The sequence below is a fragment of the Ambystoma mexicanum genome, chromosome 12, assembly GCF_040938575.1.
Source record: "Ambystoma mexicanum isolate Mex_15411 chromosome 12, UKY_AmexF1_1, whole genome shotgun sequence".
Classification (NCBI taxonomy): domain Eukaryota; kingdom Metazoa; phylum Chordata; class Amphibia; order Caudata; family Ambystomatidae; genus Ambystoma; species Ambystoma mexicanum.
Genome location: NC_090936.1, coordinates 829175369 through 829319547, shown reverse-complemented (window position 1 = coordinate 829319547; position 144179 = coordinate 829175369). Strand labels below are relative to the sequence as shown.

The following is a 144179-nucleotide window of genomic DNA, read 5'->3' as shown; positions in this document are numbered from 1 at the left end:
ATGTGCTCAATCAAAGGTCTCTGCACAGTATCTTGAAAAAAGGAAACAAAAGCAAAAAATTGATGTGAAGTGTAAATTGTGTGAAGTGAATCAAAGTGGTACTGCAATGGTTTAAGCAAAACCCACCACACATTCGAAAGTCTTAGATTCTGGTATGAAAAGGGGATCTGAGATCGTATGAGGGGGATCCATGGTCTGAGCCCGAACGAAGGAGACCAAGTTGTGAATCTTGTGAAAAAAAGGATCTGAGATCATATGAGGGGGAATCATGGTGCCAGTCCGAATTAGGGAGACCAAATTGTGAACATAGTAGAAAAGGGGTCTGAGCCTGGATGAGGGAGACCCATGGTCCGAGCCTGAAGGAGGGAGACCAATCTTGAACTTGTGAAAGTGAAACCTTGACAAAGGAAATAAACTTTTGTGTTTTGTTTGCTGTATCAGGCCTCTAAATTAAGAGACTCTCATTGCAAGAGAGACTTTGGTGGAAGGCCCTGATGCCTAAGTGTTGAACTGTTACCTTGTGGCCAAGAAGCTAGAGAGTATGCGAAGCCCGCATTTGCCGCCTTGCCCAGTGCTGAAAACATGGGGAAGTGGAGTTAACTGTTCACTTATCCTGGTATGTTATTTCTTGAACACTTTTCCTTTGTCTACATTGTTATCCCACAGAATTTTTTATTTAAAAGTAAGGATTGACAATAGGTTTATTAGTATAGACCCTTTTATTTTGACAGACTCCCCTAGGATTATGTTATTATTATTTGATGGTCGTAGCTTGCTCCCATCCTTAGGTTTCGGTTTAGATAGGCATTTGAGCAGCCCATTGAAGTTCAATAAACATCCTTGAACTGTGATCACTTGTGCCTGTCTTCACTGTTTGATACCATGCTTTCCTTACACCTTGTATGCTCTATGCCGATGACCTAGTGATGGTCAACCACACTTTTAGCAGAGCAAAGGGTACGTTTGCCATACTGGTTACGTTTGCTGCTGAAAATGACCTAACCATTAATATGGAGAAAACAAAGGTTATGTTTGTAGCAGCCAAGAGGGTCAAGCGTCCTAGTTTTATGACCAGTCTGGGGATTTTAGACTATGTCATGAAATACAAAATACCCCTATTTGGATCTAGAAATGAGTGCTAGCCATAATTAATGTTATATAAAAGAGACTAAGACGGTTAACGCATGACACTCGACTCACCTGATCATAGTATTTGCAAAGCAAATGGCAGGTTCCTCTATTGAGGGGATAATAACCCTCTATATACAGAGTTTTTTCCCATGGTATTCTACGGATTGGAGGCCTTGGCCATGTGTGACTTAGGTTAGTTGTATAAACTTGAGGGCTATTTTTGGAAAAGGATATTGAAACTCTCCCCCTCAATCCTGTCGAATATCTGAGGATTGAGTTGGGTTTAGTCTCCCTTAGGGGGCTAATGTTAGTACGGTAGGGAGTACTACACCTAAAAGCCAGTTCACATCCCAAATGCCAAATGTTTACACGAGTGGGAAGGGCTAGAGTGTTAAAACAAGAACATTGTGGAACTGAATTTAATCAGTTGAATGACAAGTTGTAAATTGGCATCCTGATTTTGCACGAGGTACTAGGTGTGTTATCTTGATACATATATTTAAGACAAAATTGGTGCAATGGGATTGGACAAACAACTATGTGCACCTTTTGACTTTAAGTACCTACAAATATGTTTGAATTGTCACCCATAGATTTTTGCAAACCCAAGGGTACCTACGACAGTGCCTTAGCCCGCCAGTGCAGAACCTAATACTCAGACTACGCACAAATCAGTTCCCACTTCTTGTATTTAAGGGTGCACATACTAAGATTCCTTTTTCCCACAGGGTTTGTCGTATTTGCAAAGTCCCAGGGAAAATTGAAAATGCAAAGCATTTATTTACTGAATGTAAACAACTGGGTCCAGCTTGTACGATTACCCTTGGTAAGTATGTGCATAACCTTGATGCAATAAAACATGAGGCCTTTTGGAACTATTGCATTAACATGGAAACTGAAAGTGTACACATTGCCCTGTACTGGCTATGGCGTACCAATGTAAAACTTTTAACAGCATACAGTAATGATTTGTTTTGAATTACTTTCTTTTATCTTTATTTTTCCCAAATACTGATTTCTTTATTTTTAAATACTGAATCTTTTAACATTGAATGAATTAATTAATATTGATTTCTTTATTTTTACATTGTGATAAGCTCAATTTATTGGTGTTTTGATTTAGAACCGAGACGTATGGAACCTAATTGTATATGGTAACTGAGAAAAGTTGTACTAACATCCTTTTCTATCAGACAAAAGGTTCTAGTTCTCCAACCTTCATCTGAAAACAAAATGCTTTCTAGGTGCATGGTCCCTATGAAATAATAGAGCTGATACCGCCTTATGAATTCTGGGTCTCGCTACCAGACAGAAAGATCAAGACTTACATCTATTACATGAATCTTCTTAAGGATTGGAGAGAGGATCCCACTGAAGATCCTACACTGGTACTAACCAGCTTGTTCTCTCATGAAACCAATACGAATACCTGCTGATTTACTTCAAACTCAAACAGGTGATAGAATGGACTTCCTAGAAGAGCCCTGATGTTTATAAAGCGGAACCTGTTCAGGTAAAAGCAATGTACCATAATATCTGTCCACCCCCAGGGAAGGTAGTCCATTTAAAACCGTATTGGATACCTGAAGCCAGAAAAGATATCATTGCAGTGGAAATAAAACATATGTTAGGGACTGATATTATTGAGCTCTCTCAGAGTCCCTGGTCTTCCCCATTCATGTTAGTCACTAGGCCAGATCAATTGTGGAGGTTCTGCATTGACTTCAAGAAGATAAACGCGGTCTCCCAATTTGACAGCTACCCCATGCTCAGAATTAATGATCTTATTGATCGATTGGTGTCCACAGTTTTCCTCTCCACGATTGATCTGACAAAAAGATACTGGCAAGCCCCTGTTAATCCAGCAGATCGGGACAACACAGAATTCTATACTCCCATTGGATTTTTGCAGTTTAAAGTGCTACCTTTTGGTTTGCATGGGGCACCAGCTACCTTTCAAAGGTTAATGGACCAAATTCTTCGACCCTATGCCTCTTTCTAGGGAGCGTACATTGATGATATCATCATTCACAGCCAATTCTGGAGAGGCATTGTTTATCACCTATATTTGGTTACCAGGCCAGTATGAAAATCTGGGCTCATAGCAAATCCAATGAAATTACACTTGGCTAGATCAATCAGCAGTCCAGTATCTTGGATTTTTCTGCTGGGAAAAGACTGGTCCAGCCCCAAACTGAAAAGGTCAAGGCAGTTAAAGAAACCCCAAGTCCCAAGACGGTGAAAGATCTGAGAGCCTTTTCAGGCTGAGTAGGATATTACAGATGTTTTATCCCAAGTTTCTAATCCTTCATGTCCTGTCTTACTGATAAACAAAAAAATGCTGAATCCCAGAAAATGTGATGGTGAGAGGAAGATCAAGTGTGTTTTGACAAACTGAAGCGCATTTTGTGTAGTGAGCCTTTGTTGAAAGAGGCAGGTTTCAATCGGGAATTCATCCCATAAAGAGATGCTTTGCATATTGGCCTGGGGGCAATTCTTTCACAAGGTCATGTTGGCATTGAGCATCCCATCCTCTTTATTAGTAGAACATTTTTCCCAAGAGAGAAACATTACGCGACCCTTGTCGATAAAGTGGGCTATAACCTATCTCAGATACTATGGGCCTCATTACAAGGTTGCTGGTCCGGTAACAACGGCACTGGTAAACTTGCCGGTACTGTTGTTACCGGACCGGCAAACTACGAGGTCTGCTAGCGGGTGCCTGTCAGCCCGGCAGTTCCGACCTACCAGGTGAAACGGCATCCGCAAGCAGACCTATACGGTAGCGCTGGCACCATTATTAACGGTGCCGGCGCTAATGGCCTTCCCATTCCCATTGAGTCCTATGGGACTCAAATAGGATTGGGGAGTCATTTTTACCAGCACCGGCAAAGGGGAATTACCGGGTCTGGCGGGGCCGAAATGCCCCGGTACATCCCCATTGCCGGGTGCCAGAAAAAAACTGACTCCGGCGGCAGCTGTGCTGGTATTTACCGGCATGGCTACCACCACACTTGTAATGAGGCCCTATCTGACAGGTAGAAAATGCAGGCTAGTCACTAACCATATCCCATTAACATGGATGAGCCTCTGTAAAGACACTAATGCAAGAGTCATGCGCTGGTTTTTAGATTTACAGCCCTATGCTTTACAGTGGAACACAGGAAAGGAATAGAAAAGGAGAACGTGGACTTCCTTTCCCGTTTTCCAATAGGTGCTGTAAGAACCAATGACATTAGGGTTAGGGTATGTGATGAATCCAATGGAGTCATCACAGATTCCCCGGTGGTGACCTCCTCCAATGTGGCCAGGGTACGCAGCCGCTACCTGATCTTAAACCTGGGTGCGGCTATATGAGGGAGGATCACGTGGGAGGAGACAACTACTGGGGAATTGTCATGACTTCATTGGACAAGGAGCGGTATCCCCCCTTTCCCATGATGACCCTCTAATACACAATACCTTAATGGCCTATTGTCAGCTGGTTGTTCCCCTTGTATAGGAAGTAAAGTAAAGGAACCTCTACCCAATATGCTTTAGGTCGAAAACCCATGTGCGGGGTCAGAAATGAGAGACAGACACAAAGTTTCATTTTTCTCAATGTTGCCATATTCATTAAAATTAAATGGGGTGAGATAAACACCTGTCTGACCCTATCCTAATGAGAATGTTTCTACCTAACAACTAAAACTAAAGAATGATGACTGTGTGTCCAAATGTATCTGACCCTCATACTAACATATACAACCCAAGTGCATGAGGTTAATGTATTTACTTTCATTTCCACAACAAAGTGCAAAAGTTCAAACGTACAATTCCCACAAAGCAATCTTTGCATTCAGGGTTTAACTCCCTTCCCCTTAATCAGTTAGGAAGACTTTTGAAAGAGTTTTGTTTCAAAAGTTTTCTGTTCAGTTCAAAGGAAAATGTCTTTTCATTCAACACGTCTTTCAAATGGATATAGTAAATGTCTCTTTCACAAAACACTTGTTCAAAAGCCAAAGCAACTGTTTCTTCCACAAAGTATTCTTCCCACGATGTAAAGTGATTCTTTAGAAGGATATAACAACCATTCTTTCCATAGAATACTTTTGTCAGGACAGCACAGCAAATGTATTTTGTTGTGCAAACGTTGGTCAGGATGATGATAAAGTCAATAGTTTCTTTCCATAACACATTTATTTTTACCACAACCACGTTTTTCAAAGCAACTATTCCTTTCCTGGTTTATTCTTCTGCCAGGATTAACTTCTACTTCACACAACATGTTCCTTTCCTGGTTTACTTGCCTGTCAAGAATAACTTCTACTTTCATGCAACTGAAAATTGTTTTTCTGCTGTTGGCAATGTTTTTTCCATGTTTCTCCACACCAATATCTCATATGAGGAGATTTGTACAATGCTTGTCTGGTTTAATAGTCTCTTGGCTGATGGCAATGTGGGTTATAGGTTTCCCCCAAATTGATATCCCATGTAAGGAGAAATTACGACCTCTTTGCCCCTTTATCTCTTCCCCATAGTTTCTCAACTGATGGCAATGCGGGTTACAGACTACCCCAAACTGATATCCATTGAAAGGAGAATTGTACACACTTTGACCCTCTTTTCTACTTTGTCGGTGTTCAGAATGTTTTTTGACTTCAACTGTTCATTTCGTAGCACCCTTGGGTTACTTTTTTCATTAGACCAACTCAATGGCTCCTTTCGGTGTCTCCATATCCCTTCTTGGTGTTGTGGTGCTGAATCAATGTGCGCAGGACTTTGGTACACTGTAAGACCCTCCTGTGTCTGACAACCCATTTGACAGCTCTACCGTGACTGTTGTTGCTTGCACAAAACTTCCTGGGAGCTCACCAGGCTCCATCGGGTCTCCAGGTACTCTGGCACACTGGAGCGAATCTCTGCAGCTCGCGAGCACCTCTCCCTTCTAGCTAGGTTTATCTCCCACCTGTCTTTCTTCAGGACTTTACTTCCTGCTTTGCGTACTCTGAAACACTGTTAGACTTCTCGTTCAGCCTCGGCTTCGACTGTCGCTTCCACTTCTGCTTCTGCTTCATCTGCTGCTCCAACTTCTGTGGTGTTTCCGACTTCTTTGATTTCTCTGATTTCTTGCTCTTATTTTTCCTGCAGATGATCACCAAGTTTAAATGTTCCCTGTGCTGGCTTCGAATTGCACCAACTAGACTGTGCGGTCTCTTTGGTAGTCCTATTAATCATCATTAGCTCTTTGCTCCTCTTCCTCGTCCCAGTACCATAAGCATTATGGGTTTTGAAGTCCACAATGGTTTTAGAGTTTCCAAGGCTATTTTGTTTGAACTGTTTGTTGAACTGCAGATTATTAGGAACAGTAGATGTACTGTGAATAGCAGTTACATTACTTGGCTCCACTTTACAATATGCCATCAAGGTTACAGGGGGAACAGAAGAATCATGAGTTAGTGTAATTACCAATTTCTCCTGATATCAGTCTCCTCCCATTGGATCCTCCTTCAGAATACCGCCCACAGCGTCAGGATCAGGTAACCACTGCCTTCCCTAGGTCACATGAGAGGATGCCAATACTGGGGTTTTAGTGGTGATTTCATCACACCCATCTATGACCTTGACACACAAATCTCTAACAAAACCCTGTTTGCTTCTGATATACCTTTATTTGAAAATGTTCTCTCATGTAAAACCACTGAGAAAAATTATCTAAACACTATATGTCCGATGGCATCCATGGACTCTCCCTTAATCACTGAAGTACTGAGATGAGGAGGATGAAGGAGTTGGAACAACTTAACAGGAGCTCGAAGTTCAAAGTGCAGACTTGTTGTTCTACAAAATGACCTGTGCATGGGACATTTAAAGATGGCAACCGCACTACTGTATAGCAGTGCAGAAGAAGACGTCAGTTGCTATGCTGGTTCCTTCAAGTGCCAGAGACATGTACCGGTGTGGCAGAGCAGAGGAGTACCCTGATGCAGAAGGAGAAATGCAGTGCACAAGCAGGATATGCTGGGTGCCGCAAGAGAGTTCCTGGGCACTCGGCAGCTCGAAGAGGCAGCATTCTCCATACAGGGACCTTAAGGGAAGCAGGCGTGCAACTGTGGAGGCACGAAGGAAGCCCGAAGGACCTCTGCACAATCCAGAGTGGAAAGCGAGTAGCAGAGCTACGCCGCAGAGGCATGAACAGGACCGGTGATGCTGGAGAGAAACGGTGAGTCAACCCAAAAAAAGTGGGGACCCCGGGGCGTTCCAGCAACCACGCCAAAGACAATTTGAATGTTATGAGATTGCTAATACAGAAACTACAAGAAGCTTGTTTTAATGCAGAAAAGGGAAAGTAAAGATTCAAGCCCCAATAAGAAATGGATGCATGAGATGCAAGTGTGGGGCAACGTTTGAATGAACATTTCCGCAGACAGATATACTTAGCCAAGAATGGTATATGTAGTTTTGGTGATACAGAGGAAATTTGAAACACATAAGAAGTCCTGATAAGGGAAGAATACCAGTCAATTGAAACACATAAAATGTCATGGCAAGAGAAGAATACCATGCAAGTGAAACACAAGAGAAGTTCTGGCAGGGGAGTATACCAGGCGAGTTGCAGAGCTGCAATAAATACTAAAGAACGACAGTGTTTGTGAGACCAAAGAGACACTTGTGTTAAAGACAGACTGTTACAGAACGTGTTGCCTGTCAATACAAAGCTCCTCTCAGAGGTAGGGATCTATGATTCCTTATATCGCTCACACTCATAACAGTTCCAAATGCAATCCACAGCATACACATGCATCACAGTCTTATATACTAAATGTTTAATAGATTTATGTTCTCATTCATTTCAAGAGTCAATAACCACAATGATACTCAATGTTTAAAACTATTTTTTGACCATGATGCAGGAGCAGAAAACATTATTTTAACCTAACAGTGATTAAAAGGTGACAACGTGAAGTTAGTGAAAGGTGCTTCAATACGTGGAATTTCATTCGACAAACATTCTTGTTAAAAACAAATTCTGTTGTACTTGTCTAGACGGTGGTGACAGGATATCTGGAGATAAATGTCTCTTTGTGAATTTCTCACATTGCCAGATATCTGTCTTTCATTAGTTGTGTAAACTCAAAATGAACATGCTTGTCTTTTGAACAGAGTGTGGCAACAATCTTAGACCATCAGAGTACGTTTGTATAATTCTTATAAAACCAAACAAAAGGATCTGTGATTATGCCCTGCTAGTGAGACCCTTGCAAGAAGCAGAACTGACTGGAAAACTAGATATCGTTGCCTGGACCTCCGATCAGAAGTTATCTTTTGAGAATGTAAAGGCAGCACTCTGTAGAACACCTGCATTAGGTCTCCCAGACTATGATAAAGACTGTGGCCCCCATTATGGGTTGGGCGTTGTGAAATTAACAATCTGATATTACTGTATACCAACACGTTTCGCACTGGCAAACTACGAGTTTCCAAGTAGTCATTACTGGCAGGCACTAGGGATGCTAAATTAAAGTCAGGGGCTCTTTCAACTCTAATGTTATCATTGTTAAACAGAACTTTCTCATACCTCAACTTTTGCGCAGCAAACAGTTGCTGGGTTCTGCTGTGGGTCAGAAGGGTGTGGACAGAATGGGGCACTTTCACAATCAGCTTACTGTGAAGCACAATATTGCGGCTTTTCTGGACTAACAACACATAACTGGCAATCACACTCAGACAGCAGGGCAGGGCTGAAGCAATGGAGTCCAACAGGGAATTGAAGTATGCAAGGGGAGTCAAAGCTCCTCTGTGATGCTGCAACAGAACACCAGAAGCAACTCCTTTCCTTTCATGGCAGTACAGGACCAAGGCCTGGTTTTGGGTGTGAGTTTAGACCAGATAAGGTTTAGGTACTATCGTCAGCTTACTGGGTTGAGGTTTAAAGGGGATGTGCCTCAGAATCGTGTCCTTATCCCCAGCAGAGGAGTATTTCTCCATGAGATCCTTCCGCATGTTACCACCCATAGGGGACTATTGGTTAGCGGCCTCACGTCTCTTGCCTCATAGAAAGGGGTTCTCCCCTGGGGAGAAGTGACATCATCTGAAGGATCATCACACTTCTCTGTAGTTGAAGCATCCCCCATTGTACCCCTGTGTTCTGCTCAGGTAGGCGAACTGCTTGTCCTGACCCATGCCAGTGTGGAATATTTTTATCCACACCACTGCGCCATACTGCACCCCTTTGCCAATGGGGAAAGAAAACTGTCAAAAATTGAGGAAATACCCCTGTGCGCGCCAAATATGAAATATTGCGCATGGTGCATAAACCACCAGAAGAGCTGCATACCCTGCCACGCACACACACACAGGCAAAGTTGGTGTAAAAACAGAAATCACTGCTGTCATCTGTCATCAGTCACTGTGACTTGAAACAAGGCCACAGAAGGGCTGAAATCTGAAAATGCTATTAAATACAGTTTCCTAATCAATGGAAATCTTCAAAGTGCAGTTTTGGCGCTAAATTCAGTCATTTCCCCCAGTGAATTATTGAAAGGAGAGCGTTCTGAAATCATGGATTCTCCAGGCAGTCTGAGGAATTCAGGCCTCACGGACTGACAGCTACATCAGAAAATTAGCTGTCAAACCCAGTTTAAAGTATTTTCTTTGTCCTGAAAAATTGCAAAATCCACTATTTTAAGTATGTTGGTAAAGGGCTAATTCTTTTAAAATGTTTAAATCCTTTATAAACTGTGCTTATATTTTATATGGGAAATGAAAAAACTTCAATGCCAAAGGGCCCCGTCTGGGACCAATCCACAATGTAATTCTGATCTGATAGCCTGGCCTGGGAAAACTGACATCTCTGCTTGATACTTCCTTGAGAACAGGAAGGCTATTGGCTGCTAATGGTTACTGCATAATGAAAACATAGAAAGACTCAGATATTTGTCTCCTAGCTGACCCAAGGACAAAGAGAGGCTTGGACACCCATCTTCCTAAAGGAGGGGCCGGAGGTGGAGGAGGTTTCTCAGTGAACGTCAAAGGACTGGCCATTTGCTCACTTGGAAGTAAGAAAAAAACCACCTGGACTGGATTTTGAATGGAAATTACTTGTTTTTGCCTCAGAACTGTATGACATTTAACATGACAGCCAAAATAAGTGGACAAATGAAAAATACAAACTTATAAATCTGAACTCATGCTAGACAGTTGAAGATGTGGTAGGAGTTCGTACTACATAAGGAACCAAAGATACATGAAAGCATTGATTATGGCAAAACTATTAATGTTGCAAGCTTAGAATTGTATGTACATGATCCCCTGATAGGCGCCCAGAGATGTATCAAATTAGAAATGATTCATCCAAAGTTTTATAGTTAAAATTGATAAAAATCCATAGAATGACCAATACAGCTCTGACAACGATGGGAAATGAATGTAAATGTAGATAATCAAGCATAAAGTATATGTGTACAATTTTATGAGGGTACATAATAGTGTATATGTACATGTGTGCAAAAGTATGTTTTGGGTAAAAATCCAGGTGGGAGTTCCTAAATCCTGTCATAAGATGACAGCTCTGTTTAGACTGCCAACCAGGACAAAGCACATGCCAGTAGCCACTCACAGACATGGGGTGTGTTTTGAAGTTTTGCCCACACCATAAACTGGGGGTTGGCATGTGTAATGTATAAATATAGAGGTTTCACTACACAAAAGACACTCTGCTTCCAGAACAGACTGCTTCCAGAACACCCTGCTTCAAGAACCAATCCAGATGCCCGTGCAGCACCTTATTCCAGACCTTTTCAACTTGCAGCTGACTCCAGAATCCTTGAAAGATCCAGATTTCTTTGCAGAATCCAGACTCTAGCATTGCAAATTTATTGCTAGCCTGACCCAATTGCAAACATCCCAAACTTGAAGGGATTTAATTCTGATTCAGCTTAGCTTGCTACCACTAAGGCTGGCCCGCTGGAAACTTGCATCCTGCTATCTACCGTGTCCAGTAACCTGAAGGGGCCCTTCCAAATCCAGGCTGAGGTGCAGTCCAAATTGGCCAGAACCGCCTTGCTGATCCAATCACGCTAGAGTTGCCTTGCTGCTGGTAGACCAGATCATATTCATTGAGCAGAGCTGACGGTACAATTTAATAAATTCTTCTGTAAGTATTAACAGGAAGAACAGTGACCCATAGTATATCTACAATGTTTTATCCCTATCTCAACCCATCCCATCTTTAATTTAGAACTCCAGTATTGTTAGAATCTTTCTTGCGCTGATTGTCTCACCTGTGTTCCAAAACCATAACTCCCTAGTGATTTTGAATAACTAAAGTAAGTTCCAGGAAGAAGTAGAGTATCCACAACAGTACGGGTTACGCTGATCACGTGACTGTAAGACCCATCTGTGGCATTCTCTTTTTCATAGTCATAATATAGTGTGATCAAACCCATCTGTCATTTTCAAAGGCGGATTTCTGTTTTCATTTTTGCGCCTATTTTGCAAAACAGCCTCTCACTAAAACCTCTGTAACTCCCTCGGTTGTAAAGATAGAAATGACATTTCAACTCTCACTGATACCTAACATCCTTAGCTATCTCCACAACTTCCACCCGTTCTTCTTCAATATCGCATAGTAAACGTTTGCCGCGAATTTGCAAAATTCCCAAGTTTACACGTGTCAATTGCCCATTTCAAAGTGTTTTTTCCATCCCATCCTAATCTCAAGTGTGTATTATTGTTTATATTATGGCTCATGTACGTTAGGACCTGATTACTGTTGCTTTTCTTAGACTTTCTATCCATTTAAGCATTTTTGCACCCTTTTGCAGTATTTCACAAAGCCATTTTCACCTGTACTTTTCAAAGTGTCATTTGCCAAAATAAGGTTTTCTCTCTTGTTTGGGAGGGAGGATTGCCTATAACTCTAGACATTGTTTTTCATTCCTGAAAACCTGCTGATTACTCAAATTGGTGTAGGATTGCTCCTTTGTATTTAAACAAACCTTTGCAGTGGGGAACATTAACTTAAACACTATCTGTGTGTAAAACAAACTGTTCTTTTTCCCTGTGTTTTCTATTTTGCCTCCTTATAAGTGAATTCAATTGCTTTGCTTATCTTTCTGAATTGTATTGACACCATTTGGGTGATTGCTGCCCCATATATATCTATATTAAACCTATGTGTGTTTAAATATTAAATAAATGAAAAAATATTTACCTTTACAAACTAGTCTGATTCCTGGTTCAGTGTGACCTGTTTTTTTTAGAAGGGTGTGATATGAGTGGTATATCATTCAGAAGATTGACCTTATAGTCAAAAGTAAAAGAAGGGTTTAATTTGCACACTACATGCTAGGCGAGACTTGGGTGTGTGCCTGATTGAAATCCCTTACAGTTTAGGGGCTCGTGCCGCGATTCTGAATTGAAATACCACCCGTGACAGTCTAACACAGCATACTAGCCTGCAGGGTACAGACACCTTGCTGGGTTGGCATACTGTGCTGCAATATACAAGCAACCCCTCAAAGGAAATACTCAAAAGAACCAGGCCTGTTTGCAAAGGTAAATTAACCCTAAAATAAGTCAGAAGGAAATTGATATTTCTGAGATGGCGACCGCAGTGGAAATTAATATTGCTAGGGAACACTTCCTGCACAAACTGTTTGTGAGGGGTGAGTGGCCAGAACAGGATGAACAGGTATGGCTGCAGGAAATAAAAGAACAAGTCATGGCAATAGACCTGAATACATGCCAGGATAAGGGTCCATTACATAAAGTGCTTAGCAAACTGTACATGGCCCCAAAAATAAAAGAGGAGCAGTGTAAAATTGTCAAAATAGCGGCCTACCTGTACCTCCACATAGGAGTACTACAGGAAAAGCATGCAGACAACATAGATCTGGCATAAAGGCAAGGGGAAACACTGCAGAAAATCCAGACTAATCTGGACTCTGCAGAGCAAAAGCTCCAGAAGAGCCAAGAATCAGAAACAGATGCTAGGCAGTATATCACCAAATTAAAGGAAGATCTGGCTCTCTTACAGCAAGAGAATGCAGAACAAAATACTCAAGTACAGACACTGAAAAAAGAATGTCAGGAAAGGCTTGACTCTTTACAACACAGTCAACAAAAGCTGGCGCAACAATTAACTTTTAACAGAGTTTGCGCATAACAGGTGGTCATTATACAGGACCAGATAGACAAATTAAAAGAGGAAAACAATAAATGAATTATTAAAGACATCCATTCTCAAGAGGAATTTGACGAGGAGCGCCAGAAATCTAGTGCATTTAAAAAACAGAGGGATGACCTGGCTGCACAGAGGGGCACTCTAACTCAGGTGAGGGACGCCTTAGGCCAGGAAGTCAGCGAATTAAAAACTAAGTTAGAGGAAAGAAAGCTGGCTCTTCAGGAGTTTAGTGTAGTTAAAACTGAATATGAAAAGCTACTAGAGCACACCAGGCGGTTGGAGGATGCTCTGGCAAAGAACACTCAGACCAATAAGGACCAAACTCAGGAGGTGAATCTTCTGCAGCAAAAATTGGCCCAGTATTCCCAGTCCAGGCAGGAAGCACAGAGGGACAATGAGGCTCTCTGTGAACAAAAATGACAGGCTCCACAAACAGATAGCTATGGAGGAGCAAATCATTGAGACCAGTAAGTCCTTAATAGAGGAGCAAAAGAGTCAGATTTTGGCATGTCACCAGGGAATAGGGGCTGAAAGAGATGAGGTAAGAAGGGACGGAGAAACCCCTAAGCATCACCTCAAGACCCCTGTCATCAGGGACTTTAATCCCTTCACTTCCATGGACTCTGACACCCTCATGTCCACTGGCTCATATGAACCAAGGGCCATGGGGATGGTAGACTTCAGTAGAATGGGAAACATGGGACTGACAGATCAACACCTCCCAGAAATGGATGGGCGGGCATCTCTGTACAGATTCTCAAATGTTAAGGCTAGCCTCTCTGATCAGGAAGACTCCAGTGAGGGGAGAATCAGAGAATTGGATCCTCAAAAATACCGCTTACCAAGGGATCAGTCTGTCAAATTTGGTGGGGAATTCCATGAAACTAGGCCCACAAAGAGTATATTAAAGACCTCTTCCAAGCTAGGGCAGTAGGGGGTTACTCGGCAAAATCCTGGGAGCAAGGGAGAGTCAGAAGACTCTTCTGAGCACCACAGGTCTCAAGAAACTAGTTCCCCACATTCTGCAAGCCATTCCCAAGCTCGGAGAATTAGGGAGAGCCTAGAGGATCAGATAGCCACCTCCTGTAGCAGTGCCTCTGAGTCAGAGGATTAGTGGACAAGGGTGACTAAGATGAAAAAGGCCAACAAAATTAAGAGGGCCCTACTGAAAGATCCCCTGAAACAAATCAAAGCCATTAGGAACGTCATAACTCCCTATCATAAAAATGTCAAATATTCTGTTTGGGAGCACCTCGAGTTACATGAGCAAATGATGGATACTTTCCACCTGAAAGATGGCCAGAGTTGCATGCAATATGCCAAGTGGACATTTTCCCCTGAATACTCCAGCTTCTTTGCGGGGCTGGAGGATCAGAACCACTCAAGATGGTCCACCTATAGGGCGGCAATCTTAAAGCATTTCTCCATACATAGGAACGCTCAAGAGGCCCGCAAGGTGGCCTACAATCTGTAATGTGGGGAAGACCAGGCCCCACAAGAATTTGTACAAGAGTTAAAACATGCCTTTGCGCAGACCACCAGGAGGGTGCGCACAGACAGTAGGGAGTTCATTAATACCTTCTTTCATGCACTCCCTAAATACATCATGACCCAGCTGGTGAGGGACTTTCATGAGAAGCGATCACTAGACTGGGTCATTCAACAGGCAACTCGCATTTATGAAGTGCAGAAACCGATAGAGAATAAAAGTACTAATAAAACCCCCAAACTAGCCAACACCCATGCTGCTGCTAAGGTGGCAGTGGTGAATGTTGCCCCCATTTTAGATCAGGAGATGGGGGGGCCTAAAAATATTCATGTGCAAAATCCTTCCAACCCAAGACCCAGAAGGTCCTGGGGCCAATCCCAAACAGGTAGTCAGGGAGTTAATCCCACAAATGGGACCCCTAACTCCCCTGACTATATCAGCCCCCGTTACAAGGGTAACAGACCCATCCTGGGCTATGTGTGGACTCCCCCAGCCCAAGGGGGGGATCCAACCAGGTACTTGAAAACCCAGGAAACTTCCCTCCTAACTTTCCCCAGGAGGGCAGTAATCCCCCAAATGCCAAGTTGAGTTTCTTTCCACAGTACCCCACAAACATCAACCCCCAAAACAGCCCTTCTTTTTTCCCCCACTTTCCTGAGCCCAAACAGTCCAATCCAAGAGACGGGAGGCCAAGGGAGGAGGGGTACCCGAACTATCCCAACCAAGGGTATTATGGGAGAAGGGACAATTACCCTTCCCGTGATCAACCTAGGATGGACCAGAGACCCCCGTACCAGCCAGAGCGGGTGTCCCAACTGGAGCACCAGTTCCAGAACTTGTCACAGGATCTGGGTCGCATGTTAAGGGCGCAGCAGAACTCTCAGATGAACATGGTGGCCCAGAACCCCTCAAATCAAGGGTCTGGTAATCCAGAGCAATTACGGGGAGAGAACCCTGACAATCCACCGGTTCCGAAGGGGGAGGAAGCTTCCTTCCCCACTTGTGAAAAGCCCCTGGAAACCCAGGAACCGGAACCAAAATCTCCTGCCCCCGAAGGTCTGCAACCTAAGGAACAGAGGGTGGGTAGGAGAAATAAAGGGCCTAAAAGACCCTTTTTGTGGAGGAAGTTAGAGTCTTCCAACTTGAAGGAGAGGGGTCCTCAGAGGATTCTGGGAAAAGGATCTTCTCCTTCAGGGATGGGGGAACTCCTCCCAAAGAAAAGTGGGTCCCAAGAGATCCTAATCCAGACTGGGTAAATATGGGGACTGAATTACAACCGCCCATCATTGAGCCCTAGAATGACCAGCCAGAACATCACCTTGCCCAAACCAATTCTGGTGATTGCCTCCAAAAAGGGGTGGGGGGGCAGCCCAGAATCAGAACCAGGGGAGCTCAAACCTTTGCCAATATCTAACTGTCACCTTTTTCTTAGAGGTTCCCAAGCTCCCAAACAGAATCCTGCCCAAATTACTTCTCCTTCAGAATTGAGAGTAAAGAAATTAACCCACCAATTGGCCCAAAATGCGCATTATCTTTTCCCCCTGAGGAAAAGGAGGGAAGATTTTATGCCCCGGTCCAAATACAAGGGCAGTGTACATTTTTGGCACTAGTGGACTCTGGATCCCAAGCCACCCTTCTGTCAAAAAGGGCCTTTGATCAGCTGAATTCATGAAGGGGGGGATACCAAATCCCTCTCACTCCTCTCCCTGGACAACTTCAGAACTTCGATGGGAATGAAATTCCTGTTGAGGGGACTGCGGATTTAGACATTAAAATTGGGAGACCTAAGGTGAAACACACGGTCATAGTTATGACTCCAGAGGGCACACCATGTTTACTAGGGAATGACATCCTGCGTAGACTGTCTCCCCTCATAGATTGTGTATACGAGGTCCTCTGGACCCAGACTAACCAACCAATAAAATTAAAACATAGTATCAACCATGTTTAAATGGCATTTGCCACGTGGTTGAACAAAAACCTGACCAAATTGAATTCCATTTTCAAAACAACCAAATCTGTAACGCTCACCTGGTTCCCTCGGAGGCGCTGGTCTTGACTGGGCGGTGAAAACGTCTTCAACGTTAGGCGTAGGATTCGTTTGGCTCCCGGATTTGACCCCTTCCTCACCGAAAGCTTGACCTGCAGTGTGAGGTGTCTGCAAGTGGAAAATCAAGGTATTAGTGGCTGGAAGGTTGGGAGAGGTTCTTAGCCCCTCTCTCCCTCTCTTCCCGTGGTACTCGGGTGATTGTTGTGCTCACCTTAAGTAAGTGAATGCTGAGCTCTCCATCCTGCGTCTTGTGCAGGGGCGCTGGATCCAGTTACTTCACTGGATGTGAGTTCCGCCTCTTGATTGCAGAGGGTAGTTGAGAGCGAAGCCGCCGTTTGCTGCACGAGCGTGACTTGTAAGTATTAAAGTTCTCTTTAGATTGCTCTCTTCAAATGTCTTTTCCCCTAATGTCTATGTCTTTTACTTTTCAGATGCTGTCGATGCCAAAGAAGATGCTCTCCCCGATTCGTGGCAGAGAGCGTAACAAGAAGATGATGAATTCGAAGGCACGTAAGTAGGAAGGCTGTTTTGGGGCCGTAGAATGCACCTTAATGTCCCCTTTTGTCTCTACAGGTGCCGGAATGCAGTGCGAGCAAGGTTGGAGCAAGCGCAACACAGGTAAGCAGTTTTGTAACCAAGCGTTACTAACCAATGTTCTTTGTCTTTGCAGGCCCGATGCCGGACGAGAAATGCAGAAAAAACGTCTTGGATGCTGCCGATGGATCGGGTGAGTCGAAGCGCTAACTTTGCCTTTGTCTAACCTGTGCCTTTTGTTTTGCAGGAGCCGCTGAAGATTGAAGATTGGTTCCCAGCAGGTAATTTTCGTAATTACAGGGTCCGGAGCTGAAGATTCGCTGGAGCTGACACGGTGAGCGTCCTGCTGCAGATGCAGAATAACGCGAAGCATGTGGTACCAATCGGGTGTGGTTTAAATAGCCCATAGGAGTGCTTAGGTGTCTTCTTCCACAGCAGCCTCGCCCAGGTAAAAGAGTTCCTGCTTCCAGAAGGGTTCCAGCAGCAATGATCCAGGGAGTGGTGCCTGCCCCACCCAGAAGGAAAAGTAGTCCCTGCCAGAAGAGAGTAAAGCCTCATCTTGCTGGTAAGTAAGCAGCATGGTCTGCTCCAGGTAGGTTCACCCAAGCACCTTTACACTTGATATGAGCCCGGCGCTTCCTGTGCCGGGACGGATCCTTACTATGAGCCTGGCACCACCGGTGCCAGGACAAGGTCCAAAAGGTCCCTATTGGGACTTGCTGGTGCCGATAAGACATGTTATGAGCCTGCTCCCAAGGATGTTGGGTAGGTCCTGACTCCTTGAAAGCAGTGGTCATGACAGCACCCCCCCTCAAGGCCCCTCCCAAATTCGTCTTCTCCGGGGGTTTTGGTTTATCAGGAAAAGTTCGATGAAACTTCTTAACCAGACGGGGTGCATGAACATGTTCCGACGGTTCCCAAGATCGTTCCTGGGGGCCATAACCTTTCCAGTCAATCAGATAGTATAATTTAGATTTGGAAATCTTGGAGTCTAATATGTCTTGTATTTCGAATTCTAGTTCTCCGTCCACAAGAATAGGGTCTGGAGATTTTGTCAAACGGGTTCCAGGTTGCATGGGTTTCAGTAGTGAGACGTAGAAAACTGGATGTATCTTCATATGGGCAGGTAGGCCCAATTTAACCGCCACTGGATTGATTATGGCAGTGATTGGGTAAGGCCCCAGGTATCGTGGATTGAAAGTACGCGGTCCTTTTAGGGGTAAATGTTTGGTGGATAGCCAGACCTGATCTCCCACAAGATATTGAGGAGCTTCCTTTCGATGTAGATCCGCACACTTCTTGTATTGCTCCTTGGCCTGCTTGAGGTGAGATGTGGCCTCTTTAAAGGCTTGAGTGATTGTCGAATGCAGATGATCTACAGCGGGTGTTCCAAGAGTCTGAGGTGGGTCAAGATTTGAGGTGCGAGGGTGGATTCCATATGAAAGAAAAAACTGAGTTTTTCCAGTTCCGGCGTGGACTGAATTATTATAAGCGTACTCCGCAATCCAGAGAATGTCTTTCCAAGTGCCCTCTGATTGTTGTAACATGCAGCGTAGATACTGTTCCAAGGTTTGGTTGGTCCTCTCGGTCTGCCCGTCGGTCTGGGGATGGTGGCTGGTCGAAAGCCTTATGTCAATTTGGGCTAGGCGACAACAACTCCGCCAGAAGTGGGAAATAAATTGACTCCCTCTATCTGAGATTAAAACTGAAGGAAAGCCGTGCAACCGAACGATGTTTTCGAGGAATTCTCGGGCCAAAATTGGAGCTGTAGGTAACCCTTTCAATGGGATGAAATGAGCCATTTTCGAGAATAGGTCCACAATCACTAAGATTGTATTAAATCCGGAGCATGGTGGTAAATCCGTGATGAAGTCCATGGAGAGAGTATGCCATGGGTGTGGAGGAATGTCTATTGGACGTAGGAGGCCTGCTGGTTTCTCCTTCTGGCTTTTGCTTTGAGCGCACACACCACAGGAATTAATGAAATCCTTAATGTCCTTTCTCCAAGACGGCCACCAAAAATGTCTTTTTATCTTTTCCAACGTTTTGGTAATGCCGGGATGTCCTTCCATTAAGGAGTCATGGTAACAAGAGATCACCTGTCTTTGTAAATCGGTACATGGTAGATATAATCTTCCTCGAAAATATAGTAGGTTCTTATCCATTGTGAAATCATTTCCCTTGCGCTGCCAGTCTTGCACTTCTGCTGGAGTCAGAAGATCTTTAACTTTAGCTTCAATGTCTTTAATGGATTGTGCATCTATCAAACCCAGGATTCTCTGTTCCGGAATTATGGGTACGGGTTCAGGATTGGTCGTGAGTTCATCTACTCCAATTCGGGAGAGAGCATCTGCTTTTCCATTCTTGTTGCCTGGTCGGTAAGTTATCACAAAGTCGAATTCGGCGAAAAACAATGCCCAGCGAAGCTGTCTAGAGGATTGAGCTTTGGCTGATTTAAGGTACTGTAAATTACGATGATCCGTGATGACGGTGACTGTGTGTCGGGCTCCCAAGAGATAATGCCGCCAAGCTTTAAAGGCGGACTTGATAGCCAAAAGTTCCTTATCTGTAATGGTATAGTTGATTTCAGGAGCTGAAAATTTGCGGGACCAAAATGCCACTGGGTGTAACTGATTTGTTTCCGGGTCTCTTTGCGAAAGTACTGCTCCCATTGCGAGACTGGAAGCATCAGTCTCTACTATATAGGAAAGTTCCGGGCGAGGATGTTTTAGAACTGGAGCCGAGGTGAATTTTGTTTTTAGTTCCTGAAAAGCTTGTTCAGCCTCTGTAGACCATTCGAAACGTTTATTCTTTCTGAGGAGGGCTGTAATGGGTTGGACTACTCGAGAAAACTCTGGGATAAATCTTCGATAAAAGTTGGCGAAGCCCAACATGCTTTGAACTCCTTTCACTGATGTTGGTGAGGGCCACTTAACGATAGCGTCCACTTTTCTTGAGTCCATGTGGACTCCATTAGGTGACAAAATAAATCCCAAAAATTCGACCTCCGTGACGTGAAAAACGCATTTTTCCAATTTTGCAAAGAGCCTGTGTTTTCGTGGCCGCTCCAATACTGCGGTGACATGTTTTCGATGTTCCGCCTCAGAGGACGAGTATACCAGAATGTCATCAATATAGACAACTACACATACGTCAATGAGCTCTCTGAGGACGTCATTCATAAAATACTGAAAGGCTGCCGGAGCGTTGCAAAGCCCAAAGGGCATTACTTGATACTCGAACAGTCCATATTTAGTACGAAAGGCCGTCTTCCATTCATCGCCCTCTTTTATTCGCACTAAATGGTAGGCTCCTCTGAGGTCCAGCTTTGTGTAGATACAGGCACTTTTAACCTGGTCAAGAAGTTCAGGGATCAATGGTAATGGATATCTGTTCTTAATCGTAATCTGGTTCAGGGCACGGTAATCTATGCATGTTCTTAGGTCTCCCTCTTTTTTTGGCACGAAGAACAAAGCTGAAGAGGCTGGGGACTTCGAGGGACGGATAAATCCATTAGTCAAGTACTGGTCCAAATACTGCCTTAGGTGAAGATTTTCAGGTTCTGTGAGGGCATAAATTCGACTGCATGGAGGAGTGGATCCTGGAACCAAGTCTATTTGGCAGTCGTATGATCTGTGAGGAGGCAGCGAATTAGCTTGATCTTTCCGAAAGACATCCTGAAATTCCCGGTATTCAGGAGGCAGGTGAGGACTCTCAGAAGTAGTTGCAGCTAGCTTCGTGCGGGGCTGCGGATAACAGGTAGGTGCGCATTCTGGAAACCGGATTGTCTTTGCTCGCCAATCAATTTGAGGATTGTGTTTCTCCAGCCAAGGGATTCCCAGGATAACTTGAAACTGTGGAGCCTTGATCACGTCAAACACGATCTTCTCTTGATGTCCATCTTGGCTTACCAACGTCACTTCCATGGTGGTGTGAGTAACTGGTCCAGAAGCTATTTCCGTACCATCCACGGTGGTGATAATGTCTTTCACCGACTTAGGACAAAGAGATAGATTCATCCTGGCGGCCAATTCACAGTCCACGTAATTGCCGATTGCGCCACTATCTATGTATGCTTTAATGGCATGCATACGATTGGGTTGTTCCGGACTCACGAGGACCATGGGCATGGTAAAATGCGAGGTCAAAGAACTGGTTTTAACGCTCGGCAAGCGGACCTCTACACTTGTCGGGCGAGGTCGTTTTCCGACTCTGAACTTTTGGCACCCTTCTCGGAAGCTCCTACTGTCTTCTTCTTTGGTTTCACTGGGCAATCTTGGAGGAAGTGCCCTGAGTTCCCGCAATAGAGGCACAATTGCAGTTGTCTTCTCCTTTCTCTTTCCTTTTGGGTTAGAGGTCCTTTCACCACCCCAATCTGCATGGGTTCCACAGTATCATTTCCTTTAACGGAGCTCTGTGGTCTTGAAAAAACTCGATTCTCAAACCTGGAACGATCGGCTTTTCGATTTTGTATTCTATGATCCAGTTGCACCACCAGATCAATGTATTCGGAACAGTCTTGTGGAGGATTCACCACCTGGGCCAGAACGTCTTTAAGTTCTCCACGAAGGCCTCTATAGAAAAGGGTGATTCTCTTATCCTCAGGCCACCCGGTTTCAACCACTAGTCTGTTGAATGATGCAATGTAGGCCAGAAGATCTTGATTGCCCTGTCGTAGTGAAAGAAGTTCATTGTCCAGGGCCTGTCCCTGAGAATGTCTTGCGAACAATCTTTCCATACTAGCTTGGAAGTCCTGGAAATTATACAGAATAGGGTTATCTTGAGTCACTAAAGGAATAGACCAATCTGCGGCACTGCCGCTAAGATATGAAAGCACGAAGGCCACCTTAGCCTGGTCCGTTGGAAAAGCGGCAGGTCTACACAGAAAGTGCAAACGACACTGATTGATGAAAACAGCAAATCTTTTCGTATCACCTGAAAAGCGTTCGGGCGGAGCCAAAGGTACATTTCCTGGTAGATTAATTTGCACCGGATTAGAGGAAGCTGTTGGGGCATGGCTACCACCAGGGGTAGGCAGAGGAGTCTGTCCCGCTTGGGCTTGTAACAATTGTCTAGCCAAGTCGTCTGTTCGCTCCTTAGAAACCACTAGCTCTCTCCTTAGGGCATTTGTTTCCTGGCGAGCTGCGTGTACTTCTGCTCTCAACTCCCCGAGCAACTGGGCCAATTGGTCTGTGTCCGAAGTCTCCATTGCGCCTGGGCGGGAAATGTATGGTGAGGCTTCGCGTTCTGTAACGCTCACCTGGTTCCCTCGGAGGCGCTGGTCTTGACTGGGCGGTGAAAACGTCTTCAACGTTAGGCGTAGGATTCGTTTGGCTCCCGGATTTGACCCCTTCCTCACCGAAAGCTTGACCTGCAGTGTGAGGTGTCTGCAAGTGGAAAATCAAGGTATTAGTGGCTGGAAGGTTGGGAGAGGTTCTTAGCCCCTCTCTCCCTCTCTTCCCGTGGTACTCGGGTGATTGTTGTGCTCACCTTAAGTAAGTGAATGCTGAGCTCTCCATCCTGCGTCTTGTGCAGGGGCGCTGGATCCAGTTACTTCACTGGATGTGAGTTCCGCCTCTTGATTGCAGAGGGTAGTTGAGAGCGAAGCCGCCGTTTGCTGCACGAGCGTGACTTGTAAGTATTAAAGTTCTCTTTAGATTGCTCTCTTCAAATGTCTTTTCCCCTAATGTCTATGTCTTTTACTTTTCAGATGCTGTCGATGCCAAAGAAGATGCTCTCCCCGATTCGTGGCAGAGAGCGTAACAAGAAGATGATGAATTCGAAGGCACGTAAGTAGGAAGGCTGTTTTGGGGCCGTAGAATGCACCTTAATGTCCCCTTTTGTCTCTACAGGTGCCGGAATGCAGTGCGAGCAAGGTTGGAGCAAGCGCAACACAGGTAAGCAGTTTTGTAACCAAGCGTTACTAACCAATGTTCTTTGTCTTTGCAGGCCCGATGCCGGACGAGAAATGCAGAAAAAACGTCTTGGATGCTGCCGATGGATCGGGTGAGTCGAAGCGCTAACTTTGCCTTTGTCTAACCTGTGCCTTTTGTTTTGCAGGAGCCGCTGAAGATTGAAGATTGGTTCCCAGCAGGTAATTTTCGTAATTACAGGGTCCGGAGCTGAAGATTCGCTGGAGCTGACACGGTGAGCGTCCTGCTGCAGATGCAGAATAACGCGAAGCATGTGGTACCAATCGGGTGTGGTTTAAATAGCCCATAGGAGTGCTTAGGTGTCTTCTTCCACAGCAGCCTCGCCCAGGTAAAAGAGTTCCTGCTTCCAGAAGGGTTCCAGCAGCAATGATCCAGGGAGTGGTGCCTGCCCCACCCAGAAGGAAAAGTAGTCCCTGCCAGAAGAGAGTAAAGCCTCATCTTGCTGGTAAGTAAGCAGCATGGTCTGCTCCAGGTAGGTTCACCCAAGCACCTTTACACTTGATATGAGCCCGGCGCTTCCTGTGCCGGGACGGATCCTTACTATGAGCCTGGCACCACCGGTGCCAGGACAAGGTCCAAAAGGTCCCTATTGGGACTTGCTGGTGCCGATAAGACATGTTATGAGCCTGCTCCCAAGGATGTTGGGTAGGTCCTGACTCCTTGAAAGCAGTGGTCATGACAAAATCCCTGACATGACAGTAATTGCAGTAGGACAACAAACTGGTGATGGGAAGTCCTATTTCTGAAAATCAACCTTCCTTCCAGTCTCAAATGACATTCCATACTGGAAGGAAATACTATGAAATTCTATACCAATCCACAATCAGAAAATGTACTTCTATAGTCCAAAATGATGTGAAATCAGCTCAAGGCCTGGCTGTCATTCAGAAAATTGGAGAACAGTTGTTAAATCGGGGGAAGGACTCTGTTCTCGCCAGAGTGTGCGTGAACAACGGTAAGAGCTTCATCCGCGAGGCCATGTTCCGAAAACTCCCAAAAGATCCAGCCATTCCCACATTTAAATTGATAGAGACATGGGAAATGGACCTGGAAACTCCCAATTCCAAACATCTCCTGCCTAGAAGGTGTATGCTCAAAATGTCCATAGGCAACAAGAGCATAGTCCATAATTGTTGGGTCGTGCAAGATGTCCCTGCTGCATTTTATTTAGGCAGTGACATTCTCAATTGCTTTTCCATTAGTTTGGACCTAATAAACTTCAAAGCCTTGTCCCGATTAGTGGGTAATCCCATGGACTTTGATGACCCAGAGAAAGCATTTCGGTCAGCTCAATTGCTGCCATTTGCAGTTGAAGTTCAGATTGGAGAGGAAGTCACCATCCCAGAATGGACCCGAAAATTCACACTTAAAGTAAAAATTAAAAGAAGACAGAAACTGTAAAATCCTGACGCATATGTTCACCTCAATGCCCATTTCCAACAGCAAGGGTTGGGGTTAAACCCAGCACCACTAGTCAATACAGAACACGACACCATTCCAATAGTGGTGTATAACAGCAACCTTAGGAGTATAACTCTGGGTGCAGGCACCATTATTGGAATGGCGGTTGATGACTGACATTTTTCCATAGATTTAGGTAATGAACTGGTAGGACTAATCCCCAATGACTGTTTTGACACTGATAGCGACAATGACACAACACCGGACAGGATCTTCACCCGGCATGGGGGGAATTTCCTGGTGTACTCTTTCTGCCCTTATGGTAAGGACGAGGTGACCTGTGACTTCAGGAGGGATGAGGTGATCTTTAAAGTCCACCAGGACTGCCTTCCCCACCTGAAGCCATCAGTCCAAGCCAGTACCTTAACCAAGGACTTCTCAACCCAGCTGGAGGAGGCCGCTGAGATAGCCAAAACCAGAAGTCTTTCCGGGCTTCAGGCAGATGGTTGAATAGAGAGTCAACCTAGCTGATGCATGTGAAACTCTGGAGCAGAAGCACAAATTGAAACAAGTTTTCTTAGATTTTCAAGATCTCTTTGCGGTGGACTCATATGACTGTGGTCGCACCGAAATCCACACAACAACAATTCCCACGGACCCTGGCATGACTCCAGTGTTTGTGAAGCAATATCGCTTGCCTCTCGCATCAATGGAGTCCCTTACAGGAATAATTAAGAACCTTGAGTCTCGTGGGATAATTCGTCCAGTCCACAGCACCTTCAATAATCTGGTGCTGGGGATTTTGAAACCAAACGGCCAGTGGAGACTCTGTGCTGACCTAAGGGAGCTGAACAAATGGGTCCACACTTCCTGATGGCCTCTTCCCTACATTGATCAAGGGCTGGCCCAGATCCAGGGGACAAATGTATACACTGCCATTGACCTGACCAATGGGTACTGGACTGTACCTGTCAGTTGGGAGGACCAATACAAGCTGGCCTTTACCTTCGGGGGGGCAGCAGTACACTTGGACCCAGACTCCCTTCGGATACATCAACTCCGTCAATGAATTTAATATCTTTTTGCATAAGGCCATGCCCAACTTGGGTGAAACGGGTAACCTGGCCTATGTAGATAATGTCCTAATCAAAAGCTCAACTGTGGAGGAACACAGCGGAGATCCGTTATGTTCTGACACAGTTGAGGGTTGCCTAAGAAAAACTCTTTCCAAAAGGCACAGTGGTGCAGGACCCGTGTCAACTTCTTGGGGCAAGACATAACTCCTGAGGGCCTCTGTCCCCAGGAAAAGAAAGTAGAAGCACTACAGAAACTAAAAGACCCCACAACTCTGCGGGAGCTAAGGAGCCTCCTTGGAATGACTAATTACAGTAGAAAAGTTCACTGAGGATTACGCAGAGATCACAAGACTCCTGGTCCATCTGTTGAAGGGGGGGTCAAGTAGGAGTGGGGTGCAGAACAAGCTGAGGCAGTAAGAGAACTCAAAAGATGCCTCTCACATGCGCCTTGCCTGGTTTACCCTGTCAAAATCAAGGAGTTCTTCTTGGAGACAGGGTTCTTAAATACATGCTTGACTGCAGTATTATACCAAAAGCATGACAAGGTCAATAAAGTTATCTCCTATGCGAGTAAGACTTTATCCTCTGTGGAGGAAAAATTCAATGATTGTGAGAAGGCACTCCTGTCAACGGTGTGGGCATTGAAGAATTACCGCCCGTTTATCGAAGGGGAACACATCATAGTGGAGACTTCACACCAGCCTCTGCAATATCTTCAAAGTGATATAATCCAGGCCGGAAATTTGAGTAATTTCCAAATTACTTCCTGGATTCGGTCAATGCAAGGCTTTCCTGTGGAGGTCAGATATGGGCAAAACAAGAAGAGTCCCCTTGCGCAAGGTCTTTCTGACTTGCATGATTGTCCCAGAGAAAACTGTCTCGAGGACGAAAGTCTTAAAATCAAGGACAACATGGAGGCATACTTTAATTCCCCACACAAGGTCTATGAAGAAGACAAGTGTGAGGGAATGCCCACTTTCTATGTGGATGGGTGGTCCTACCATGTTGACAACAACGGGGAAAAGAAACTTGTGGCCGGCGTGGGGAATGCATGGGTGAATGAGGCCCCAGAGCCCTCCGCTGGGTACAAAATCAGTCCCCATAGAAGTGAAGTGGCAGAGCTGGTGGCTGTGTACCAAGCCATCCTCACTGCTGTCCAATACCCACTCCACGAACTGGTCATAATCACTGATTCAGATTATGTACAGAACACGTTCGTGGAGCACCTGGTCAATTGGAAAACCACAGGTTTGTTGTTTATTGTTAGCTATGTGCTAACAATAAACCACTAAAACATGGAAAATGAATACAGAATATTGATGATCTGGTCACCTCGAATGGGATGAGCATCTATTGGAAAAAGATCAAGGGTCATTCTAAAGTGGAGGGGCCAGACAAAACTGGAAATTACTTAGCTGAACAGCTGGCCAAAACCGGAGCCATCCAAGGGGATCTACTTGAGATCGAGTCCCTGTTGGGGGAAATCCAGGCCACTGCTACCCCTAGGTCCGAGACAAATGCTCACAATGAATTCTCAACTGCCCAGTAGAGTAAGGAGACCCCAGATACTGATTTGATTACAGCTCAAAAAGGGGATCCAATAATTGGTAAGTTTTATCAACACATTGAGGAAAGAGGACCTCAGAGTGTTGATGAAATGTCCAAAAATGTTCCGAATCCAAGACGGTTTGTTGTTGAGGAGATTCATATCTGCCCATGACCAGTGGGTGGTCCCTACCTCATTCCGAAGCCTGATGCGAAGTCACACCCATGATGCGGCCACAGCCGGTCATCAGGGGTTTCATACGACATTAGAAATCTTACGAGAGGTTGCATACTGGCCACACATGGGGCAGGACCTCGACCAATACTTGAAGGGGTGTCTTGTGTGTGCACAATTTCAGCCAACATCACTCACACACCGTGTTCCCCTCCAAAAGAGCAGGATGACAGTGCCTTGGTCAGATTTGCAAGTTGATTTTATCGGGCTTGTGATTTGCTCCTCTAGGGGAAACAAGTACATGCTGACTGTAACCTGCTAGCTTACTAAATGGGTGGAATGTCTCCCAGCCCTAAATTGCAAGGCAGAAACAGAAGCTGCCCTGATGATCAATCACATCTTCTCGTGTTTTGGACTACCCCAAAGGATTGAGTCAGACTGAGGTAGTCACTTCACTAGTGAAGTGATGACAAAGATGTGAGAGATACTTGGGGTAAAAGGAAACTACACATTGCCAACCTCTAGTGGTGGAGATGAGAGGTACAATAAAACTATTGTGAGCATATTAAAAAAGTTTGTGGCAGATTCTGGGCCAAGTTGGGACATTTGATTACCCCTTGCCCTGATGGCCATGAGATCTACCCCTTCTTCTGCAACAAAAATGTCTCCATTTGAGCTAATGACTGGATGAAGGATGGTGTTACCCCAGCATCTGTTCTACAGAACTCAAGAGCAGACCTTGATGAATGCCTCCACAACTCATGAGTATATTGAGAATCTGGGAAAACACCTTCAGCATGCTTTTGCGTATGCTTAGCAGAATCTAGAAAGATCTGCAGACAGCATGAAGACCCACTATGACCTTACGACTAACTAAAAATGAATACCAAGTAGGAGACTGGGTCTACTTGTACAATTTCCAAAGGAATCAAGCAAAAGAACGCAAATTCCTCCCAAGTTGGTGGGGTCCTTTTGAAATTGTGGACAGAATCTCACCAGTCGCCTACAGAATCCGCATCACCAAGGGCAATTTGACAGAGGGGGAAGACAAGTGTGTTCACATAAACCAGCTAAAAAGTTGCCATCCCAGGCATACTTTGCGGCAAATAGAGGAGCCAACCGGAAACCCAGAAGCGCTAAATCCGGAGACATAAAAGAATTATTAAATGTTTATTGAGTACGTACTAGGAAAGAGTGTTAAGACCAGTATTAAACACAGGTGGGGAATATTGTAAATTCTATTCCATGCATGCATATGCCCCACTTAACCCCTCGCAGTAGTAGTGGGGAAATATCCATATCCATAACCATGCTGTGTTCTGTTTTCTAGCACTGGGACTAAAACTCAGCTAATCACCAAGGAGGACTCCTCGGGGACTGGAAAGGAAAAAGAACCAAAAGCCCAGAGTGTCGCTCCAAACTCCCAACCGGAACCAGCAAGAGGAGAGCGTGTCACATCTATCGCTGATGGGAGTAGCAACCGGATTTTTCACATGGACCGAAAGAAAAATAATCCCACTTGCCTATTTCCCCCACGACTGGCCATCATGCTGGAGTCGGTGGGGGATATATGTGGAATATTGTTATCCACACCACTGTGCCACACTGTACCCCTTTGCCAATTGGGAAAGAAAACTGTCAAAAATTAAGGAAATAACCCAGTGCGCGCCACATCTGAAAAATTGCGCATGGTGCATAAACCACCAAAAGAGCTGCACACTCTGCCACACACACACAGGCAAAGTTGGTGTAAAAACAGAAATCCCTGCTGTCATCTGTCACTGACACTTGAAACAAGGCCACAGAAGGGCTAAAATCTGAAAATGCTATTAAATACAGTTTCCTAATCAATGGAAATCATCAAAGTGCTGTTTTGGCGCTAAATTCAGTCATTTCCCTCAGTGAATTATTGAAAGGAGAGTGTGCTGAAATCATGGATTCTCCAGGCAGTCAGAGGAATCCAGGCCTCACTGACTGACAGCTAGATCAGAAAATTAGCTGTCCAACCCAGTTTAAAGTATTTTCTTAGTCCTGAAAAATTGCAAAATCCACCATTTAAGCATGTTAATGAAGAGCTAATTCTTTTGAAATGTTTTAATCCTTTATAAACTGTGCTTATATTTTATATGGGAAATGAAAAAAACTTCAATGTCAAAGGGCCCAGTCTGGGACCAATCCACTATGTAATTCTGATCTGATAGCCTGGCCTGGGAAAACTGACATCTCTGCTTGACACTTCCTTGAGAACAGGAAGGCTAATGGCTGCTAATGGTTCCCGCATAATGAGAACAAAGAAAGCCTCAGACATTTGTCTCCTAGCTGACTTAAGGACAAAGGAAGGCTTTGTTAGGCAGAAACCTGTGCAGTTACCTCTGGGACCCCTGCAAAAGATTTAGGACTACAGGTGTTTGGCAGTAAACCCACTTGGTAGCAGTCTGTACCACACAGATTCACTTGGTAGCTGTGGCTGAGCAGTCAGACTACCCTCAAGAAGAGTTAGGCAGTATACAGAGTATTCACAATAGGTCAAAAGAACACAGTAGAACAAGTAAACACTGACCAGAGCTTGGTGTAAAAGAGATATAATTATTTATTTAAAACCACATCTAGAAAAACACACAGGCACTAATAGTAAGCAATTCAAAAACACGGTCACTAAAAGATATACACTCCCTTAGAAGAATTTTAGACAAGTCTTAAGTAAAGCCCCACTTATTTTCAGACAGCGGTGAGCACTTAACGCAGATGGCACTCTAATAATTTGTTTTAACAGGGAGAGAAAAGCAGAGTATAATATGAAACAGGTCCCAACACTTTCATAAGAACAAAACAAGAGAGGAAGGCAAGTAAAACCGTGAAGTTAGAGTTCTGAAGGCCGGATACACTTTAAGAGGATCAGAACAAAATGTGTCCAAGGTCACACGGTTGAAGTGCACAAGAGTCTTGCAAAGGTTCAAAAAGAGTTGGCCCAAAAAGAAAGGGACCAGTTAGAAGGTCAAGGCGGCCAGCCCAGTCCAGAAGGTTAAGGGGTTATTATTACCTTGTAGCAATCTTTCGAAATGGAGGTCTGGCGGACACGGTACCTTAAAGTGGTGAGAATACTCCAGCGGGGGCAGTTGTTCCTGGCAGTGAATGCAAGTCGGTGCTTCGTCTGGGGGAAGAGAGGATCTCGTCGGGGAGGAAGACAGCAGTCCATTGCATTGCCAGGGAAGAAACCAGCCGCGGAGTTCTCAGGTAAACGGAGCGGTCCTTTTATTCGTGGTCCAGTGAAAAGTGGCTATCCAGTTGCCGGGGTGCTTGGCACAGGCAATTCGACCACAAGTTGGTCTGGGGTGCGAAGAGAAGAAGGTAAACTGGTTGTGCCCACCAGTCAGGGGAAGAAGCCTTTCCAGCCGGGAGATCTTCTCTGTCGTCGGGAAGTGGTGAGTCGGTTCCGCAGGGCTCCACCAGTGGTGTCGTCATGGTAGGTCGGCTCACTTCTCCCTCGTCAGATTCTCAGGTCCTGTGGCGACTTCTGAAGTTCCAGTCCCCAAAGCCCTGCTTTTATGCAGCACACCCCCATTCACTCAGCCTAGCTGTCAATCAAACATGCTAAGTGGTGAGCCGGCCGGCTCACCACTTGGGCCAATCACACAAGAGTGCGACTTGAGTTACCAAGGTAACTCAGTCCAGGGTGCCCAAACCCCCTCCCACGCCCCCTGTGGTACCCAGACAGAGTGGCACCACTTTTGGAGGCTTCTGTGGAGAAGCCCGCCAAAACGTGGAACAAAGGGCTCGACTTGGGTTGGAGTCACAAAAGAGAACACAAACTCCATTTTAGAATCGAGTCCTGGCAAAAAATACCAACCGGCGAATTAATATTAAATAAATAAACCGGCGGTATATTCGAGGCTATGAGAATTAAATAATTAAAGTTGGTAGCCTCGAACAATGGGAAAATCCCATAGGGATATATTTGCGGCCGAATATAAAAAGTAGTTTCCACTGCCACCAGCCAAAACTCGATCAGGGGGGACGGAGACGTGCCCCCTCGACTAACAGACCCCGGGGCAATCGAATTGCCCCGACCAGTATGTCCACAATATGATGGTTTGTACTGGTTTCTGTTCATAATTTGGGACTAGTAAAGCCAATGGTGACTTTACATGCCCTGGGAGACAGTAGTCAGTCCCAGGGTATGGAGTCTATGGTGGGGTGTCACTATGACACCCCTGTGTTACTGCACGGAGGGTGCTGTGTAACACACATAGTAAAAACACATGAGACCCTATGGAGTAAAGTACCCCATAGCCCATAAAATACATTAAAAGTCAAAGGAACACCACAAGTCATGTCCATGAGTGGGAGAAAAAGAGTCTCACTCTTGGCAGGAGAAAAAAACAAACTCCAGAAATCCAGCAAAGCTGCTGGGGGACTCACTAGGTTAGGAAATTCAGCCTAAAGAGAGAATTCTCCCTAACAGGCTTGTACACCCATCTTCCTAAAGGAGGGGCCGGATGTGGAGGAGGTTTCTCAGTGAACTTCAAAGGACTGGCCATTTGCTCACTTGGGAGTAAGAAAAAACAACCTGGACTGAATTTTGAAAGGAAATTACTTGTTTTTGCCTCAGAATTTTATGACATTTAACATGACAGCCAAAATAAGTGGACAAATGAAAAATACAAACTTGTAAATCTGAACTCATGCTAGACAGTTGAAGATGGGGTAGGGGTTCATACTACATAAGGAACCAAAGATAAACTAGAACACTGATTGTGGCAAAACTATTAATGTTTCAAGCTTAAAATTGTATGTACATGATCCCCTGATCAGCGCCCAGAGATGTATCAAATTAGAAATTATTCATGCAAAGTGTTATGGGTAAAACTGATAAAAATCCATAGAATGACCAATACAGCTCTCACAAAGATGGGAAGTGAATGTAAATGTAGATAATCGAGTATAAAGTATATGTGTACAATTTTATGAGGGTACATAATGGTAGAAGTTTACATTTGTGCAAAAGTATGTTTTGGGTAAAAATCCAGGTTGGAGTTCCTAAATCGTGTCATAAGATGACAGCTCTGTTTAGACTGCCAACCAGGGCAAAGCACACGCCAGTAGCCACTCACAGACAAGGGGGTGTGTTTTAAATTCTGCCCACATCATAAACTGAGGGTTGGCATTTGTAATGTATAAATGTAGAAGTTTCACTACACAAAAGACACTCTGCTTGCAGAACAGACTCCTTCCAGAACACCCTGCTTCCAGAACCCATCCAGATGTCCGGGCAGCACCTTATTCCAGAACTTTTCAACTTGTAGCTGACTCCAGAATCCTTGAAAGATCCAGATTTCTTTGCAGAATCCAGACTCTAGCATTGCAAAATTATTGCTAGCCTGACCCAATTGCAAACATCCCAAATTTGAAGGTATTTAATTCCGATTCAGCTTGGCTTGCTACCACTAAGGCTGCCCACTGAAAACTTGCATCCTGCTATCTACCGTGTCCAGTAACCTGAAGGGGCCCTTCCAAATCCAGGCTGAGGTGCAGTCCAAATTGACCAGAACCGCCTTGCTGATCCAATCACGCTAGAGGTGCCTTGCTGCCGGTAGACCAGATCCAATTCATTGAGCAGAGCTGACGGTCCAATTTAATAACTTATTCTGTAAGTATTAAGAGGAAGAACGGTGACCCTAAGTATATCTGCATTGTATTATCCCTATCTCAACCCATCCCATCTTTAATTTAGAACTCCAGTATTGTTAGAATATTTCTTGCGCTGATTGTCTCACCTGTGTTCCAAGACCATAACTCCCTAGTGATTTTGAATAACTAAAGTAAATTCCAGGAAGAAGTAGCGTATCCACAACAGGACAGGTTACGCTGATCACGTGACTGTAAGATCCATCTGTGGCATTCTCTTTTTCATAGTCATAATATAGTGTGATCAAACCCATCTGTTATTTTCAAAAGTGCATTTCTGTTTTCATTTTCAAAAGTGCATTTCTGTTTTCATTTTCGCACCTATTTTGCAAAACTGACTGCCTCCGTTTTAAAGATAGAAACGAGATTTCAACTCTCACTGGTATCTAACATCCTTAGCTATCTCCGCAACTAAAACTGCATCATGGAACATTGTATTTGACCCGTTTTTTCTTCAATATTGCATAGTAAAATTTTGCCGCAAAATTCCCAAGTTTACACGTGTCAATTCCACATTTCAAAGTGCTTTTTCCATCCCATCCTAATCTCAAGTGTGTATTATTGTTTATATTATGGCTCATGTACGTTAGGACCTGATTAGTGTTGCTTTTCTTAGACTTTCTATCCATTTAAGCATTTTTGCACCCTTTTGCATTATTTCACAAAGCCATTTTCACCGGTCATTTTCAAAGTGTCATTTGCCAAAATAAGGTTTTCTCTCTTGTTTGTGAGGGAGGATTGCCTATAACTCTAGACATTGTATTTCATTCCTGAAAATCTGCTGATTACTCACATTGGTGTAGGATTGTTCCTTTGTATTTAAACATAACTTTGCAGGGCGAACATTAACCTAAACGCTATCTCTGTGCAAAACAAACTGTTCTTTTTCCCTGTGTTTTCTATTTTGTCTCCTTATTTGCCTCCTTATAAGTGAATTCAATTGCTTTGCTTATCCTTCTGAATTGTATTGTCACCCTTTGGGTGATTGCTGCCCCATATATATCTATATTAAACCTATGTGTGTTTGAATATTAAATAAATAAATACATCTTTACCTTTGCAAACTGGCCTGATTCCTGGTTCAGTGTGACATGGGGGGTGTTTTGAGAAGGGTGTGATATGAGTGGTGTATCATTCAGAATATTGAACTTATAGACAAAAACTAAAATAAGGGTTTCATTTGTGCACTACATGCTAGGCGAGACTTGGGTGTGTGCCTGATTGAAATCCCTTACACCTGCACCCTCATGACTGGGAAAGAATTCTGACTGATAGCCGGTATGTCCTGGGCGTCTGTCCAGTTGTTGGCATGATCTGGAAGGAAATAGCATTCCTGAACTCAGCAGGGACCCCTACCTGTAATGCTGCGCATTTAGCTGCCCTCCTTGAGGCTATGTTGCTGCCCCTGAAAGTATCAGTCATGCACTGCAAGGTGCATCAGACTGGTATGTCCTTGCAGGTAAAAGGAAATTATATGGCAGACAAAGCAGCTGAACAGGCAGCTCAGACCATCCCTGGCATTCCTCAGAATACTTCCCTGGTGTTATCATCCCAACCCGTGCCAAACCCAAGAACAGATATTTCCCCACTGTTCCACACTCTGCAGGCCACACACAAACCTCTTGAACCCGAGAAATAGAAAGAGGAGGGTTTTACCAATAATTCATAAGAGATTTGTTATAGTGTAGATGGGAAACCAGTCGCCCCAGCATTTTCTCAGGAATACTTGATCCGGCTTGCACACAACGCTGCACACATAGCAGGGGATGCAATCACCAGTTATATCAATGGTACATGGTTTGCCCCTGGGTTGGGAGAAAAAGCAAAGATATTTGTTCAGCAGTGCCCAATTTGTCAGCTACCCAATGTAGGGAATGCGGTTAGCCCCAGGTTCTGCCCATGTTCCCCCACCAGCAGCATTTTTCAAAATTCACCTTGACTTTGTCCACATGCCAGCAGTGGCAAAGCATATGTACATCCTGGGGATTGTCAGCATGTACAGTGGGTACGTTAAAGCATTTCCCTGCATTCATGATGATGCTATCACTGTAGCAAGAATACTCCTAAAAGACATTTGTCCTATGTGGGGGGGATGGGGGGGCTTCTGTTATCTCTAGTGATAGAGGAGTACATTTTAACAACTAAGTTAAAACACTGACGTGTGAGGCTCTAGCATTGATCGGAAAATGCATGTTTCCTAATGGCCACAGATGTCTGGAAAAAATGGAAAGAAAGAATCGGGATCTGAAGGGAAAGCTAGCAAAGATTTGTGCTCAAACAGGTCTCAATTGGCCAGAGGTACTGCCTCTTGCCTTGATGTCCATGAGAGGAATGCCCAGTCGATTTGCAGGTCTCTCTCCCTTCAAATCATCATTGCCAAACCTATATGTCTCCCAGCTGCAGCACCGCCCACAGACAATAGGTTATTGCTGGCACTGGCTGATGAAATAATTCTTGCTTATTTTAAACACTTGAACTTGATCATGTAGAAGTTACTTTCACAGATTAGTTAAGCTTAGCCTGTACCAAGTCAGAAGAAATGCACGATGGCCAGGAAGAAGATCAGGTGTACTTGAAAGGCTGCAACCGTGACTACTGCCTAAATCCCAGCTGGAAAGGACCTTTCACTGTCTTGCTGACAACAGACACTGCTCTCAAAGTACTGGGCGGTAAGACTTGGGTACATGAATCACACGCTAAAAAGGTGAGGTCTGCCCCAGACCCTGAACTTGGCCGATCTCAACTGACTACTCAGCTGTTTGGCCCCTGTGCCTGCACCCAGCCCTAAAAGTTCATGGTCTGGATCACCACGAGCCCAGATACAACCTCTGGCCACAATATAGGTATTGTGCTGGAGACACTGGCCCTCCTATGAAGGGTTGAACTGTGCCTTTAACCTGGACCCTCCTGACACTGAAGCCGGCTCTGAAAATTGAACTGTGCTGTGACCCTGCACAGGTCCTGTCTCTGAAATCGACTTTGCCCCCATAGACCTGGCCTAGTCCATGGACATTGTGAACACTTACCTGACCTTGACCAATGGTGAGCTGTACAGTAGTGCTGTTGTGTTCCCCCAGGTGGGAGTTGTTCAAGCAGGCTGGGCCTTCTACCGACTGCAAGCTCTCATAGATCAAATGGATAATGTGACTGATGTCACCTTCAAATGCCTGGCCACAGAAGAACGTGAGCTAGGGAAGTTGATTTGTAGAACTGCCTTGCATTGGACATGCTGCTCGACTTACATGGAGGTGCGTGTGCCCTGATAGGAACCGAAAGCTGCACATTTGTACCAGACGTTTATGATTGCACATTTGATCATGCCTCTTTTATTGCATCCTTGGGATCTCTCCTTGCAGACAATTCCATGTCCTGGATCCAGAATATCAGAGACTTCCTGGGATCTGTGGTATGGAAAATAGTATCATATATATACTGTGTGGATGGTTAATTTTGGTTGTGGGTTTGGTAGCTTTCTGAATTGTCATGTGTATTATTATCAGATGCTGCTGGATCAAGAATACATCGTTGATGATGACCCACACCCGCCTAACAGCAGGAGCTGCACCTTTTCCACTGCCAGCCTGGACTTTGAATCTGAACTTGAGAGACTGAACAAGATTGAGCTGTAATATGGTTTCTCTTAGGACAAGAGGGGTGATTGTGGAAAGCCCTGTCTTACTGACAAATGGTGGACACTCTGTGTCAACATCTCGCTGATGATGCTGGCCATCTCTTTCTGGGTGTTGGTGGAATTGTTGATACGTTTGGTGTAGTATAGTTTTTTGCTTTGAGGATTTCGGCTTTGTATAGTCTTATCTGTTCTTGGTATGCAATTATTTCTTATGATTCTACCTTTTCCTTCATTCTTGTTCCAGTTTCCTGTTTGCTTTTTTCAATGCTCTGAGGTGAATTGTAAACCATCTTGCAGCTGTTTTCTTTAGTGATGGGGCGAATGGCTTTTCCGGTGCAATATCATCTAGTGTTTTAGTGATCCATTTTTGCATTTCCTCTTTTTTCTTTAATGTTGGATGAATCAAAGATGGTGATCGGTGCGTGGATTCCAGTGTGGTGTTTAGGTCCATGGGGTTTACGGATTTAGAGTTTCTCTTCTGAATTTGAGTTTTTTTTTGGGGGGGTGGTTAACATTGGTGGGTGAATTATGAAAGGTATTAAGAGGTGGTCGCTCCATAGCATCTGCACTGGAGGTGCAGTTATAACAATGGAACACAGGCATTGAGATTTTAGCACATGTGTCCGCATTTCAAAATTAACTCCCTTCAATGTCCAGTCATTTTAACCTCCCAGATTTGATCCTGATCATAAATTGGACCATGAGGGGATTAGGGTTGATTTACCTTTTCAGATTTTAATTTTCATTTTGTGAGCTACAGACTCAGTCATCCAGACATGATTCCATCAGCAAACTCTCAAATCAGATGGCCTGTGGGAAAGTCAATCACCAAGCACTAACAGGTCTTCCTTCTGTGGATTGACTCTCTAGGGGTAAGTCCTTTTGCTCCCCAATCCCCAGTTTGTTGCCTTTAACAATCTTTTTCACACAATATTTCACTTGGCTAGGCCTCTAACTCTGTCTTATGGGTATGCCATTATATTCTCCTTTGACCCCACACATGTTTTGTCAGAGGTCTGGTTTTCAACATCCTGACTAAAACATTGGGAGGGATGCTGTACTCTTTCTGAAGAAATACTCATTTCGTTTGTATACTCTTATTTCTGACTCATTGGTGCTACCTTGATAAAACATATATTTTGTGGTTCTCAGATTTGGAGCTAACATTTTAAGATGTTGGATGATTACATTCTGATATCTTTTGCTGATTTTACATGTTTTCACTATTTAAGGGCAATTTCAAACATGATGACATCTAATTATTTTTCAAGATTCTGATAGATTCTCATAAAGCTTACTCTTTTCTACAAAGTATCTGAATATGGTGTGAAACAGATTTTTATTGGCAAGGCACCACTTCATTTCATGTGTACACATTAAAAGTAGCTTGCTCTTCATTTTAAACACATTTATTTATTTGGTGTACAATTGCAGTAGTTCTCTACCAGAGTACAGACATGATACATCATCTAAATATTCCCTTTCCATGTCACCACTATCCAAAGCAGATGAATTCACTTGGTGTGCATATTCTAAATAACATTTCATCTTGTCTAATCCAAGGTAGATATCTGTTTGCATTGCATCTGAATGTCATTCTCCTCTTCTTTTGTAATGAACATGTTTAAGATAATTTACAATATACAAAGAAACACAGTCATTCACCTCTTCTGTTGCATTTTTTACATGGATGGATGATGAACTGGTTTACAATTCCTCTCTTGAAATTAAAGCCTTGTGTTCATTGGTGAGTGCTTGAAGCAAATGCATTGTGTTCATCTTGTTTAAAAATCTGCCTTTCATACAATGGGGGAGCATTTCAGTGTGCCTAACTACAAATGGCCTGACCATAACATGTCATTATTTTCTAACAGGTTCCAATCCAGATAGCGGATCTGGGTACTCTTCGTGTATCTGATCTTGAATTTCTGGTCCAAGCCATGCTTGTAAATGTAAAGACAAAAAATGCCTGATTTGTAGATTTTTTTGCACAGTGCAAAGTAACTTTTCACTGGTGCAAATTGACAATGCACTGCCAGCAAATACCCTGATTTGTGGAATAGTGCAAAGTGTATCTTTGCAGTGAATCAGGCCCACTGTGTTTTCAGTTCTTTTTCACAGCAATTTTGGAATACAAAGTTAATCGCCAGATTTAGGCGTGTCACTTTAAATCTCTAATGCAAACACTTCAAGTACGTGTGTATGTGAGAATGCATTGAAATCGAGTAGTCCTAGAAAATATGTGTCATTTTCTAAGTCACACAATTGTAATTTTCGATTTTCTGCACTGGATCTTTTAGGCTAAATGAAAATATGTATTGACATTCTGTCTAAACATGAAAGTGAGCAAAATTCACAAGTGTCCTTTTGATTTTGACAGCAAGCAAGAGGCAGAAATCTCCAAGAAGTGCCAAAGTCGATACTTGGCATTTTTCTATCTCATTTTATTTATTCTAAGCCTCCTATTTATTACCAAATCACTGACAAACTACAGTTGGAATAAACCTCAACATATTGAAAATGTGTCTGCACCTCACTCACCACTATGAAACAAATCATGTCCACCCTGGTGCTCTGCTACACTACTACTCAGACCTTCTCCTTGATCTTCCCCTTTGCTCTTTTGCTCCGCTGAGCAAAGTTCTGAATTTTACCTCATGCACCCTCTATATGCTACCCAGCTCTCTCCCGCTGCATTATACCAAGAGGATGCTGGATGGCTATACATTCAGAATCACTCCTTGTTTCATTCTATATTCCTTCAACTTCATTTCAAGTGAGCCAGTCTGGTAACAATGCCGAAAATAATTCTGATATAACCGGCTCCGGCATTGTTAGCGGACTGGCTGACTCCGAGTTTGCCGGTAGGGGCAGTGAAGCCCTACCAGCAGAAAATTCAACAACGGTGCTGTTGCTTCAGTGGTTCCCATCCCATGAAGTCCTTTGGGACTCTATGGGAATGATATGATATGATTTGTTAACGCGCTTAATACCCAGAGGTTTCTACGCGCGGACAAGGGGATCGAACCTGTGTTGCTCCGTGTAGTCTTGCTTCCAAGGTGAGCACGTTGCCGCTGAGCTATCCTCCCAAGGAATGGGAAATTACTGTTACTCCGATGCCCTTAATATCCCAGTAACACCGGGATGTCGAGTGGTGGAAACTGTAAGCCAAGATTGCTGGTAAGCCGCTGCTACCACGGGTGACGGCTTACCGGCAATCTCGTAATGACCCTGCTTGTCTTAAATCTATCCATGGTATTTCCTCCCCTTCTACATATTTCCTGGCTGTATTTGTTTCTACTCTCCTTGCACCCTACGTTCCTCTTCTCTCCACCACCTATCGTTACCCCTCCCGCCACCTGCTGCAGCTCTTAATTTGTACCGGCACCCCTCTTCCAATGGAATGCTCTGTCTCAGCCATCAAAGGCATTGCAAAACTGGACCTGTTTATTTCCCAACTTAAGTTCCATGAAATCGCTGGTGAGGGAGATTCTCTAACTCCCACACCTTTTCAACTTTCCACCAGCCTGTTTTTTTCACATATGAAATATTGTACCGATGCCTCTGTAATGTATCCTGTGTATATCCTTTCTGGATCAAATTACATTCATTCCAATAAATACATTAAAAATAGAATTCATTAGAAGGAAGAGCAGCCGAACATGAACAGTAAAATGGGGACTTATGTTCCGGAGAAGGGTGGAAGAGGTTTTCTGGCTCGGTTTTGTGAGTTTGTTTTTCTGGCAGAACAGCTTCTGTGGAGCTGCTGGATTGGGAGAGAGGTTTGGAATCTGGAAGGGCAGAACCAGACCCTCGACATCCACAGGCTGCCTCCTGGCGCTGCCTTGCAGGGCAGCTGTAGCTGCAGCATCGTCTCCATGTGGGTTTCATTTCATTCCACGGGGCGGCCAGGCGGCCAGGCTGCCAGGAGGAATGCCAGCCGCGGCCGTGCATGCTCTGCACACACGCAGCTGCGCAAGGCCCAGGCGCGGCTCTCTGCCTCCGCCCACTTACCCTAAACCACGTCGCACAAAAAAAACGAAAAGAAAGAAGAGAGTTTGACGTTGAGATGGCAACGGCAGCGACAGCAGCATGGTGGCAGGGATGCGAGCCTGGGCGAGAGTGAGGGAGGTGTGTACGGATCATGGCTTGGCTGGTTGAGTAGCAGATGTAGTCGTTTCACCCCATGGCTATATAAATAGGGAGATAGTCCGCGAATATTAAGTAATCTGCGGCCATCCTCAAAATGGAGGAGAACAAACGAAAACATGAAGGAACGATCTGGAACACTTTCCTTAAACGGGCATAGGTTAAAACCCCATGCTTTTTAATAATGCTTTCTGTTGAGAGAAAAAAGAACCTTCGCGGTTCAGAACTTCTGTGAAGAACTTAACGCTAAGGCCACGCCCCCACCACCGCATCCAAAAGGCCCCACGGACTCAATGTTACACTTGAGTCAATGGGATAGCTCGTGGGTTAAGCGCTGGCGTGAGTCAACGCCCAGAACTTGGCAAGTTCGAATTCCTGGTAGTTTTCACTCAGAAGTTCATACTTTTTGCACCAATCAGCAGCACCGTTATGGTTGGTAATAATTACACGACTATTACAGCACTTAGAAGCGTGAGAAATTCGACGTGAAATGTTATAAAAGACCGGCTAAGTTTGTTATATTTCTGTAACCCCCCAAACGAAACCGAAACCCTTGCACAAATCAGATGTTTTGCGAACTGTCGAATAATTGAAACCTGGACGCGTCTAGAGAGGGGCAGTTCGTGGACACTAAAGTACTGAAGGTTGGACCCACTGTCAGATTTTGTCAGCTGGACGTAGAGAAACCCGTGGTCCAGTTGCCATGAAATGAGCTTTACTTTTGAAACTGTCCCATCGTTTTCAGGCTGTCACCTGCCAAATGGGGACAAAGGTCGTGGTGGGGGGTGGGGGGCAGCAGTGATATTGAACATCGCGCTAGAGACGGATGCGGAGGGTTGCCTCGCGGAATTGCCACTGTCTGTGGCTCGAGACTCTGGGGTATGCATCCCTGCGGCCCATGCGGCACCATGTGCCCGGAGGTACTTGCCGAGACTGCAGGCGGCCAACGGGCGGGCCAAGCTCCACGATAGTCGCCCCTCATGGTATGAGGACATCCGTGCCCTCTGACTCCCACTCCTCAAGCGGTCTGGCCCCGTACGAGGCTCCTCCCTGTGCTGACTGCCGACAACGTTACCGTTCTTATTGCGCGTTCTCGTGTATTGTTTGTTTTTGTTTCTATTTAGCTTTGCTTTTTTTGTAGCACAAAAGTGATTGTGTAAGGCATCACATTGAAAAACAAAAGCTGAATTGGTTTAAATGTAAAGGACACAACACACTGCGTCTGCTTATGGCGTGTGACACCTTTCGGATTATGACAAGAAAAATGTGCTTTTCTATGCAAAGGTTTTTGAGACCATTGTAAGGAGACTTCTTTTCCGGATAGTATTGCCGTGTGCTGTGCCTTGGCGCGACATGTTGAAATAAATAAGGAAACTTCTGTTGTCATCTGCAGGTGTGTGTGTGTGTGGGGGGGGGGGGGGGGGTGTCGTAATGTGATTTGGATTTGAATGGGAAGAAACCGAAAAGGATACCCCCACTTCCATGCCAAGGCAGTGGCCAGCCTTGGGTGGACCAGTGCTGGGTCATGCCAGCCCCTGGGCGAGGACTAACGCAGGTGGCCTCGAGGTTCGCGTGATTGCCGACGAGTGTCACAGTGCAAGGGGGTGGTGTCATTGGTTGCAAGCAAATGGCAAGGGCACATTCTGAACCGAAGGGAGCTCCAGAGTGGTCCTGATAATAGCAAACCTTGAGATGTAAACACGCCTGGCTCATGTCGGGCAGTTCTGAGGTCGCGGTTTTCGACATTGTCGGCAGCGATGAAATGCAGTTCGCAATACATTGAACCCCGCGAGGGATGCCCCGCCATGTTCACCTGTAGGGTGGGCGCGGCAGTCACAGGGCACCGCATACGCGAGGATTGCTGGGTGGACGCTTTGTCGCTCTGCCAGTCCCGCTCACCGGCCGCGGTGTGCTCTGCCAGGCTGCTCTGGGGCAAAGCTGGCGCACATGGCATATATCTGCCCAAAGCTTTGACTACGTGCGCATGTTCGATCAGCGTTGGGATGTTTCTGTTGCTCATATAATACGCGGTAAAAGATGTATCCTTTTTTCAGAAATGTGTGTTTTTGGAATCGCAATTGAAACAGTTGCTTGTTGGTGGTTTGCTATTTTTGTGTTTTTAATGTTACTGTATGACTTGTGCTGAGGAGAATGATGGGGTCGGAGGTACGCGGTGTTCTGGTTGCTTCCTAAGTAACCTGCGCACACCTGGCACTTTGTTTCCCTCCCTGATCACGCGACCACCTCTCCCTGATTCTGCCCACACGTGTCCGGGGGAGGGTGTCGAGCTTGACTGCTTCCGAGGCGATGGGAAGGGGGTGACGGCGAGTGATGCGTGTGATTAGACCCGCCCGGTGATCTCTCGCTCCAGGCTCAGGGACCGGCAGCTCTTGCGGAAACCGGACCCGTCGCCTGGCGCAGAGGGGGCACCGGGACAAGGGGGTGCTCAAACGACAGCCACGCCCTAGCCATGGGGCGATGACGCTGCTGCGGTGTTCAGGGAATTCTTCTTAAAAACCCGGCCGTGAGTTTACAATGCATCGCATATATACACCCCGCCCTCATTTTATCGGTGTTGCATATATGTTTATTCCTTTTCTGAAAACAAGCGAGAACACGACGATTTGTCATCATAATAGGAGGGGAAGGGAGAATATGGGTGATAAAACATTGATCCCGATACGCCTGAATAAGGCCGGTCTAAGTCATGAAGCGTTTTTCAATGGGTAAACCCCACTGAAAGACGTGTTGTTAACCAGGCCCCTCTTTCTTTCTTCGTTTCTTTGTTTGTTCGTTTCTTTCTTGGTCTTTTTCGGTCTTTTCTTTATCTTGTAGGTATCAGAATACCTTTGTAAAAAATGACTTGCAATTCCTTTAAACTCTCGCATAACCGTTGTTTTTCATGAACTGGCGCCTACGATCGTCTTACTCTCTAACCCGTTCCGACCGCATCTGGTGCCTGGAGACATCTCTGAACGCACGCTTTGGGGGATGTAACTGCCTCTCGGGTCCTCCCGGGTTCTCTAAAGAGAGAACCCCCGCAGGTTCGGCTTTACACCTCCCTTAAGCCGTTCCCAGGACCGGCCTCAAAGGCCAGCGCTCGGCTCCGGGCAAAGCCTCCGACGCTGTGAGGAGTGTGGCCGGGATGGCCTCTCGCCTGGAGGCTGCGCAGATATGTAATACACGTCCTGGTTGCCCCTATTTTAACACTGCCCCCCCCCCCCCCATCCACAGCCTCCACCACAGCGCTCGCTGCTTCTTTCCTAAGGACTTCACCAGTGAATTGAACCCATGTATGTCGAGTCCATGTTGGGGGTCTCTTGGGCCCCAAGCACGCGCAGCGCTGCTGCGAAATGCCCGACTCGATATGGGCCCTGCTCCATCTCTGTGTCTTTTAATATGTAACCACAGCATAGCATAACCTTTAAGCTCAATGTTTATTACCAATGTGAAATGTACTATGTAACTCGGTTACATCTGTAAACACATTCCTATGCTTGTGTTCATGACTAAGTCTGCTGTAACAGCGCCACGATGCCCCAGGGCAGTTCTGTGCGCTTTATAAATGCAAATAAATAAATAAATATGTATCTATCATTATAACTTTTAATGTTCCCATTCAATCATCATATATATCTGTTGATTGTAACATAATAAACACACAATGGCACTGATTTACCAACGCGTTTCACAATGGTACAATCCCATTGATAAACGTGTTGCAAACCAGGCCTCCATACCGTTCAATAATTCTCCTTAGTTTAATTCTCTCAATAATCTAGTTATTTGCCAATATACCCGCTAATATGTCTGTCATTATTTGACTCAATAATAACATCTATCTATTTTTTAATTATTCCATTAATGCTTTTTAAAAGATTTCTAGCATTCAATAACGAGTTTTTAAAATAAATGTATCCATCCATGTATATCATTATATGGTGTAATACTTACGTCTAGCTGTCTTTCCTTTAGATGTTAATAATTCTATCATTGCATTCGTCAATTACACGTTCTATCTCTGTATCTATCTTGCATTCATTCTGTCTAGCTATATATCTATTAATAATTCTATCCATCTAGCTAGCAAATTTAATGTATCTATTTTCTCAGCTGTCGCCGAATATGTTCTACGTGTTCTGTCCTTTTCCAAAATTAAACATGGAATAAACGGGGTGCTTCTTTCTCCTGCATATTTTGATCTCCGTGCGAGTTTTCGCCTTTAACATGAAGATGTGCGAGTTTGCATTCCGTGTGCCCCGAAGTCGCGTTCTTTCTGTGTGGCGCTGTACTTGTCGGTCCTGTGAGAGTGGACCCGCCAGCAGCCATCTGCTGGTCGCTTTCCCCCAGATTTTCCCTCTGGACTTTGGGGTAGGAGAGGCCCTTGGAATCCGGACCATAATCGGCTTTCATGTCTCTTCGGGGGGCTGAGCCGGATTGGACGAGGTGAGGGGGATAATCTGCGAACGACCCGTGCAATTAAAGCTACCCGGCGACCCTCCTCCAGAGGTTCAAAGACACCAAGGCTTCGGGTAACCAGAGCCACCCACGCATCAGAGGGTAAGCAGACCTCGTCCGTGGCCACCTCGATTCTCAAGCAGGCTCCCCTGCTCACGAGAGGACTTGCGAAGGAGCCGTTTAATGTGGCCTAGAACGCAGGCATCTCCGCTGCAATAACGCCCGCCTGCGCTTACCCCAAAAGACAATGACACCAGACGCAGCAAAACACAAAACCGCATCTGCGTTACTCTCGGCTATTCCTTGAGTCATCTGTAGATCCTCCCAGGGACACTAAAAGATCACTCCTCACCTGACTTATTGAAAATAACCAGTAGACACCGTACTTTATACGTCACGGCATTCATGTCTGCTGACACGAGCTGCCATTTCCTTCTAACTTGTCCTCTAGTGCCACGAGTTATCCTTCAAGGTGGTACGTGCTCTGGAGAAATGCCTATATATGCTGCTGTACGGAGAACGGGCGTTATATTTCGCCACCTTAAGTTATTGCTTCCCTTTTCTCTATTATCATTGTGTTGCTGTTCGGCTAGAGCGCCACCTATTAGCTGAAACTAGTGTGTTCAAGTACAGCTAGGCAGGAGAGTATACGGGCTGAGGAACACAAAGCTCGTGGGTGTTATTTGGTTATTTACCCACCCATATGCTGCCCGTGGCAACCCTAATCTCTATGACGTTGAAACCCACTACCTGCCCCACCCCACCCAAAGCACATCCCATCTCACTCTATCAAGCAGTAACACCAAATGTCCTCTGGTGAGTGTCATTTCTAAACAATCTTCTGAGATATTATTCAACTGCAGCTGTACGTGAATTGCTATTGAAATAAAAAATGTCTTAACCAGGTGCGCCTTCAACCGCTTGATTTATATCGGTTTCATGCACTGAAGTCCTGCGCTAACACCAAGAAGTGACACAACCAACTGTTTTGGCCTCAGGTTTTAGCTCTGCATTTTCCAGGCAATGATATCCTATGCACTGCTAATCAGACCCGTTCAAGCTGTTGTCATGTTATGGCCAAGTAGTGGCATTTTGGCAGTGCCTGAGAAATAAAGAAAACCCCAAACTGTTGGCTGTGCCACTGCTTGTCCATGTTCGCTTCCTTCCACGCTTTGGATCTTTTTTTCTATTTCGTGCCCTTGCTCTCCCGCCCCCCTTCGGCCTGCTCTTCTTTCCGTTACTCGTTTTCTCACCCCTTCGATTTTTCGTTTCCTTGTGGGACGCAGAGTGGTCCGGTATTGCCCTTTGAGCATTCCCCGGAGACGGAGTGCCCCTCTGCCATCGCGAGAAGGAATCGGGTGTGCTCCACCACCAGGGCATTGCCCTTTGAGCATTCCCCGGAGACGGAGTGCCCCTCTGCCATCGCGAGAAGGAGTCGGGTGTGCCCCCGCAGCAGCGACGTGGGTGCTACCGAAGGTTACCTTCCTGAAGTCACGGTGTCAGGCCCCAAACACAGCCTGCGTGTGGGACTTGTGTGTCCTGGAGAGCCAGAGGGCAGGTCGGATTCTGGGCATCCATGCCCACGACAGCCGCACGCCGATACAGTCTCCATTCTCCAATCGAATCGCCCCCACATCCTCCGGGGGGTTCGTCACTATTCATCCCAGTAACACATCAAATGAGGGAATGCACATCCGGCGAACGCCCCCCCCCCCCCTCGCACATACACATGCAAACATGTTGGGGGTTTTAATGATCTTGTTCATCCTTCACACGTGACCTTGAATTATATAAAAATCAGGAAAGTCATTCTGTTCAGTCACTTTCACGCCCGCCGTCTACTTATCCTTATACATGTGCACACGTGTTAAAACTACATAATGGACTTATACATGTAAGGGTAATCGTGGCTGCATGATGCCATTACGGTGTGAGAGAGAGTGAAGGGGGCACCCAGGGGGCACCCCACCGTGAGTATAACAGGGCCAACGGGTGTGTGGTGGGCAAATGCACATTGTGCAGCGGTGGCACGGGTACACGTGCCTGATGGGCAGATATACATCGTGCAGTGGTGGCTAGGGAACACATCGTGAAGTGGTAGCTCGGGTACACGTGTCTGGTGGGCAGATTCACCACGTGCAGTGGTGGCTCGGGTGCACGTGTATGGTGGGCAGATACACATGGTGCAGAGGTGGCTAGGGTGCACGTGTATGGTGGGCAGATACACATGGTGCAGAGGTGGCTAGGGTGCACGTGTATGGTGGGCAGATACACATGGTGCAGAGGTGGCTAGGGTGCACGTGTATGGTGGGCAGATACACATGGTGCAGTGGTGGATTGGGTGCACATGGTTGGTGGGCAGATGCACATGGTGCTGTGATGGCTCGGGTGCACGTGTACGGTGGGCAGATACACATGGTGCAGTGGTGGCTCGGGTGCACGTGTATGGTGGGCAGATACACATGGTGCAATGGTGAATTGGGTGCACATGTTGGTGGGCAGATGCACATGGTGCAGTAATGGCTCGGGTGCACGTGTATGGTGGGCAGATACACATGGTGCAGTGGTGGATTGGGTGCACATGTTTGGTGGGCAGATACACATGGTGCAGTGGTGGATTGGGTGCATATGTTTGGTGGGCAGATGCACACCGTGCAGAGGTGTCTATGGAACGGGGGTGACCAGATTTTCAAAACAAAAAACCGGGATGGCCAACAACATAAAAGAGGGACTACCCCATAGCAGCCCACCAATTACCGCCACTCCCCCAACACGACCCCACAACCACCCCAACCATATTTCCAGCACTTCTCCTTTCTATAAACTGTATATGATCTCATTTGTGCAGTTTTTTTCTGTGAATCGTGGCATATTACTTCAAAACGAGCGTTAGCTCTAATTGATATTACATGGCTTGCTGTACAATAATGTCCAAGCCAGTCTCTGTGGCACAGTCAGTAAGTGTTCTGACTTGTACCTGAGAGGTTGGGGGTTGAGCCAAATAACCATCTTCAAAATTCTGAAAGTGTTGTGAAAAATAATTGCGGTTTTAATTAAAGTAGCCCCCCAAATATGCAAACCCCGGACAGGGTTTCAAAAAACGAAAAAACTCCGGGCCCTGGGACGGAGGATGATTCCCCCAGACTGTCCCGGGAAAACCCGGACGTCTGGTCACTCTATATGGAACTGAAGTGTTGGCTCGGGTACACGTGTCTGGCGACCCGAGTCACCTCCTGCAGTGGTGGCATGGGTACACCTGCCTGGTGGGCAGATGCACCTCGTGCAGTGGTGGCTTGTGTGCAGGTGTCTGGTGGGCAGATAAACATCGTGCAGTGGTGGCTTGTGTACAGGTGTCTGGTGGGCAGATTCACCTCGTTCAGTGGTGGCATGGGTACACGTGCCTGGTGGGCAGATGCACATCGTGCAGTGGTGGCTTGTGTACAGGTGTCTGGTGGGCCGATACACATCGATGGGTACACATGTCTGGCGGGCATATGCACATCGTGCAGTGGTGGCATGGGTACACGTGCCTGATGGGCAGATGCACATCGTGCAGTGGTGGCTTGTGTACAGGTGTCTGGTGGCCGATACACATCGATGGGTAAACATGTCTGGTGGGCAGATGCACATCGTGCAGTGGTGGCTAAAGAACACACAGTGGAGAAACTTTGCTGAAAATGTTGGGGGGTGGGGACATGACATCTGAAGAAAAGGTGCCCCAGCCAAATGAATGGGGACAAAATGGTGTGCCATGAAAGTTGGGGCGGGGGGGGGCAAACACCCCTGCCCCCCCCTAAAATTACGCCCATGGGAACACATCGAGCATTGGTGGCTTGGGCGCACATGTCTGGTGGGCAGATGCACATCATGCAGTGGTGGCTAAGGAACACATTGTGCAGTGGTGGCTCGGGTGCACATGTCTGGCGGGCAGATGCACATCGTGCAGTGGTGGCTCTGGTGAACATCTTTGGTGGGCAGATGCACATCGTGCAGTGGTGGCTAAGGAACACATTGTGCAGTGGTGGCTCGGGTGCACATGTCTGGCGGGCAGATGCACATCGTGCAGTGGTGGCTCTGGTGAACATCTTTGGTGGGCAGATGCACATCGTGCAGTGGTGGCTAAGGAACACATTGTGCAGTGGTGGCTCGGGTCCACATGTCTGGCGGGCAGATGCACATCGTTCAGTGGTGGCTAAGGAACACATTGTGCAGTGGTGGCTCGGGTGCACATGTTTGGCGGGCAGATGCACATCATGCAGTGGTGGCAGGGGTAGCCCAGGCCGAAGCGTTGTCCCATCTTCTGGGCCTGTTCGTGTTCGGCGGGCTCTAGTGTCACAGACTTGAGTGAACTCACTCCGCGGACCATCGCAAAACGGAAACGGGATGTCTCCGTTTGCAAACACCCGGGAGACATCCCAGACAAATCCCAGGCACAAGGCATCCCCTCTTCCCAGCACTGGCGGCCTCACTTCAAAACCCCCGCCGGGAGCTGAAGGGCCGAGCTGTGGAAAAACCGAAAGCCAGGAAGGGCGCCCTAGAATTCCTTAAATAAAACCGACCTCGCAAAACATGCATTCAACCTTGCGCCGATTCCCAATATGCGCATTTGTTTTGCAGACATTTTGGGCCTGATTCATGGAATATTTTGCACAGTGCAAAGTGCCTTTTCACTGGTGCAAAACACCCTGATTCATGCCTGCAAAAATACACTTTGCACAGTTCCATGACTCGGGGTTTGTGTTGGCAGTGCAAAGTCACTTTTCAGCAGTGCAAAGTCACTTAGCACCGTGCACAAAATTCCATGACTCGGCCTTTTGCCTGCCGGCGGTATTATAAAACAAAATCGATGCACTTAACGTAAGCTTTAAAATGCGCAGCTCTGCGCCAGCATTTCGAGAATTCATCTTCTGTTGTTTTAAAAAGGGGCCTGATTTACAAAAGCATTTTTCTATGAGAAAATACCATTGAAAAACGATTTGCAAATCAGATCCAGATGTGTGGTCTTTTTTTTCCTTATGTATGAAAGGGAGACGGAAATTTTAATTGTACACAACTGCGCAAAGTATGGTGCTATTCATTTGTTTCATGTTTCCATTGCTGTACATAACCCTTTGTTGTTCACGTGCAATGTGTGACATGGTAAGTCCTAAAGGTGGACATTCCACGTATGCAATGCTTAGACACGTGTGGGTATCCCATGAACATGGGACAACAAGAAGAGCCCGACATGGATCCGATGCACTGTGTTAGGTATTGTCTGAACGAGGACACTATCTATTGTGCTACGCCTGTAACGTGGATACAATGTACTGTTACATATTCTATGTGACATGGATCCCATGCTTTGTGCTACGTATTGTCGGCAACGTGGATCCCATGCACTGTGTTCCGCATTGCCGGTTACGTGGATACCATGCATTGTGTTACGTCTGTAACGTGGGTCCAATGCACAGTGTTCCGTATTGCCTGTAATGCCATGCATTGTGTTACGTATTGTCTGCAATGTGAATGCCATGCACTGTGTTGTTTATTGTCTGTTACGTGGACGCCATGCATTGTGTTTTAGGTCTGTAACGTGGATCCATTGTTTTGTTTTACGTACTCTCTGTTCCCATGCGTTGTCTTACGTATTCTCTGCAATGTGGATCTTATGCATTGTGTTACGTATTGTCTGTTAAGTGGACACCATGCATTGCGTTACATATTCTCTGTGACATGAATCGCATGCTTTGAGTTACGTACGTATTGTCTGCAATGTGGATCCCGTGCTCTGTGTTGTATTGTCTGCAATGTGGCTCCCATGCATTGTTAAATATTGTCTGTTACGTGGACACCATGCATTGTTACGTATTTTCTGTGACATGGATCCCATTCTTTGTGTTACATATTGTCTGCAATCTGGATCCCATGCACTGTGTTAAGTATTGTCTATTACGCGGACGCCATGCATTGTGTTACGTCTGTAACATGGATCTTATGCTTTGTGTTAGGTATTATCTTCAATGTGGCTCCCATGCATTGTTACGTACTGTCTGTTACGTGAACACCATGAATTGTGTTACCTATTCTCTGTGACATATATCCCATGCCTTGTGTTACGTATTGCCTGCAATGTGGATCCCATGCCTGTGTTACGCATTGTCTATTACATGGACGCTATGCATTGTGTTACGTCTGTAACATGGATCCCATACTTTGTGTTAGGTATTGTCTGCAATGTGGCTCCCATGCATTGTTACATATCGTCTGTTACGTGGACACCATGCATTGTGTTACGTATTGTCTGCAATATGGCTCCCATGTACTGTGTTACGTATGGTTTGTTGCGTGGTCGCCATGCATTGTGTTACGTCGGTAACATGGATCCCATACTTTGTGTTAGGTATTGTCTGCAATGTGGCTCCCATGCATTGTTACATATCGTCTGTTACGTGGACACCATGCTTTGTGTTACGTATTGTCTGCAATATGGCTCCCATGCACTGTGTTACGTATGGTTTGTTGCGTGGACGCCGTGCATTGTGTTGCCTCTGTGACATGGATCCCATGTTTTTTGTTACGCATTGTCTATTACGTGGTCGCCATGCATTGTGTTACGTCGGTAACATGGATACCATGCATTGTGTAATGTATTGTCTGTAACGTGGATCTCGCGCACTGGGCCGCATGCATTGTGCTACACTTTGTGAACAATGTGGTCCCGTGGCCCTGAGTTGCTAAGTGCGGATAATGTGGCTCCCCTGGCAGTATCACTGAGTGTGAACAATGTGTATCACATGACCATATATTATGGCACTCCTGTGCATTGATTTACGTACTGTGAAAGACGTGCATTGTGTTACCCATTGTGACAATATGGGTCCCGTGGCATTGCGCTAGATATTGTGAATAATGGGTACATCGTGGCACCGTGTGATATAGTGTACATGATGTATCGCCCGCGTGAAGGGTCCATACTTTGAATGCAGTTGATCTCCAACTGTGTGTTACGTGTTGTGCACAAGGTAGAACTCGTGTAATGTGACTGGTGAACGCGGTGCGCCGCATGCATTGTGCTACAGGCTGTGCAATAGGACACCTACCCATTCTATCGTGTTAAAGAGTGTGGATGACGGGGCACTGCCATTGTTTCATATTGTGAATCGCGTCCATACTGTTGCATGTTGCAAATAACGTGCACTCCTGCATTTGTGCCACATAATGTGGCGACCGTGCATTGTGTGACCGACTAGCGGAGATGGACGCACAGTGCTGCCATTGTGGGGCCGGCTCTGCTTCCTAGCAGGACGTGTCCCCCTGGCTGCTGCCTGGGGTGGGCCGCCCTGCCCTGCTGGGCCTGCAGTGGGCTTGGATCTCGCAGGCCTTAGGGGGAGCTTGGGAGGAGTTAAGCTGTCCCTCTACTTCATATTCATTAGGAATGGGCGGTCTCTCCGTGACTCCTGCCGAGTCCCGTCGTATAAAGACCACCTCTGTCCCCCCATTTAAGTCAAGACACATTTAAAAGGTTTCGACACTGCAAGCAGCCCCCAGAAGAGAGAACGGCCCCCTCTCCTCCCACAAGCTTCTCCCAGCCGCCGGCCTGCAGAGGAGCCTCCCGGCCGCATTGGAGGATTATGGAGTTTCTCGGAGATAAATTTGGCCTGAAGAGTCAGCCCGGCAAAAACAGCGACTTCTTCCTGGGCTCGGGGGGCTTGGAGCACGTTATGGAGACCCTGGACAATGAGTCCTTTTACAGCAAGAACCCGGCCGGGAAATGTGTGCAGGCCTTCAACTGCATCCCGAGAAACGAGCACCACGGCCGGCTGGAGAGGGCGTCCCCCTGCCAGCAGGAGAGCAGCGGTGAGTGCCACGGTCCATCCAGGGGACGGTGCGGGTGGGAGAGCAGCTTCCGCTGGGCTGCACCCTGGCAGATGCGCAGAGTTGCGCCTGTCTGTCTGTCTCCCCGCCCCTCTGCGGGGAGAAGGCCCTGTGCGGCAGGGGCTGGGACTTGCTGCCTGTGCAGCCACAGGGCCTTAGCGGGCGGGAGGGAGAATACTCATCCCCGGGACGGAGATTCCCGGAGTGGGCGATAGAATCATAGCCACCCCACACCCCCAGCCTTCTTCTCAGGTTCACCCCCTCGCTGCATGTGCCTTGCTGTAACTGGTCATAGCCTCCTTGTGGCTTTCATAACATAACTTGTATGTAAGTTCATCAGCCGCGCCGTTTCAGCTTTTCTCTGTAGCGTGGACTTCACACGCATTGTGAGTTAGTTGCTGAAAGAGCCCGTCTATTTCTTTCTTTGCAAAATGGGCAAACGCGTTCTTTGCCACCGTTTGTTTTTGGGGGTAGGGGCAGTCTGACGCGTTGTTTACGGCTCCAATTATACACTCGTTCTATTTACGATAAACTGGCACGTCTCGAATGCCCTCCGGGTTTAACACAGAGCGCACTCCCATTCGAGGGCAAGACCCGCACGTCCTGAGTGACATAATCCAGGAGCAATGCGTTCCGGGAAACCGCTAAATTGTCACACACGCGAGGAATGCCTATAAAGGGACAGTGGAGGCACGGCCGCCCCATTAAATAAGAATGCGAGATCAGATGATCAGCCATATGTGATATATATATTTATTTTATTTATGTATGTATTTATTGGTTATTTGTATAGCGCCTTTACACAGAGGCGTCCTTAAAAGCGCTCAAGGGGGGAGGGAGGGGGGACAATGAGGGAAAAACAACAGTCATTCAGAGGCCTTGACTTTCTGAATAATACATATATATATTTTATATTTACTGAAGTATCCGAAATAATGAGGGCATGCTAGAGCGGCCTCGCCCGCAACACCCTGACTTTCAGTTACATGTCTGTTTCTGTACACACACACACCCAATAACATACGTAAACGCTGTACATGCATTGCCAACTCGCCGAGTAGTTGCCACTCGAGCTAATGCCAGCGGAACGGTCCGAACTCGGTGCTTTCCATTATTTGTTTTCAATGCGCCTTTCTGTTTATTTATTTATTTAGTTATTTATACACCGCACCTAACCCACGGGTATTCACTTCCCCAAATGATAGGCGGGCAATTGGCTAGAAAAAAGCATCGGCGCAGGAGCCTCTGGCATTCGTGCAATGTGCCAGGTGTCGAAGGTTAAAACTTGCAGCGGCATTTTCAGGAATGATCACAACATGAGGAACGAAAACAACCGGGTCAACGTGCTTATGATCCATATCGTCAAAAGGGAGGTGGTTTTTCAGCCGCCTATCAGCGAAGGGCTCATAAACGAATGACATATTTTGGATTTTCCTATCTTTCTGTGATTAAACAAAGGCTTACTACTCGCAAATGGAATGCCTAAGAAAACGAACGAACGCCTGCGTTTTGAATTCCGTGGCGGGAACGGGGTGCTGGGAGCGGTGTGCAGGTAGTGCCTTTTTATGCCAGCCCCTGTATTCGTGGATGGTAGGTACATTCTCAGGTGTAATGCACGGTAGGTTCGGAGGCGGCAGCGTGCCATCAGCTGCGCGTGGAACGCTGCGTTCCTGTGCGTTGGGGAAGCTCGGGATTGAGGTGCGAGGGGCTGAGGGGCAGTGGCACTTCCGGCGGGCCTGAGACCTGTTGGCAACTTCTGAACGCTCCGCCGGAAATAGTGCCATTAATAAATACCGGCCATTGCGTGACACTCGCGCTGAAAGTGTGACAGCGAGTGAGGCCCCAAATACTGCTTAGGATGGCAGCGACTGGGGTTCCCCTCACATTGTCTGGTGGGAGGTGCTTGACACGCATCAGCAGAACGCATAGCTACTCCCAATGCATATCATAACATCACAGAACGCCATTGTTAAATGACTTTTAGTTTCAAAGAACAAAGTGAACCGGTTGAAAAGGATCTCGGGCACAACCCGCAGTTATTTTACTTTATTTAACATTGTAAAGAGCGCCGGCCCTGCCCAGAGGCCCTCGGAGTGCCTTAGAAAGTTCGAATGGGAGGAGGTGAAAACCAAGGCACGGCGTTAGGAGGACAGGAAGGGGAGATCGGGATAGGCAACCGATTGCAGAGGAGGTGGCCTGGTCGCTTAGGTGCAGAGAAAGAGCGACGTTTTGAGGCTTTTGCAGAACGTGATTTTCCCGTTCCACGTCCAAAAAGAAATCTTTCTGAAACCGCACGCGTCTATGCACTCAAGTGCGCCACACACACACACCCTCTCTCTTTATTTATTTATTTATTTAGATATTTGCATAGCGCCCCTAACCCGGAGCGCTGTCATCTTGGGCTCTCTTTCTTCACACTGGCACGTGGGCAGAGAGGGGCACAGCAACAGATTGCAATCTAGAGAGTTCCACAGGCAAGCACATTGCTGGATACAATAGGTTCATACATGTATACATAGATCGAGAGAATTTAAAGTTGTTTTGTGTGCAACTAAAGTGGTTATTCACAGCATTTAAACATACCTGCGCGTGTTTGTTTCCAGTGAACATTCAAGTTGCCGACCCCTTTGAAACATGTGCCGATTCTGTAGCTTCCTTGTTCTTAAAAGAGGGCCAGAGCACAAACCATTTCCGGCCCGTGAAGGGGCTTGCACTAAAAAAAAAAAACAGCAGTTTCCCCTGTGGATATAGACACTCATATGTAGGATAATTGAATTGGGCTCACAGTGCAGGAAGACTCGTGTCATTTCACCACATGTATAGGACATTCCATTAGACGACGCAATAACATACATTGAATTGAGATTTCATTTCTATCGCGCACGTACACAAGTGTTTCAGAGCGCGACAAGGCAAGGGAGGGGAACAGGGGAGAACAAAACAACGATCTTACTAGGCACAGAGACATTGCGAAACCGCAAGTGCATGGAGGAGGGGCAAAGTGCAAGGAAGGAGGGAGAAGTGGAAAGTGCGAAGGAAAAGGAGAACAGAATAAATAATAATAAATAAATAAATATCACAAGCAACAAAAGTGGTAGTGGAGTCAGCAAGTGGCAAGTGCTGAGTTTAAGGCAGCAGACAAGGTAGGTCAGATAAGTGCAGGAAGGAAAAAGGCACTGGAATGACCAATATACATATGTATATACACAGCACACACACGCATATATACACGAACACATGAGTTGGTGATAATGACGGAGTTGGCTTCCCAATAAATATATAACGACTTTCAAGTAAAAAGGTGCAGTCTGAGTATTTTACTCCCCTCTTTAAGTGGGGGAGTAGTACGTGCATGTTTGGGGAGTAAAAAAAAGCAATTCCCGGTACATATGGGGGTGTTTTTAGGTGTGTAAAACTATATTTGAACTCTGCAAAAGATGTCTTTCTTTGTAACCCATACCTCATTGCACCCAGTAATTCATTCAAACTTAAAAGAGGCACGTGCACCTTAAAATCCCCTTCAGGTGAAGCCGCAATAGCATTGGCGCTCCTTTATGTGGTAGGGCTCTGCTCCGCTGGCACCGCTCATCCAAAGATATACATGGGGCGTGTAGGCACAAGACGGTGGCACCCTCTCGCCTAGACGACTTCTTTCGCTGTTCGTTCTTTTTTAAAAAAAAATAAGGCAATATTTGCCTTTATTCTGATTTGTTTACGGTGTAAACAGGGGTTTTAGTTCCATGATATCCTGAAGGGCAACTCTTAATCGTTTTTAAATAATAACACCAGATGCACGAGGTGGCAGGATTAAAAAAAACACCAGGCCTGATTCATGGAATTTTTAGCAGATTTGCACTGCCAACACACACCCTGATTCATGGAACTGTGCCAAGTGTATTTTTGCACTGCAAAGTCTGTGCATAGTAATTTTTGCAGCACAAACTGACTTTGCATGGACTTTGCACTACAAAAATACACTTTGCACAGCTCCACTAATCACGGTTTGAGTCGGCAGTGCAAAGTCACTTTTCAGCAATTCAAAGTCACTTTGAACCGTGCTAAAAATTCCACGAATCGGCGCTATGTGTGTAACCTACAGTGTCCCTCATTCTGACGCATTTCTCTGACTCCGCCATTTTGCGTGTGCCTTTCCATGCCGTATTTATTCACGCAGCCGACGTTCTCCCGCGAGTCCGCGTGATTTGGCGATGGGACTGGCAGTGCTGCGTTCCAGGAACGTGTTCCATGGATTCCAAGAGTCCAAAAAGTTCACTCGCGATCTCAGCGAACTTTCTAGATTACGCGCAATCAGCGTCCTCGGCTGCCACCTGTTTATACTCACGGACAGCTGACGACTGGCAATGGAGGAAAGCGTCGCTACTGCCAGTTTGACTCCAAGGCCCTTTGTACTGACATTAAAACACCAGAACAATTAATTTAGTAGGGTATCTGGGAAACTACCGCTGTAAGGAAAGTATAACGCAGTTACACATTTATTATATAAAGCAATCGGCATCACTTTAAAATATGTTTTATTTTACGTTTATAGTTTTATATAATAACAATGATTAGATTAGATGGAGGAAGTAGGCGTTGAACTCGGAAGGTTAGTGCGTTTCTTCAGGCCTTTCCGCTACCTCAAGGCGGAGGGGCAAAGGCGGGGAATTCCAGAGGGTGGATGACGTTGGGCGCTACCTCCACAGCGTGGTGTCCCGGCGGGTGGGTAGAGATCCTCCTGACCCCCGGGCCCCCAGTCTGGAGCGAGGCCGCCGTGGCACCGAGGCAGGCAGGCTGAGTGATTCCGCCAGCACGGCCTTCCGCAGGAAGCGCTGCTTTCTCTCCTTGTCGTCTGCCACAGCGCACAGGGCGCAGAGACCCGGGACAAGATGCCCCGGGCTCAGTGTGCGCATCCGCGGGCCTCTGCCCCCGCAGGGCCGCAAGAACATTGCAGAATGCCGGAGAAGAGACGTCACACGAAGAGGATATACACGGCCCTCCAAGAAAATCAAGCAACATTTTAAAATAGGGCGACACCAACTACTAAAACAGAACAGGGTGGGGGGGCTGTTTGAAATGATAGGAGGAAAGCAATGCGCCCTCTAACTCCCCTTTAGTAGTGCAATGTTATCATTAACTGGTTCGTGCGTTTGCAGTCTAATTCACAGTTACCCCGCAACCTGGAAGGGACGCGTCCACTTTCACAGCGGGGGGCGCGGGTTTTACGAAGTGACGTATAACTTGGCCCCAAGTTATAAACCGCAGATTTCTGCCATAATGCGGTCATTTACTGGGATCACACAACCATAGACTTTCCTAAGCAGAACAAGCGAGACCCGAGGCGGGAACGCGTCCAGCTAGCCCAATCATATTGTTCTTGCACCGGGTTATATAATAAGGGCCCGATTCATGGACTTTTTTGTAGGGTTCAAATTTACTTTGCACTACTAAAATGTAAATTTGCACTGCCAACACAAACCCTGATTCATGTAAGTGTGCGTGCAGTGCAAAGTCCGTGCAAAGTAATTTTGTACTGCAAAAATGACTATGCACTGACTTTGTACTGCAAAAATACAATTTGCACAGTTCCATGAATCAGGGTTTGTGTCTGCAGTACAAAGTCACTTTTCAGCAGTGCACAGTCACTTAGAACCTGCACTAACTTTTAACTGGGACGCAGGTTAATCCTGCTCAACATATCAGCATTGGAAAGATGAAAGGCTGGAATGGCCCTGTTGGGGTTCGCCCTGTGACTGCAGGTTACAGCCAGTTTTACTCACTGAGCGGCACGTGCACAGCACACAAGACCTGCACGTGTGTGCAGGTATAGTGCGATTGTATCGCCCCAGACATTCTCGAGTACAGACTTTTACAGTCTATCACTGTCCTTATGGCAACCGAAGCAATACTTTGAAAGGAGATAGAAGAAATTGAGCTGTCGACTGACGGCCTTGTGTTGTTTATGGTGCCTATGATAGAACGCGTTTGATTTTCATCACAGTGCAGAAATCGCATCCCAGGTGTGAGCAAATGACAGCGATAACCAAGGCAATCTGAACCCTCCCAGGATGGTTTGGAGGGATTGTTACACCCCCAAAAAACTTTTAAATGATGGGTCGAAATTATGCATTTTTCAGAAGCAATTGCAAAATAACAGGATTTGCAGGAAGTTCTGACCAAACGAGATTCTCCAGCACACAAACACACCAAGGGCCTGATTTACAAACACGTTTTAACATGGGAAAGACCCATTGAAAACATGTGTGTATATCAGGACCTAAACGTGGCGGCGAAGTTGCTGAGCAGAGTAAATCCCCGTGAAGCACCCATGAGGACTGCCAGTAGGAAAACATTGTTGGGGCAATCTCGCCAACCAGTGTCTATTTGGATGTATACACACATGTTAACCACATGAGCTATTAAATGTTGTAAAATATAATTTCTTTAACTTTTCCGTGAGAGAAGCCCGACACACAAAAGGTGCTGCAATGGGCAGGCAGAGAGACCATGCATCTTACAGCCAGCAACGAATTTACACAACAACGAGGCAAAGTTAAACCAACAATGATACATAGTTAAAGAAAGACTTTTTTGAATACAATCACCAATTAAAAACTGACATTGAAACAAAAAATAACAGTCTTTGACGTATCTTTTAAACACATTTCTGCCATCAATTACAGTCAGCCCAATATACAATTAGCACTGTATAGACGATTAACGTAAGTAGACTTGGCAGCTAAACTCCACCCCGCTGGAGGCTCTCGCAGTTCACATAGCAAAACTATCAACAGGTTGGAGTCCGAGCAAGTCTGCAAAGAGAAGAGCACAAGCAGTCCTTCTCCTACCGCACCCCGACCATCTGGAACTCAATCCCGGTAGAGGTTCGGAATGCCCTTACCATCTTCCTGTATCGCAAAACACTCAAACTGTGTCTCTTTCAAAAAAACCTGCCGGACGCATAAAAACGCCTCTCTCACTCCATCGACAGTACTGCGCTACTGTATAAAATGCCAAGACCAATTTTGGCACCTTCCTATTGAAAAGCTCTCTGCTGTACTTGAGCTAGGTCCACGCTATAAGCAATACAGTAAAATAAAAAAATATATAACCCCTGTATAGACGATTAAATCATGCACAAATGTGGCTTTCTCTGTAGCATACATGGAGCTCAATCTCTCATGGCTGCTCAAAATGTAGGTAGTTGAGGAAACTAAAGCACAGCGAGGTAAAGTGATGTGCACAGGATTACACAAGGTGTGAAGTGATGAGGCTGTGATTTGAGCCCTGTTTCCTGTTTTTAAAGTTTATAATTTAGATGGGTGAGTACTGTAGAATATATTTTCGCCCGTCCCACCATTACTTTTAACCAATAAAAAATGCTTTCGGCGTAGTTGTCTTTCAAAGCCCACGCCATTACTCCATGCAAGAAATGCGACTTGCAAAGCTCCAAATCAAAAGGTAAATCAACCTGACAATATAAAGAGATCTTAATTTAAACAGGTTTTCAAAAACAAATATAATTCACTTCTTCTGTAAAAAAACAAAGGGGGGCATTGAATCAACCCCTACTAGATTCAACCGGGTACACTGGCATGCAGATTATGCACAGCAGCATTCACACAACCTCATTGCCACCTTTCCCCATGCATTACTCAACATTTAATAAATAATTCCGCACCAGATGTGGATGCCATGAAACGGTCCAATATCAATACATTATCAACAGTCAAGTTCCTGGAATTGAATAAAAAGCAAAATGGCGCTTCATTGCCATGAACATTGACAGCGCCTACACTCTCATTTGGGATGTGCAGCTGGAAATATAAAACTGTAAACATCTTTAGGGGGCCAAAGGCTGTCCCTGTTGCTAAAGGGCAGAGGTAGCAGTTGTCTGCTTCACTCCATCTACTTTTCACCCATGATGGTGACAGTTCAGTTGGTACCCTTGTAGATTACACATACACCATTGGCACCTTGGCAGGATCAGGAGGGATTTCGAGAAATATGCTTTTATGCGTTTGGGGTAAAAAAAAAAAATTATAATGGAATGCCACTACATGCACCTGGGTAGTCATTTCCGAGTCTTAGTCTATGGGAACACTAAGACTTTTAGATGATGTCACAAATGAACGGGAATGCCCAAAATCTTCGGGTCTGAGGAGGGATTTTAAAAGGTTGTATGATTTTCCTTGAATTGAACAATATCGCACCTGAATTATATGAGTGTGCGCAGGCTCGGACTGGCCTATAGGGCAACAGGGCAATGGCCGAAATTGCAGATCCAACATGTTAGTGAGGGCCATTTCTTTGCCCCCCAAAACAATATTCATTAAAATAAAGGATGTGCAACATATTTTACCCAAAAACTCTCCCACTCTCCCACCGTCTGCCCCAAAGGTAATACATTTTGTATTTATTAAGCTCTTTGGTATTACAGCAAGAGAAAGCCTTATACCTGTCTGATATACACATTTGAATAGCATTAGGTGAAATCGAGTAAGCGAAAGAGAGAAAGGGAACATGAAAGAAGAAGCGAGAGACAGAGAGCAGGCGCTTGCAGAGTCCAGTAAACGTCTCCCGCCCCGGGCCTTGGTTAGAGTAGCAGGGAACACCTTTTTTTTTAGAGGATTGCAGTAGACAGTCTTTCTGTTGACAGGTCACATTTGGTTGTGCCCCCGTCGATTCTTCTGGAAATCTGTTTCTACAGCCTGAGAAGGGCGAGAGTCTCCTTGTGTGAACACGGCCCACCAGTCGGCAGCCGTTCTGGATTCACATTGGTTTATTACCCTGCCCAGAATGGCAGTCCTTCTGTCTCTTATAGCTGGGCAGAACCATACCAAGTGTACCAGGGTTTCCTTTACATCTTGGTTCCTACACAGCCTGCACGATACATCGCGCCACCATGCAACTCTGGGCCACTTTTTTTATTGGTGCCCCAGACAATGTTATGCCCCAGTCCGACATGTGTCTGTGTGTGTGTATGCGCTTGCAAGCAATCACGTGTGTATGCATGAATATCCCACGGGGTGTGTCCCCGGTCAGTGAGATTTAATATATTATTTATCCGGCGACACCAATACATGCTTTTGGACGAATCTCTTTCATGAGCGCTGCATCCATTAGTTCACGGAAGACGTGAGAGGGAGCATTGGTGACGTTAGAGGAAATACAATACCCTCAACGTGTCATGGCGTGACTGCCATGTGCCATGAGGCGCAATGAGTCACTTGAGATGGGTATTCCCTGCGAGGGCAGGGCAGGGCCTTCCAGCGCGCCTGACTTGTATCATTTAGGCTTGAGCATTCTGTGGACACATGGAATGTTTCAGCAGCCATCGCGAAAAGATTACACAAATACAATATTCGTGAGAGAACTTGTTCTTTTTTTTTATCAGAGTGCTGTGGTAAAAAGTACAGATTACTTTCAAAACACACACACCCACAAATAAAGTGTGTATGTGGGTGTTTAAATTCAGAAAGTGTTATGCTTTCCCGGTAACATCAGCACAGTTAAGCTCACATAAAGCTTTACAAAGAAAGCTCATTTTCTGCTGTCTCATTTGATCTTGTCTGTAGAGCTTAACTGATTGCGGCCAACCGCTCACATTTCACTTTTGATAGAATGAGGTTTTTAAAAGACCCAACACAACCTCCCTCACAGTCCAACTCTTCAAGAAACACCGACTGCTCCTTTGAAGATTTCTGGGATGCACCACAACCATATCAAGATCTAGCGATCTCAACTAAAGTTTAAAGAACTGCACAAGGAGATTTGCACGTACACACTTTTCAAAATCGAGTTATGTCTTTGGTTGCGCTAAGAACACACACAAAGACGTAGAGGAACATATGGAAGGTTTTCGTCATGCGCGTAACCTGTGGATCACATAACACGTAGGGCAGTGGAAGGCACGCACGCACGCACGCACACACACACACCAGCCAGCCAGTTTTAACATTGACATGAAACACGGAATTTACGTATGTGCACAACACTAGGAGAATATAAAAACACAACCACATGCAGAAATCGGCACAGGCATCACAGAGTTACAGAAAGCAAAACGGCACATGATGTTTTTGAAAGTACTTTTTATCACAGAGTATTAGAGTTACTTCCTATACAAAATAAATGCCTGCAAACATTGGAACTGCCAACGTTTTGATGCAAATACTCATTCCAAATGAACTGCTCCTCCCTAAATATAAACAATGCTAATCTGATAAACAAACCACCCTTGAACTCACACTACAGCACACCTTTAGAAAACTCACGGTAACTACTGAATAGATGTGACACTGACTATGCCGAGAGAGTTGTGATGTTGTGAGCCATCCCTTGTTTCACCTCCGAAGTCCCATTCGAGAATCACGGTCTTGCAAGGGGAAACCTGCTTGTTCAGATAAGTGAGGGTGCCAGGCCCTGGCAGATCTGCCCCCCGCAGAACATGTGTACATCTTTTTCCCAGGGGTGCCTTGCCATGACAATCAAGTTCATCGTTAAAAGACATCATGCAATTAGCTCTCCATGCATGTCGTTGCCCATGGATGCACGGGTGGGCTGCACACTCCAGCCAGCAATAGTCAACCGATCCCCTTTGTTTAATGTGCAGCCACCTTTACAAGAAAAACGAGACCACTCGGTGATATTCCCATTGTTAGTTATGCAGTGCAGAGCACAACTGCGAACGCCCAGCACTTGCGAAGAACCACACCCTTGTACAAACCGCAGATTGACAACGGACATTCTTCAATAAAATCACCCCTACATGGACAATTGTTTATGTGCTCCCTAAAGTGTATCAAATCGGCCACTGCAGTTTTGCATATTTATTTAACTGTTTGAAAAAATAAACAGCTTTTTCAACAAATGAGCCTTTAGCTTGATCTTCTACCATGTCAGCTGATTCCATCAATTGCAGTTTAGGACCATAGTACACAGTTACTGTTAATGCATTCTCCAGCCAGCGCCTCTTTGTTCTGCTCAATGCATTCTATCTATCTATCTATCTATCTATCTATCTATCTATCTATCTATCTATCTATCTATCTATCTATCTATCTATCTATCTATCTATCTATCTATCTATCTATCTATCTATCTATCTATCTATCTAATCACACTGGGCCTGGTTCACACAGTGTTCTCCCATTGTAAAGCACTTTGTGAATCTGGCCCCCGTATGTCTACCCCCCCCCACCACCACCCAGGATTGATGTACTCGTGTTTGCCATTCTTTCCACCCAATGCCAGGGAGTGGCAGAGAAAGGTAAACACGCCTAAAGGAGCGTAACACAGGTTCCCCTATAAATTAGTATCTGCAGTGTTGTACAGCTCTTTCTTAATTGTCAGAGGAAAGGAGGTATATTTTCATGCATTTATCCTTATAAATCTATACTTTTGTACTCACAAGTTCTCTGGGATGATATGTCGAAGGATTCTGTATTTGAATTCTAAACTGAGCTGGAAATAGGAAGTATTGCTATCCCAGGGTAAAACATGATACCCCTGTTTTGAGCCAAGGAAAGGCATGCCATTGGATGCCTATTGGCAACATCATCAACCTGGGAACATACTCTGACAGCAACACACTTTGCAGTGTGCTTTGGTATTGCACTTTGAAGATCTTTGCAAACAGAAAGTTGAGCATGGCTCTTGTGTACTGCGAGTTTTGGCTGCGATTAAAAGATGCTCTAGTCGACTTTCTACAACACCCATCGCTTTTCTTCTGCATCCCACGGAGGCCCTTGTTGCTTTTACTTTTCTACACGCGTTTCACTAATCAGACTGTACTTTGGTTAAGCTTCTGCCTGTCAAGAATATGTTAAAATTGGGAAAAGAAGAAAACAGAGCTACAGCTTCTAACACTGTCCTTTGAATGGAGTTATGATATGATATTTTATTTGTATCGCGCCCATACACGAGTGTTTCAGTGTTAGATACGTGTTACATACGTTTTATGTGCACACTTTTCAGACACACGACGATTGACCCAATCCCAACATCTCAAACACCAGAGTGTTGTTTTACAAACAGAAATTCCTGTGCTTCACCGAATTGTGTAGCTTTCATGCACGCCAGTGTTTTTTTCTGTCTGCATTGTTATTGGGGTTTATTGCAATTAGAGATTTACATGTGTGAATAATTAAGATGTCGGGCCACTAGATCTTGGGGTGTCCTTTTCCTAGATCCCTCAGTCAGAACTGATGCTTTCCCCATTCTTTGTGCAGTGAACTATGGGATTTCGAAAGTGGACGGCTCGCCCCTACACCCCGAGCTCAGCAGGCCCCTGGAGAACTGTTGCACCCTGCGGGGCTCCCCCGTGAAGGGGATGCAGGAGAAGGGGGACCTGGCGGAGCTGGGCGACAAGTGCGACAACAACGTCTCGAGCAGCAAGAAGCGGCGGCACCGGACCACGTTCACCAGCCTGCAGCTGGAGGAGCTGGAGAAGGTCTTCCAGAAGACGCACTACCCCGACGTGTACGTGCGCGAGCAGCTGGCCCTGAGGACCGAGCTCACGGAGGCCCGAGTCCAGGTGGGAATTGCATTCACGCGCCTGCGTAGAAGATGGTACAACTCCATCCCTTCTTCTTGCATCTGCTTGTTTTTAGTCTCAGAATGTGTTCTGCTTTAAATGGACCCATGATAAATGGCAACTTGAAAAAGCGTACTTTTAAGGTGCCACGGATGGTATATAATACAAACTCCTTTTGTCTCTCTTTGCTTGTTTCTATGGTAGTTTTCTAAGGGATCTATGTGATTATTGCGACGGCCGAAAATGCAGACTTTTTAAAAACCCCTTTACACCACATATATATGCGGATGGAGACCCCCGCAGACCCCCATATTTATATTATATTCTTTACCCCCCCACATATATATGAGGTGTAAGAGGGGGTCGTCATTTTCTGCCGTCGTAATTGTGAGGGCGTGGACAATTGCCAACTGTATTCAAGTTGAAGTGAGAGTAACCAAAGAATAGTCTGTTTTCCAAAGCCAGGTAGTCAGCCTGTTCTTTGGAACAAAACCACTGTGGTTGAGGGCAAAGTTATTTCTCACAGAGAAAGAAACTACTGTGGGTTTTAACTGCCACAGGGGCAAGGCTGTGTAGGAAGACAGGAAAGGAAAGAGTTGAATTCTAAATGTCCCTTCCTTGTGGACTCTTCTGCCCCTGTGTAGCGCTGCTGGGCCGCCTACAAAAACAGGGGATAGGATAAGAAGAGACACTAACTACTTCTAGATGTTATGCACCATTCAGCCCTGCATCAATGTGCCCGTCAACCACTCTCTCCCCCTATGTGTTTGCATGGGAAGAGACAAGTACCCGATCTAAAAACAGTGTTTACATGATGAGGCGAACATACATCCACGGGGTTGTATAAGTTTATTTGCCCAAGGATTGTTTGTCACACCCCGTCCACTGTAATTTTAAAAGGACTATCACAAAGTCAGGTTGCGATCACTCTGAAATTGTGTTTCTATCCTTTCCTGTCTCCCTACACAGCCTTGCCCCTGTGGGCGTTAAAACCCACAGTAGTTTCTTTCTCTGTGAGAAATAACGGTGCCCTCAACCACGGTGGTTTTATTCCAAAGAACAGGCTGACTACCTGGCTTTGGAAAACAGACTATTCTTTGGTTACTCTCACTTCAACTTGAATACAGTTGGCAATTGTCCACACCTTCGTGTTACACAGCTGATTTAAGAAGGGCATTCCCTGTTAACTTAATTAATTGCCCCCTTATACTTTGTAATGTAATTGTGAGGGCGACATTTTGCTATGATTCCTTTTCTAAGTTATTGTTATTGTCATTATTCTTATGGTATTTTCTGAGTACGGACCTAGATCTAGAGGTTCTGTGTTCTTTCATCGTCAGGCTTTCTAACGCCTGCCTTTTAAACGTGGAAAAAATAATGAAAAAGATCGATTTTTTTTGGGGTGGGGCCCCAAAGCCCCCCTTCCCCATCCGTTTTTAAGTATTCCCAACCCCCAACCCCTTAGCCGCCCTCCCCCGTATACCCCCCAAAATTCGATGAACTTTTTCGTTATTCTTTCCACGTTTAAAAGGCAGGCGTTAGAAAGCCTGGCGATGAAAGGACGTCGTACCGATTTAGAAAGCAACAGAGCGCTTTACAAGTCATAGGGGATCTACACAGCGAGGGCAGCAGATCACAAGGGCGCAGGAAGCTAACAATGAAGGAGGGCAGCAAGTTGGCAGCAAGGGATCTACAAGCAACCAGTGAAAGAGACGAGGGGCACCGGGTTGCCCAGTCTCGGGTTAGGTGGGCAGTGGAGTGAAGGTCATTCCTTCATCCTCTTCTAGGTGCCATCACTAATTACATTGCAATGTCTATCATGCTTCTTTCATGATCTTTTCCTCCATCAAATATTCTCTTCCCCTTCCATCGCTAACCGTTTATCTCGGTACTCTACAAACCCACTCTCTCCATCACACTCTACCCCCCTCCCAGCGTGTTCCCAGTTTCGTAAATGTTAAAGGAGATGAGAGGACAACACATTCATTCTGTTGAACTTTGTGTTTTAATATATGTACCACCATTTACAATACACCGTGGCTGTTCACTTTCAGAAAGGAAGTACTACATTTGCCAAGAAAGGATATTCTGACAAGCGCAGGCCTAGATTCTCCCAAACCACTGTTCAGCTAATGGGCCGGATTAACAAAGCGTTTTGCAATCAGGGTTTCCCATTGAAAAGCGCTTTTGTAAATCAGGCCCAATGTCTCATGCAAGCTGATGTAACGCAAGACAGAACCTGCCATATATCAGATACATGAATATAGGCCACAATGTGTTTTATGTTTTATAACTAAAAATAACTAACTAAAAATAATAAACTTGGTATTCCGATATCCTCCACCCATTATTTTCAACCCTTCTTGATGGATATACTGTGATATTCCTTATTCAAACAGTGCCATGGCAATGCTGCAATAATGGCAATGCCTGCATACAAAAAATACACATTTGTTGGCATCTTACATAGTTTCCCCACTTTGTTAGCCATTTTATCAAAACAAAATTCCAATTTGAAACATGGATTTTAGCATGAGTGTGCAGCGCCCCCAAGTAGACGCATATTTTGCTCCAAGTGGAACCCACGTGACACCCTGCTTTTCATTCAGATGGGGTGAGGATTCATGAGTACACGCTGCAAGCTCATCTGTTAACAATAGAAGAGACACCCAATTCTTCCTTACAGAGGAACAGCGCACTCGGCACTCTCGAGCCCAGTGGTATCTGAAAGTGGCATAGTTTATTAGTATAGGAATTGGAGAGCACAAATGTGGCACATGGCCGTTCTACTGCCTGGGATGTACCAACGTATTTTGCCCAACATGATCCTGACACCACCTTAGTCATAGTATGTACCCAAACAAACAAGGGAAAGACGCAGATGGTCCAAGAGAGACAAAGGATTCACACTAGAGGCAATATACATATGTATTGAAAAACATTAGTTAAAGTGCAGTTAAGTTGACCAGATTCAACGCAACAAAACCCTTGAAATTCAGCGGATGTGGCAAGTCACGATCAGCTTAACTCAGCCCACTTCTGTTCTGTCCCCAATAATGCTATTTTGTATGCCATTGTGCATCCCCCTGGTGCAAAGCCCATGAGCACATACATAATAGATGGGATTCACAATGACATATACAATTAGAGGCTGGCAAGATAGCCCAATGGATTGTGCGCTTTCTGCTTTGATATGTGTTTGACCTGCAGGTTCGAATCCCGGCAAGGCAAACTCAGACTTTTATCCTTCCGAGGTCGCTAAAGGTATGTTTATGTGTTGTATGTAAAGCTCTTAGGCCTAAGCGCTCTATAAATATCCCATCCTTATATCCTAGGGGTCATCGACGTGGAGACACCGAGATTAGATGATCATAACTTCCACATTTGCTGAATTTCAAGGGTTTTGTTGCATTAAATATCCTCACCATAGCTGTCCTTTAACAAAAGTTTTTTCAATGAATATATAGATACATATGTATATATTCACTGAAAAGACGTTACAGTGTAGTTAAGTTGAGCAGATTTAACACAACAAAACCCTTGACATTCAGTGGATGTGGGAAGTCATGACCAGCTTAACTCAGCGTTTTCCCGTTGTAGAGCCCATGAGCACATACATATTATAAGAGAAGGGAGGCACAGTGACATACAAAATTGCAATATGGCGGACATAGCATTATGGGGGACATCAACGGGAATATGCTGAGTAAAGCTGGTCATTCCTTCCTACATCCCCTGAATTTCAAGGTTTTTGTTGTGTTAAATCTGCTCAACTTAACTACACTTTAACTAAAGTCTTTTCAGTGAATATATATATATATATATATATATGTATATATATATATATATATATATAATTCACTGAAAAACGTTAGTTAAAGCACAGTTTTTTCAGTTAATTTCAAGGGTTTTGTTATACCATAGATTTTTATAGATTTATATGGGCCACTAGCCATGCCCTTTGCCATGTCCACTGTACATGTTTCCCCAATATCTTTATTTTGGACCCACTAGGTGGCCACAGGATTTGGCCGTGACCACTATACATGTCTTTTGGGCCCATTATCCAGGGCTTTTGGTCCTGGCCAGTGAGCACGTCCTTTGGCCATGCCCACTGTATCTTTTAAAACACTCCCTTTCATTTCTGCTCACTAGCCATGGCCTTCGCCCATGACTATTGCCCCCAGCCTTTGACTTTGGCCCCTTCATGTGTTGGCCCCTTCATATGTTGCCTCAATAGTTTTCTTCTGGTTCCACTTGCCATGGCCTTCGGACATGGCCAGTGCTCACGGCCTTCAGCCGTGCCCACTGTACATATAGCTCCAAAAGGTCATCCCAATAGGTTTCTTTTGGGCACCCTAGCAATGGCATATGACCATGGCAAGTGGACACTGCCTTTTGCCGTGGCCCTCAGAGATGTTCCCCACTAGGTGCAGTGTCCACTGTACATGCTCCCCAATCTCTTTCTTTTGGTCCCACTAGGTGGCCACGGCCAACTATACATGTCTTTCGTGCTCACTAGCCAGGGCCTATCTTTTAAAACACTACCATTAATTCCCACTCACTAGCCATGGCCTACACCCATGACCATTGGCTCCAGCATTTGGCTGTGGCCCCTCTACATGTTGCCTAATAGCTTTCTTCCGGACCGACTAGCCATGGCCTTAGCACGTGGCCACACCACTAGGTATCTTTGGGGCCCACTAGCCTTGGCCATTTTCCCATTAGGTTTCTTTTGCCAGTTCCTTTGCCCGTGTCCACTTTCCATATTGGTTGCACTATTCAGTTAATTAAAGTACCCATTACCACCAACCTCTAAACTTATCTCTTTTTTGTCTTAATCTAATTTGTTAACTCTCTCTTTTGAAAATAAACGTTTTCCTCATAATTGCAGTTATCAATGTACTACAGATAACTGCAGTTATCTGTAAATACACACAAATAACCGCGGCTATCCATCAAAGCGTGCAACATCCCAAACTCTTTCCTGCCCTCCCACGTACTAACTAAGTGCCCCCTCCTCATGCCATGATCCCCCACTCCACTTAAGTTATTTTTCCCTTCCTATCCTGCACTCATTCCCTCAACACTCGTCCTTTTGTCTGTCGCACTTTCATTCCCAATCTAATTTTCTATCATAACTGCGGTTATACCGCCAGATAACCCAGGTTATGCAAGAACGTTCGAGCTGTGAACTTGGTCCCCAGGCCACCACTTTCCAATTTCACATGGTGACCTCTTTCCCTCTCCCCACCTCTAGCCTGATGCCATTCCATCATTTATCCTCTTACAATGGCATTTTTTCCACTTTTCGTTTTCGGCTAGCCCGGTTTTGCCTGTTATAACTGCGATTATCTCTCACTTTGAGCAAAAAAAAAGGTGGCCTTTTCATTTCTGAAACACCTCGCTGTAGCATCGTGGGAAACATATATAGCTATCATTTTGGGAGAAGGGAGTGCCTCTTTTTCCATCAAATATTTTAACAACTACTGGACAGAATTACCCCAGACCCGTAACAGACATTTTATTAGCCTCTCTCGGCCTCTCTGCTGCAAAGCACCAAGACGGATATAAAGATTTTAAGGAGCAGTGGGCACCCCGTTCTCTGTCGAATGTTTAAAAAACTACTGGATGGATTTACCCCAAACTAGGCAATGAAACAAAGTTAACACTTTGTGCCCACATTTATTTGATTTGGTCCAAATCTTCCAATGTGGTTTTCACACTAAAGCTGTTCAAAAAACGCACCTTTTCCCTATGGGAAAGTAATGCAAGTATGCTGAAAACAGTGTTTTTATGCTTTCTTAATAACATTTTTGATTTCAAACAAATTGTTCCCAAGGTATCCGGTTTAGTGGGGCTCTTGATAAACCGTTTGTTTGGAAAATTTGATCCACATCCATCCAGCAAATCAAAATCTATTAGCCTCTCTAAACCTCTCTGCTGTAAAATGGACCATGGCCGATTTAAAGTTTTTAAGGAGCAGTGGGCACCCCATTCTCTGTCAAATATTTTGCAAACTACTGGATGGATTTACCCCAATCCAGTCAGGAAATGTGTGTCAGTGCCTTGTGCCCACGTTGTTTGTTATTTGGGGCGAATCTGCACAGCGATTTTCCAGCTACGGCTGTTCAAAACTGGATTTTTTCTCTATGGGAAAATGAATGGACTGAACACTGTGTTTTGTTTTCTCAACTTTTTATAATGTATTGTTCCTAAAATGTGCAGTTAGGGGGCAGAGGGCAAGTCTTGACAAACATTTTGTTTTGAGAATTTCATCCAAATCCATCCAGCAAGTCAAAAGTTGTTAGCAATAGAATTTTGGGGAAAAATTGCTGCTTTTTAAAAAGTCTGTTAGCCTCTCTGCAGCAAAGCACCATGGGAGATACAGCTATAATTTTGGTAGAAGGGGGCACCCCCCTCTCTGTCAAATATTTGAACAACTACTGGAAGGAATAGCCGCAGACTCCGCTCCCCCCTGGAAATCGAATTAACGCTTCATGCCCAAGTTATTTAGTACCTGGTCCAATGCCAACCAGTGCATTTGACTGGGCGCTTGAGCAAAAGTTGGACTTTTTCTATGGCAACTAGGCCGAAACAGTGTTTTTTACTTTCTTAATAACTTTTTCGCCCCTGTCGGGGGAGGCGTGTGACTACAATTTAGTTTGCAAAATTTTAGCCAAAAGTTATTAGCAATTTTTTTATGGTGTCGGAAGCGGCCGTCTTCTGTTTCGTTGCAATTTTCTATGGCGCGGCTTGACGCCACAATCTGCTTTACTCTATCCAAGTTGAGGTGAACTGAGACCGCTGCTAGAAGTTAGCGGAGCAGCAGTGAGAAGTGGGAGAGCAGTGAGTGGTCGAGGGGAGATGCTGCTAGTATGTGCCCACATCCGGCGGAGACATTACTCAGCTTGCACCATCTCCTACTCACTGAGGATAGAGAGCGGAATGCTGAACTGGTGGCAAGACCACTCGCTTTTGGAGTAGGTGAGCAGGTGAGGCTTCCTCCTCCGGAGGACACGTTGAGTTGCTGGTGAGTCTGCAGTAAGTGTGTAGGAAGTTCTCACTTGCTCTCGGGCAGTGTACACCCTCTGCCCCCACGGGGTCACTTGTAACTAAACCCGTCAATAATGAATATCTTGACTCAAGTAGCCACACTATCTCATACCACCCCGTAAACCCTGCTGGATGAGAGAGTCTTTCTGTTTTTTTTATTTCAGAGACCCAAAAGGAGTGTTTCCTGTTTGCTTTTGACTTTGAAAGGCCCGGGTCGTAGTCGTAGTTGAAAAAACCGACCCATACCTGCCTGGCTACTTTTTCGAGAGAGCAAGACAGAGCAAGGCAACAGAGAGTAGATCTGCTGCCGCAGATAATCCAGTTTCGCTCTCCGTTTAATGGAAAGCTTCCGGATCCCACGCCTACTATCCCCTTAGCCTCAGCTGCAATACAAAATTTGACAAAATGTTTGCAGCAGTTGTGAGCAATAGGAGGATCAAACCCTCGCAGTGAAAGCTTACATTTCAAAATGATTGGCAAAGAAAATCCAGAATAAGTATCCATGGAGATCACATGGTCACAGACTAACAACATACAAATTGAAAGAGCGACCGACAACTGGGAGAAAAGTGGCTGTGAGTGAAATTTCCACTCCTGCTCACACAAAAAAAGGCAATCAGCAACGGAGCCTGAAATAATTTTTTCAGAAGGCCAGAATACACACAAATATATGACCTAATCGGTTTCTGGGTGGAGCCCCGGGGTGCATTCTTTAAGTGACAGAAGAATCTTGGAAGTCGCCTGTTAAATAGAGGAAGAGAGGCTTACTGGTAACTTCTCCTCTGTAGGTAAATGAGTCTATGTGCTCACTTTGCCGCCCATAATGGCGACTTTCAAAAAGCCTACTTTAGCGCAGCACAGTGACCACGTAGATTACTTTGGCCTGCAGCCACAAGCCACCTCCCACTCCCCTCCCTACTTACCTTTCGGCGGCACACTTCTGTGTGAGCTACCGACTCATCTCTGTCCCTGTGGCATCAGTTCCTCCAACTTACCTGAGTCAGAGCTGGTACCACAGGGTCCCTTTTGTTTTTTAAACTTTTTAAAATAAACTTTCATGTCACCCAATCTCCATCTAATGGAAGTGGGGGATACCCCCACAAACTCCCAATTCCCATTTCAGTGATCAAGGGCAGCGGGGACACCTCCATAACCCCTGCTCCGCTTGGTCGCTGTAGTGAGAGTCTGAATTTTTGAAAATGCTGAATGCGCAGTAAATGCACATTCAGCATTTTCTAGTCAGTATTTTGGACCGATACCGAGGTAAACAGAGCCCTGTCGTGAGGTGAAAAGTCCATGGATGAAGCACAGATCAACTTAGTGTAGGTGGCATCCATATTAACTGAACATTTGTCTTTGAGCTCCATATCATCTCCTGGCCAGCACAGGAGTCACAGTTTACATGAGACTTTACGAGAAATGGATAGCAAAGTAAAACTAACATCACTTTCTATCTCTGCTTTCAACCTGGTGCTGAGCTCATTTGTTAGCCTTTCGAGAACATAAAGGTAAAATTATCAGCCAACACTCTACAACTGAGCGAGATAAAAACAGCACTGTTCTGGTTAAAGGAAACAATGGAAAAAAAATAAAAGGGATGCGTGAAAGATGAAAGATGCAGAGAGAGAAAAAGAAGGAACTACAAGGTTAATAAAGGGTCAAGCAATGTTAAATGAATTATCCATTAATGACGAAGTTGGAGGAGTCCTGCTTAACACCTCATCAAAATTGAATCAGGAGAGCAAAGAGGGGGCTGATGGCACCCAAGGTGTCAGTTTAGGAGGTCCCACACTGGCCTCAGTATTAGATCAAGGAAAAGAAATTAGATCAATGGAGACCCTTTGTTTGGGATTAACTGAAGGATAAATGGTGACTCAGAGCGTGGTGGATAACCTTCAAATTACCGTAAATAGCCTTGATCGCTCTGTATAAAAGAGTGGTCTCAAAAAAAGGCAGTGAAAAAATCAAAGAATGGTAAAAAGAATTCGAGGAGGAATGCAAGAAAATGTCTTCGAAATTTAAATCTTCGGGAGGATCAAACTGAGTTGACTAGACCGAGTATACCTGAGTTGATCAGGGAAAAAAACCTGGCTAAAAGTATGAAGGGGATAGGAGACCCTAAGGTCATACAAAAAGGAAAAAGATATGGAATTACTCAGACACAGCGTTGTGGTTAAGGCCCAATCTCGGTTGAAGAGTGCGTGCAGGTAAATATACAATTATTGGACAAAAGAAATAACACCATAGGATGTAACTCCAGGTCTCAGAACATAGAAGAAAAACAAAAGTATAAATGAAAGATGCAAAACAACAAAAAGAGACTCAGGGGATGAAGGACCAAATTATTGGTCTGTCACGTGATATGGAACACCCATCGACAAGTAACACCGCATCCCACCATTTGAAAGATTAAATGTCAAAAGGAGATGATGCAACCACACATATTGAGAGTCCTTTAGCCCTCACATGATGGGAGACAACATTTTATCATGGTAAAACGGATCCAAAGGCCTCCCTTATAACTAAACTAACAGCAAGAGCCCAATCACAGACTGACGACTGGAATCCGAGGGGCACCCCTATACGGGAAAATGTTAATTATGGTAAAATCGATGGTCAGGTGTCCCTCCAGCAGCAGAGGCAGAGATCGACCCAACGGGTCACCATCCCGACTAAAAAGGCGGTTGAAAGTAATAAGGAACAAAGATTATTAAGAATACCAGTCAGTCACTTGCTCTTCTGAGAATGTGGCTACAACAGCTTGCTGCAGACGAGGCGGCTACGGTTCTGAATGGAAGCACACTCCTGCAGATAGCAAAATAAATCCCTGAACTCTTATCTCCTTTCTACATATGACATTGATTATATCCACTTCCTGTTCGAAGACTGTACGGACATTTTGGAGGTGGATTCGAAATCACAAATGGAGGCCAAAACGTTGTCAGCAGAGGCAGAGTTCTTTAAATTGGGCTACGGGATTACACATTATGATCTGGAAAAGAAAGAAACTCATCCTGAAGATAAACACAGTGGTAGGGGTACATACAAATCTGAGGAGCATTTCCTCTTTATTGCAAACAACAAAGTGGCAATAAAAGGAAAGGGGGTTATGGACTTAAACCTGATGAGTGTGCTGCTTGATAGTAAGAGCATAGTATGGTCCCTGCTGCTGGACATATTAACTCAAGTCTCTCAGAAAATGGGGGAAAATAAGGGGACACTTTAGTTGATCAAAGTGTTAACTTGCTCAGTTGGATCACAAGGAGTTCTAGGATTTTGATGAATAAGATCACGAGAGATACCATATTTGATAAGTATGACCTAATATTGCTGCAGGAAACCTGGCTAATGAGTAGTTAAAAAAGGTATGGGTTCTCGATTGTGGATAAAATGGCAACCAACTACTTCGGAGGCCCGGCCAGTAGGAGGACTAATAATAGCTACCCGCAATTCGATTGTACGGAATTTCGAAAAACTTCCAACCAATTCCCATGGGATCCTTGCAGCTAGACTAAATGTTCAAATGGGTCAAACTCTAAAAAGTGTTATAGTCGTGAATCTCTACTGGAACTCCCTCACTCCAACTTGGAAGCTTTTTTGGAGAGCCTGTCTGCAGTACTATTGAATGCGACCTCCATGAATTTCCCAGTAGGATTGGTCATAGCAGGTGATCTGAATTCGTATTGCCTACAGCTCCGCCCATCGCCTGTGAGAATGGATAAAATGGCAGAGCTTTTTTAAAGACTGGGATTTTTATTTGGTGAACAGTAGCATTAAGGGGGACCTGGACCCGGCTCCAACCTGGAAAAATTGATTCTCTTTCTCCATTATAGACTACTTGTTTTTTTCAAAGACATGTTTAGTCACTGTGCCATTATGAGGTAAAAGAGACAAGATACAGTGACCATAACATATTGACCACTTTTTCACTGGAGCAGAAGTGGGGTTTCAAGACTGTATACTGGTTAATTGTGGTAGGAATAGAATCTCAAAGTTTAAGAAGGGTGGTGTGAAGCTTAATGAAAAGCTATGCAAAACCGTGGGCATTCTATCTAAAATAGAACTGGAAAATGCATGCAGACCATCCAATTATGTAGATTTCTTATGGGAGCACAGCCCTCCAGTGCATCCTGGAGCAGAAGCCAGCACACAGCATAACAAAACCTTTGACCAAGCTTCTTGGGAGCATAAAAGGGATCTAAGAAAGAACATTAGGACTTTGAAGTATAAACGCCTCTCTAAGACAGATTTTCAAAATGAAATTGAACAGTGACTATATAAACTGGTCTAGAGTTTATAGCTTTCAATGAGCACATAGAGAGGGAGAGTTAATGTTGTGAATTCTGGTAACAAAGAACTTGCAGTATTTCTGGTCATTGGTAAACCAACACTAAGGGAACCAATGTCAACTTCAACGTAATACTGTATCTGAGAGTGCATAAAGAAACCACTTCTTGGATTTATCCAAGAAGCCCGCTAGCATGGTAAAGGGAGGTTATGATAATGAAATGTGGGAGTTGGATCTGACTCAGGAGGATTAAGTGCAATTGATTAAAAAATCATCATCCTCCAAAGCGGCCGGTCACAATGGCCTAACCAACGGCATCTGAAGTTATAACCTGGTCTGAAATATTGTTCAGGGGTGTGATAAGAAATAGACAATACCCACAGACTTGGAAGACCACTATCATTATTCCAATCTATAAGAAGGGCGATCAGGCAGATCCTGTCAACTATCACCCATTCGCCCTTCTAGGTGCAGATAGTAAGGTCTTCGCAGGCACTGTCTTGAGAGAAATTGAATCATGGGCCAGTAACAGGGGTATTTTCCATAAACACAAATTGGTGTTAGAAAGGGATTGTCAACTTCCCTGAATGGTCTAATAATAAATATCTTGTGTCGAAAGGCTTGGATGAAGGGCGTTCTCCCTCTCTTAGTGATTTGATAGATTTATCAAAGGCCTTCGACACCATTAACAGAAAGTGCCTTTGGGGTAAATAAAGCAATGACGACTTCCAGCAAGTCCGCTGGCTATAATAGCCCATCTGCACAAAGATATCCATGTACAGGTAAGACTGGATGGCTTTAGACACTTAACCAGTCCACTACCAACGGAAAGAGAAGTGAGGCAGGGGTACATATTAACTTCTATCTGACTGCTTTAAATGAAGCCTTGAACCCTTATGCTCTGGGAACCCAGAAGATTGGGAAGCAAGCAACAAGGTAGATTGCCCATGTGGATGCTAAAGTCTTAATGGACCACACTCTGATAGGCCTCCCATGACTGCGGGGAAGTCTTTAGTAAAGAATGATCTGCTGATTAATCCAGCTAAATCAAAAATAATCTGCTTTAGTAAACCAACATAAAGGCAACCTGCCTTTAAATGGACTCTAAATGGTCTAACTGTTCCCGTTACAAATTAAGTAATATACTTGGGTTTAAGAATCAGATGTCGCCCAAATAAAGCTGTGGTAGAATCAGCATTAGAGGGAAAAATTGACCAATTTTCCTGCCGTATGTAAAAACAACTTGGCAGATATTGTAGATTTTCCATTATTTCACTGATGAATTACTACAAAGGTAAGATAATACCAACAGTGTTGTACAGCATGGACTTAGACCCACAAGCCTGATTTCTAGACTGGACCAGGATAGAAGGCAGGCTTTGGAAAAAAGCTTTAAACTTACCACGGTCCCTGTTGATGGCTGGTCTGCGATTTGAGCTAGGCTTAAATTCGCTCCGGTCTAGTCTAGATTGGAAATTGGTATCACTATTCAGATTAATATTACTACCGTAAAAGCAATCCCTATATGAAGATATCGGAGTTCAGCTAGAAGCCGGAACTAGTCTAACTCTGGGTAAATTGAAGGAAACTGTCGCCATGATCCTGGAAAAGTGCCATATGACTGAGAGAGATCTTGTCATTAACTCCATTGTGGTAAAATTGCCAATAATGAGATCTGACTGGGCTAGTACAATAGACCAAATGCGTAGCTATTCTTTAGCTAAATCTTTTTCCACCCTTGATAAGCCAAGAGGATGTTTATCCTCATAGTTAAGGCGCTTTCTGAACTCCTGTTGGAGAGCAGAATTCCTAAATTTCCGCTTAAATCTGGCATTGATGGGTGATATCTTGTTGGTTCGTAACAAGGGTCAGAAAATAGAGGATAAATGTAAGTTGTGTGGTGAAGCCCTAAAGCAGACACACATCATGATTGAATGGTCCGCAGTTCTGGCCCAGAGAACTCAGTATCTGAGGTGCTTTGTTGATAATGTAGAGTGGTTAAATACAAATTATTTTTGTGAGGCCATGAAACTTTTCTGACAGTGGAAGTATTGAAAATGTTGAATGATCTTGGTCTAATCCACCTGTACATTGATTGAAAAATGAAGATGATCGTGGGGACCGCTCTTTTTTTTCATTTTTTTCATTTATCCGTGGGTAATTATTATTGGGTTTTTTAAGACTTGTGATGCAAATGTATTTGTTTGTGACCTGAGGATTCGTTATGTAAATGAAATATGTTTTAAAATGTTTTGACATTTTTTTCTACCTTTCTTATTAATTGTGTATATATGTGAAAAGTCGAATTAATTGACTAGATCACAATAAAATATAGTGCAGCGACTGCCGCACTATAATATTTATATTATAGTGCAGTGGTAGCCCAATAACACCTTAACTATAGTGCGGTCGCTGCATCATAGTTAAGGTGTGTATCAAGTTCTATAGGAAACCCTAAAATTGAATTGCTAATGACATTTGACTTGTAGGGTGGATTTGGCTGATATTTTTGCAAACACAAAGTTTGTCACAGGCCCCCATAGACTCGAAATTGTGGGAAAGATTCATTAAAAAACAAAAAAAGCTATTAAGAAACCAATATACCGCTGTTTTTGGCCTAATCTCATTACTTTCCCCATAGAGAAAAAGTCAACATTTTTGTGCAGCACACCCCAGAAACCGCTGGGTGGAATTGAACCAAGTACGAAACAACTTGGTCACGAAGGATTGACTCGATTTTCAGGAGGGGTCTGGCGTAATTCCGTCCAGTAGTTGTAACAATATTTGACATAGAAGGGGGTACCCCTTCTCCCAAAATGATAGTTATATATGTGTCCCACACATCTATGAGGCTTTTCAGAAATGAAAAAGCCACCATTTTATTTGATGCCTGTTGCGTTTTTGCTTGATGCGAGGGATAACCGCGATTATAATCTGGGTTCGCAGAAAAGGAAAAGTGTAAAAAAAGACATTTGGAGGAAGAAATGAGTACGTGGCATCAGGCTAGAGCTGGGGAGGGGGGAAGAGGACACCATATGAAATTGGGGAGTTGGGGAAGGTCAGGGGACACAGTTACAGTTTGAAGGGGATAACCTTGGTTGTAACGCTGGCTACAAAGGAAGACACAAGTGAGAATGAAAGTGCGCCCCACGGAACGAAGACTGATTGGGGAATCAGGAGGGGGCTAGGGAGGGAAAAAGCACCTGACGGGAGTGGGGGGCATGGGAATAGGGGGTGGAGCACTTGGTGAGTGCCTGTGAGGGTGGGGATGAGCCACGGCTAGTGTGCCCTAAGGGAACCTATAGATGGAACTGGTACAGTGGGCACAGCCAAAGGCCATGGCAAGTTGGCCCTAAGGAAACCTATAGGTGGAACATGTACATTGACCATGGCTGAAGGCCATGGCTAGTGAGCCCTAAAAAAACCTATACGTGGAACATGTACAGTGGTCATGGCTCAAGGCCCCGGCTAGTGGGCCCTAAAGAAATCTATCGGTGGAACATGCACAGTGGGCATGGTCTAAGGTCATGGCTAGTGGGTCCTAAGGAAACCTATAGGTGGAACATGTACAATGGCCACTGCGAAAGGCCACAACAGGTGGGCACTAAAGAAATCTATTGACGGAACGTGCACAATGGGCACAGACCAAGGCCACAGCTAGTGACTTTGAGCAAACTATGGTATAAGAAAACCTTTGAAATTGACTGAACAAATGTTAGTTAAGGGACAGTTAATGTGATCAGATTTAATGCAACTTGAAATTCAGTGGATGTGGTAAGTGATGATCATCTTGACTCAGTGCCCCCATGTTCCAAAGCACATACATAACAGAGGGGATTCACAATGACAAACAAACTTAGAGGCTGGCAAGATAGCACAGTGGGTGGAGTGCTCGCTGCTGCGATTTGTGTGTGAACACATCATTAAATTATAGGGGTCATCAACGGGGATACCCTGAGTTAAGATGATCATCACTTCCCACATCCGCTGAATTGCAAGGGTTTTGTTGCATTAAATTTGATAATCTTAACTGTTCCTTAACTAAAGGATTTTCAGTGATTTTTTTATGTCGACGGAGCGGCAGGCTTATCTCCGGAAGGTCATCGATCGTTGGTTAGTTGCAACACAGCGAAAAACAATTATTACCCAATCATAAAACGGACTGTCCAGTCAAGGTTGTATCAGAAGTATCTATATCACAACAGACAGCCTAACAACACTACCAAATACAAACCACCCTGTAAGGGAATGCAGAGGACAGACAGTTGCAAAGAAGGAAAAGGGATGCACTTGGGATACTGACAGGAGGGTAGTCAGTATGGTTAATAACAACAACAGTTTAAGTTTACTTGGCTTTAGCACAAAGGGAGCAGTGGGTCTTAATATGTCTCTAGGGGCCTTCTGAGGTGGACCAGTAGGACAGAACCACAATGTACCTTGTGCTGTAGGTGTTCTTGGTACTCGACTGGGTCGAGTTGGCTTCAAGGCGCTTTGCAGGCTTCTGTGTCAGAGTTCAAGATGGGAGTCATATGCGGGTATCAGGCAGTAAGATGGTTCACTGAGCGAGGCTGGACGAATGGCTGCAAGGTGGTCTACACAGTGGCTCGGGGTCAGGAATCATTGTCTCAGTGATGTTCGTCGGGTCTGAAGCACTGGTCGAGATGTCTTTAAGTGACGGTGACTTGACATTGATCAGTGTTGACGTTGTTTGCGCATCGAGGAACTCGACCGGCTTGAAAATGTCCTTTAAGGCAGACATTGTAGATGCTCATAGAGGCACTTCTCCCAGCTTCTTCAATGGGCTTGTGTCGTCATTTTAGGCAGACGGCCCACAGCTGTGGAGTGTGTTGCAGGCAGCAGCCTAATCCTTGGTTTTAGGTTCAGAGACCTTCTGGTACTTCCTATCCAGGAATACAAAAAAGGTAGCAGGCTACCTAGGTAAAACTACTTCCTATCCAGGAAGCCTGCTGCAGAGCCAAGCAGGGCACACTGTGTGCTGGCTGAGTACTGGAGTTTTGTATATCCCTCTGTTCCCTGGGCAATGTTTAGGGGAGGGATCTTGCTTCTCTCGTTGGAAATCCTGGCCTTGCTTCACTACCTTCAGCCATTGTTCAGGATTGAGTTCTTCTTGCTGCTTCTTGTGGAGTCTTCAGATGATCTGCCAATGGAGGGTCTCTGTCCTCTTTTAAAGCCAAGAGGGGCACAGTAATTTGTGCAGGCTAAGCCTACCTTAATGAATCGAGAATCCAATAGGTTAATTTTTATTTGAGTATGTTTTAATTGTAATAGATGATATATTTTAGTAATGCATGCTTCTTTTGTACCTAGTAAATCATGTAAATTAAAATATACTTCTGTGTTGCTCTTTGGAGCAGGCAGTAATAATCCTTCGAACACATTTGTGAAAGTTTGTGGGTGGAAGCAGGGGAACACTCCTATTTGTCCATTGTATTCTGTTTTTCTGTTTTGAGTATTTGTTTGGCAGTGATTGCCTCTTTTTAGGGAGTAAAACTGTCTGGTAGCCTGATGATCTGCAACGCTTATTGTTCTGAATTTTCTTGGGATGATTCTATCAAATTACATTAATTTCAATAACTATGCAACCCAATTTATATACGTCTGTGGCATACCAAGACAATGTCAGATGTAAACGCAGATATAGGAAGGTAATATTTCAATGACATGTTTCGACGTGTTTTCTGCTACAATTCCCCGGCATTCCACTTGTTAATATCTGACATTTCTTTGCTTTATTCTGCTTTGCGTTAGTGTAGTACCACAAAATGAGCATTCCCTGAACAATTTTCTTGGTGAGAACATGGGCCTGGGGCTTTGCTGCTGCTCAGAGACAAACTCAGGCCATGGGCCAATCTGGGGAACTCTGTATTGTGTCCCCACAACTCCCGCCATAAGCGATGTTCATTATACCCTGCTCCGCGGAGTTAAAATCATGAAACTCTGCGGTTATAAGCAAGCATTTTGCTGTGATCTATCCCTCGTTATTTTTGTAACTGGCATCTGTTTAAATTTATGTGCACAAGAACACTTAAAATAGGCAAGGAATGTTGAAGTGCCATGCAAGTTCTGTTTAATTTTCCTCTATGTCACATATGCCATTACAGAGCTCACAGCTGTCGCACGGACTCACTGTAGACCACAGCATTAGGTCTAATGTACACTGGGACCAATGCTAACGCTGCGTCATGCACAACTTCTTTAATGCAATACCAAAGATGTCAAACAAAAGCAATAAGGCTTAACAAATAAAAAAAAGTGATCAGTTCTGTAATCTTTTCACACAGCATTACATACGGCCTAATTAAAGAGGACGTTGATAGCATCTGTGCTTACAAAATAAACAGGCGTTGTAGAGTGAGCAACTCAACAGTTTGATTGGTAATGATTATAGCCAATCTTATGGTACTTCACACACTGTTTTCTGTTCTGTGAGTTCGTTTTGTTGGAGGATTTCTGACATAATTTATGATGTCATCAATTACTTCCTTTCTTATGTGATTTGTGGTGTCATAAAATATGGGCGCTTACTTAGTATTAATTGATACAGTAATGCTCAAATTAATGTTGATCTTTTAACGTATTGCAGTAGTTGTTTAATAATGCATAACGTAAAGTCATCATCCAGTGGTTATCGAACCACTGAACACATTGGGAGCCCAGCTTTCCATATTTATAACAGTCCTCAGAAAAATGAAATAATGATATATTTGTATAATATTACTACCTAATAGCATAATACTTTGCGAGTGGATTCAATGATTGATTAGAAGTGCTATAATTTACTCATAATATGGTTGAACACACAAACATTGAACTACTTTGAAGAAAACGATGTTCACACTGAAATTCTGAAAACTGCTTCATTCCCGTTCCATCAACAATATTCAAAGGTGATGACAGAAGGTTTTTTGAAAGTAACAAACCCCCTGGTTTTGCTCAGGGCAAACCCCAAACCATCGTTTTTCAGCCTGCCATACGCTTATAGAAGATGAAAGACTACACACAGATCAGCAATGGTCCCACCCCTCCAGGGGGCTGCCCCTCTCGAGCTGCTAGGCCACATCTCTTCTGCATTAGACCACAAGCAACCACTGAAATATCTCAAGTTTGTTGGCCAGGCTCAGATACCCAAACTACACTTCACTGATGATGGCCAAAATGCCCGAAACATGTCTTGAATCGCTTGTGGCCTCATGCAGTAGTGAAGTGATCTAGCAGTTTAGGGTGGACTGCAGGGTTCAAAGTGTATGAAAAGAAGTAGTGGAACTATGTTTTCTGCAGGCCTGCTCCTCGCTCCCCATAAACCCCATTGCCACGCCCCCTCCCACGCACAATACAACAAATGAGCCTGCTGTTTAAGGGGACGATCATTGAAGTGCACTGAAGTGCAAGTATCAACTTCTTCCTGCACTTATTTTAAAATCCAAACCATTCCAGAACCGTTTCTTTTTAAAATAAAAGTATAGGAACAGTAAAACTTAATTTAAAAAAGTAGACGAGCACCACTACCAACAGCTCACGCCAACTTTGACCACTGGTGGACTGCCCCAGATCTTGCATGGGGCATTGAAGTCAGTGGATTCATTATTTTGGGGGAATTTAGCTTATTAGTCACTTTCACTTTTTCAGAAAAACTGGCCCTTATCTTTCATCTAAATGTGAGGACGGAATGGGCAGATTTTCTAAAAATAGAAGAATCATGTTTATCATTTGGAGCGCAGGAAAATTCCAGAAACCAAAAAGCTGTGTGTCCGTGGTTTTGTGTGGTCTGCCCAGGCATTATTGGAACACAATATGTTTGTTGTATAGGATGACAAAATCCTAACGTTTGTGCAAACGACTGATGTTGAACGGCAGTGTTGTCCTTCCTCATTAAAAACAATGAGCAATAAAGTGATCTGAAAGGGCGACCCCTTGCCGTGAGCCCCGTTGATATAGTTATGCTTGTTGTGGTGAAGGCGGGGCCAGGATCCTGGCAGTCAGTCCACGATCATAGTGATAACACGCCATGACACGCATACGGGGAAATGTGGTTTGAGTTAGGGAGGCTGGTTCGCCTTTCTTCAGCATTGGAGTAGAGACTATAGAGTGATTGCCAAGAAGACCACTGACAGGCGCTTTTTGTTGCTAACATTCTCTGGGAGAAACAGGCCATCAACTCACCCTCTGCACTTAGAGATCTGGGCCTCGCAACAAGATGCAAAAATGGGCATTTTCTAATGTGGAAGACAGTTCAGAAATACTATTAAGATGGCAGCAAACTTGTCATTTTCACGTTCGCGTTCTCTTTTGGACTCGTCTCTAAGCATCAGGTATCCAAAATCAATTAATCATTTGTCTGAAGCACAAATGATTAATTAATTTTGGATACCTGATGCCTAGAGAGTCAATGGGCCTCATTACATGTTTGCCAGTCTGAAAACAAGCGCGCCGGTAAGCTCACTGGCACCCTTGTTTCCGGACTGGCAAACTAGGAGTCTTGTCTGCCGGAGTGCTGTGCCCTACAGATCTGACCCTGCTGGACACATCAGCCATTTTAGGCAGACGGGTCATGTAAGCGCTGGCCCTGTTAGCAATGGTGCCAGCGCTTCCGATTCCCCACTCCCCTAGAGGCCTATGGGAATGGGGACTTACATTTTACTGGCATCTGACTTACAGGGTTGCCAGACTTGGATTCTTCCAGTGACACTGGGAAGTCAGGCGGGGGTAACATTTTACGAGTAGGGCAGTAACCCGCCAGTAGCACGAGCAGGGTTACCACTGGACTCGTAATGCCACCCTATGTCACCAAGCCATACTCCTGATTTGGTTGGAGCAACTCTGTGTTAGAATCCATCAGAGCTGTTCAAATAACCAATAAGCACTAAAATTGTATGTGTATGAGTCATGGATGGGCCTGATTTACAAATTCTTTTTGAGTGGGATTGCTCCAGTGTAAAATGTGTTTTTAAATCAGGCCTGTATGTCTATAATTGCAGCAAAATGGATACTTTTATGTGTCTGAAATTTGCTTTTCCTGCAGATTTTTTCCATCAATGCCACTTAACGTTCAGGGGTCGCATTGAAATGCTCTTCAGTGCATCCTTTCCCAATGTTGTCGAAGTCGTCAATACTGCAGGACAACTTACTTTAAGAAATCTGAATTTGCGCCATCCGATTATTCCATGCTGCACCGTGCCCCCAAAAATCCACATCCAGAAGTGCATTCTTCTAAAAATATATAAATGTGGCAAAGAGGAAAGGAACCACAATGTTTTATGCCACAAGGTGACAAGATCTCTCAACTGAAAAATGGAAAAAGACCAAGAGCCGAAAAAAATAAGAAATGTGCGATCCACTTGATTTTTTTAATCGTTTTGAAGAGTTATCAATGAGAGCTTTTTTGATAGTTAAATGAACAATTAAGTGCCATGTTTATTTCAATCTAAATGCATATGTACTGTTGGTTTTCTGTTGATTTAGTAATCCTGAAACCCTCCATTCATCGGCTCTCTCAATGGTCCATCTGCCGGCAGAACCTGCGGTTTATCATATATTGATATTTTGCTCTTTATTTTTTCCATGGGTCTGTTTGTGGTTTGATTGGATGTGCAATTTTACTCTTCTCTCATATGAACCTTTCCAGCACTGCTGCATCCCACCTACCGAAGATAACTTGTTCCTAGAGATTCTATGATGTCGCTTTTATATCCTCTTGCAGCATCCTGTAAGGGGTGGGGGAATTGAATTATAGTAAATAGTACCACATGGTTAAACAACCCAAATTAAAACATGTAATTACCCAAAAATAATGTATAACAAAATCCTGTATGGTAAATATGTTTGCATTTCGGCTGTCCAAAAATCACGAACAGCCGAAAAATCCAAACATTTTTACCATGCAGTGCCATTGTAACAGACAAGGGGAGCGGGGCTTCTGGGGGAGTCCCCTGCACCCTTATTCACTACAATGGCCAGGGGCGTTGCTAGGGGGGGCTAAGGGGGCTATAGCCCCTGATCTTTTGGTTGTAGCCCCGGATAGAATCTCAGGAGCTACAGCCAAAAGACTAGCTAGCCCCCAGTCCCAACAGTTCCGACATTAGCTTAGCCCCGGGTCTTTTCCAGTCCTAGCAACTCCCCTGACAATGGCATCAGGGTTTGTGGGGTTGTCCCCGCTTACTGATGAATAAAGTAATTCAAAAAGAAAATGCACCCTGTGGCGTTGGTTCGCGTCCACGACAGTGAAAGGAATAGTCGTTGCAGGAGAGGAGACGATTTGGGATTGAACTAGGCTACCCTTGTTCAACCTCTAACAGGAGACGGAGGGCGGCTTGCACGAGTATTGCGCATTAGACAGTGTGAGTGGGGGAGGGATAAGTTGGTAACATGGGTTGGGGGGTATCCTCAGGATACATGGATGGGAAGAGAGGGCACACAGGCAATATATGTGTTTGCGGCACAAATGACCAAATAAAAAAGCATATTTTCGATCAAAATGGTTATGGTCATTTCGGCCGCGAACATATCCGTCAAGGTTAAACAACCCAAATTTGAAATAATGGGGTAAAAATGTGTGATCTATTATGCGGCAATCAATTATGGCATTTCTTGCACAAATCATAGCAAAACTCATGATGAGAGCGTCAAGCAACGTTTACCATTATAAGTGAGCAAGAGAGATTGAGAGATTTTGATAAAATGCACTGTTAAGCTCTTGAAACATGCAATAGTTCTGGGAGAAATCCCTAAACAAGAACGCAACAGTACGATCTAGTGTCCCCCTTTCTACTATCTTATGAACACCTTTTCTGTCATGTATTCAGTGAAGTCAGACGCACGCAGGGTTGGACTGGGAACCAAAAGAGGTTCTGGAAATAATTTTCAAAGTGGCCCTATATTATACCTTTTCAGCAAACCCCAATCATTTTGGAAATAAAATAGGTGAGAAAACAAGAAAGGTCCAGAGTGCAGAAGCCACCAGGAAATTTCAAGAGTTTCCTGTAGGCCAGTCCACCCCTTGATGTACGGAGCAAACATTTCACCATTTGCTGCACGCTTTTTGTGTCGGTCGATACTGTATGTCAGTGCTCTTCTTTTCACTTTATACTTGGAGAGTATGCAAGCTCCGATGGGGCTACTAGCCAGACCTAAAAACAATAACGTACCCGTGTAGCTACATTGACAAACTGGCATACTATGTCAGCAAACTATTGTAAGAATGATATGAAGTGTCAAAGTAACTTACGCACTTATGTAGCATTTCAAGTCTGTCCTACATAGTCTTCTAGGCTGAGCGATCTCTGGAAAGTTCCTTGTGCAACTTGCAGGTAACGTTTTAAAATCCCTCAAGGGCCTCATCAATCTGCCTTTCTTTGAGTTCAATTAAATGATTATCAAAGCATTGGGAGGATAGCTCAGGGGCAACCGTCTCACCTTGGAAGCAAGACGAAGCGGAGCAACACAGGTTCGATCCCTGGGTCCGTGCTTAGAAACCACTTAGAATTAGACGTGTTATAAATAACCTATCATATTATTGGGTAACAATAATACTTAATAATTATGCACCTAGGGATAATTCAGCTTGTCACAGACAGTTTATAAATGGTCAATCTAATTTAAACACTTACGTCATTCTCTTTGCTTCAACTCATTTTGTCATGCATTTTAAATGTATCATTGTGTTGTATATTCGGTGGAAATATACTAATTTACTGTACTTATCACATACACACTCTATTTCTCTGGTACAAAATGTTTGATATTAATCCCACAATAATATTAATCTATATGGAGATCGGAGGGAAAAATATGTCGTGGCTTAGAGTAACTCTGAACATTCCTTTTCCAAAAGAAATGTCCCTGTTTGTAACGAGGAATCTGATTTTGTGTGGGGTCCTGTGGATTTGAGCATTCTTACTGGTTGCTAATGCATTTGATATTATGCACATTCTGATTGGTTTCTTAGGATCAGCGAATATGCATCTGTGTGGTTGAGTGGGGATATGTGGAAATGCACCTTTTCAGTGATTGCAGGGGTATCTGTGAGTATGCACATTTTCACTGGTTGATTATCAATCTCTGGGTATACACAGTCTCACTAATTGCATGGGGGATCTGTGGATCTGAACAGCCATATTGGTCCCTTTCCTATGTATGGGTGTACTCATGCCTGTGATTATTTGCAGTGGTGTAACATAAAACATAGGGTGCCCCCATGAGCCATTCTGAGGGACCAGCCCCATGCTCAGCAGCATATCATGAGCCACGCCACACTTTGAGACAGTCTGGACCACCATGTATGTGCAATACGCAACAATATCATGCTGCTGCAGGTACACGCCATGTATGGCACTAGGTGGAAGATGTAAGTATATGTTTTAATCAAACCTTAAATCTTTCAACTAGTGTAGATACAAGAGGGCCTTGCATGGCTACTGAGTCCTGACACCCAAATGTACCAGGCAACCCTTTGCATGGTCAGTAATATTACAAACAGTAATTATAGCATACGAAAACATGTTCATGCTGGCTCTGCCAGTATATGCCAGTATCCCCATGTACAAACATTCATTTTCTTACTTTGCCCTTCATGCCAGAAAAATCTCCTGCCACAAGAAGAAAACATGTTATTGCTGGCTGGACAAATGCTTGCCCAGCCCCTGCACCACCATGTAAGAATACACTTCATGTTGATGTTGCCCTCAACACCATTAAAACATACAATGCTAGAGTAAGGAACAATTTCCTTGTTTCACTGCACAAATGCTTCCACCCACCATGCAAGAACATTCATCATACTGGCTTTGCCCTTCCAGTAAAAACATGCAATGCCACAGTAAAAAACATTTACTTGCTGACTGCACGAGTGCCCTCAGCCTCCCCATGTAAGAACACACATCATATTGGCCTTGCCCGTTGTGTGAGTAATAAATCCCCACCCAAACCCTCCTCCATGTAATAACATTCATCAAGATGACTATTGGCCAAAAATGTCAGTAAAAAATGTAAGACAAAATCCATGCTCCAATGCCCCTGCCTGGGCCCCGGCATGCACATGTTCATACCCATTTATCAACCAGCGACTCATCCAGTGGTGGCTCGTGATTTACTTAATTGGTGGGGCAGAAAAGATTCCTGCCAATATGCCAGAGCAACCGAGCCTAACGGTGGAGCCCAAACCAACCAAAGGGGGACATATCTTTGAATAATTGATTAAAATTGTGCATTATAGACACACTTTATATGAACAATTGGATACTAAACCAGACAGTTTGCAATTGGTTTTGTAGGGTAACTCCAATCCAAAAATCCAATAGATGTAATTCACCATCAGTGCACAGGAGCATTTCCCATCACATTTACAGGATGCCTTTGACCACAATATATGTCAGTATAAAAACATGTTCACTCTGGCTCTGCTGCCCATCAATTTCCAAGATGGCTGTTCCAATATATACCAGTTTTTCCATAATACCAATCTAGCCACATAATAACACTTATCATGCTTGCTTCATCAACGATGCCCAGTAAAACATGCCAAGCCACAGTAAGAAATGGCTAGACTGGCTAAACAAAAATGAATACCCAGTCACATAATAACACTCTCATGCTTGCTTTATTATAGACGCCCAAGAAAAAATGTCACATGACAGTAAGAAATGGCTAGAGTGGCTGCACCAACATTACAGACTACCACGTAATAACACATGTCATGATTGCTTTATCATCGATTTCCATTAAAATGCCATAGTAGTGCACCTCCCCTCCCCCCCCTCACACCTCACCCAAGAAAGAGCAGCTCCTCTGCAGCTGGCCCAGCACAAACACATGTGCATACACACATTTAACGAACATTCAGTTGCTCATTCACACATATCATTCACTTTCTGATTCACACCTTACACTCGCTCATTCACATGCACACACAGCAACACATACATTATACACGAATTCACACACACCTCACATAAAACATAACTTATCCTTACATGCACACATGCAACATACAAACATACATACATCATAACATCATTTAAGTTGTGCTCAGCTCCTGCTTGTAGCCTATCAGAGCATGGTTAGCTTGGCACCAACAGCTACCAGGAGCTTCTTTTGGCTCCCCAGAGCAACTGATTCTGAACAAACATAGCTATGTCAATTTAACTCTGCGGGTTTGGGACAATCTATAAATACATATTAGGACACCTCTATGCAACCTTTAAAGCTTTAAGGGTAGTAAATAATGGACACAATTATATATTTGCATCTTATGTGTAAGTTAGGTTTGGCAAATGCAATGTACTGGTTCCTCATTCCCTAGTGGTAGCTCCCGGTCCCTGGTTAATGAGGGATACACAGTAGCCACTTTAACTCCCTCTTATCCATTCTAAATTTCGAACCCTGCAAGCATGGAAGCCTCAGAGGTCACGGTAATACCGTTGCATGCCAGTGAAGGCTTCATAAGCAGGGTATAGTTTCCATATGGAAGGTTTCCACATATATGCAAACTCTATCGGCCTCAACCCCCCAGTAATGATACACTATGCCAGTTAATATTCCATATTCTTCGCATAATCACCACCACATGCTCTGTAACAAACTTTTTGAATTCTTTGAGGAGCAGGTCGAGGGGACTGTTTGCCCCAATTTTGATTTTAACGGGCATGAGGGAGGAGGAAATAGTATTGAGTGGGCACAGGAACAGAGGAGGGCATGATTTTCTGAGTGGCAAGCGGGCAACATAGAGCTCTCAGCTTCCGGGAATTGTTTTTATTGATTGCCTTTAAAGTTAAGCTGAGAAGTGTTGGTGGATAGACCTTGAAAGGAGAGTCCTCATGTACGGAGAGCGAGGAACAGAGCAGTGTGGCTACCTGGTTTACAAATGGATGCCTGTGGTTGGGGCAGTAGACAAGCCAGACTTTCTCAGAGGGAGTAGAGTACCACTGAGCCACGTAGCAATCCATCTTCACCCAATTCCATCCTCCTGCCCCATGTCAATCTGCCTATCTTTTACCATGGTGATGGTAGATGCCCAGGCCTTTCCCACTGCTCAGGAGGACCCAGAGAAGTGAGCCTCAGAAGTATAATATCTTAAAATATCCACCTATTTAATAATGAGGTGAGTAATAGAGTATCATCTTCTTAGGCTTGTTCAGAGGCTGTGAATATCAGAGTGACAAGATGTTGCAGTCTGAAATGTCTGGATGCATAGTGAGGTTATGGCAGTGGTCATCTGGAAGTTATGGTAAGGGTAATTAATCCCTGTCTTCTAAAGGATTCTTAGTTATGTGCAAGATGGACACATGATGCGCGGTTGTGTTCTTTGGGCCGTGATTTTCCCTTTCAATCACATAAATAGAAAGCAATCACTAATGGAGGAGAAGGAGGTGGTAGCGAGTCGGCACAGGAGCCCGTGTTATCTGCTGAAGCCCCACACAGTGAATATTTAAATACAGGTGGCTTCCTGTTGTTCAGAAAGGGCTTGGCTTCGTGTTGTTCACAAAGGGCATCCATGCTTTGCTTACGAAGCAGAAACTCACTATAAAGAGAATTGTCCATTTCACTTACAGACTGCTTTGTCCTCTCTCTCTCTCTCTCTCTCTCTCTCTCTCTCTCTCTCTCTCTCTCTCTCTATATATATATATATATATATATATGAGAAAACCACCTTGATTCCTCAAGCTCTGCCTCTTTTAAGATCAGGTCACATACTTATCTGAGGAGAAAATAATCTTGATAAAATCATACCAGCCCAATGAAGGACCCCTCAGACTTGCATCAAAATAAAAAAGATATACAGAAGGTTGAACAAGAGAGGTTTGATCTCACTGTAATATGAACGTGCTCACAAGGAAACCAGCTGACTCCCCAGACCCATTCTTTCCTACCTTACACATCATAGCTATCTCTTGACTAGGCTGATCTCAAATGGGTCAAGAAGCAACAATCTCGACCGCTGTCAGCTAGCCGATAGCGAACTGTGTAGCTAAGCAACCTGGAAATTAAAGGAAAGCTAAATGGAGTGAATATAGTGGAAATCCAGAATGGAGATATGCAAAATGTTCTTCAGGTTCAAACAAATAAGGTGCAAGAGCTCACTTAATAATAGTTCTGTAAGCAGTCGATCTCTCTCTCTTTAGCGTGCTAATGAAGATGTTTTCTGCAGCATCGGATTCCGATGCATGAAGGTGACTCACATGCACAGACCTATGATAATGAGGCAGTCCTCTGAGATCAGTAACATTTGAAACTATACCATTGCTCTTGACCACACCTCCACTCTTAATCCCTCTTTTCTACCTTCAAACCAACAATCCTAACCTAAGTCATTTCAACACCAAGGGAAATAAAATCATCAAACTCATCTCAGCAGTGTGCAACAACATAGATTGATAGATTGCAGAATGAATAATGCCACACTCCAGGTATCTTATATCTGATCACTTTCTCACTATTTCAAGGAAAGTTGCAAGCTCATAAATATTGATTTAAAATGATCTCCTAGAGAGTACAACCTTTCTCACAAAGGTGGTTTCTTGGTGCCGATGAACCAGGCAGAGGGGGTAGAATTCATGAACTTGTTTTATTGTACGAGTCAGGTTGGCAGGGCTCTAAAAAAGAAAAATTAATTAGCCATGCAACTATACCCACGATTAAAACATCACCCTGCAGATCAAAAACAATGGTTGATAAACAAGAGACTCAAAAGTGGGGTGAATAAATCTTCATGAAATCATGAGGTAACCCACAACATTCACAAACGACTGGCAGTCGGTGTAAGAAAATGATCGATGTTGGCATATATCTGTGCTAGCCTACTTAATTCTCTTCTAGTGACCGTCTGACAGCCCTTCTGCTATTGGGCATGTCTGCTGGCTATAATATGGTGGATAACAATCTCAAACAGCTCATGGAATGGGCATTAAAAACTAGGTCAGCTCTGGGATAGGTCAAATACTTTCTCATGGATAAAAGTTGGCACGTCTCAGTGGAGTCTGCCTAAACTAACACATTAGAGCTCACTCACGGGCTCCCACTAGAATCCTCTCTTTTGAAACTGCCATTGAATTTGCACATGATTTAACCTGTACATGTTCCCACAATTTCAACAAATGAAATCAAACAATCTTGATTTCCAAACGTATCCTGATGATATTCAGTTCCACATTGGAATGATTGGTGAATTAAAGCAGTATCCCAGAATCCCTGAAACAAACCTACCAATGGATGAAGGAAATCCATCTGTGCCTTACTAGGTAAAACAGAAAGACTAAGTGGTAGTGGCTGCAACACCCTACCCTTCAAGTGGATATATGCAGAGGGCAATTAATGATCCTCAATTGGTGGAAATGACCAGGTACATGGGCATTCTCTTCACCAGCAACCTGCTCTTCACTCCCCAAACCAACAGATTAAAAATGTTAATCACCAAAAAACAAAAATAAAACATTTAGGAAGGCACTCCTGTTATAGAGGTTTGATCACAAAAGTGAATTTTTTAGATCACTCATTCTATAAAAAATAGAATAATGCAATTTTATTTATTCAGACTTTCCTAAAAATATATCCAGAAATTACAAACAGAATCAAAGAATATGGCAAAATACTACTTTATTCTTATTTTAATAAAGCAGGGTACACTGATGAACATCGGACTGACATTTTCACACATACACACAAACTTGATTAGACAGAGGTTTTATACCCCAATATGCATCATCTATGACTTCCTCCTACTTGGCAAACTGTAAAACCTACTCGCTGGAGGGTTTTGTTAGGGGAACATATCTACTTATAGAATGTATACAGGTTAGTACTTCATTGGTGGTCTCTTATCTGTAAAACACACCTTGAACTACCTCTAAATACATATAATACTGATTAAAGCAGACAGCAGGTTGCCTCGTAGACCCACTGATTGGTTTGCATCCCACCCAAACATGAACTTTCGGCACGTTAGTAGCCCAGAAGGAAATCGAAACCCAGGTGCTTAAATCACGTTAGATTACTCCCCACTTTCCCAATTAGGCGATCATCTCTCGTCAGTTTAACCATAAGCCAATGTTTCCTGTCTGTAGTTGACCTTGCCGTTACTCTCTGTTCTAGAACATTTGAGGGAGTATAAGCACATCATTTATCTTCAGCCGCAGCCTAATGAATAGCCCTTGTTTTCATCGCTTGCATCACGTGTCTGGAGGCCACAAATTTGTCCATTTTGACTTCTTATTTACTGCTATTTGATTCAATTTAGCAGGGTGTTATGCTCCCTTGGCCTCTAGAGACTTGCTCATTCCATCTTGTATGAGCTTTAGTCACTGTTAATTGTCCAATACTTGGCTCTCACATATGTTTTCATCTTCGTTAATCTAAAGAGAAATGTGTCTCACGCTCATGACGTTATCTGTCTGCCTCCCTTTGTGCTCTGCAGTTATTTCTTGAAATAGCATCCTTGATCCAAAGCCAAGATAGACTCCTCTTCATTTGCCGACAAAGCCGTTTTCCAGCATCTCCTGACTCTTCAGCCCCAATCTTTTTTTGAGGTAGTTAGAATGGATCTTCGCACAAGCCGGCGTCCATTTTCCAGTCATGGCTGTCACTGCCATGTTATATATTCCTCTATAGCAAGCTTCTATATGTCTCATCTACATTGCTGCGTATTTTCACTTATTGATCCACAATTCATCTTACTTTTACATACATGATTACTTTATCATTTCATACATGTTTCTCTTGTTGCTTCAGCTACATCATCATTCTTAAGTATTTTCATATCGTTTCAGCATATTCTCGTATATCTTCTTCATGACATCACTATGCCCTTGTCAAATATCAGTCAGCGCTCCATGATGTCTAACAGTGTGTGCAGACATCCCTCCACTCTCTCAACATTTGGATACATTCGGTATGGTTGTCTGAGTGCATAGCGCCTCTGATACACTCAATGCGGTATAGTGACAACACAGGGGGTCCCACATGCAGCTCTTCTCCTGCTGTCCCAGTATGACAGTGGTGAGGGCGCGGGAGTTAGGGTATATGCATCTACCTGCTCCTCCATAAAGTCTGTGGGTTGGAGGATTGTCAATGTTTGCTGGTGGTTATGTGGTTAAGCTCCTTTTCACTGATTTCCTAGTTGTTAACAGGAATCCACACTTTCACAGGTTGCTTTGGGCCATGTGGGTATGCTCATTCTCAATGGTTTTTGGAGATTCTGTGGGTATGCACCTTTTACCTGTAGATTGAGAATCTATGGTTATGATTATTCATACTCACTGCTTGGGTATTGCTTGGTGCATGCTTGGAATTTGTGGGTATACATATTGTTGATGGACGCTTGGGAATCTGTGGACATCCATATTCTTCCAGGTTGCTTAGTGGCAGTTGGATATGCACAGTTTCACTAGTTTGGTGAGTTATACATATAATAAATGCCAGCTAAAAATAGAGGGGCAAAACTATAAATATTCTATTAAAGAAGCAAAAAAAAATGCTTTTTTGCATGTACCAAATTGACACTTCTGCCAATTTAGCAAAAGCGCTATTTCAATTTTTAGATAGTCAAAACACCAGTTAATTGAAACAACCCCATCACACCTTCAGCTGTACGGTGTAACATGTTCCAATCTTACTTTTCTGGTAAAATAATAAAAACTAGGGAGGAGTATTAGCTCAAGACCCACACCTACAAGAGGTGGACTAATTTATTTTCAAATTTCTTTACTGTGCAAGGAATGATAATGCTCCAATACAGATAAGTTACAGTAATTATCAGTATAGCATTTTTCAGTCAATGCATTTATCAACAAAGAAATACAGATTTTCAAAACAAAGAGAAACATAAACGTTCCATACATAAAAAACTGTCCAACGTGCAAAAGAAGGGTCGAGCGATCCGGTCATATAGGGGCAGCATGTCATGGGTGCCATGACGTGGCCAAGTGTAGGTGTGCCTGTTTAAGCATTGGTGGGCTCAGAGGAGATAGGATTTAGTATACCTGTAATCAAATATAAATATAAGGAAGATGGCTGAGAGATTTATGGCGGTTTGTTGTCTGATGGATGGAACATGATGAGGACAAGTGATTTCCAGGCGGTAAAGGTTTCAGTGAGGTCGTCCGCATGGGATTGTAATGATGCGGCCCATGCTCTTGTTTCAACCTCACACCAGGCGTTAAAATCCTGAAGCCATAATTTAAATTGAGGGCCGTTTGGTAATTTCCAGGCCATGGCAATATGCCTCTTAGCGAGTATGCATACTAGGTCCATAAATTTGATAACATGCTTGCATTTGCTCTGTCTAGGATATTCACCCAACAAAAATTTCATCGGAGTCCATTCATGTCTAATAATCCGGGTCCCCTTGCAAGCCTGCTCAATACAATGCCAGAACAACTGCACCTTTGCACATCTCCAGGACATGTGAATGTAGCTCGCATTCTTCTGGTGGCACGAGGAACAGTTTGTGTTTTTTTTATTGAATTTGGCTACTCTATCCGGGGTCATCTATGTACGGTGGAGAACATTAATCGTCAGCAGTATGAACCGGGCATTTTGTGATATGTTCCTGGTGAATTTAAGCACGCGTTTCCATTCTGCCTAAGTGATTACAGTACACCTATCAGTTTCCCAGCTAGATTTCAGGTCACTGAAATCTAGGTGGGAGCACTAACACTGGAGCCACTCAGTCTAGCTACAGGCCTCCAGCTGTCCTCCAGCATTTAAATCGGGGCCAAAAGTATGTATTGCTCTGGCTCTTCAGGCCACTCATTCCATCTCCAGCTTGCTATTCCCTTCACTTTCATATACTTAAAAAATTGTCCTTTGGGTAGGCCCGAGTCCTGGGTTAAGCTTTCCAGATCTCTAAATCTACCATTATCATACAGGTCCCCGATGTATATATGCCATACTCTTCCCAGAATTTTAAGGCACCCAGGTCATCCCTGTTTGCACATGTATCCGCTACTGTTGGCACATTAGGAGAGTAGGGGCGTCTCACTTTGAGCACATTCAGAGTCCTAGCCCAGATTTGCCTGCCAAGTCCCACCAGCAGTGGTAGGTTGTCCATACAACATTTTGGTAGCCACACAATTTTTCTAAACCAGCCGGTACTACTAGGTGTTGGAGCAGTGTTGACTCTGATGTGGTGCCATCAGATAGCCATTTTGATATGAAACTCAATTGGGCGGCTAAGTACGTGAGCTCAAGCCTAGGTAGTTGTGCCCACCATCTTTATAGGGTAGGTACAACACAGCAAGGGATAGTTTGTGGCAGCCCGAGCCCCAAAGGAAATCCCTAATCAGTGAGTCCAGGTGTCAGAAAAACTCTGTGCACATATAATAATGGACATTACTAAAATTGTAGAGGAACCTGCAAAGGATTATCACTTTGACAATGTCAATTCTGCCCATGAGTGACAGCGGTAATCAAGACAGAAAGGCCATGGACTTTTTAAGACCACCCATCACTTTAAGTGTCTTGTTTTTGTGTGTGTCTTCTGGTGTGTGTGTAACCTGAATTCCCAAGTATCAAAAGGAATGTGTCTCCCAAAGGAGGTAGAGATCTCATAAGTCAGCCGCGCTTTCATCACGGAGACCACCGAGGGGGAAGAAACAGGATTTATGCCTGCTAGAAGAGATCCCAGATAACTCAGCAAATCTATCCAGTATATCTAGCATCATGGAAACATTGTGGTGTGGTTCGCACAAATATAGCAGAACATCGTCTGCGTAAAGTGAAATCAGATGCCTGTACCCACCAACCATGATGCCCGCATCCGAGTATTCCTGGTGTAGAAATGCAGCCACGGGTTCCATGGCCAGTGTGTATAGCATGGGCAAAAGTGGGTATCCTTGACGGGCCCTGCAACATATATTCCATGTTCCAGAGATCTGGCGATCAGATTTCACTCATGCCGTTGGTGAGATGTACAGTAATACTACCCAGCGAACTAAGCATTCTCTCAGCCCAAACTATGCAGCAAGGCAATTAACCATTCCCAGTACACTGAGTTGAAAGCTTTAACTGTATCGAGAGATGCCATCACATAGTGTTCTCCACAAGGGTTTGTTTGATCTATTATGTGTTGGAGTCTACAAAGGTTCAAGGCTATGCTGCGACCTGGCACAAAACCTGTTTGGTCTGAGTGTATCAGGGAGGATATAACCCTGCAAAAGCGCACCACCAGAACAGTTGTGAGTATTTCGATGTAATTTAGCATGGCAGGAGGGTGGTAGGAGTCACAACTATCCATTGGTTTCCCAGGTTTGGGAATGGGTGTCACCAGAGTCTGCCTCATGCTAGTTGGTAATATACCTTTTTTGTAGGCTTCCTCAAAAACCTTTAGAAGTATTGGGGCTAATCTGGGGCTATATGCCTTGCTGCCTGGCTTTTTACAGGTAGAGAGGAAGGCAATTGCCTCACATATATCTTCCAAAGTAAAAGGTTGATCTATGGAGATTTGCTCAGCGGCAGTGAGATTCAGGAGCCGAATCAGCGATAGGGCCTCCGTTATGTCTTTCTGGAGACCAGGTTGTCATGCCTGTATAATAGTGTGTAGTATGTGGTAAAGGTGTCATTAATTGCCTGTTAGGCTCTCCATGGGGCCCCACATTTGTCAAGCAGTAGTGTAGTCGGAAGTCTAAGGTGTTCACGTTTGCAAAGCCATGCCAGTAACCTCTCGGGTTTGTCTCTCTCGATATGGACCCAGGCCTTCTGTGTGGTATAATCAAATTTAGCCAGTCGTCCCCATGCTTCATTGCATTGCCAGCGGATTTCAGCTAATTTGCTCTCATTCACCTGACTGTGTGGGCGCTGGGCCTCAAGCACTCTAATCTCTTCTTCGGTGGCCTCCAAATCTTCGCGTACCACTTTCATTGTCTCCCAAATGGTGGCCCAACTTTCCACACTCCCAACGTTACATTCAAGGAAGCGGGTCAAGGCATCTAACAGCTCTCTCCTAAATACTTTGTCAGTCAGCGCATTGGTGGGCATACGCCATGTCGTGATGGGAGGTCTGGGATTAGTGAAGTTTCTTACAACCATTAGGGAGGAGTGGTCCGACATTGTATGCCCCATATATTCAGCGCTGCAAAATTCAGCGAGGTGCCAGACCCAACAAAAAGGGGATTTGATTCTAGTGTGTAGTTTGTGGGGGAAGAGCAATATGAATATCCTCTATCAGTTGCGTGCAGCTCCCTCTAGATGGCAACCTAGACCCTGCACATTCCAAGTCAATATTATGATTGTAGCCATACCACTGACATGTACAGAATAGTCCCAATGGGGCCTGGAGGGCCCCAAAATTATTCGGAGTGTGCTTCCTGCTCAATCACAACCCATACAAGAGGATTTACATGTTGGGGTGCGGTGCATAAAACATTATCCCAGACATTTTGAAACAGCGTCCACATCGTCCCACAGCTCTACCCAACTTATACCCTTGTAGGCCATGATGTATGAAATAAACAAAAATGTAACATTAACAGTACAACTGTATAACATTGTCCAACAAGTCCTTGTTGTTTGGGAATTCTCCGGTATCATCTAGGCCTGCGATGGCTATTGTATACCGGCTAGTGGGACCAGCAGCAGGCCATTACCAGTGTCAATTTACTGGCGTATGGATAAAAACAGCAGTGGGTAGTTAGGACTAGCCACACTGAAGGGAAAAGGGTATTGGTAGCGGCGACTGTGTAGAGAGCCAGTATCACTAGGTGGGGGTGCCCACCAACCAAACCAGAAATTACAAGCTTGTTCTGCCACCCAATCAGGAGCAATATGCAAGCTCAGCACCCATGTCATTGTCACTGTATAGTGCCTCACATCAAAACGGCAGGCACCGCAGTCCCAGTATAAGAGAAGCTATGGCAGAGTACTATAGGCAAGGTCTTCCATCAGGTATCTGAGCCTTCCCTGCTGGCCAAAATGTTGTGTTCCATTCACATGTTTGCAGCTTCGGCACAGTTCAGGAAATGTCACTTGCCATTATGGAGGATCTTCAGTCTGGCAAGGTACATTAGCATATATTTAAGCCCAAGTTGTCTGAGCCTCACCGTGATAGGCACAAATGAATTTCTGGCCCTCTGTACTGCCGGGGTATAATCCGGGTGGATGGTGATTCTGGATTTGTCGCGTCCATTGTCCATTGGCCCCCTCTCTGGAGTATTGCAAAATCACCTCCCTATCATGGAAATTAAGGATCGAGCAGTCACTGATCTGGGGTGGGACCGTGGGGGTGGCCACTTCTGAAGGGATCAATGGGCTCTTTAGACTGCAAACCCCTGTGACAATTTACCTGGGCCCATCTCTTGTAGTAGTACATCTTTAACATAAGAGGTTGGGTCCGGTCCCTCAGTGCCTTCCAGTACACCAAGCACACATACGTTGTTCCTGCGTGACCTACTCTGTGTCTTCAGTACACAGTTCCAGTGTGACCGCTCTTTGTTCCAAATCTTTGATTCTCACCACAAAGTCCTTGGTGGCGACCACAGTGTCATTTAATAGTGATTCTGCCATCGCAAACCTTTCTGAAAAATGCCTAACATCTTGCCAAAGTAGCTGTACATCAACCTTCATCTCATCAGTTTTGTTCTCAATGGAGGATAGCAGGGCCGAAATTGCAGCTAGCACTTGGTTCTCCTGTGGGTCCTGGGCAGGAACCTGCAGTGTTGGTTGAACAGTGTTTGTTGCTTGGGATGCATCCGTGCGTTTGCTCAGGCCAGCAAAGGATTCCATAATGGCGGCCTTCCCTTTATGTTTGGTGGGTGACATTTTAACAGTGTAGTTGCTGGGGAAGTGTGGGGTTTGCGCGTGAATGGTGTGCTGCTACACCACACCGCTGGGCATTCCAAATTCAGGAGGTAGTGGGGCATAGGTCACAGTGCCCGCCGTGTCCCCAATTTTTAATAACATGCCCTCTAAAATGCCCCCTACTGTAGATCAGGCAGGCAAGCCATTGGTGAGGCCCCTGGGCGATGCATCAGTGTGAAGGGAGGGAGGGTATGCTGCGAGGTCGTCCTGTTGTTGGTCTGTGCCTGTGTCCCTGGTAGCGGTGGTCTGACGGGTCCCACCGCCAAAGCAGAGATCGGCCACTTGGGACAGCGAGTCCCAGTTGCAGCTATGTTTTGCCCGCAACAGTGGCAGTGCAGATGTCCAGGCTGCCTGTAGAGCAGTGCCTTTGGTATGCAGGGCCAGAGCCACCGGGGGAGCAGGGGAGTCTGACGTACCTGGGTAAGCAAGAACAGCACACTGCACTGATAAGGATATGAGCTGCAGCGTGGTCTCCGCTGCCGTCAAGTCGGCCTCAGTCCCAGGTCCACACAGCAGGTTGTGGTGCGGCACTGCAGCATCATGTCTCGGCCCGTCGACACCTGGAAGAGGCGCAGTCCTCCTGACGGGCAACATCACAGCGGGCAATGGGGGCTCTACAAGACTGCCTCTTGTCACTGCCTCGGTTCTTGTATGTCGGGTGCATGGTGTAGGGTGTATCCTCCAGTCCGCGCACCCTGCGAGTTGTGGAGGTCTACGGCTGAGCAAGCAGAAGTGCCAGATCCAATTTCAGAGTAGATTTATGGTCAGCAGGTCATGGGAGGGATTTCAAGACCCGATGAATAGCCCAGCGTGACCGTACCGTGAAATCAGCCCGTCAGTTTCACAGTTAATCAGCGTCCGCCATCTTGAACCGCGGGGGGCCGCAGTTTTGGCGCAGTTTTCTCTGTATCACCAGCACTGATTTTCACTGAGGAAAGGGCAGCAGATAGAGGTTGGATTCCCCCGCATGGCAGATAGAGGTTAGATTCCCCCACATGGAGATATATTTAAAGGCAAAACTAAGCAATATTGAAAGTCGCTACCAGGATCAGGCCAGGATCTCAGGGGGAGCTTCAGTCAATCGCAGCCTCACTGCATGTGCTCCGGTGATCCCCCTCCCCCACAAGAGGTGGACCAAATACCGAAATTAACATCGCATTCTTCGGCTTTGATTTCTGACTTCACTCCAGTTTGCCCAGATGACATTAAATCCATCATCCTTCACCAGAACCTCACTGTGTTTCCAGGAAATCTATATCCCTCTGTGACCATAAAAAAGTGCATTGACCATATCTCCTCTTTGATTACTAAATTCTTTAACACATCTTTTTGTGATGGATTAGTCCTATCAGATTAGCTTCTGGGTCTTTTGGCGGCATTCACCACTGTAGACCATGCCATACTTCGGCAATGATTTCAGGACTTAGCCCAAGCATTGGAAAAAGCATGGATCGATTATTTCCTAAAATATAGAATCTCGTGGATGAAATTAGTGTACCTCAGAGTGCTTGTATTCCCCCATTACTATTGAACCTATGGATGTTCAACCATTGGCTAGAACTAAACAAAGAAAATCAGAAATCCTACTTGTAAGCACCAGACTAAAATTCAACAGTTATATACTGAATTCACCATATTAGGACATACAATCAATCCATCGAGAGCCGTAAAACTCTCGGAATTTAGCCTGAGCAACCATCTCTGTCTTCTCAAATAAGTTACACGTTGCGTTCTACGAACTGGCAGCTGATGTTAGTCAGAAAAATTAGACCTCTACTACCAGAGATGCATTCTGCAACTATTGCTAGAAGAATAGTGGGAACTAGGCTGGACTATTGCAACTCCATCTGTGCATGCGCCACTGGATCCATTATCCACTCATTTCATGCATACAAAATACCACAGTTCACATTATTAAGAACCATCCAAGGCACGCACATACATTGCCAGCTCTAACGCCGCTTCATTGGCTTTGAATTAAATTTAGAATCTCCTTTATGCATAAAGACTTGCATGGTCATGCCCCTTTATACTTAAAGGAACATTTGAAATGGCACCTCCCACATCGCCTAGAGAGAACACCATATAAACACACCACGTCCATTGCCCACTTTCAAAGATCTAGACATTATGGAAGATCCAGCGCTCTCATCACTGCCAAACCTTGGAAAAATCTTCCACTCGACTTATGCAGAATAGAAGATCATCTTTTATTCCGCAAATGTATTAAATCCCTTTGTCAACATGACATTGTAGGTAGCGTGTTGGTTGTTGCGCCTAGGATCTCCTCTTTGGATGGCCGATATGATATGATCTGTGGGTATACACATTCTTAATGGCTGCTTGGAGATGTGCGGCTGTGCACTTTTATAATCATTGTAATGGGGTCCTTTTTGGTATGAACATTTTCACTAGTTGCTCGGAGATCTGTGTGTATGCATATTCCTGCTGGTTGCTTAAATATATGTGAGCCTACACTTCTTCACTGGCTGCTTGCAAATCTACTGCTATGCATATTCCTAGGCTTTATGTTATGCTATGTTCTATTATATTATGTCTATTATTTAAATGGGATTTGTAAAGCACATGTCTATTATTTACCTATGTGATGCTGATGAATTTGAGAGTGTGTAGGTATTCGCTTTTTGCACTTGTTCCTTGGGAAATGCGTTGGTGTGCATATTCTGACAGGCTGTTTGGGTGGACACATTCTGACATTAACTTTGGGGATCTGTGGGTATGCACATTGTTGCTAAAGTCTGGTGATCTGTGGGTATCCTCATTTCAGTGGTTGCTTGGCTATCTGAGGGTGTGCACATTCTCCGTCAATCATTGCACGATGATCTATCAGTATGCATGAGCATATTCAAAAAAGGTTGCTTGGCTATTCTTGGGTGTGCAGATCCTCACGGATTACTTGGGAGTCTACATATATGCACGTTCCTGCTGGTTGCTTGGGGTCTGTGATATGCACTTTTCTCCATGATTACTTGATTATCAACAGGTATACACATGCTCTTTGGTAGTTTGAGAATCTGTTAGTGTGTGTTTTTTCAATGGTTGCTTGGGTGTTAGTAGTTATGGGCATTCCACGTGGTTGCTTGGAAATTGGTGGATTTAAACATTCCTGCTGGTAACTTGATGATCTATGGCAGGCCCATTCTAGCAGAGTGCGTGGGGCCTCAGTTTAAGCCCATTCTAACTGGGTGCTTGTGGGTCTGCTGGTCTGCTGATATACCCATTCTCACGGTTGGTTCAATCGCTGGTTTGCAATATTATACTGGTTGGTTTGGGATCTGTAGGTTTTACAAATTCACTGGTTGCCTAGAGATCTCTGCATATGTGTATTCCCACTGGCTGCTTGGGGATCTATGGATATGCATATTCTCACTGGCTTCTTGGGGAAAAGAAACATTTTCAAATGCTGTGCCAAGATATGTCATCTGGCTAGTGGGCCAAGGGCGCTGCTTAATCACTAATATTCTTATGGAATCTGGTGGGCAATCTTTATTATTATTTATAATATAATTTTATAGTGTGAACCTAGCTCTGGGGCAACAGAGCAATAAACAGGTCTTAGAGCCAAACCTAGGTTGCGAGAATTTTATAAGTCAACTTTAGTAGTAATGGTCACAGTACAATGTACGGAAGGGGTGGGCACAACATAGCCTTATTCTACGTTACACCAAGGTGTTGCTGGAAGAACCAGGTCTTCAGTTCTTTCCTAAACTGAAGGAGGATTGGAGCAGTCTGGATTATCACTGGGATGGAGTACCAGAGGACTGGAGCATAGCATGGGAAGGACTGTTTCCTAGTTTTCTCCAGTCTAGTTTCCAGTATGCTAGTGGTCCTTTTGCAAGATGATTGTGCGCCATCCAATGTTTATAGTTTGGCCGTCAGGTAAGCCAGCACATGGTGGTGCTTGCCTTGTAGGTGAGGCATGCTGTTTTGTAGCAGATCCTAGCCATGATGGGGAGCCAGTGTAATTTGGGCAAGGAAATATGATGTCAAATTTCCTAGAGCTGGTCATGAGGCAAGCCACAGCAATGTTGGTCTGCTTTGAGGGGGGCAAGATGATAAATCTCCTATTGATATTCAAAGCCACTATGGCCACCACATTTTTGGAAAACCTGGGGCAAGAGGAAGGGTTTGATCTTGGTGAATGTAAAGATCTCATACCAAGCCGTTTAAGATTTTTATCTCGATCTCTTCTGTGGGGAACCAGAACAAGGACTCAATGGGCCTCATTATGACCCAGGCGGTAAGTTACCGCCTGGGTCGTACCTTTACCACCATGGCGTAAACTACGTTTACGCCATGGTGGTTGGCGGACTTAACGCCCCATTCCAAGGTTGGCGGGGCGGTAAGTCCCCAATCCCCATTTACCCTTCCCAATTCCCATTTTTGCCCCATAGGGCATAATGGGAGTGGGGAAGGCATTAATTATGCCACCGTAAATTACGGTGGCGTAATTAACAACATGGTCCCTTAGCGCCATGGATTTTAACACCTGCTAAAAGCAGGTGTTAAATCCGCCATGGCGCTAAGGGACCTCGGAATCAGGCGGTAAGGGTCGGCGCTGTTTACGCCGCCGTAAACCCCTTACCGCCTGGGTCCTAATGAGGCCCAATGTAAGATGTGCCACGATAATTGGATGTTTATTTAAATAATAAGAATACACCTGTTTAGCCCTACTGCTATGAGGGAAGTTCCCTGCCTAACCAACTAAAAGTAAAGGTGCTCATCAAGGTCCTGAAATAAATAGTCCTTAGTCCAAATCCTATTATCTAACTGACTGTACCACTTTGGAAAAGTAAGGTCGTAGCAATAGTCTCTGTCCCTGGCTTCTGCCTGGCCCAACCACCTGGATCTCTTTTCAATAGGTTTTAAAAGGTCATCAATGTCCCACAACACATTTTACAACCTCTCTGCAGGTTCTGTCTGCCAAATTTCAATTCTATACAATCCTCTCTCTCCAGGAAGAAATGGTTTTCCTGATACCATTCCACCATTTGCGACTTGGTGCTTGACAATGCTCTGGTTTTATACTTATGGACTGGAACCCTCTACGTTCTCTGTCTCTCCAGTTCTGTTTGTTATATTTCATGGTTCTCGGACTTCCCAAAGTCCTTTGGCCCTCTGACCAGCTTACTTTATCTAGGTCTTACGGCAGCATGTTCCCGTTTGGGTTTTCTTGGCTCCCACAGCTTTTGTGGCTTTTCCAGCATTGAATGTTAAAGTCCCTCAGTTTCTCAGGGCTCTCTGAAGACCTCTGGCCCTCTTATGGGCTCGATTCAACTCGACTTAGATAAGGTGCCTGCCTGCTCAGGTTTATCAGGCTCCCGTAACCCTTGAAGCTTTCGCGGTCTCGAATGTCACCGTTCAGCCCTCTCAACAGTGTTATGTCTTCGGAAGAATCCTATTCCATTCTGCTGCTTGGCAACCAATGCACTTCTCGTGCGGAGCTCGGGGATCTGACCTCTTCCCTGCAGTCTGGTCTTGGCGTTAGCTTCCATATGGTTGTTCCACCAGGCGAACGGTCCCTTTAACGTCTCCGTCTCTTGCTCAATCTTGGCTTTTTTACTGGTCAGAATGCCAGCCTTCCGGTGTCTTGCAAGAGATTTGGTCGCTCTCCATGCTACCGCTGGCTCTGTGGAATAGCATGGCTCCGCCCTTCTAGGACGTCTTCCTGTCAAAGGCTCGCCTCTGCGTAGGATCTCTCCCCTCCATTTAAGGTTCCTTGGGTTTTTATGTACGTAATCACAAACAAAAGGGGTGTGCCGTTCTTCTTTGACTGTAGCTTTCAGGCGGATCCACCATTAACTGAAGCCAAACAGATTGAAGAAATGTCACTATTCAGTGAATCCAAAACCGGTTAACAGTCTTTCCGATTTCCATGTAGCGGATAATGTTTTCTGGACAGGGAGTTCCTTGCAGGAATGGGAGTCCTTGTCACCAAGAGGAGAGTCACTACGAGTGAGGTCCCACTTGCCAAAACCCCTAGGGAGGTTCTTACTGAGAGGGCTCCCCGCCCTAGCCTCAAAGGGGGTGGCTCCCCTGTGAGGAGAAGGGCTGAATAGTCCAGATTTGTCACAGTTCTTGGAAGGATAGACTGCTATTTACAATGAGGCCTATAGATTTTGCTGAATGAGTGAGGATTGAACCTGTCCAAATGCATTTCATTCCGCCACCTTTGAGTGAGTTCATGCATGGAAGGATGGCGAGGTTAGGCTTTAAGTTGGCACTTGTCATTCACATTTGAATGATTGCAAGAGCAAAGGCAAGTGATATCTTGTGGGTCCTTGATCTGTGTATCAGTGTATTGTGATGTTGGGGTCATCTTGAAGTGCGTCCCAGAGGTCCCATATAGAGGTAAAAGATGATCGGGAACTGAATGAACATCTCTTGCAGTGAAAATCCTGTGTTTTTGCACTGCTGACAGAAAGTCTGATTCATGGAACTGTGCAAAGTGTATTTTTGCCGTGCAAAGTCTGGGGCAAAGTCATTATGACAATGCGCTGACTTTGCCTGGACTTTGCACTGCAAAAATACACGTTTACACGGTTCCATGAATCAAGGTTTGTGTCGGCAGTGCAAAGTCACTTTGAATCGGGCAAAGATTCCATGAATCAGGCCCTAAGTGCCGAATTACCTTTAAATGTTTTAAAAACATTTTGCTCAAAATGTTTCAAATCCAGTTTTGGTCCTCTTGCTTTTGAAAGAGTGGAATATATCCTGTATCTCTCGGGAGCTGCCAGAAAGATGTGTTTCTCCGGGCCAAGAACAATAGTGCACCGCAGGTCTCGGCAATTAGAAGGGCCTGGCATCATTAGGAGAATGCATCTGGCATGGAAACAATTACCAGCACAGATTTCCCCATTACTACGCATCGGCCAAGGGTTCTTTCATATCAAAAACAATTGGCGGCTTCTGGTGTTGAAGGCGGAATTTGGTACCTTGGAGGGCATAGCGAATGAAAGCCACAAATCTTGGCTTCTACATTATTAATTCAGCCCAAGCCTCTGTGCTCTGCACCATCGAAAGACCAATTGCAGCGCCTACCAAAAGCAGAGGGAGGGAGGGGGGAGTTTGAGGAAGGAGTCTGGGCGTTTTTGTTTTCCATTTGAAAGCAACATTTTTCTAAGCATCAGAGGGTTTTTTTTTTTTTAAATCTTGTTGGGTTGCATCAGTTTATTTCAGAATCACTTACACGTGATTGAGTCCAGAAGCATCAGTGACTGCTGTGCGTGTGTAATGTTTCTAGAGGGAAAGCAATCTCCCCTGACCTTTTTCTAAAGGGGACCATCGAAGGGCATTTCAGTCAAATGTAATCTGATTAGCAAATCCTGCCTTCGTGAGTGTGCACAAAGTTTTGATAACATTTCTGGGCCGAAAGGTCAGCATCCCATTCATCTATTCGCCTAGCAATGCTGTCAGTCTGTAGGAGTATTGCCCGCCTTTCCAAAAGTGGTTTCTAATCTACACTGAACCAAACCTGGTCGCATACATCAAAGGATGGCCCAGCTGCCACAGTCAGTTCAGTGAGGTCGCCGTCAGCCCACGTATCCTTGATGTTAGAGGTTGACAGTCATCTGGGGAGCTGCAGGCCAGTGGTGTTGATGTTGTTACCTGTATCTGCAGTACCTCCAGCAGAGTTCGTTTGATAAACTTTTCTGAATCGAGAGTACACCCTTTACTTCCTCAAACCCCATCAGTATTTCAATGTTGTGTTATTTGGGTGTTTTCCCAAAATGCATGATTTTGGAATGAAAAATTATTCTGTCACATAAACTGTAATTATTGTACTGCAATGCCACCCTGTGAGCCTGTTTTCTCACTGAATAAAATGCCATCGACGGTACATTGGGCCTCGCTGGGAGTTTGGCAGTAATACTGTGGAAGTACCGGAAACGCTGTTACATTTTTCCATCCTCTCAGTCTGTTGGTTTTACCACCGGATCACTATTGGCAGCGTGGCAGTGGTACTCCCCCTTTGATGAGTCACTAGGACTCCACTGGGGATTTGGTGTATTTACTCCAGGCAGTAATGGCACGCATGGTAAATCTGCCAGTGGAGGATTTACATCCAGCACCATGCTCCACTCTAAAGCCTGACTTTTAATTTAGCCATGTGGTAAGCATGGCAGTAATTGATTAACTGCTCCAAAAAAGGATGGGAATGGATTTATTGCCATTTTCTGACTGCAATGGCACTTTTATAACACAGAGGGCCTGATTCATGGGATGTTTTCCTATGGGATTGCGCCATTATAAAACACTTCCACGAATCAGGCCCAGAATGTTGTCTCTAACTTTTACCTTGCTTTCACACCTGTTCCATTCACTATATGCATGCACTAAATGTTTGCAGTGATAGCCCCATTCAAAAGTTCGGGGTCAACCCCTTTGGAAGCAGCCCATAGCACCTCGTTAGAGGTCTTGCAATAATAGGTTCTACCATATACGATATGGCCACCCTACTCTATGGTAAAACTCATAGGGCAGCCTCGACCTAACGTATCAATGTTGTTTTCTTCCTGCTGCATTCCTCGAGGTAGCCATCGGCCATGTTGAAATGACTGTCAACCTCTTCTTTCAAGTAAAATTAAAAAAGAAGTTCCTTTCTAAAGTGCGTGAACACGCGGGGGTGGAACTGCATGCACATTTGTGAGCCCCCAGGCCCTATAAATCACAGTGAAAGCTCATCAAATGAATGCACCCCCGAGATATAACGAGTCCTTCTGGTGAGAGTGCGCAGAGCCCTGTAACGCTGCCCGGGGGAAGAATACAACTGGTCCCAAGCCCCTCCACAGGCATGTGCTTTAACGTCTAAGTTGGAAACTTCCAAGCAGAGCCAGAGCACGAACTCTGAATAAAAGTGCCAGTCAACTACGCATGAACCGGAAGTGCCCTTATTTACAAGAGCCTTGGGTTTTACTGCGATCCGTCCAGGTTCATATATTATGTCTGCTCGCGAGTCTATTAGTTGAGGTGCTGCTCACGCAGTTGAATATCAAAGAAAAAAAGCAGCATAAATCTGGCCCTAAATCCTACCACATCCTGTGGTTGGTGAAAGTATTATGCTGGAAAAAAATACTTCGGGGAAATGCTATGGGCCAGATCACATGAAACTGCACATGTAACAGTGTTAGCACGTTCTTATTCTATGGATTAACACGGATTAGCATCATCCCGGATCGCATCGAGGGAGTGCCAATACAGAATGTTATACTGTGCCCATTTTGCCCTGCATTTGTGCAGAAGTTAAGCACATCATTCATAATGAGGAACTCTCTTTGAGGGAGTTTTGTTTTCAATCCAGAGGCAGAATAAGGACATTAGAAAAGGAATTCGGTAGATTTAACAGTGACCTCCAGCTATTTTATTTAATCATACATGACGCAAAATGTATGTTTTTGTGCCGCAAAATATTACATTTTTCTTGCTGCAAAATGTATAAATCAGAGGCGCCGTATGCTGGCCGGTGTCCGATTGTACAGCTGCCATTTAGCTATGGGACATTCCAGGCGACCAATCCCACTTGGAGGCTTGGAGCCTGGGACTGTGAACAGAAAGTGCTTGTATTACCGATTTACAAACAGTTGGGTGCAATTTGTACCGTGAGCATAATGTACCTGCTTGTAGAAAAAGCTTTGTAAATGGGCAAACACGCACATTTTGTCACGGGTTGCAGCCACAAATTGTGTACGCTGCCATTTTTTCATCTTTGAGTAGTCAGCAGCGGCCTTCTTTAGGAATCGATTCAAGAATTTTGATGTGAGTTGTGAAGAGGTTGTATGGATTAGTTATAAGCAACCTACAAATGCCTAGCAAGACAGTGCCACTATATAGATAACAACCGAGGACACTAGACACGTGATCAGAAACTTCCTGCGATAAAAAAGCAGGTTTGACATATCATTAGAGGAAAACAGGTACATATCCTCTGTGTCTGTATTATCAAAATATCATCGAGCGCAAATGCATTTGGCGTGTCTAAATGAAACGTGAGCCTGGGAAATTACATGACCGCGAGTTGCAACGCTGTTTTTACCAGCACCAATGCTGTTGTACTTATGTAAACACTGTTTAGGCCATGTGAAAAAATCTGTATGCGCTCTGTGATTTTTTATAATTTACCCCTGAAAACCAACGGGTTCTATAAATATCCTGCATTACTTAAAGCCCTTAATACATGGCTACACTCCCAGGCTTTCAAGATATGAGAGGTGAGGTACAGAGAGAAAACATTTTTTGTTCTGAATCAAACAATTTGGTCAAGTGGAGAATCTGGGATAACAACTTTTTTTCTTCTGGACCCCATGGTAGGAATTGGGGTAAAACAAGAAAGAGCTGCACTCCAGTAAAAACTGGTTTGCCGGTGCACCCTTCTGTGTAGACTAGAGGCCCAACACCTAACCCCCAAGTTGAGGAAGCTCTCTGCCCTCTGAGTGCTGTGAGTCTCCTGATTGCTTTGTCTGAGCCACAGGGCCTGATTCATGGAAAAGTGCACAGAGACCCTATGAAGGCCGCAAGCCAAGAACACCTCTGTGCGCGCCTAAGGGCATAACCTTTTCTCTGCGCTTGTGGGGTGAAATAGCTGTGAACGCTATAAGTAGGGCCAAAGTCAGTATGAGGGCTCCCCAAAATGAAAAGCATGTTATGAATTAACTTGGAAATAAGGCCTTTCAATTTCAAAGAGAAAAGGAGGGAATTTAATCGTCAAGACTTGGAGACGCCTCCAAATGTTCATTGCCTCACGGAAGGGAAAGACATGAGACTACCTTTGCAAAAAGTATCAAATGGATGAAGTCCTGTTTTCAGAAAAGGCAGCATCCAGCATGTGAATAAAAAATGACCAAATGTGTGCAAGCCTACACAGCAGAATGGAGCTTTTTACTATGACAGAACTCATTGCATGCAAAATCCATTTTCCCTTTAAAATAAATACATGCTCTTCAAAATGTCTGCAGAAGTGTAATAAAGGAATTGTACGTTTTGTTCATCATGAGCCTATCACGAGAAGACACAATCATTTGCAGAATCTACACAGGGATTTTGAGTTCCAGCAGAGTGAAAGTGATTCTAGGCCGGAATTGACAAAGGACATTTCAGTTATGCCTTAAAGGGATCCTTTGAACTTTCACATATACCTAAAGTCTTTAAATATACATTATGTTGCCCTTCATTAATCACTGTTTTGCAGGTAACCACTCTGCAAGGGTTTTACATGTGAAATGGTGCAATTCTAAGAGTTGATTTAAATGTAAAATGCTTGCAGCCGAGCTAGGCCAAGATCCTAGTTTAATGTCTTTGCTGTGAATCCCCCAAGTGTGAAACTCGATTCCAAGCTCTGTTGTCAAGGGGACAGGTTCAAGAATTCTCCTGCTCCCCAAGTTTTATGACTAAAACCTCTTAGGCCGTCATAAAAACTGTCCATCAGCCCTTTGAAGCTCTGGCTACTCTAAACACAAGCCTCACTCTTGACATCAGAGCTAAAATGAGATCTCCTCCAAGGGTGGGAGTGGAGTCCAGAGAAGTTTTACAACCATTGCAGATAATGAGAGATATGTTGTTTAGGGGATAACTTGGGATATATTAATCGGCACTATTCAAGTTTGGATTTCTGAAAAGCTATTAGTGAGCTGCTTCTGAGGAACCAAAAATGATTTTTGTGACACCAACATACAACAAATTATGAGGAAAAACTTGTTTGTGATCTCTGTATAAATGTGAGACCATGGAAATTAGAAGGAATATGTAAAATGTTATCCATATTCTGCCCACCGAGTGCCAGATTATTCATTATATAGTTTGGGGGAAAATGAGAAAATACTGTAGATTCACATCAATAGGTCGCACAGACATCACACAAGGTTTATGTGATTCCCTGAAAATTGTAGTATTAAAAAATGCTGACATATGTGTGATAATATGATGACAAAGGGCATTTGTAATACAGTGAGATTTTCATGTGCAAAAACCAGACCCAGCCCCTTGTCTAAGTTAGATGATGGATGGGGTATCCTCCCTTGGCTTCCCAAAACACGCCTACATTCTTTGGACCTATCTGCCGACAGATGGGAGGGAACCTGTGACCAATGCCCTATCAATTCTGCGAGAACTATGACAAATAGGCGATGTCATTTGCCTTATAAATAAGCCCCTCTGCCTCAAATCAAGACTCTCCCTACCAAATCTGAGGTGTGCAGCTGACCAAATCTAGAACCATCCTTGCAGAGAAGGGCCTAAATCTTGGCGTGAAGCCAGCAGCTGGATTAGCTGATTTTGGAGGACAGAGAGGGGCCTTGACTGACCCCTTGATTGTCCCAGCAGCGAGTCCCTTGTGCCCCTTGATGTCCATGAAGCCCTTCCCTTGTAAGCATATACATCCCCAGCAATAGATTAAATAAGCCTTATTTTCTTTAGAATTGCCATAGAGATTCCCCCATGGAAAAACCCCTATCTTCTTTGTGTAATTTAGTCATTTTCCCATTGAAAAATATTTCACTTGCCCGTGCATTGTGGTAATTGTCCCAGTGGAAATCCTTTGTGTTTGTGTAATTCAGTCATTTTCCCATAGAAAAATATTTCACCTGTCTGTGCATTGTAGTAATTGTTTCCATTGAAAATCTGTTCTTTGCCAATGCATTTCTGTCATTTCCTATTGAAGAATCTCCAGTTGCTTGTGTAGATCCCTAGTATATTATTTTCAGTAAATCAATTAATTCCCACATTATTTCACTGGATTGAGAGAGTTAGAATTCGAAACTAACTCCCTCTTCCAAGTGTCTTGTGAGTCATTATAGTCTTAAAGTGTTTCCCCAACAAATCAAATCCATTGCGAGCTAAAAATGAATGTGTCAGTGAGTTTAAAAGGTGTTTTACAAAACAAAGTTCTATGTGCATCTCTCATTTTGAACTCAAACCGTCTTTCCTAGTGTGCGTAATCCCTTAGGCCAGAGCCTACCTGTTATGTGCCTCTGTTATTTTCACTGAAAACTGATTTTCCTATGTGAGTTCTTCATTGCTTAAAGCTTTTCTGTCATTTGCAGCCTTCGTAAAAATGAGTGTTATTTGCATTTTTGTTTTCCAGGAAATTTCGCTTCACCTTTCTAAAACCACTTTTCCTGGTCTATCCCTCTTCCCCTACTATACTCTGATAACGGATTTACAATTGTATTCCCTTTTTATTTTTTCATGTGTTGCATGTGTTGCATGAGTTTCCTATTGTGTGCTGTCTAGTCTGTTATGAAGACCTATTTGTCTCCTAAAAGCAAGCAGCATGAGTGCCCTTGTGTGCTGTCCCATAGCAGTTGTCCGAATAAGGTAAAAACTCTTTTACCTGGTGCAGAAAAATGAATCATCACATTCATTGCTGACTCCCTGGTGTTTCTGAAAACCCCATTTAAAATCTGATTTTAACCTGGTGTTCCCAGTCTTTGCCACTGCCTTCCATCGCAAGCTGACAAGCCTAGTGGAGGTCTCGAGGAGGGTGAGGGTTGCTGGGACTCAAGAATCTTTTATGTGCGCATGCACTTTCCTTTGAGTTGCATTCATTTTCATGGTGTATTGAACTGTTGATTGTAGTGGTGAAATCAGTAAAGTAAATCTGTGTGCCATCCATGTTTGAGTTGTCCTAGTGTGCCACTTGACCAAGAATACCCTGAAGTTTGTGTTGCCGCCCACTGGTGGTCATTTTAACTGTATACATTATACATACATTAATAAAATATTCATTCATACATTAATAAAATATTAATTGACAAAACACCGGCCTAGTTCCTGTTCTATTGTGACAAGGGGTGCTGGTGGAGGTTGGGTGTGAGACAGGTTGGAGTCCTCCTTAAAAAATAAATTGGGATTGTAAAAATAAAAAGTGGTTTTATTGTGTGCCACATTCATTGTAAGGGAAAGAGTTCCCTGATTTGCTTGTGCTGCATAATATATTGTGACGAGCTCCACGTATTCGTAGAATTGTTTGTGCAAAGTGACCGTACACGCAAGTCGCAGCTGGAACACTCCCGAAACGCCCCCACGGAAATCAAAGTGCCAGATACACCTAGATTTGCGTGCTCCTCGGGCGCGAACACATGCACCCTTGAAACAGTGCATGGGGTCCCCCGCAACCAGATCTGCACCTCAAGGACACTGCGTGGGGTCCCCCATAACTATTACCGGCACCCTGGCAACATGCATACACATTTCCGCACAGAAATTTCCATGCATCGGGCCCACAGTATTCAGGAAACTGTAACGCGTCTTGTCGTGTCTCAGACATAACAGTCAGGAAACTGTTGCGAGTTGCAATTAGGGTCCAAGAGCTTCCTCAAATTGTTGGGGATTACACCGCCCGTTGCCTGTCGCAGCTCAGCTGCATGCATAGAGACACAGTGTTTCTATGCATGCAGCTGAACTGCGATATGCAATGACTTTTCAAACTGCATCTGAATGTCGCCCTGTGCTCAAAAACCCAAGCTGAAACAACATAACCGTCCAAAGCTGTAAATATGTCTCATGCTTTGCACACATTTTACTGTCAGGGTAATTATTCTGACAGAGGAAATTACACACATACCGAGTGTGCATTACGTGCCAGAAGGAATGAACTTTTGAATTACTAGCACAGACATGTTTAATACATTGGTGGTCATTCTTATGTTCCCAAACTGCACTTTATTTTTATGCAAAGCAGCCAGCATCCTATATTCAGGGCACGCTCATCAATCAAAACTTAGCTCCGACCCCCTCCCACCCACACCACTGAACATCCAGCCACAGTCCTGCACACACCACTGACAATCCACCCTGCAACCCCGCTTAGGGGACGGAGACGGAGCTCCCCCAGTACATTTGTCCATTTCCATCACTGCTGGACCCAAGGCTGACAAGGTAATCACTAGACCACTGTTGTGAAAAGGAAATAGAAGTGAGTTGGTGTGAGTAGTGGTAGGAGGTGGGGGAGAATGTCAGCTCTGAATAGCAATTTAGTTTTATAAAGAAAAATAAGCTTCTTAAGTGTAATTCATTTGAAAACTCAAAGTAATTTGGGGATTTTTTGTGCCATTAGTGCACAGTTCTAGTGCTAGTGTGAGTGCACTCATCTAATGCCATATTAAGCTTCAACAATGTATCTCTCCATATTTTGCCTTGACACAAATGTGCCAGGACAGAATTCTTGACCTGTATGGAGACTGCGGGTATGTTTATTTTTGGTAACTTGTCGAGCTTCTTAAGTGTAATTCATTTGAAAACAAAGTAATTTGGGGATTTCGTGCCATTAGTGCACACTTCTAGTGTGACATTCTTTTCTCTGAGGATTACAAGATCCTAATCGGCCAGGGGGCGAAGCAACCCTGATCTTCCCTGAGTGCGTATCTCCTATTATCATACCCACTCAGGCCTACCCCTCTTTCAAATGCCTTGTCCAGGCTTGGTGTCTCCCCTGGCCTCTCGCTGACTCTGGCCAACATCTACAGGCCCCCTGGCCAGGTCTTCCACTTCCTCTCTGAATGGGCTGATGTCACCTCTTCTCTTCTGACCTCCTCCTCCAAGTTTCTCCTCCTCTGCTGAGACTTCAATAGTCACCTCGACTCCCCTGATGTGGTCTAGGTGCTCTTCCACAACCTCTGTGACTCTCTTTCCATCTCCATTCTTCCCTCCTTTCTGAAACACTCCGACTGACACACATTGGATGCTCTCATCTCTCCTCAGACCGCCCTATCACCAACCCTCTCATTACTCCTCTCTCCTGGTCTGATCATGCTCTCCTGTCCTCTCACCTGGACCTCCTTGGGCCCCCGGTGAAGCCTCCTCCCATACCTCCAGCCTCCTTCTCCTTCATTCAGCTGATGAAGCGTGTGCCGGTTGACGCTTTTGCCGCCACCTTCACGCCTCCTCCTACTCCTTTCACTGACTCTCACCCTGACACAGCCCTCACTAGCCTATATCCAAGCCCTCATCTCCGCTGCCACTAACAACACAGCAAAACTTTTCAAAATCTGCAAGGAACTCACCAACCCTACAGCAATCTCCACTTCTCCCCTGCCCTCCCCACCCTCTGTACTTCTCTGGCATCTCACTTCATTTCCAAAACTCAGGATATCCATCCTCACTCACCCTTCTCTTTCACCTTCTCTCAGGCCTCCCTTGGCCCCCCTCTCCCTGCCTACTCCCCTTTTGTTCTCCCATAACACCTGATGAGGATTCTAGACAAGTCCGCTCTATGAAAGTCTTATGATATAATATATGATATGATAAGGCATTTATAACACGCCTATACACAAGTGTTTCGGCACGACGAGGCAAGGAAGGGGAAACCGAGGCAAGACAAAGACAACGATCTTACTAGGCCAGGTGACATTAAGATTGCCCAAGTCCAGGGGAGGGGGGAAAGGGAAAGTGCGGGGGCTATGGGGGAGTGGGCAGTGCAATACATAGGATCAACAGTAAAGAATAAATAAAATAAATAAAAACAATAGGTAAAAGTGCGGCCAACTAGTGGCAAGTGCAGGGGTAAGTGCAGACAAGTGTCAAGAGCTGGGGGGACTGTAGGGATACAGAAACAGCCCCCAAGTGCAGGGGTTGCCCGGGTGGCAGTGCAGGTGTACAGCTGGTGGGGGAGTGGAACTGGGTCCGAGGTCAGAGGGTAACCAGGTGACCAGGGCAGTTTCAGTCAGGAGTTCAGCAGGAGAGAGGAGGAGAGAAAGAAGAAGCAAAGAGGAAGGTCTTGAGGTGCTTCCGGAACCGGACATGGTTCTACTCAATTCTCAGGGAGACAGGGAGGCTGTTCCAGAAGGAGGCCCCAGCCGAAGAAAGAGATCTACCACCAACTCGTTGCTTGGAGAGGCGACTGACCCTGAGGGAGTTGGAGGTGGATGAGCGAAGAGCTCGAGATGGAAGATATTTAGGAAGAGAGAGTTGGCGGTATTGAGGCCCCAAGCCCCAGAAGGCCTTGTGGACAATGCAGAGGGTTTTGTACCTAATCCTCGCAGCCACTGGGAGCCAGTGCAGAGATTTCAGTACTGGAGGAAAACGATCCCTGGGCTTGAGGCCAAGGACAAGTCTTGCAGTTCTGTTCTGGATGGGTTGCAGAGGGCAGAGAGTAGAAGCAGGCAGATTTAGGAAGAGACTGTTGCAGTAGTCCGGCCTAGAGAGAACCAGAGCTATGGAGACAGGTGCTCCCTTGCTCTTCCAGAACTATCAAGGACAACATTTCTTCCCTTGCTCCAGCATTGGCCGATTTCTGCAATCACTCACTCCTCAAGCATTTCCTTGTGCACCATCTCCTAAAAAAGCCGATGCTTCTTGTCCAGCTAACTACCGCCCTATCTCCATTGCCCCCTTCCTGGGTAAACTCTTGGAGAAGCTGGCCATCTCCCAATTTATCCACCACAATGAATCTGTTGGTTGCCTCCACGACCACCAGTCTGGCTTCAGAGCTGCCAGAGGCACGGAAATTGCTCTCCTAGTGGCACGGAAATTGCTCTCCTGAACACCTGTGAAGACTTGCTCACTAATATTGATTCCAGCTCTCCTTCTGTTCTCATCCTTCTTGACCTTTCCTCTGACTTCGATATGGTCAATCATGGCATCCTGATAAAGCAACTCTGTGACGCCCTTGGCATGAGAGACCTGGCTCTGGATTGGATGACCTCCTTCCTCTCGGACCGACCTTCCCAGGTACAACTGGGCCCTTTTCTCTCCACCATCTCACTCTCTCCCTGTGGCGTCCCGCAGAGCTCTATCCTCTCACCCTGGCTTTTCAAAATCTACCTGGCACCTCTAGCCCATTTGATCTCCACCTTCTCTCCTAACTTCCAGTGTTATGCACTTGATATGTAGCTCTTCTTCAAGCTACCCTCCTCTGCCTCCTCCTCTCTTATTCCTGACTGCCTATCCGCTATTCAGGCATGCTGCACTACTAATGATCTCTATCTTAATGCCAGAAAGACAGAGGTCCTTCTCATCGAGACCCCGGCTCCCTCTTTCAATCCCACACTCTGGGCACCCTCCATGGGCCCCCTACCCTCACCCTCCTGTGAAGCAAAAAACCTTGGTGTCATCTTCATCTCATCTCTCTCCTTCACTCCTCACATCACAGGCCTGGGCAAGAAGGCCCACTTTCAGCTGCACCTCCTCAGATGCATTCGTCCATTCCTCACCTTCCTCCAGAAACTCAGTGTCTCCAGAGCTCTGGTTCTTTTCAGGCTGGACTACTGCAGCAACCTCTTCCGCAGTCTACCTAACTTCTCCCTTTGCTCCCCTCAACTAATCCCGAAAAGGACTAAGAGGCTTATCTTTGGCCTCAAGTCCTGCGTCTCTGCATTCCTGGCTGCTGTGAGGATCCATTTCACGACCCTCTGCATCGTCCACAAGGCTTTATTGGGCCAGGGACCCTGTTACATCCAACTCTCTCTCTCTAAATACCCCCCTGCTAGAGCCCTTCAGTCTTCTAGCTCTAACTGTCTGCAGATCAGACGCGTTGCCAAGCAGAGAGTGGGGAGTAGGCCTCTCTCCTCCACAGTTGCCTGCCTCTGGAATGGCCTTGCTCCCCTCTCAGCCATGAGCCAGATCTCCCTAAGTTCTGGAAGCTCCTCAAGACCTTCCTCTTCTCTTCTCCCTTCCCTCTCCCCCTACCCTGTTAATGTTCCCCCTCTGCCCTAGACTGGTGGCCTGGTTCCTTCAGAGTCACACAGGGCACCAGCCCCCCTCCCCTAGTCCAGTGTACCTGTGTACTTTGTCTCCCCTAACCCACACCCTACCCCTCATGCTGCACTTGCCCTTGAGGGCCCCCTTGTCTGCACTTGGCTGGCTGGCCTGCACCTTTGGAGTGGAGCCATTCCAGCCGTTCCATCACACTTAGCTCGTGGACCCCCCTTCCCATGCATTCTCTGCTTCCCTGGGCCTCGTCCACCTCTCCTCCCCTGGCACTCTCCTTCTCACGGGCCCTAGTGCCCTCTTCCTGCACTCCCCCCTATGCAATTCTCGTTACTGCACTTGCAGGATCTGAATGTCACAAGGCCTATTAAGATCACCACCTTTCTGTCCTTCCTGTTTCCCCCACCTAAAAACACTGTGTATAGGTGCATTTTAAATAACCTATAAATAAAAAAAACTAAATAAATAAAAATGCACACAGCAAAATTGTTCACTGATAAAATAATGCATTTATTTATTCACTAACTAAAATGTATTGTTTCAAGCTGAGGCTCACAATTGACACAACGGGAAAACAATATCACAGAGCTGATACACAACATTAAAAATAACTGTTTTCATATATGCTATAGCATTCTAAGATGGCGCCAGTCATCATACTGCTTTTATTAAGATGCAATGGCCAAAGAAAGGGACTCTGTCCATAGTGCAGCAGCTGATTGTTTATAGATTATTAGGCTCTTTTATCTATCATTTGCTTTTATGTATTATATCTTATTTCTAAGCGAGACTACATTTTAACTGAACTGTTCAACTTAAGTTTTCTTGATGTGTTCTATATCTGCTAATTTGTAAATCGAATGTCTTTTTTTTCTCCATTGTTATGTATTTCTTTGCATATGGTTTTTTATAAACCAATACAATAAAATAAACAAATAAAAAATATCATTCATCCACATTATAATGCTCCACACAATTAGAAAAGAAACAATGCAGCGAGCAGCATGGCACACTTGCAGCTCCCGAATGCAACATTCAACAGCAATAATCCCAATTTCCATAGTTGCACTAGCTTCTACAAAATGCCTGATACTGTGGCAGAGCATTCACCACAGTGCACTTTTCCTGCATAATGGAGCGGCGGTTTGACACCAGGGCTCCTCTGCGTACTGCTACAAGGGCTTTAGCAGAGAGCCGAAGTTTGTGAGACCTATGAAGAGCTCATTACGTTTAGGCTTCAGGCTTAAAGGAGACGCAGTGGCAGAGTCAAAGACTGGCCATGGGGTCTATAGAGTGGGAAACAGTTATGGGTAAAGAACATGCAGCAGAGCAATACAATAAAGATGGGAGTGTAGTGCCAAATACAATAATATTCAGCATGTGACAGCAAGGTTTAAATCAATGGATATTGGCATTTAAAGTAACTTAACTCAACAACACGCCACAGATACCTTGTCAGTAACAGCTGGTGGCAATTTTTCAATTTCTGAAACGTAGTTCCATTGAGGTTTATTACGCAAAATCTGCTCATAATGATACGGTGTATGCATCTCACTCCCTTTCGGTATTGGCAGGATGTGTGAAAGTTGCTGGTTTGCGTGAAGCTATACATTTGTTGTGATTTGGAGGTAATAGTTGTTTTTCCCCTAAATAGGTGTGGTTCCAAAACCGAAGAGCGAAATGGAGAAAGAGGGAGCGTTATGGCCAGATACAACAGGCTAAAAGCCACTTTGCTGCCACCTACGACATATCGGTCCTCCCACGGACAGACAGCTACCCACAGGTAATCAGTCTGCTAGATTAGGGAATTCCTGCCCTGCAAAATGACCTCAACTGCCTGAACTTCTTCCTCCCCCTATGTATTGCTCTCCAGAGACAGCCAAACCCTGGACTCTTGTAGACTGCGTTAAAGTTGCTTGTTCATCAACCATCCCTTTGATAAGATACATTGCAAACATGAACCACTGATTTTTTAAGATGTTTTAAACCGGCCAGCAAGGCAGCCTGCTGGTGAGCGACAGGGATGCTAGGCGAACATATTACTCTGCAGGGTTATGCATTGCAGATTATTTGTGTCTGTTGACAATGCAAAGCAAACAAACACCAGTCAGTTTGATGAAAGACTAGCACTGGGGCTTTGTTTGGTGAACCGCAGCCAACTGTGGAAAAAACTTTCCATGAAATGGCCAATCCTTGCCAATGCATCTGTTTTCTTTTCCCAGCTTCCAGTCCCTGGGCAATTATGCTGTTTTTTCCCTTTAGTCCCGGGGACATATTTTGTTTTTTCTTCAAACTGCTTACATAATACTCTGTTTTATGCTTTCATTGAAATGTCAGAAATTGTTGTTGACATTAGAGATGCTTATTATGATTTTCGGTTGAGTTTTTTTTTAGAATAAAATGTACATTGTCCACTGGATTTAAGTTTGGAGGCAGTATTCTGTCTGTTTCCCTGAGCTTCCCATTCAGTCTGTCATTTCATCTGTTTGAAATCGGAAATAATGTCTTATTCATAAACATTTCTGTTTAGCAAAAAGAAACTCAAAATGGTGGATTCATCGCCTATTACAAATTATTTGTATTATCCCTAGCATAAAAGAATGCACAATCTAGTCGAATATAAATATTGCATACAACACAGCACATCGTTTCTCAGTTTTTGTTTTACACGTTATTAGATCAACCAGAGTGGACATCACTATATAAAAAACAAATGCGCTCATTTACAAAGCTTTTTACAGTGGGTTCATACCATTAAGAACACTTTGTGAATCGGGCCTGCGTGCCCTTATTACACAGTGTGCTCTTTTCGTTTGCCCCTAATCAGTTTTGCAATACACAGTGCTTACGTTATTATCAATTTGTGAACTAAATGTATTGATATTGCATGACCCTCCTAAAAAATAAAATAACACCACATATCAGGCGTGAAGCAAAACCTCTATTCCTCACAAACGCCAGAAGAATGAAAAACATCCCAGAATGCCCTGGTGACATTGTAACTAAGTCTTCCTTGCAAGTAACAGTGCCACAATGCCCCTGGGCTGTCTGCGCGCTATATACATTTAATAAATAAATATGTGAAGGCTGTAGGACAGGGGACAGCAACCTTCAGCTCTTCAGAATTTTTGGACTGAAACTCCCATTATCCCTAGCCAGCAGACTCAATGGTGAGGGTTCATGGGAGTCGTAGTCAAAAACATTTGGAGAGCCTCAGGTTGCGGACGCATTCTGTAGGAGGATTTTCCAAACAGCACCAATCATCCAACACATTAGCAATATGTGAAAGGGGGTGAATCTGTGGTCAGTCCATGGCACAAATTCATCACTCACCTTGCTCCACGCCCGCTCCTAGAGGGGTGGGTGGCTGAATGGTGCTGCCTGGCTCGGAGGTGTTCCCTTGCAAATCCCCAAAGGACGGGAGCTGTAGCAGGAGGCCCTAGGAGGGCATCCGTGGTTATATGATATGATGATGTCATTCATTAGTGGAGATAACAAGCAGATCAAACCTAGCTTCTAAAGTTTGTTGTTCCTCGAGGCACTAACATAATGAAAAATATATTTCATAAGAATGCCTGGTGAAGTGGATATTAAGAGAAAAAAATATGTAATAATTGGTCAGCTCAGGCATTTCATACAGTGATGTAATTAGTGATTAATTAAAACCGCTGCATGTGTGGTTTAAATTGTTATTTATCAAATATAACAAATGTGACAGCATGCTATGAACTCCATATGTTATGTGCATGATTCTGTGACTGTTATTCTTAAATTAAAAAATGGAATGTAGCCAGGCTCGGATGTACAAAAGCCGCACAACTCAATCAACATTTAAAAACTGGAAAATACCCCAAATGAAGCCAAGTAGAATATGCCTTCCAAATTTGCTAATCGTCCATTCTGTGTGTTTCGCTTAGTGTTCAGAAAGGTCCTAACGGCAGTTCCTCTTAAAAGGAAATTTTTGGTAGCCTCATTGTTATTTTTCCCTTTCTCCTATCAGCACCAAAGTTCAGAGAAGCATTGTAGTTACTGAAATAAATATTTTCGGAAGGTTTGGTGAAGATTTGTCAATGGAAGCCAAATGCCATAAGCCTACAACAAGTTATTTTCCTGTGTAATCAAGTTTTAACCTTAACTGTGAGGTTCAAAATGTCAACATCCTAACATATTACATACATCTACTGCGGATTTTGTCCAACATCTGCTGTGGAACCCAAGGGGGTCTACATACACTATTAAAATAATTAAACAAAACATTTGTGTTTGTAATACTTTGAGACAAAACATCAGATTAGATCGAATTTCCCTGTCCTAAATTATCATTGTCTTTAACAGCAAACACATATTGACAAGAAAATAACTATACCTCCTTCAACTGTTCTATTAGGGAGTATAGCTTTGTGGCAACGTGCTCGTCTTGGACGCAAAACGATGCAAAGTCACATGGGTTCGAATCCCGGGTCCGTGCTTAGAAACCTCTTTAGCATTAAGCGCGTTATAAAAATTAATATAGAATAATTAAACCCGCGTTTCTACAGCAGAGATCGGGCTGAAATGAGACCATGCAAAAATGTACTGAGGGGATAATTTTTTTGTTTTATGTTATCATGGAGTGCATTTATGAGAAATGCTACTTTCTCCTTTCCAAGATGACAAAATAGATGATGAAATATCCATTTAAAGAATGCGCACACAATTTTCCATCATATTTTTGTTTATCAAAGGACTGCTATTTAGACACTATGCAGTACCAAGCAATGACAAAGCCAACATTTTTTGATTTTTTTGTAGGCTTGGGTTAGGCATTTTCCATGCAATGCCATAATGGGACCACTTGACCATAAGATGTAAATAGCTGTACAATGATGCAGGAACCTGGGAATATTATAGCAATGCCCGGCAAGTGCAGAATACCCATATAAAGGCCTTAACAGTTGGCTTTACCAGTGCTTTCTTTTATAGGACTTCTGTTCAAGGACACATGTAGTACTTGCAAATCAAGTAACTGAAGGCACGCTTGGTTAAGACTTGTTTATTGCACCAGTAACCAATTTGCAACTGCAATTAAACCATTAACCCTCTGTGTCCAAATGACTACTTCAATGCAGGGGTAGAAGGATGCGCAGTGGCTTAAGCACCTTTTCAGCCATCACACTACTACAAAACAACAGTGATCCCAATCATAAATGTGAAACAGGCGCAGTCAAGAGACATACCGCCTTCACTTTTGTGGTAATGTGGCCTGAGGGCGGGCTATACCCTTAAAAGGGGTGTGAATGTGATAACAGTAGCAACGTAAACAGCAATATTACAAGAGTACAAAATAAAGGAATGTCTAATCAAGATTATATAAAAGTATTTATACTTTAATTAATCACAGCAATATGCAATATAACCAAACTAGAAAAACACTAACACAAACCGACCCCTGTAGAAAGAACACAGAAAATGCAGAATGTAAATGTAGCAAGCACTCTAGGGACTGTAGCGTGGGTGAAAGCCAAGCAATTGCGAAATTCTCATTTAAAAAGAATATGCCTTGGTAGAAAAAGGTGCAAATGCCTGGTATAAAATTCACACGGATCCCAAAAGTGTTCCATGGGGACTTGAGCCTTTCAAACTCAAACGTACCTTATTCCTGCTTGTATGTTCAACAGTATCACACCAGTCTTCTCAGCGATGTGCGTGCGGGTAAAACCAGGTTCAGATGTGGTTAGTCGCAGTGATGCAGTCCACGAGACTGCATCGAGTCGGGTTCAAGGTGAAGTGCTTTGATACAGCGTTTGAGTGGTACAGTTTAATGAGGCCAGCATGGTTGATTCAACACTGGAGCTGGAGTCAACGGCCAAATTGCTGGTAGTTTGATGCATTATTTGAGATGCAATGTTTGAGAATTTCTACAGCAGCAAACCTCTTGTTCAAGTTGGAAAGGTCATGTGCTCTGATGGAGCGATGCAGTGGCAAACTAGTTCAATGCAGTAATACATTGGTTTGAGGTTCGAACAAAGTCCCAAAGGCAGCACTGCAGATCCTGATGGCTTGAAGGCGTTTGAACGCAGTTGACTCATGTGAAAGGGTGGTTTGAAGCCACAGAATCCAGGAATCCAGCGGCTTGTCTGGTTCTGGATCCAAGATTCCGAGATCAGGGACTCAGGAGCAAGATTAATCCTTTTCCTCTTCACTCCCAGTCCGGGGAGGCGAGCTGGCAACTGAAGGAGTCCTTCACCACCAATGAGCCTTGGTACCAGTGCAGCTGGCCTACAGTGCAGGTCTTGGTCCTAAAGTAGTCACCCCAAATGTTCCCTCAGGATGGGTAGAGGACAGAGCTTGCCTCACATCACAACTCGAGGACTTTGGAAAAGACACACACACAAATTCTTCTGTTCTTCGTGAAAGGTCCAAAATAACAGAAGTAGTTGGAGACCCCTTCCTTATAAAAGTAAAAGCTCACAGATGATTGGATATTAGTAAGCCTGCTTCAAGCAGTCCAATACCCATCAAGGTGACAAGTAACGCTTGTTTTCTTGCGCAAAGGTGCTCTGTAGGACATGGAGGAGACAGGATGGAAAAAGAAGAACACGGATACCAAGATGCAGGAAATCTTCCTCCAGTCCCTGCCTCTCTGTCTGATTGTTCTAACTCTTCCTCCTTCCCGAGCCTGCAGCTTCCAAGGCTCTTTGGTATGCAACACTGTGGTTTGAGGCTGGCCCTTTTGTTATGGGTGGGCCTCTTTGAAGCATGGTTCCCAGTAGTTTTCTTACTGGGAATTTCCTGGGCTGCAGAGGTGCAACCCAACATTCCAAGGGATCAAAGAGAGACTGCTTTCTGACATATTGTTCTGCTGGCTGAGCAGAGAAAGGCAGCCTGGCTAGAACCTGCATAGCCTTTCCATAGCTGACCTGAGCTCACAGGGTTGACATGAGTATGACACATATCTGATATGCCTTGTAATAACTGTTTGAACTATCAGTCAAAAGCTAAATCCAAGGTATGGCTTATTGTTATTACCATAATACCAGATGGATAGTTTGTAATATTTATTATAGTTTTGGATGCGAGGTTCTGCAACCTCTGTCTGCAGCGACTTTGGCGTCACAGCAGCTGCCAAACAAACAGGACACCTGTGACCTATGAACCTGCTCTGTGACACCGAAGAGGAGGGGCTGCAGATCAGGAGACAGATGCAGCTGGTCATGTGTTCACTATGCTTTTGGCATGAAACTTTCTAAGGGTGGGGTCTGTTTAGCTGCCCATCCTTTCTGAGATAAACATGACCTGCTTCATTTTATTATTGAAAACAAATCAAAAAGCCAAGGCTTTCACCACACGGCCATTCCTCACACTCTCAGAAGACAGCTTTAAAATAAGACATGCAACCATTCATAGCATACGGTTTATGCTAATACTTAAGAAAGCTAGCTCAAGGAGATCCTAGGACTATGTGTTTGGGCAGAGATCGAGTGGGAATGGCCACGTGGATTAGCGTGGCCGGGGGCAGTAAATAGGAGGGTAAATAACCAAACAACCACAAGCTGTTTGGCCCTCCTCAGATCCCATTTCCCTTGAAGCGCTGATCCAATGCAATCGTTTTCGTTTATAGGCGGTGCCACGTGCTATTGTACTGTGAGGAGGTAAATCAAACGTACTCCCACATCCATTGCTGGCAATGGACTGATAAGGGACAGAGATCTGTTGGCTGCGGCACGAATCTGAAGAATGCCCTCTGCCTGACAGTTCATGCACGCTTGTATATGACAGTAATAATGATATCACATTTGTATATGGTGCTTCAATGAAAGTGTTATCATAAACCAGTTTTTGGTACTCAGTTAGCCAAGCTCAGAAGAAAAATGGGTGGAGTCAGCAATGACAAAATTTGAACTTGCAATGTGAAGGCTGGCCTCATGCCTGAGGTGAGCGCTTACCTGGTGTGCTATCCTCCCGGAAGCAGACAGAGGCAATCGTCCCATGTGCCTGTTTTTCTAGATTATCCTCTCTTCTGTTCTCGTTTTAAATCATGATATACTACTGCAATGTGATAGATTCCACCCCCTCAAAAAAACAAAAAAAAACGAACAGACAATCTACAGAGAGTTCAAGTTGAGGCAGCAAGATGTGCTCTTAGTTTGAAAAACAAGTTGTTACATTGAAACTCTCCCTGAAACCTCAACATGAGATATGGGAGCCTTGAGGAAACAGCATGATAGGTTAATTATGGTGGTGGTTTCATTGATCCCAAAAATACAAACATCTGTCTGGGTGCACGATACCCCCACTGAATTTTGGTAGAGAGTAATTGACTATTATTGATTATTTTCGTTCTCAGTCTGATAACCTGGCTAAATGTGACTGTTCCTTCTGTCAACAAGCACATCTCTTCGTAATTGGATGCTTTTCTGTGCATTCTGCTGTGCAGGTTGTTGGCTACATTGACAATGGCTGAACAAGAATTACTTGTTTTCCAAAATGATCTACATGGACGGGATGCCTTGCGCGCAGGGGCGTTGCTAGGGGGGGGGCTAAGGGGGCTATAGCCCCTGATCTTTTGGTTGTAGCTCCGGATAGAATCTCAGGAGTTACAGCCAAAAGACTAGCTAGCCCCCAGTCCCAACAGTTCCGACATCAGCTTAGCCCCGGGTCTTTTCCAGACCTAGCAACTTCCCTGCTTGCGCGTCCTGTTCAGGAGAGAAAATACTACACCAATGTGGCTGTCATGGAATTGGAAAGCGGGGTTCAGTATGGAGCCCCTCTTTCATTTTTTTTTATGGCAGACACACTGGGACAGGAGCTGGCAGGAGCTGAGACGGCGGGTCCCCGCCGTTGCAATCAGGTTAGTGGGATGGGGAGCGTGAGGGGAAAAAAGAAGGGTGGGTGGGGGACGATGATGGGCGGAGGTACCGGCCATCAGGCGGCTTGGAACGTGGGCTTACACTAGTAGTGCAAGCTCACATACCGAGCTCCCTGACTCGCAGGCACCCCGCCCCAGAAGCTTATGGAACTACCTGGCTATAAAATGGAGAAAAAAAAACACCTGGGAAATGCTGTGAGAACCTGATCATGTGACATCAATGCTTGGTAAATGCTTATCTAATAACTACACATAAGCCAGAACCTTTTTATTTGCTAGTGCTTGTTATCAATTCATTGTTTTTTTTTCTGTTCATGCGACTTTGCAAGGAAAAGCACATTCTTTTTGTTTGCTTCTTTGAAACTCCAGTCAATTAATAATATACCCTCGCTAAAACGTTAGAATTGGACAACTGAGCTAAGTTTACATTGTGTTCGCCTTGAGCAAACAAGCTTGGATTTTATGACTTTGGGGACAATAAATCTTCACAAAAGGGAGAGGATATTTAAAATGAGAGAATACAGCTATGAAAAACCACCTTGGAAGCAGGTCATAAATACAACCAAACACTTTTAATAGGTTGACCAACATCAAACTATACACGAATTACAACCAAGAGCGTCGGGGATTGGAAACATTTCACAATCACAATATTTTTCCAGTGGACACACATGACAGGCATGCTGACTGGCTTTGTGCGTTATACTTAGTGTTAAAACAAACCTCTTCCGAACGATATAATAATCTAATCTTTTCAATGACATACTTGGTTTATAAAGACAGCAAAACGTAATTTCAATGTAGCTTAGCATTTTTGTCGAACCCAGGGATGAAATTAGCAACAAAGCATCGTGTCACCTGTTACATGATGAAATGAGCTTGCCCTCTTAATGTCAATGTATAAAGTGACTGCTGGCTGGACTGGTGCCCTTCCTCATCTTTGTTTTTCTCTCACATTCTTAAACTCTTGCTGACCTGACCTACACATGCTCCTTCTCCTACTTTCTCTCTTGCCTCCCCAACAATATGTGCCTTGATTGACAGCTGATGCCCCCACCCTCAGCACCGATTTCCATATGTTGAAGGACATAGTGTGAAGTGCCACGATAAAAAACCTTTCTTGGGATGGTGACAAACAATCCAAATTCCTATTTAAAAATGATGCATGCCTAATAATTTAGCATGAGAAGCTTTATGTCGTCTGTTAAATTGCACATTTTTTTGTCCATGATCTTAACACCTCGTGAAATGGTGAAATATGTTTTGAGTCTATGATTCATGGAATTATGCGCGTGTAAAACGGGGATTGGTGTGCCATTCTGCCAGCAAAACCCCATTCGCCAAACAGGGATTTGCACGCAGAATGGCACGAAAATCCCTGTTCTACACGCAAATAATTCCATGAATCAGGATACGTCGTGAGATAAAAGCATAAGTATCTCAGTTGTTAATTTGTGCCTCAAAGGTTTTCAGGGATTTTTTTCAGAATGACCGTTGGGGATATTTATGAGACTAGTCCTCAAAATGTAGGGAGAATCTGAATTTTCCTAGGGAACTGTGGCTCCTGACTTAAGTGCCTTCTCAACTTACATATTTTTAAGAAAAACACTCTGTAAGGAAGACCAAACCTCACACTGAGTGGTATGTTATTTTTTAACTGAAAACCTTCCCCTGGCACTAGCCAGGCTTCCTATAGCTCCCAAGTCCCAAGTCCCTAACCGGAGTAGGCATGATAGTAAATCGACCTCTTCCTATGTTATTTCAATTGTATAACTACAGCAAGAGGTAGTCCTTTGTCTTTGTTTACTCTGTAATGCTGCAGAAGTCCAGGTTCTGCTTTTTGTTGCTATCGGCACATTCAAATGAGCCTGGGCTTGCAGTATGCGAACCCTTATTGGGGGTGAGGGGATCTGGCGATACTACACAGGCCATTAAAAAAAAAAAATCCAATAGAACTTTTGGAACACTAAATCACCCAACAATCTGGCTAATTAAGTGCTCAGCTGAACAATGTGCCCAGAACTAGTTTTCAGATAGGACCCTCAATTAGGAATGTGCTGCTATCCATCCGTCTGTGTTTTACCTCTGTTTTACCATTACTCGTTAAAATGTTCCTAATATCTTAATTAAAAGAATAGAGCATCTTATTCTTGCTCAGAAACAGCACGAAAAACAGATTACTGCTTATGAAGATGAGCTTCAGGTCCAAAATATTTTCAACAATATTGTGAAAGCTTGTATCATAAATTGAATGAACATATTGCCATGTAGAAATATAAAAATATATCAGCATTCTTGAAATTAGTCTCAAATAATTAAAACGTTTTTCCATAACAATCTCACTGGATTAAGGTCATTTTTGTTCAATTGACATAACTCTGGCTCCTTAGACCCTGTATTTTCCTTGTGTATTTAAAAATTGCATATGATCCAAAAGTCTATATTTAAAAAAAGGAATATGACCCGTAAGCCCCTCTATTTTAATTTTTTTGTCAACAAATTGAAAAAGGTTCTATGCTAAAATATCCCTAGGAAAATGTAGTCATGTGAGAATGTAGCCAGCAAAATGTCCTTTAGAAAGATATAGTAATTCTATTAAAACAGTGCAAAGTGTGAAAATGTTGTCAGAAATAAGGTCACCAAAAAAGTTATTTTTAGATACCCCAAAGTACAAGGATCTAACCCTAACAATTACCCAAACCTTTAACGAAACTTCCACAGTCACCCTAACTCTGTCCCTAAACCTTGCCCGAACTCTAATTACTACCCTGAACCTTTACAGAACACTTAGCCTGAAGCGCGCTAAAGGATTTTATTTGCGTGTTGCTCAATACAAAATCAATAGATAATGAACAGTGAACCTAACTCCAACTCCATCACCAGCTCGTCACAGATAACATAACCCTTGCCCGAACCCAAAACTTTGCTCTAATCCTACCATTAACCTTACCCTAACTGCAGCTCCAACACTTTGCTCTAATCACTAGGTTTATCCTAGCCCCTATCCTACACGAACATCACTAGCCCTCGCCAACTTGCTTAGATTTTTCTTTAACACACAGCCATACCACCACTCTACTACCCCTACCCTTACCATAACCCCTACCATAACTCATAAGAAGACACTTAATCTACCCCAAAAACTAACCAAACCATAACATCACCAGCACTGCAGCATCTACCCTGACCCTAACTCTCACCCTGATTCTAATCAAAATCTTTAACCCTAATCCCTACCCCTAACCAGGGCTGGACTGGGAACTAAAAGAGGCCCTGGAAATAATTACTGGGGACCAAAAGAGGCCCTGGAAATAAAGTTCAAAGTGGCCCCAAATGACACATTTTCAGCAAGCCCAATGCTTTTCCTATGAGAAAATTTGGAAATACCACAGAAAAGAGGCCCAGGGTGCAGAGGCCCACCGGGAATTCTCCAGAGTTCCGTATAGGCCAGTCCACCCCTGCCCCTAACCCAACCCCTATCCTACCTCTAAACCAGGCAATCACAAGCCCACAAAACCCTCCCTCACCCTATAAATGACCCTAGCAGAACTATATTTGTGGCTACTTTTCAGCTGTATTTTGTTACTTCTTTTTTGCTGGCAACATTTCCTCTGGAAACTGAATCTGTAGCAATCACACATAGTCAACCCACAGACCCTCACGGTTTAGTTGCCTTTCACTGGCACATAGTTCAACTAGACATCAGATCTAACCAAACTAGGTACTAACCAACACCAAGATGAATAGATTGTAATGCACTTCTTCAAAATACAAACGAGTCTCTGAATATCAATACTAATGTTTCATTGGGATGCACGGAACCCAATGAAAGGAAAAAACGCATTTCTCACATCGCATGAAGGGGGAGCTTTTAGAGTTGCTGGTTCAGTAGTAACTTACATTTTCAAAAGCAATCTAGAATGTACGTTTGCAAAGTATGATGACATGACAGCATAAACAGCTCAGACAGAAATTATATATGAAGAGATTGAAACGTGACTTATTAAAATAAACAGGTTTTATTAACATGCACAATAGCTGAGTTTTTTTTTAAAATAAACGTTAGTAAGTGCATCAATTATATAATGTCTCATTTTGTACATTCCAGATCCAGAACAATCTGTGGACAGGCAACGCGGCAGGAAGTCCTGTGGTCACTTCCTGTATGCTGCCACGGGACACTTCCTCCTGCATGACACCTTACTCCCACCCCTCTCGGACTGACTCCGGGTACACAGGCTTCTCCAACCACCAAAACCAGTTTGGCCACGTGCCCCTCAACAATTTCTTCACTGACTCTTTGCTCTCTGGGGCTGCAAACGGACATTCTTTTGAAGCCAAGCCAGAATTCGAGAGGCGATCTTCCAGCATCGCGGTACTTCGGATGAAAGCCAAGGAGCACGCAGCCAACATCTCCTGGGCCATGTAAAATACGCGTTTCTGTTCTATTTACAGCAACGCGAAAGGAAATCAACCTCTTTTTTTAAAAAATAATATTGAAAGGCTGCACAAGAGGGACCAATATGGAGCAGCTTACACCAAGGATAAATGATTAAGCCAACCCAAGTGCTTAAGAGACAAACGACATGTAAATATAATTGTATGAAGAACACATGTACGGATGCCTTTTATATTAATCCTGTTTTAGAGGAAACCATGGTTCTTAGCCAAGCAATTAATACTTCAGCTGGAAACCAGTTAAACCAATCCGTCTGCTGAACACCATTTCACTCTGAATTCCATATTATTTGTATCAGTTGTTAATATGTATCTGCTTTTTTGTATGTTGGACTACATTTTACAGTCGCTCACATTAAATTACATTATTTCTTACAATTGGTTCCCCGGTTCTGATGTGTAATTTTGATGATAAATGTTCAGGCAAGAGGCACACGTCACACACATGGACAGCCGGTCCGTGTAAGCGCGCTGTCTTGATTTGGTCCTAGAAGCGTGAGCTTTTGTGTAATTCATGATGACCACCTACTGGGAAACAGACCTACTTTATCAACATGTATGAAATTATCCGTTTTCCTGTCGGAAATCACATTCCCCCCCACGTATTGTGGACGGGAAGGCCTAGCAAATTGCGTCGTGTGCTCCTATTCATGGGCGTCGCCTGATATCTATTTTCTTTCATAATTGAGAGTAAAACCTACTGAAATAGGACCAACTCTCAAATTAAAATATGCACACGGTTCCCAATTACTGCTTTCCCCATACCATTCTTTACATTTTTCTACCCATGCAAATAAAAAATGTAAAAAACGAAAGGGGTTTACAACTGGTATTATGACCAGTGCTTTAAGTGGGATTAGAAATTGAGGGGGGGCTCTCGTTATGGGACGTGGCCTAAGTCGGGTGTGCTTTGGCCACGCCCCTTATCGAGAGCCACCCCCCTCACCCAAGGGGTGGGGGTTGCTAAAAGAAGCAGAGCTGGGGCACACTGGCATTATTACCTTTGATGCACCCAGCACCTCCTTTTAAACAGAAGAAGGGGCTGGGCACACCAAAGGTGTGACACCAGTGTGCCCCAGCTCACACCGAGCCGGCAGACTTTTCATTCAAGTAGCCACATGGTGCAATGCTTTACCACAGGCTCCTTCAATGAAAGGGCAGCCTGCTGCTGATGGCTCTGTACTCTAAAACCGGAGGAGGGCTGGACTGCCCAGCTCTCCATTTGTTTCTGAGTAAATAGCCTTCAGCCAGCGTAAGGAGCACAGGGGCTTCATGCTGTGTGATGGCTATTTACTCAGAAACAAAAGGAGAGTTGGGCTTCACAGCACTCATTTTGTTTCAGAGCACAGGGCCATCAGGCAGCCCGCACTGCATGGTTGCACCTGCTGCTTGCAGGTGTCTGCACTTTGGGTTTAGAAGAAAAGAAAAGCCGATGCCTTTTCTTTTCTTCTAATCCGAAGTGCTGACACCTGCAGGCAGCTCTTGTAACTGTGCGGCCGCTACACAGACTGCCTCTGGTGTCAGCATGGCTGGGGCTAGTCGGGGATGGTCCCGGGCAGGGCCCCGGCTCAGGAGCCTTTTCTGGAGACTGCCGGGCTCAACCCTGGCTAGCCCCGGCCAACTTAAAGCACTGACTATAGCTCAACAGACTGCAGATCTAAACCTTTTTCTCACGGTTAAAAACTCCAGTGTGGCCAGCTACGTTTTAATTGTATTGTTCACTAGAACAGTAATTGGGACTTGTTTGTGTAACACTAACAGCTGTTATTCACAGCTCTTCTATGCTGCAAGAATGTGCATTGTATCTTCTCAGTCATGCTAGTGCTGTGCTCTTTGACATAGCATATTTCTCCAATGAATACAATAATGAAACAAAAGAAGGACAGCAGAATCACACTATAGAGGGTACACAAGGCTATACAGAATGCCAATACCATTGTAATGGAATGGGAGTGAATGCACAGCAGTGGAGACATCCAGCATTTATATACACCAGCACAACAATCATCTGCACACAGAAAAATAGAGACACAATTAATTGAACACTTCAGACAGTCATAATGGTTCTGAAAGGGAGGGAACTGAATTATAATTAATCACTAACGCCTTTACTTAGCTCTATGTGAGATAAGCACATTAAAAGGTAAACGCTTTGGTTAGGAAAATATCACTAGCCTGCCCATGTTTTCAAAGAGATGGCTACTCTTCAGGGGTACTTGATATATGGAGTTGTTTGGGCCACTGTCCCTCTAACCGAGTAATTTACTTGTAACTGAACACCTTTGATCATGTAATGGAACCAACTGCCATGAGCACCCTAACCAGCCATTAATTGTTCTAACCCCTTTGACCACTATTGGCTTTCCCTGGTAAGAAAAGTTGGTGGAACTAGGCGATTCAGCTGGTGCTGCCTACTAGCTATACTATTATGCTGACAGAAGATCTAGCAGTTAAGACTCCTGAGTCATCCACTGAGTGCTGGTGTTAGGAAAAGCAACCAATACTCCTAGCAAAAATAGGTGTAAATAGGAATGGCCCTGGAATGTGGGTTGATCAATTTTCAATTGGTCCTTAGGCCTGTGTCTTTGCTGCCCCTTTTGTGATTATTGGAACTTAACACTTGGGATCCTACAAGAAGGTGTCATGTAATTTGCAAGAAGCTGCGGTGCCCTGCAGATCACTATAAAGATTGTTGAAGAATACATGATATGACAAGTGACCCTCCAAATGGGTCTTTGGATCACATTTATCATCTGAAACTCTTGCCTGCTACATTGAGGATATGAAAGTGTACCTGAATCAATTGTACATTACAATTCTCATTGTCTGGGCAGAATTTTGAAGTTGAAGTCGTTCACAGACAAATAGGGTTTGACCAACATTCTTTTCATTGCTGTGATCATAACTGTAGATTTATTTAATTCTAGTATTAGAAAACACATCAAAAATAATTATATCCAATGTAGTGCTGGGGTATAAACGTGAATGCAATAATAATCCTCTTATCTTATTCTATAACTGTTATGGGGAATCCTTGTATTGCTCATCTACTAAACTTTTCTCCTCAGGATCTATTCTAGTAGGCAGCTGCTCTAATGGGAATACATATTCTTCCTGTTTATACCTGGAATTAATTTTTTTGAAACATTACCCCTTATATCCGTACTGATTATCATCAATGCATCATTAGCTGCTTGTTGCCTATTTCACTTTCAGAATTTATGTAGAGGTATCATGCCAAGAAATATCAATCAATTGTGTTGATGCCTCCTGGAGGAAATTGTATCCAAAAGTATAAAACATGTGCAGATATTTTGAAAGGGAAACACACAGACCATTGTGTCCATTATAAGCCAATTCCTAGTTTAATTATTTTAACTTCTCAGCCATACTTGAAGCCATTCGATTTGGAACACTTAAATAATGCAGACATGAAATTAATTCTTAAACACATGGGGTCTCATTGACCGAGAGATTCATGGCCGATCTACAGCTATCAGTACTCTCCATTCTAATATCCGTTGGACTTCATTAGGGAGTAGCAATAATACTGAATTCAGTAATTGCCCTAACCCTATTCCCGCCAACATTTGTAGAGTCAATACCTCCATCAGAAATTAGCTGGATTTTTTTGTTATGGGTTTCAAAACCCATAATTACGTGGAGCAGTAAAACAAGCAGTATTTCTGAATACTGCCTGTGTTATCACTACTGCCTAACTAATAATGAAGGCCATTGTATAGCTTTCGATTTGAGGTAACCTCTTATAAGCAAATGCACTAGTTAGAAATGGTATGTTATTGGCACATAACATGAACATGGAAAGCCATAAACAAAAACAAGCAAAATGCTGATGAGAATTTGGGTGTGATGATGTTTTGTAGATGATGAAGGCAAGTGAACAACCATGGATGGTAACTTGAACTAACAATTGCAATGATCAATCTCCATGTTGAATTGTGTAGAGAATCAAAACAAGTAAGAATAGTTTCATGTGTAATTCCTGCTTGTGAAGACTACATTTTGAGAGGAGTCCTCTAGCATTCTGCAGCAAAGTGGAAACAATGGGTTATTTTTCAAAGTTACAAATTGGTTTATTGTTTCAGTATCAGGAGTATCACTACTTCATGGAGTTTACTGGAACCTGATCAAATTGCTTCATATTTTGAAACATTTGGTGATTAGAATAACATGGTATTTGCCATAATCTAAGAGGGCTTCCAAATAACTGAGAACGTAGTTTTCGCCAGACCATCGTTGACATGTTTAAACCGATGCATAGGCTCAGCGTAGTCATTGCTCTACACAAGTCAAATACGATATTTGGTCCAAAGGTACAAATTAAGTGATCATCTTTGTGTAGAGGGGGGCCAAATCCACTAGGTCATTAATTGGACCACAAGCAGTAAGTGTGTAACTTCATTTCCCATGTTCTATCAAACATCCAGCAGAAAAATAGCAATTTTACTGTTGCTGTGATATGCTTGGTAATATGACTTACAATTACAATGACAGCCATTGTCGTGCCAACAAAACCCTTGAAATTCAGCAGGTGTGGGAAGTGTGAGTGGTCAGAAATGAGAGGCGGACACAAAGTTTTAATGGTTTCAACATCAGACATCTTTATTAAAATAAAAGGGTTGGATAAAGGCCTTTCTGTCACTATCCCAAAGAGCACATCTCTACCTAGGAAACTAAAACTAAAGATCAGTCTGTGTCTCGTTGTCAAAATTATACTAATAGTCTTTGTGTCCAAAAGGTATCTGACCCTCACACTATAAGTGAACAAAGGTGTGTGGTACGTGTTTCTGTTTTTGATTGAGTAAAAGTGTATAAAAATCAAATGTGGAAATCCAACAAATAGTCTCCTAATGCAGTGTCTGGATTCCCTTCCCCAGGATTATTTCAGGTAGTATAGCAAGAGTGTCTTTCTCAAACAATACACCTTTAAGAGTGGACAGAATGTCTCTTCACCAATGAGTTTTTAAGAGTAGATGAAATGTCTCTTTTTTAATGTGTCTTTGTTCAGGATGGCAAAACGTGTCTTTTCTTCTTCAATAAGGTTTTAGATCTCCTGGTGTACTCTCCTGCCCGGTATCCTCCCCATAAAGTCTTTTCCTTTCATAGGGTCTGCAGAGTTTACCTGGTATACTCCCCCACCAGGAATCCCCCCTTCTGCCAGGCATCATTTCCCAAAAGGACCAAGTGCTTGATGGTTTCTTTCACCAGGACTTCTCACAAAGTTCACATTGTTTTCTTCCCCTACTGGGTCTTGCAGATGCCCTGGTGTACTATCCTGCCAGGTATCTTTTCCCAACCGGATTGACTGCCTGATGCTTTCTTTCACCAGGACTTCCCACAATGTTCACTTTCCTTTTTCGTATAACACAGTTGTACCTCTTCACTGTTTATTCTACTTTAGCTTCAGGTACTACTTGTTCTAGCTTCCCCCATTTTGACATCTCATATATGGAGATAGGCTTTCTTCATTAGTACTCCTTTGCTTGTGCAATGCTTGTTCCAATTTTCCCAAAATTGACTTCTCACATAACAAGAATTGTACACATTTTGCCTTTTGTTTATTTGCTGAGGATAACATTTACTCCAGCTTTCCCCATATTTATCTCTCTTACATCAGGATCTATATATGTTATGTCTTTTCTTTTTTCTTATTTGGTATTCAAAAGATGTATTAATTTGTCCAAATGCCTGTCCACATACCCCAGGTCCCAAACACTCAATGACAGTCTCACCAGTATTTGCTGGCATCTCTGGAATGTGGCACGCTGCAGCAGTGAAATGCAACTCTTGGAAGGGTTCTCCAGCTTTGCTGACCCTCACTTGGTTCCAGCGTTGGCTACGCATTTGTTTCTTGGTGAAATTGAAGGGTTTTTGCTGGACCGCGTGGCTAATGACCTTCCACCAGTCTCTCTGAAGCAGCAGAGACACCTTTCCCGGTCTCACATCCCTCCAGGTAGGTGTGCTTCCAAGCGGGTGCTTGTAAGCATCTGCTTCACCCAGCACGGGTCACCTGTTCACGTCTGTTTCTGTCACCTGTACCACTTACCACTCTGCTTGGTCTGCAGCTTCCTTCTCTTCTTCTGAATGGAAGATTTCCTTTAGGTTTAAATGTGCTGCACAACTGATTTCTATTATGGTACCTAGGGGTGTACCGAAATTCGGCTTTGAGTAAGTATTCGTCCGAATTCTGCCTGAAAATGAGCTATTCGGCTTTGGCCGAATACTTTATTAATTATCATTCAAAGCTGAATAGTTTCCTTTACAAAACCCATTAAGTACTGCTTTCATTAAACAAATGCTGCTGTCACATTTTTGATTGATTACAGGCAGAACATAGGTGTGAAAGTGCAAACAAAGTCGCTGTCCTTCAGGTGCTGGACAGCCAGACTTTCATCTGGTGGTTTGCTGGGGAGGGTTGAGGTTGTCTCCCCCTATATTTAACAGTTGAAAGCCATTGAGCTGGAACAGTAGTTCATTAAGTCGCTATTGAAAATTGTATTTTCTTTAGGTGCTCAATGATTTGCTGATGACCTGTGTGAGAAATCTGAGGATCCAATCCCACTAGTTCCCAATCCAAATAATATAATTAAGTGTATTATTATAGCTGTTACAGAGATCCAATCCCAGTATGTTCCAAACCCTGAGTGAAAATAGCTCCGGAGGTAGCGTGCCTGCAGCAAAGAACTGTATTAAGCCTGCAAGCTAAGGTTATAAAGCAAGTAAGATGGCTGAGTGGGAAATGTGCCTGCCTCAGAGATGTGCTAATAATATCAAAACATAGGTTCCAATTCATGTCCTCCAACTTTCATGTATTACCAATATGAGCCTTGTTGACGTGAGTAAAAGTGACAGATGTTACTAAAGAGCGTGGCTATCTTTATTTAACCAAAATGCTCGTCTGTGGCTGCAGAAATATTCCTCCCAACAAAACAGGGACATTTGTGTAATAAAGACAATCAGATACAAGTTTACAATTTAGGAACATTGGACCAAATGGAGGTTCAAGTGAAAGAAATAAGTAAAATAAACATGCACATGCATATAAAAGAACTGTAAATCAGCACTGCCCCTTCCCTACATGTTTAGCCGAGAACCTTGGAGGACTCAGCATTCCCTATATATTTTTGTCTAGTGTCTTTTACCGTGCCCCAAAACACTACATAAATACCCCATCTGAAAAAGAAATAAACATACTATCAATTAATGAAAAGACATTTTCACATGCCTCATCCCTACTCAGTACCACAGGTAGAATGAATGGCTTTATCATCCCAAGGGTTTGTATTCAGTAACCAGTCAGCAGGGTGTTAATTGATGTAATGACTCCTTTTGTGTTTCAGTGCCTTGCTGGAGCCAAAAGGCTAAAGGTGGGCAGGCCCAAAAAGAATGTTTGAAAGTACAAGTACACACATCCCGGTTTCCCCTTACTGCATACATGCATCCTATACCTTTGGGCTAGGCTTAGTTACTTGGGTCCTACCCCACACACAATACCTATTAATGCACAAAAATACAAACTGTGCTGTTATTTAATTTCTGATGATGTATTCCTTTCAGGGTTCATACAAATACCCCCTGTAGACCACAAAGAAAAGAAATCCAATAAAGAATGGATATACACATTTTGAAGTGTGTTTTTAATTTACAAAGTGTTTTTGTTGTCTACATAACTATATTCATAAAAATTTCCACTATTTGGCTCTGTATTCGGCTTCGGCCGAATACTTGTCCAACTATTTGGTGTTCAGCCGAATGATGAAATCTACTATTCGGTACACCTTTAATGGTAACTATTCCACACATTCATCTTGATGTTTCTTTCATTGCTTATTAACAGCTTCTTCATCTTCCTCGACTCAGTACTTGAGGCTGGACTTGAAGGCCAAAGGAGCTTTTGACTTTTCAAGGCTATTTTTTAAAAATCTTTGTAGGAATAAAAACCATCAAAAACAGGAGATGTTGAGTGTGTTTTATATAAATATGAGGTGTGAATGGCATTCTTCCAAGGGCTATTGACAAAAATGGGTTTCAAGGTTTTACAACTAGAGGGATCTGTATAATGAAAACATGCCATTAGGAACTCTGGAATTATAGGGTCTTCTTCACATGAGAGGGAGGAATACCATGCCTCTTCTGATGGAGTCACCACATCTTCCTGACAGCCACCCCCTCCCATATGATCTGCACTCTGAATGCCACCCCCAGGGTCAGGATCAGGTAGCGGCTGCCTCCCCCTGGCCACATGGGACGATACTTTAGGCTGGGTATTAGTGATGACTCCACAGGATTCATCACAGAAATGATGATCATCTTAACTTGGCGCCCCCACCGTTGATGACCAATAGGATCCAATGATGTGTTATTTATATTGTGCTTATGACTACGCGCTTTACATAGAACACATACACACATAACACCCTAGCAGAGTTGGTACGCATTTGTCGAACTCGGAAGGATGAAAGACTGAGTTGGCCTTGCCGGGATTCTAGCCTGGGACGTGCAGATCATACACAGATTGCAGCAGCAAGCGCTCAAGCCACTGATCTTCTTGCCCTTGCCAGTCTCTAATTCTGTTTGTCATTGTGAATTCCATCTGTTATGTATATGCTTTGCAACAGGTGGGACGCTGAGTTAAGATGATCATCACTCCCCACATCCTCTGAATTTCAAGAGTATTGTTTCATTGCACCTGATCACCTTAACTGTCCATTAACTAAAGTTTATACAATGCAATTCAAGGGTTTTGTTGTACCATAGTTTATTCAAGGGCCACTAGCCATGTCCTTTGGCCGTGGCCACTGTACATGTTGCACTAACAGGCTTCTTTAGGGCCCAATGGCCATGGCCTTTGGCCATGGTCAGTGGCCACAGCCACCTATGGGTTTCCTTGGGGCCCACTAACCATGACCTTCGGCCATGGCCAGAGAGCATGACTTAAGCCGTGCTCACTGTATATTTTAATACACTAGGTTTCTTTCAAGCCCACTCGCCATGGCCGCTGCACATGTTTCACCAATACATCTTTTTGGGGCCCACTGACCAAGGCCACAGGCACAAAGGCCCATTCCCCCCTGCCTAGTAGATGTGATCACAACAGATGTCCCCTCATTGAATTTTTTCCTTCAGTTTCCATTCCCCCGATAATTACTCTGATAATCTCGTGCTAATTACTGCAATGCCGTTCGGAAATTTAAACATCCTCACAGCCGCTCCCCATGTGTCTCCTTGCTTTTCCCTAAGTCCCCCCTCCTACATCAGTTGATTTTTACCTCTATGGCCTCCTCCCATTACTCCCTTTCTCTCTGTATGTTATGCATTTTCATTTCCGGATGCGTCTTGCATTACTATTGCAGTAATCTTGCGAGAATCCCCCAGTATTCTATCTATAATGTGAAAACATCTGAACTGTAACTGGCTCCCCTGACCATTCCAAACTTCACATGATGTCCTCTTTCCCTCTCCCCACCTGTAGCCTGATGCGATTTCAACCTTTTTCCTCCTCCAAATAGCTTTTATTGCACTTTTAGTTTTCACATTCCCCAGATATTAAAGTGGAAATGACTTGCATCAAGCAAAAAGGAAGAAAATTGCAGGTTTTGTATGTTTGTTTGGGGTTTCATTTCTGAAAAGCCTCTCTGCTGCAAAACACCATGTGAGATATAGCTACATGTTCGGTAGAAGGGTGCAACCTCTTCCCCGTCAAATATTTTAAAAACTATTGAACAGAATATCCCAAATCTGTCCTGGAAAGGATTCGTGCCTAAGTTGTTTCTTATTTAGTTCAATTCCCTCCAGTGGTTTTTGCACTTTGGCTTGATAATATTTTGACTTTTTCTCTATGGAAAAATAAATGGGAGGAGGCCGAAAGCACTGTTTGTTTTGCTTTATTAATAACTTTTTCATTTTTTTAATGAATCCTTCCATAATTTCCAGTCTGGGGGAGGTACCTGGGCTAGGGACGGGGGGCATGACAATCATTTTGTCAGGAAAAAATAAGCCAAATCTTTCCTGGAAGTCAAAAGTTATTAGCAATAGAATATTCAGATTTCCTATGGCTCATGTCACTCACCCGACTGCCGCACTATAATGACACTCACCACGATAATTGATCATTCGTTTTGGGTTCATTTAAAATGTTGCGTCATGCATCAGTTCAAAGTGATCTTTACTGCTTATTCTCTAGGTTTTCAACTTTGCATACATCTGAGGTTGATCTACAATTTCAACTAGGTCAT

General features: G+C 44.3%; 1 protein-coding gene across 1 annotated transcript; it reads left to right on the top strand.

The window, feature by feature from the left end:
• Positions 1 to 52894: 52894 nt before the first annotated feature.
• Positions 52895 to 134301, top strand: ALX1 (ALX homeobox 1). Its single transcript, XM_069627741.1, has 4 exons — positions 52895 to 53262; positions 65511 to 65815; positions 122272 to 122400; positions 133574 to 134301. The coding sequence occupies exons 1-4, from the start codon at positions 53037 to 53039 to the stop codon at positions 133892 to 133894; spliced, it is 981 nt and encodes a 326-aa protein (XP_069483842.1). The 5' UTR covers positions 52895 to 53036; the 3' UTR covers positions 133895 to 134301.
• The last annotated feature ends 9878 nt before the right edge of the window (positions 134302 to 144179 follow it).

Bases quoted from the DNA above. Each gene is read 5' to 3' on its own strand.
- ALX1 (XM_069627741.1), top strand. From the start codon at position 53,037: ATGGAGTTTCTCGGAGATAAATTTGGCCTGAAGAGTCAGCCCGGCAAA. The intron at 53,263-65,510 runs GTGAGTGCCACG...TTCTTTGTGCAG, and splicing joins CTGCCAGCAGGAGAGCAGCG to TGAACTATGGGATTTCGAAA. The intron at 122,401-133,573 runs GTAATCAGTCTG...TGTACATTCCAG, and splicing joins GGACAGACAGCTACCCACAG to ATCCAGAACAATCTGTGGAC.